At 39.4% G+C, this 144,179-nt stretch overlaps 1 protein-coding gene across 1 annotated transcript; it reads right to left on the reverse strand.

The window, feature by feature from the left end:
- Positions 1 to 30,235: 30,235 nt before the first annotated feature.
- On the reverse strand, positions 30,236 to 32,906 carry LOC132617379 (uncharacterized). Its single transcript, XM_060332371.1, has 2 exons — positions 32,573 to 32,906; positions 30,236 to 30,814 (listed from the first exon to the last, which is right to left on the reverse strand). The coding sequence occupies exons 1-2, from the start codon at positions 32,714 to 32,716 to the stop codon at positions 30,302 to 30,304; spliced, it is 657 nt and encodes a 218-aa protein (XP_060188354.1). The 5' UTR covers positions 32,717 to 32,906; the 3' UTR covers positions 30,236 to 30,301.
- Between the last annotated feature and the right edge of the window lie 111,273 nt (positions 32,907 to 144,179).

Raw genomic sequence — 144,179 nt, forward strand, 5'->3', positions numbered from 1 at the left:
GGGGCTGCGTTTCATGTCCGTAGGTACAGACGCTCATTGTGGTAATCCGCCAGCCTAGGATACCCATTCTGCTACTTGGAGTGCTCCCTTGATCCGGAGCCCATACTTTTGGTACAGATCTTTCTGTTGTACATATTTATGTGTATATGACTAGTTAGGGGTACGGCGGGGCCCTGTCCCGTCATATGCTTCTGTTGTTATTCTTAGAGGCCTGTAGACATGTATGTGGGTCATGGGTCGTTATTGTTCAGTTATGTCTGTGTGATTTGCGTCTTAAGCAGTTCCATTTGCTGTGACAGCCTTAACGACTTGTATGTATGTATATGTATGTATATGTTTTTGGGCGATGTGTTTTACGACAGCCTTGCCGGCTTCTGTGTGATACATTTGTTTATATGCGACCGCTTGAGACGATGTCTGACCTTTGTATCTGAATAGGCCATTTGTATGCCGATTTCGGTAAATGAGTGTGTACGGATGCCCAGATCGGGCACTAGTTACGGCCTACGGGGTTGGGTCGTGACAGTTTCACCCATGAAGGGTGTTATGAGGTTTGGTAAGAGAGGTAAGTTAAGCCCCAGGTATATGGGTCCATTTGAGATCGTTGCCCGTGTGGGTGATGTAGCTTATGAGTTGGAATTGCCGCTAGGTTTGGCGGGAGTTCATCCGATTTTTCATGTTTCGATGCTGAAGAAGTACCATACCGACGGTACCTTCATTGTTCGTTGGGATTCTATGTCACTTGATGGGAATTTAACTTATGAGGAGGAGCCGATCGCGATCTTAGATAGGCAGGTTCGAAAGTTGAGATCGAAAGAGATTGCTTTTGTGAAGGTGCAATGGAAGCACCATCCTGTTCTGGAGGCTACTTGGGAGACCGAATCCGACATGCGTAGTCGATATCCCCAGTCGTTCACTGAGTCAGGTATTTCCCACTCTTATTCTCTAAGTCATCCGAGGACGAGTGATGGTTCAATTGATATCTGATAATGACCCGTTTAGTCGTTATAGTCCTTCTAGCATTTTCGCTCTTTCCCGAGCATTGGTTAGCTCACTTTTGACCCGAGGAGACCGTTGGTACGCTCCCCGAGGTGTCTAAGCTTGTTTCGGGCCACTTTTCGGTAAAATATAGGGTTAAAGTGAAAATGAGTTGACCTAAAGTTGACTTTGGGTAAACGACCCTTTTTTTTTAAATTTCATCAATTCCGAGAGGTTCAGATAGTTCTTTACAACTTGTGTGCATATTTGGTTCGGTTCCCAATGCACTCGAATGCATTTTGGGACTTGGGTTGGGAAATTAAAAATGAGGTATCAGGGGTTGATTCGGTCAATGAGACCTCTATTGCAAATTCTGAGGCCACGGGTGCATTCGTAGCGTATTTTTATGGGGATTTGTGTATGTGGTTTATGAGCAGATGGCCTCGGGAGTGGTTCGGGATTTTGTTTGAGACTTAAAAAAAAATAATTAGCTTCTGGTACCTGGTGCCCACATTAGCGGCACCAGTGCCGTCCCAGCGGCACCGCTGTTACGGCTGGGTGACCGCTGGGGCGGGGGGCAAGTATGTCTTGGACCAGACCTCTGGGACGGTCTGCTAGGCGTTGTTTCGGCGCCGCCGTTGCGGCTCCGTTTGTTACATCCCGTACTTCCAGATGAACGTTCGCTAAGTTTAGGTACAAGTACGTGGAATTATGATCAAGATGAGCCATCTTTCGGGTTTAAGGAATGGTATAATTATTATGTATACTTATGGATAAAGTGATATATGAGGAGTACCGGGAAGTCTCACGACCAAATAGACTTGATGAAATAAGCTATTGAGACCTTGGATTTTATGGAAAACATGAGGGGCAATTTTTGGTCCAAATTTAAGAAAGAATATATTTTTGTACATGAGAAGTTTTGAAACAAAGCAAAAGCGTAAAACGAAGTTCGTCGAGTCTAGTTTCCAACGCAACAAACAGCTCGTCGATACGACATCAGAGTAGAGAATTATGGACGTTGCAAGTTAGGCTGACAAAGCAGAAACGCATGCTACAGTGACCGACGTGCTATAGTAACCGACGTGCTACAGTACTACTACATTGCCGAACCGACTTTGGGACCTTATAAAAGGGGTTTAACCCCTCATTTTTCATCCAAAAACACCTCTCAAAATCTCCCAAACTTTCTATAGAGTTCTCCTAACCTTTCCTCCACAAATTTTTAACACGAATTAAGTATAATCTCCGGATTTAAGTTCGGACAGCGTGTAGTTGCGATCATACTATCGTATTGCGGTGAATCCTAGTTGGAATTCAAGTTAAATATTGGAGCTATCCCAGTACTAGCGAGAATAAGGTATGAATCTCTCCTTATTGATATGGATATAAGTTTATTTACTGAAGTAGAGTTGTTGAATAATTGTATAGGGGATTCGTTGGTGGAAATATTGGACAAATGACGTGTGGGATATTTTATGGAATATATTGGTATTGATAATATTGTCGTTGATGTTGGTATTGTTGTTATTGTTGTTGGTTGCTGGATTATTGTTTTGGATTAGGCATATAAACAGGGGAGATGTTGCCCGAATTTCGGCAGATTCTAAAGGGATTTTAATTAAAGGCTTAAGACAAGTGTATGATGGTGAGCCTAATAATAGTATGAACGGTTTTATATGTATATTACAAGTCAAGAGATAAGTGGGAAGGTCAAGGACCAATATTTCGGGTATGTTAAGGATAAACTTTTTCTTTCTAAAGACATGATTCTTTTGTTATAAACCTTTGCGCCATATCCACAATGTTATTGTTTCCACAAATGTTAGAATCTATGAGCCTTATGACCCGTATAATATTGTTGATCTATTCATGACCTTTGAGGCTATTCATTGCTGTCGATCTCGCCTTATGATTTGTACCTTCAAGGTGAGATTTGTTCATGATAGCGGTTCCATAAGAATAATCCAATGAGGTGAGAAATATGTACTTAGGTAATGTCTAGTGGAACATGAATAGTATGCTAGCGGAGGATTCCTAAGAAGTCCTAATGGCCAGAGATGTGCTTATAAGACTTATATGATTATACAGGCACTACGGGTTAAGGGAAGACCATGAGAAGTGCATATAGATTACTTGTAGAAGTTTGATTATGATGCCGATCATAGTTACCACTGGTCTATGACCAGTTGGGCAGTTATGAATTACCATCATGCGGCTGGTTGGGCAGTTACTATAACCGTGCTACGGCCGGTTGGGCAGATATATGTATGATATGTATTTGCCACTGGTGTACGACCAGTTGAGCAGATGTATATAAATACCACTGGACTGCAGCCAGTCGGGTAGTTACCACCATGCTTCGGTCGGTCGGACAGTTACCGCTGATCAGTCCGGCAGTTGCGCTCTACCGTCGGGCGATAATCGGACGGGCAGTTATTACAATTGGACTGCTGCTAGTCAGGCAGTTACCACCATGCTACGGTCGGTCGGGCAGTTACTACTGATCAGTTGGGCAGTTAGTATAGGGTGATTAGTAAGATAAAGGCACAGTATTGTACATAGATATGGTTAATCATGTGAGAGTATATAGAGACATACATTATATATGGATCGGGTTGCATGCCGCAATGTATGTTCGGATAATGTTTGATGATAAGTTCACCAGGGCCATGGTAGGGTATACAGACATAGTAAAGATTGCAAGAAGATGAAAAGGTATGTATACATATGCTAGGTTTCCGTCAGTAGTTCAGAAATGCCAGGTTGATTCTTATTCTTCTCATCTTTAGTATATGGCTATTTTGTTGCACTTTCTGCCTTGCATACTCAGTACTTTGCTCGTACTGACGTCCCTTCTTGTGGACGCTGTGTTTCATGCCCGCAGGTCTTGAGATACAGTTTGACGGATCTTTCAGTAAGGATACCAGCTTAGCAGGCAGAGTCGTTGCACTCCACTTGCTTCAGAGTTGCCCTGTGAGTCAGAATGGCTACATATGCATTTGCATGGGTATGGCAGGGCCCTGTTTCGACCACTTTATTTTATGTCATGTACTTCTGTAGAGGCTCGTAGACAGATATGCACAGTTAGATGTTTTGTGATCATCTCGACTTACATTATGCTGTATCATTATTATGGATAGCCTTACTGGCATATGCACTCGAGAATTAGTTTAAAGATGTAAGTATGTTATCTTTTGGGCTTGATCCCCTATGGTTTATGATACCTTGGTCTTATGTTACCTTTCGAGGTACAGGAAACGTGGGTTATAAGTTGGTCGCTCGGCTCCCGTAAGGTGCCGAGTGCCAGTCACGCCTTACCAAGGTTGGGGTGTGACACCGTTACCGCCATAACGGTAATGGCCTGTTATTTCGTTAAGTGTGTCTTAAATAATCCATTAGTCTATCATTATTTCCCATTTTGATATTAGAGCTTTTGGGGACTGTTCTTGGAGATATTTGGATAAAACTCTTGGAGGTAAATCTTGCTAAGCCTTTTACTATTTCCCTAATCCTAGTCATCATAGACTCTCCTTGTCCTTAGTAATTCCTTAGCTATGGAAGATTAAAAGTGAGTTTTCATAAATGTTCTATCTAGGCTTATTAATGATGAAATTGATGGGGTTTATGCTAGATTTTGATGAATCTAAGGTTGTTAATCATATATCTTCCATTATTAGAGTTGAATTCTTGAATCAAAGAGTTAGGGTTTTTACCCAAAATTGGGAGTTTTACTTCAAATCCGAATTGGGGGATTCCATGAGTCAAATTAGCAATTAGTTTTTGGGTTATGATCACCTAGTGCTTTATTTGGTATTTCACTTCCGAACTTCCCGTTTTGACCTTATGGGCCCCGTTTCCCTAAATTCTAGGGTTGGATTTGACCTAAATTGAATGATAGCAATATTAGTATCCTTCTTTATGATTTCTAATCTAGATTTCGAATATGCCTAGACTTCTTTGATCTTGAGGCTCAACCGAAGGGGAAGGCGATAGAGTGATTTGTTGGTGTTTGCTGTTCGGCCATCCAGGTAGGTTATGCCTTACCCTTGGTGAGAATTCGTATAGCGAAGCATACATTTAGATTATATCGTCGGACAAAGCATGTAAACCTTTGGGTATGAAGTTGGGTTGGATATTGTCTTAGGTTGGGCCTTGTTGCCTGATTGGGGCAAGCCACCCCGTTGTGTTGTGATTTGATTATTCTATTGTGTTGTCTTGATGCCACGTGTTGTTGTAGATATTGGAATCTGCTGTTCCATCTGGATTATGATATTGTTGGCGTACCCATTGTTGGTACTTGTGACTCTAATATAGTGTTGGTTACCCGTTGTTGGTACTTGTGACTCTGATATAGTGTTGATTACTATTTTTAGTACTTGTGATATTGAACATGATTATAGATGTTGATACATGCATTGCACGCACTCTCATTTTTCATGATATATTGTTGAGACACTGTTGGTACTTGATGAAACACTGTGATGAGCTGGGCTCGGTTCATATGAAAGTGACGTGAGAATTTGATATCCGATGATATTACTGAAATTTTGGATTGAGTGACATGGTTGCCGAGGTTTGTACCGGAACTGTGAGGTACATGGGCTTCGTGAGTCCCTCAGGGTGGTGCCGGTGAGAACCCCCCGTGGGTAAAGATCTGAGGTCCCGTCTGTCTGTTAGGCAAAGATCCGGGATGGGTGGCACTTAGACTTCGCGAGTCACCTTGGGTTGTGCTACCGAGATGTAGATATTTTCATCCGAAGTACATGCGTACACAGCATTTGCGTGGAATTGCATTACATCCATACATTATTGCATTGCATTGCATTATGGGTTACATTGAGATGGTTTGGTGTGTACTTGTGATGTTGGATTCGGACTTGACATATTGAGACTTGGAAGATTTGGGATTAGATGCTCTACTTAGGCGATGATGCGTACTTGGCTTCGATTATGTTTGATTTATACTTGTTGGTTTATCTGTCTATCTGGCTTTATTATCTGGATTGTGTTAGCTATGCTTAGTCAGCCGATGATACCTACCTGTACTGTTGTTTGTACTGACCTGCACTTGCTGCATTCCTTTATGAATGCAAAGTATCATGTTGGATCTGCTTCCGTTTCACATGGCTAATAGTCACTTCAGCATTATCTTTGAGTTTCCAAGGTGAGCACGGCCGATCGCTTCCTTAAATACTTCTCTATCGTTATGTCTTATTCCTATTCAGAGACATAGACAACTTTATGTATTATTATTCCAGACATGTATTTATTCCTTTCAGATGCTCGTGTATTACTCAGACTAGACCCTGGGGTTACTTTTCTTATTCCGTACTATTTCTATTATAATATATTGTGAGACTTATATATTTATTCTTTTCGTTTGCTCAATTAATTATTTATGTCTTTATTTATCGTTGGGTTGAGGGTTCGCTTACCGAGGTAGGAAAGGTAAGTGCCCGGATGACTTTTGTCAAAATGGGTCGTGACACAACTGTATATGTAAGGCCCCAAAGGCAACTGTATATGCATAGACCTGAAAGCAGTTGTATTTGCATAGCCCCGAAGACAACTGTATATGCATAGCTCCGAAGGCAACTGTATATGCATAGCCCCGAAGGGAACTGTATATGCATATCCTCAAAGGCAATTGTATATGTATAGCCCCGAAGGTAACTATATAAATATGCGCCTATGCATTTCATAGTCCGTCCACAGGACTTACTATCTCTGAAAATGCAATGAACGTGATGTAATGCAATCTAGTAACTTCTTATGACATGCATAATATATATATGTTAAGAATCGTGGGAAACTTACTCTCTAGCTTTTGGGAGCACGTAAATTATTCCTTATAAACTGATCATCTGTGAAACTGTCTTTCCATCTTCTGTGGGACTCATGATAAGGAACGACACACGACACAACTACATGTCTAGGGATACGGTAAGGACTTACATGCTTGCGTTCTATGATTCGTTTTTGGTACTTGGCAACCTTATAGTCTAACTCTCTTAATCACCGCACCCTCGGGGAGGATCATGCTTACTATATCACCTTGGTTCATTTTTACTTACATTCTGGCCCCTTGGACTCCTAGACTCTCATAAGGGCTCGTATTCCTCTGTATTAGCTTAAATCGTCCTAAAGGATGCTCTATGACTCAATAGGGCAACATGGGTTCTGCTAATTCGTTCACTTTACCTTAATATCTATCTTCCGTGACAACTTCTTAGGCATTGGCCACTTGGAATCATTTATCTAAAGCGCCATTAATTTTTGATAAAGCTCTATAATCTCCTTCTATATACCTGTAGGCTATCAACGTCATCTTACTTAAGAGAAATTCAAATCCCACCATAAAAACTTAGAACTCGACTCTATGAGTAAAACGTTTGAGCACAACTGAGCATGGATATTTAACATTTATTAAAAAGACTCACAAGGCTTGTAACATGGATTTAACACACTTATAAACTCTATGCTTCATGATTCATGTAGGAAATAATAAATACGCGTTGTGCCATAGCGGCAAGTCAAGGAATTGTCGTACGTGCCTCAAATCCTTTTTTGCATGACTACAACGAATCAATCCTTCTGATAGATGTCTAACCTTGCATCCAAACTCAATGAATTGATGTAGAAATAATCAAGATTAGACTTTCGGGGTCAATTGTTGAAACAATTCATTGGATACTAATCTTGAAATTATTTGGTTAAGATACCCGTTAGCAACTTTACATGTGAAAAGTACGTTCAGCCCTTTGGTGGGGTGATGAGGAAAGAAAAATATCATATGTGATATGTAGAGATAAACATTTATAAGGAGGAACATAGGCACTGGTTGTTGTAACTTTGAGAAAAAATAAAGGAGGTTATCCTTTCTTCACCGTTAAGAATTCTTATATATATATATATATATATATATATATATATATATATATATATATATATATATATATATATATATATATATTATAAAAAGGTTTGGCCACCTAACAAACCAAACCAATTTTCTGATTTGGTAATTGAATGAAAGGTTATATAATGCTCACGTTGTATATTAGGAAATCTCTTAAAACTTATAAGCTTATCTACTCAAATGACAATATGATTAATTCCATAAAAGCTAAAACGTATCTAATAAAAACAATGTAGCTAATATAACTTATATAATTGATAAATCATTGGTATCTAAAAAAAAACAATATTAAGACATATACTAATTTTCAAAAATATTCAGATATTTAGAAAATATATTTCATCAAAGTCTAACTTTCCAATACAAATTTGTACCATTAATTCTCAAAATTGTAAAAAGATAACTTTCTTTTCTTATGAGAAAATAATATCTATCTTTATAATAAAGTAAAATCTCATTTTTAAACTTCCTCATATCATGTATATAATTTAAAAAGTATGTAGTAATACTAATAACTATATAAAATCATAGTTATCCAACTTTTAAGAAAAAAGTTTCACTTAAAAGAAAGTACCATGTCAAGGCAATATATAATGTTTTTGAAATTCGTCAAACTTGTGGGGTCTTACATCTATAACCTTATGTACGACCTTAATCCCTTCAAACTCATAAGGATTACTATGATGCATCCTAACGCCAAGGTACAGGTGTTACAGTTGTTGTCTTATGTTTGTGAATCCCCTCTTTCAACTGCGATAAGTAGGGATCTTTAAACTGTTTTCTTTTACTTCAGCTACTAAGGAGGATTCAGATTTGCTTTGAACAACAACTCTACCATCTTTGAGGTCTAATAGTTGAACTCCTACATTTCTTAAATGATGAAATTCTCTCACCATGATTCTCTTGTCTGCCTCAACATGAGCTACACTCATCATACTTGATTTCTTTCTTAGTTACTTCCTGAAAATACTCACAATATTATTGTGCGCTAAGTCTTTGACCAGCAACCTAAAGATTGGAGTCTCGTGCAATGGCACCATAACCATGACACATGACTTGGCATGATCTCATAGCTTTCCTGTGATCTCCTAATCGACAATAATTGAGTTGGACAAAAGTCGATCGATGATCATTCTACTCACTTCGTGTTTCTTGTGAACGCGAGGCACATTCCTTATGGAGGCTATATCATTTTTTCCTCATTACTGACTGATATTCTTCATATCTCATGCTAACCCGTTGGGTTTCATACGTCCAACTGATCTTTGCTGCGATTTACACATCTCTCCCTTAGACCAAAGGTTAAGGTCTTATACTTGCGGATTATTCTCTCTCGTTAGGATCCAGCTAGATTTCCTTATCTTCTGCAATTTTTTGTACTTTATATCGCTAACGACTCATCTTTCAATTCACTTTTGAGAAATTTTTCTTACAACGAAAAACTGAATTACTTAAATTAACTGGTATATTTTATCTTAACGACTAACTTTATTCACACTGTCTGTCTTCGGGAGACCCCTTTTTAATATTTCTTAAAGAGTATTCTTCTGTAGTTTGCTCTCTTGCTTCCTAGCGGATTTTCTTTACTCACACTGTCTGTCTTAGAGAGACCCCGTTTTAATATTTCTTAAAGAGTATTCTTCTGTAGTTTGGTCTCTCACTTCCTCTATCACTGTACTTTGGAATTAACTCAAATATTTTGGGTTCTAGGACGCATTCGGTGTATTCAAACTATTACCCACTCATTAGTGTTAACCTGACTAAGGAAATCAAATCAAACCTCTACTAGCTTGCAGAAATTACAAACCACTGTATCTACTCAAAACTTACTTACAAACATATGCTAGTGTCATGTTCTCTTGTTCTTCTCTGAATAACTAAAGTGAAGCATAAAGTTATTTCTAACTTCTTTCATCATCCGACCCTATTCTACGGTCGTGTACTATCTTTTATGAACAATAGAAATGGATCACACTAAGGGTAATTTCGTCTGTCTTGAACAACTCTCTATACGCTTCAACATCATCTTAGGTTATACACATCTGAGGTACACACATAATCACATAACCAAAGAAGGAACTGTCACATATTCTTATTTCTTAATAATATTTCCTTGTAGTAACTTTCTGATCTGACTAAACTTAAAACAATTAAAACTATTCCCATAAATTTAATATCATCTGCTTATGGTTCTTAAGGCGTACATCGTCTTTTTATTCATATGCTTGGGTCGTACGAAAAAAATTATACTTCTTCTGAAAAGTCATAACATGTTGCGCCGTGGGGTCTTAAACTAGAGTTATCATCATCTTACCTTTGGTGACATCTAGGGATGCTTGTGAGTCCTAACGGCCTGCTAAAGCATACAAGAAGCTCTGACAGAGGCCTATATTAGTAGACTTAGCTGCATTACCCTCGGCTTGGGCTTGTGAATTAGGGGGAGCTACTGAATTTGTGGACTAAGCCACATTACCTTTGGTACTCTGTCTCACTGATGGGTAGTCCCTCAAAACGTGATCCTATTAGCTTCACCCAAAACATGTATCTATACCCAAATAACACACTCTTTGGCGTCTCTTACCACACTAATTGCACATAGCATTATGAAAAGATTTGTGGTCCACACTCGCTTGTGACTGAGAGACTGGTTCTCTGAAACTCTTTTTATGGATTAACTAACCCTTATGATCATATCTGGACCTCGAGAGTGGTGCACTGGTAGCAGATGGAGCAGGTTCTAATGACCTCCTATGGAAAAACATTCTTCCTCCACCTCTTTGACATCCTCAATGATTAAACTTCCCTACCGACATAGCTCTTTTTCTGATTTATCTACCTTCCTCTTCCTGTAATTTCTATTCCTCTTTCTTAAGTACGTCGCTATTATTCGACTTTAACAACTATATACTACATCCCTTTCTCAGACAGTATGCACATTATTCGACCTTCAATATCATCTCGAGCCTCATTCGTTACTATCAGACACTTTAAGTCACTACCCAGTAGGTAACCATCCTCACTTGGACCTTGAAGTGCCTGCTCGTCGCTTGCGCATTTGATACATACAGAATTAGATAGGAAGAGAAGATTACTTATTGCTCTAAGTGTCATGGTATGATCTAAAGTAGAAAGAAGTGAGACAATCCTTAATGTCTTTGTAGTTAACCATTTATATGTGTGGGCGTGCACACACATTTAAAGGAAACTCCACTACACACAGTTTCATAGACTCGCTAAGATACTTGAACCTAAGGCTCTGATACCAAGCTTTGTCACACCTCGAACTTGGGCCCGGACGTAACATGAACTCAGTGCCAGACTGCATGTGGCCGAGCAAACCACATGGCTTGTTGAATCAATATGGGACATGTACTTATGCGGAAGATAAGTTAAAACATGTATAGTCTGAATAAAACATGTGACATTATAATAATACTGAAAATATTGTTTAACACATAAGTGCGGAAAGTAGTCTGAAACATAGTTTTGTAGTCCACAAGGATAAGCATAACTGAATACTGAACATGACATGCTACCTAATATATGAAACTTCTAACATGAGTCTGAAAATACTGAGTTGTTACTAGGACAAGGCCCCCAACATACCTGACTATCTGACATAACATAACAACTGAAAAATAAATGATAACACCTTGAAGTAAGTATTGCTCACCAACTAGCTAATACAGTAGAGTCCCAGTGAGTCAATCTGTCATCCTGAAAATCAGCACTTATATCATGAAATGCAGGCATCGGGCTAAAAGGACGTAAGTACACTGGAATTGTAATCGTATGTAAAGCAATTGATAGAAAGAACTGTAAGTGGGGTGCTCGGAGAATGGACAACCCAAATCAATAGCATGGATACATAAAGTAATCCGAAATTGAAACTGTAACTATAAGCTGTAAACTGTATTGTAAAGCTGTAACTATAACTGAAACCTGGACATGACTATGGTGTGCATGATCAAGCTGTAAACTGAGTAATATATTTTAAGTACGTATATCTATGGGAGAGCCTTAGTAAAACTGACATGTAACCACAACATGAGCACGTGGCGTCTGATCTCTGCCCATCAACTAAGCTATCTGATGCCTTGCCGAGGTATGAAACATGAAGATGTCATGAGTGGATCCACAAAATAACCCGCAATGAGCAATATGAAGGAGACGTCCTGACTGGGCGGAGCAATCATTTTCCTACACTGGAAATAACCCGCAATAGTTCATAATATTTATACATAATATATTTTTAATGAGACATGAGATTCATGGAATATAGCAATAGTATTTCATATACCTTTTCATGTTACATGCTTGAAAACTCATGGAAATCAAGGTACAAGTATTCATGGATTACCTAATGAGTCAATGATGCTCAGAATGATAAATATGAACAAAATATGAAAGTTTCGTTATTTAAACTATATGAACATTTAAGCTTTTCATGAAACTAGGGCACAATTCTCATAAGGATGAGAAATTTGTGGAAACATGAACGAACGTGGTTTGGGAATAGCAACAACTTTCCCACACATAGATAGAACCCCTACATACGTGTGAATGCTCCAATCCAATGAACTAGTTTGCTTCTCTAACGAAGAACACTCAAAACCCTAGCTTGAATCACTTGAGAAGGATTACCTTGGAAATCATATGTTTTCATTTATGAATCATGTATTTAGTACTACAATTAATTAAGAATCATAAAGATTTTCTTACCTTCATAACTCTTCACCATGTTTTTGACTTCATCAAGAAGGTTCCTATTATAATGTTCAGCTTCAGTGGTTCCCTTTTAAGGGCTCCCAACCAGGTCCAAGATTCGGTCAGCTTCCTTAATCTTTTAACCAAATTTATATTCTTTTCCAACCTATTGATCTTTTCCTGGAATAAGTCTTTAGTCTCTCCCTCACTGACTAGTGGCACTCTGGCTATCTTGAGGAACCTTGGTAGCAAAGCAACCTTTTGTAAAAATAAAAGGGTTAGGCATTTGGATGTATTAGGAATGGGGTATGTTTTTGGTAATTTTGGGTAATATGGAGTATTTACTTTATGTTTATGCCTAAGGGGTTTTATGGTGGTAGTTGGAGTGTTGGATTAATCATGTTCAGAAAGAACGCATGAAAGCACACACTTAAGTAATCACATAAGCAAATAAGGCAACTAAGTCACGTAAAAGATGTAATCCCAAATATGATTGTGACAATTGCAAATCGATCCATTGCCTCTATAATAAAAACTTTCATATATAGTAATGTTCCCCTAAGGGTTAGAAAAGATGATTAGCAGAAAAAGAGTTATAATCATGTTGAAAAGTAAATCAGTTGCAGCTTTCACAGGGGGCGGATGATGGTCCCTCACCGGTTCGAGCCCTCTTGGCCCTTCGGAGGGCGGTCTGAATCCGGAGATGAGTCGACATCAACAAAAATCCTACCAAGCAACCCTCCTCTTTCAAACCTAATGGTGCAACCTCAAGTATTTGTTCCTTAAATTTTTTGTCGAGATTTTCCAGGTATTCAGTGACAATCCCAAACACCTGAGTCAAGTTTTCTATGGTTGCCTTGTCAGACTCTTTTTTTTTTCAAAGTACTTTTCATCTCTATCATCAGCTCACCTTTGGATTAAGCTCATTCTAGTCACGACTTTAGAATCCTTATCTCGAACACAATGGTAAAGGTTGGACCCCGAAATGAGGGTACCTTGTAAGTGCACCCTCAGCCAATCCTTGCAATCTTCGTCACATCCAGTGTGCAACCTATCTTGGGTGATGGACGGGACCCCATATAAGGCGGCTATTCCACTCTCAGATGATCTACCCCACATTCTCAACCCTATCTTCCTCGTAGTCAACCACATATCTACCTATGTTCCAAACTTGGGGTATCTCTTGCCTTCTCCAAAATTGTCTTAAGACTCTAGCTGGCCCATAAGGGAAGATTCCTCGAATTTCCATGAGTGGAAATAAAGGACATTTTCTACCTCTAACAACAACACTTTTGGAGATGAAATCTTGAAATATCCATTGAATGTTTTCTTCTCTTAACCTTGAAAAGATGAAAGCCCACCCCTCTTTGGTTTTCTTTCTGAAGATTGTGTATTGGGTCACAAGGTCATCTTTCCTATCATAGTTGGTTAGCATTTACATATAATATACGATGTGGTGGACAAAAAAAACAAAAAAAGTGATGAAATTTTATTAATTAAATAAAACTTTTTCAATACCTTATCTTATACAAAAATTGATGATGAAATATGAAAACAATAAAAAATAAATAGAGTAATGTAATTTCGATTTTACACAAATTTTTGATGATCCGCCATTGGAGTAGCAAATTACACCCTTCTTAATACCTATGACGGTGTCAGTATTGGCCCAAAGCTCGGTACATATCGGCAAGGATGACGGGAGTTAAGTCGAAGTATTTGGTTTCTTCATTCTGTGGTGACACCGTAAAAGATAGCATGGGAAACTGTATCAATGGCTTAGTGTGGACTGGGGGAAAGACCATGGTTCCTAATCGGCATAAAGCAAAGGCTAACGGTTGTGTCTCTTCGCATGTTTTGTAGGTTTGGAATTATGTGTACTGGTTGATGTATCCTTCTCTAATTCCAAAGCAGATATGTAGATTGTTGAAACCTAATTTTTGACCTCCCATATTTTATATTAATTGTTCAGAGTCCTTGGATGTCAAACGGAGTAAAATATGTATTTTTGCCGCAAATCAAAATGATTTTATAATACTAGAAGTCATTTAGAAATTAATTTACATATTGTTTTTGCAACATTTAAGATGCATTTGATAAATTTAACCAAAAGAATAATTTAAAACAATTGTTTATTTTATTGTTAAAATTATCCGAAATTAATTAGCAACTATTTTAGTCAGTTTAATTCAACAAGTATGATTAATTAAATTAATTAATCATTTTACCCTCAACTGTCAAAAAAATTCATTTGCATTTGCACAATTTATTAGAATTAATCATAATTAATTAATTGTTTAATTTTGGTTAAATTCCATAAATTGTTTGTTGCTTGGCTAATACTTGCTATGATTGAAATAATCAATTGATAGTTAATTCTGCTCTTAATTGAAATAGCCAAATTCATTGGTTCAAATAAATTTAGGACATTGTTTCAAAATTAGGCTTTAATTATTTGATTAGTTTGATTCCGACCTTAATTGAAATAGCCATACTCATTAATTTAAATCAATTAAAGTCATTATTGCAAAATTGGTTTTAATTGGTCAATTGGGCCTGGTGTAGCCCTAATTAAAATGACTTATCCCATGGGTTAAGGTCCATTAAGGCTATGTTTTCAATTTGAGTCTATTTGCATAATTAGCCATGCTTGTTCAATTTGTTTAATTGGTTATTTAATCATGTTTGACCATAATTAGAGATTTACATTAATTGAATCACTTAATTGTGGCTATTTATTTAACTAAGATTGAGTCCTCTACGTATATATACACGTATATACACTTGATATACACATATAACGTTTATACACGTATATACACATGTATATGTGTATATCACATATGTGTATATCACGTGTATATACATGTATAATGGCCCACCCCGTTTTCCCTTAAATCAGCAGAGTCCAGGCCGAAAAGGACCGGACCCGGCACAAGTTGAGATCTAAAAGGGGTAATACCCCCATTCTCTTTTCTTTTGAGAAAAAAAAAAAAGAAATTCCTGCATTTCCCCTCACAAACCCTAGCCTCCCTTCAACTCATTTCTTTCTCTTACGTCTTCTTTGGGAGAAATGGCAATGGCGCGGGCCCTCAACATTGGATGTTGACTCTGCATAGCTGAGAATGGCAAGAGCATTAATTTCTCTGCTCTTTTTCTACTTTTTCTGCATTTTACAACTAGAATGATTGAGTTCCTTAATGGTTTTTGTTTGTACTCGTTTTTGAATCTATAATTCCTATTGGTTCATGATGAACCATGCGGATTGACCTAGTACTAGGTCAGATCCGACCTTTGCATCTCAGCAGTTAGATGTGGTTTGAGAGAAGCAATTTCAGGAAATTGCTATGCTCCCACATCGGCTGTGGATTAGGGTTTTGAGAATTGGGGGTTCTATATAAAGAACCCCATTCTCCACATTTCCGACAACTTTTAAGCATATTGAAATACCACTATACTAAAAAAAGGTTGAATTACCTAGGGTTTCTAATTTTGAGACCTTTAACTATTCGCCTGAGTTAAATTTTAAAAGTTTTTAATTGCGTTTCCTGTTTTGATTGTGGCTGAGTTCTTGGTTTGAGTAGCTTTTTGTACTGTTTTAGTGTTAGTTTTATGTGCCTAGTTTAAATTGATTATGTGATTAGTATGTTTCTTATTTTGCCTTGGTTAGATAGATGATTCAGTGTATGCTAGTTTATAATTCTACAGTTTAGTCAAATATTGTTGGTCTTAAATCTTGTTGTTAGTCCATATTAGTATGTGTTAGTCTATTATCCTACTTTAAATATGTGGTATAGCTATGCCTATAGCCCTATTAATTAGTTCATTGCTTCAAAATTGATTATATAAGCTACTAATGGTACTGTTAGCTTAGATTAAGTTTATATATGTTTAAGTACTGGCCATGTTATGGGTTATGTGTTCTTATTTGATAGACTTAATCATGTTCAAAAACATTCAATCACTATTTATGTGTTGCTAGTTGGCCTAAAGCTCTATTTGTTAAGATTCCGCATGTTGACTAGTTAATTTGATGGATATTATGCCTACTGTAGCCCTTGCTAGTATATTTATTGGCTCAGATCCTGTGTAGTTCTCTTTGTTATTTTCTTATGAGTCAATTCCTATCATGTTAAAATATAGTAGCAAGAGTTCTTAAACCATGTTCAGCTATTGTCTTGCCTATTAAACTCCCTCTGTGGTTATCAAACTGCCTAGTACAACTGTGTTTCCAGGACTATAATTAAATTAGTATGCATCTGTTGATAACTCATGTGGTTGGACTTAATGGTAGTTTAAAGTGCTCTGAGTCATCTTGTGGCTAGTATAAGGTCTGTGTGGCAAATGAGTTGGTCTAACTTGCTTCATGTCTGAATTTGAACTTAAAGCGTGACTTTGTTAAACTAGTAATGGTGTAGTATCTTAGGATGTATGTGATTATGTATTCTTAATGGTGTTGGTTTAAAAAATAAAGTTTGAATCACGTTGACTAGGTCTTTGAATTAAAATCATGTTGCAAATGATCAATCACATGTTTTTTCAAGTAATCTGTTTACAGACTCTAGTATTGTGTGTGGTTAATGAAGTTTAAACCAATTGATGGAGATTCTGTATGATCTAAATAGGTGCTTGTAGTTGTTTGAATGAGATTGACATGCCTATAATGACTAGTTGATATCTCTTTAAGGTTCATAATAGGTTTGGTTGTACTGCATGCTTGTTTGCATTACTTGCTTATATTATTTCCAAGGATTTGAACCTATCATTGCATAAGATTTTTGTCTCATTTTCATCAGTGTTAAAGTGCATATCTATGTCTACATCATTAGTGTATCCATTTATAGCCTAACATGATCTTGTGAGGGTTATGCATAACTTGAAACTGATACCGAGGAACTGACATCATTAGCAATATGTTTATGTGTCTTACTTGACGAAAATGGCATGTCAAATGTGCATACTCTGTTCAAATGTTAACCTGTTTTGTTATCTGATGCATGATGAACATTTTAAAATGCTAAATGATCTTGCTATATGCATCTATTCTAGAATGTTGGTATTAATCCTAGGATGTCATGTTACACCTCGTAAATTTTTGTGCCATTTGTGTCATGAGTAAACTAACGTAGGTCCAGAGAGGCTATCATACCCCTATAAGGTTAAGGAAGACTTTTAACAAGTGTTAAACAAGTATTTAAAGGTTCTGAGATCAAGCGAATCGAATAAATTAATTAAGTTTGTCGAAACTTCGGAAAAAACAGGTAGAATGCTGGACAGGAGTTTTGGTCCAACTTGAGGGATGTATATCTCCTAGAATATGAGGAGTTATGGAATGCTTAACCTATGAAAATTGAAATTCAGGAAGTTATCTTTCTGACGCCTGACTATGGTACAACTACCTAATAAAGGGAGATCACAAAACAGTGTGAGCTGGGCAAATGAAAGAGCGGGTCGTGGAAAATAGATGCGATAGTACATCAATTACGATAGTATTAAAAGAAAGATATCATTGAAGAGGGGATTCGAGATATTCTGGATGTAAGTATAAGAAGGACCGATAGCTCAAATCGAGTATAAAGAGCTTTATTAAAAGGAAAAAGCAAAATGAGAAGCCAAGTAAAGCGTATGGTGAAAGGAAATTTTGGTGTTATATTAACTGGAAAATAAAATACCATAAAGATCGATTCAGTCGCTATAGAAAAACAAGGGATACAATATTAGGTTGTCCTTAAGAGAAGAAGGATAAGTTAAACTCTAAGAGGATTAAGGCATGGAAAATCTGTAAAGCGTAAGAAGGACACATAAATGTCAAAGGAATAAGAGTTTCAACAATACGAAAAGGGATAAAAACATGTGGTAAGTACTGGGTACACGAACATATAAAAGTATAACCAACAAAGGTTGAAGAGACAGTGAGGATGATAAAGTATGAAGGACTAGTAGACAAATAGGTGATAAGGAAAAGGGATGACAGTCAGTGCGAATATGACTTCTAGCCACAGGAAGAAGAAGAATAATATCCAAGAATCGATCGAGCAAAAAATTCAACAAACACGAGTCCATAGGTACGTAAAGATTATGAGCTAGTAGTTGTACGAGGAAGAACTGCATATGTATTAAGAAGAAACCATGTTATTGCTTATATAAAGAAACCAAGGAATCCAATAAAGATTAGTCATCAGAAATTGAGGCGCTCCCTAGCGTAAAGGATCATCGAATACTATTGTAGTAAAACTAGGAATGTCAGAGATTCAGTGTGAGAAAGCCCGAAAGGGGTAAGGAAAATACCAGCTAGTTGGACAACTCGGTCAGTGCCAGTACAACCAAATGGTATGCAGGCAAGAAATGATGTAACATTTCCCCTGAAGAACTCCAGACAGAGACACCAGAACCCTCAGGTACATAATGCTTCCTTGAGGTATTTTTTGGTCGTACATGGCCAGTATGGATCCTGATGTTGTAGTCCTGTGAGGCAATTGTATATTTTGGGTTGCTGCGACAAGATGGTAGTGGTACAATTACAGGAGAAACTCTGGCAAAATTTTCATAGAAACTCCTAAGGGCTTAACATTCGAGGATAAATGTTTTTGAGGGGGAGGGGGGGAATGTTACACCCCGTAGTTCTGTGCTTTGAGATTTATAAGTGTCGGTTGCTATAAGTAGGGAGTCTGGAGTTGCCTTCAAGGATATATATGATTATATGTGTTTATCATGTGGTTGTGAAGGTTTTAACTCACATAATGAGCTATCGGAAGATTGGAGAGCAAGTGAATTAAGGAAACTAAGTTCGTAGGAACTTTGGAGAAAATATGAAGGGCAATTTTGGTCTGATTTGGAGGAAGAATATCTTTTAGTATATGAGAAGTTTTGAGGCAAAGTAAAAGCCTAACAAATCGTGCATCGATCGAACATCGGAATCAAACGTTATGAGCATTTTAAGATGGGCTGTCAAAGCAGGGAATTAACGTTCTCGCGCGAACGCGCCACAAGGAAGCGCAACCGCGCTGAGCAAATTTTAAGTCTGTCCAGGCAGACCCTGGAACCTTATAAAAGAGGGATTACCCCCTCATTTCCTCATCTAAACACCCCAAGGCCTCCCAAATTTCTGGAAAATTCTCCCCAACTTCCAACACCAAATTTTAAGCCCAAATCAAGTATAATCCCCGGATTCCGATCCGGATAGCGTATAGTTGCAATCATAATATCATATTGCGAGGGATTTTGGCTTGAATCCAAGGTGGATATTAAAGATATCGTGGTTCTAGCGGGAGTAAGGTATGAATTCTTCCTTATTGGTATTGATTTAAGTTTAATTACAGAGAGAGAACTATTAAATGGTCGTATAATAATTTTGTTGGTGGAAATATTGGATAAACATCGTGTGGGATGTTTTATGGAATACTTTGGTATTGATAATGTTGTTGTTGATGTTGGTGTGGTTGTTGTTGTTGCTGGTTGCTAAATCGTGATTTCGGGCTAGGCATATAAACAGGGGAGATGCTGCCCGAATTTTGGTAGAATTCTAAAGGATTTTAATTTAAAGACTTGAGATAAGCACATAACTATAAGTCTAACCGTAGTATGACTTCTCTTGAATGTAGAATTACTAGCTCGGAAGATAAAGCGCTAAGTGGTAGGAAATCAATCAGGTATGTAAGGCTAGTCCCTTTCTTTCTAAAGGCATGATTCCTATGTTATGATTCCATACATGTCTTCCATAACATTCTTGTTCCCGAACAACAAGAAGTTCCTGGTTCTCAAGGTTTTTTTATGATGTTAAAGACAAGATGTTTTCTACGATGACCATGATGACAATAGTGACTCCTTTCTTGTGAATTCATACATGTTTTCCATGATGTCCCTATTTCCACAAGCTAGAGATTCATGATTCTTAAAGTTTCTTATGACGTTAAAGATGATTATGTTTTCATGATGATAATGATAATGATGATAACTTTGTTTCTAGAAGTTTCAAAATTTATGATTTTAATGTTTAGATGAGATTATTGAGCTTATTTCATGATTTCCTTGATTTTACTCATTGTTATTGATCTCACCTCATGATAATTGTTCCTTCGGGGTGAGATATAGTGATGATGATTGTTCCATAATATAAATCGGAAGTTACCAACCTTACGTCACTCCGATAGAGTCGTAGCCTTTATTTCGGCTCTCATGCATACTACTTATATTATATATGTATATGCTATATATATGTATATAGGGGATATAGGGAAAGGTGAGGCGTTATATACACATAACCCCCTGATCAGTTGGTATATTATGATATCGTCCCGGACGCGAGATATATGGATAAATGGATCGGGCCGTTCGTTCCGTGGCAATATATATATATATAATGATGATATGATATATGGATCGGGCTGCACGTTCCGCAACAATATAAAATATTTATGGATCGGGCTGCACGTTTCGCAGCACTATTATTTATATATATATGAGGAATGTTTTTTTTAAAAGAAAGCTAACCATGCATGGTATCCGCCTTATGAGGCAATCAGATGTACATGTTATCTTTATCTCATGTTATGTTCTATATTTATTTTTATGTTGTTATTCATGCCTTAAATACTCAGTACATTGTTTGTACTGACGTTCTTTCTTATGGACGTTGTGTTCATGCCCGCAGGTAGAATGGTACACAGATTTTACCGGAGGTGATTTATCAATGGATTCTCAGGAGCACCCCACTTCCTTTGGAGCTGCAGTCTATTGGTATTGGTCCTTATGGTCACTCGTATTCTATGTAGTGGCTCATAGACATGTGTGTATAGTTAGACATTTCATAACCCTACCAGTCCATACCATGGTATAGCATTTTAGTAGCCTTGTCGGCTGGTGATGGTGGACATAACTGTTGAAGATTATATAGAGATGTGTCGTTATATTGTGATATATGTCCTTACAGATTATGACATCCAGGAGCTATCTTTGCAGTCCACCCAGAAATGTTTATGAGATGTATGTTTAGAGGTGCTCGGTGTGTTAGCTCCGAGTGCCCGTCATGGACCTCTGGTTGGGTCGTGACATATTTCCTTTAGCCTGGCCACTTGGTCAGTGAGACATTTTCTTTTGCATGGCGACTTGGTCAGTGAGACAGATATGCCAGGCCTACGGGTCAGTAAGACGGATTGCCTGGCCTACGGGTCAGTGAGACAGATTGCCTGGCCGATGGGTTAGTGAGACAGAATGCCTGGCCAACGGGTCAGTGAGATTTTATAGTTCCTTAGCCACTTGGTCAGTGAGATATATAATAGATACTGCATTTCATATGAGACAGGTCAGGTGAGATATTCAGGGCATCCTTTGGCCTCCAGATTGTATTGCCTTCAGTTCAGTTTCAGTTATCGTATCCCTTACATACTCGGTACATTGTTTCGTACTGATATCCCTTTTGTTGGGGCGCTACATTCATGCCTGCAGGTACAGATCGACAGATTGATAGACCTCCCCAGTAGGTAGAATCTGATATCAGGTGATTGGTGAGCTCCCTTTTTGTTCGGAGTTGCCAGGTCCTTGGAGTCTTTTTTTTTAATTACAGATTGGATGGTACAGTCACACATTCCTTAGAGGATTATACACGGCTCCTGTAAATAATGTGTCTGTGTGATAGCCTTGTCGGCTTGTATATGTCGGCTTTTATATGTCCGCTTGGATACTATTGGCTTTGTACGATCATAGCAGCCTCGTCGGCTTGCTCATTTATGTCTATGTATTACACCTCAGAATTTTGAGCTGCTGGGTGGTTAATAGACTAACGTAAGTTAAGGTGTATATGATGTCCCTACAAGTGAGAAGGGATACTTAATGATTCTATTTAAGATTCCAAAGACATTGAGGAGGGAGAAGAAAGCTTGTTGGAGAAAGTTAAGGTAGAGAATATCTTACCCCGAATAAAACGTACCAGCAGGTATTCCTGGTGATTTACGGGGTTAGAAGTTGAACAAATCGAATCGACGCAATCTAAATGGATTCAGGAAATTTTGCAGACACCAGTCAGTGCCAACGGGCCATCGACATGTCGACGGACCGTCACTGTGCACCATCAACATGTTTCTGCAGACTGAGACCTGTAGGTGCAAGTCGACGAACCAAGTTGACAGACCGTTGACATGTCAACGAGACTATTGACCAACCATCAACATGATTCTGCAATCAGGGATTTTCAGGCGTAAGTCGACGGGTCTTCGACCCGCTCGTCGACCTGCTTCTCTGGAACTTTCCAGTTTCAGCTATAAATAGATGATTCATGCTCCTAATTTTTAGATTTCACCTTCTCACAAGTCTTGAAAGCTCTAGAATATTACTCACACCATATTATTATATATCTAAGAGAAATCAAGGAGTAAACACCAAGAATTAGTAAAAATCAAGTGTATGGATGCTCACTAGGGTTTGTAGAAATCAAGAAGTCCTTTTGTATTGAAGTGGGGTTTTCTCCAAGTGAAGTACTTTTATCCAAAGTCCATTCCTACATCATCAAAGGTAAGTGTTATGTTCAATTCGTGTTATTAAGAATATTGAGTGGTTGAAAGACTTGGATTATGGAAGGAAGAAGAATATGGATTGCAAATATGGAAATAGTGATATTCTTGAATGATGACTTGACTTGAGTAATAGTTCTTGACATGTTATGAGTACCATCTTGTGGTGAGTAATACAAATGATGTTAATGGATTATTACATGAGAATGAATATGATGTGGTATTATAGGTATGGTGATGGATGATTTTGAAGGTGGATTTAAGAAGTAAACAATGTTTAACTTGAAGAATTTATTGATTATGTTATGATGGGTGTTCTTATTGATGCTTGAGGGTTGTCTTATTTTATGGAAGAAGTTGTCGAAACAAAGGAAATGTCGCCAAATTTTCATTAACTCTTAGTCGCTTTAGCTTAAGCTTAAGTATGTTTCCGGTTATCTAATCTTAGTACAAATTCTCTTGAAGGTAGAATCTCGAGCTCAAAAGGCAAGTAAGTAGGCAATAGAGTTAAAAAGATATAAAGGTATGTAAGGCTAGCCCTTCCTTCAAAGGCATGATTCTTATATATTGTGATTTCTTTCCGGTAATTCCCATGACCTTCTTACATTCCAAAAGATGAAAGCTAAATAGTATTAAAAGTTTCCTACGAGAAAGAGATGAGATATGTTCCATGATAATGATATGATGCTATTATGATGTTAATGATCTTTACATGATTCTTTGATGCTATTCATTGTTGATAGCCACACCTTATAATGCTAGTTCCTTCAAGGTGAGACATGACAATCATGCTGTTCCATAATATAATCGGAGGTTACCGACCTTACGTCACTCTGATAGAGTTACAGCGTTTACTTGAGCTCTTATGCATGCTTCATGATAAGTATATATGGATAATAACACCGTGCCTAGTTGGCCGAGCATGACACCACTTCGGTGAGCGGCTTATGGATAATGATAACACCGTGCCTATTTGGCCGGACATGACACCACTAGTAGGCGGCGTGAGATGATTACCCCGGACGCGGGCTAATGATGTTATTGATTCAGACAGCTTATGTATGTATGTGCGATATGTTATAAAGGTAAAAAGTGACCATGCATGATTCTGCCTCATGAGGCAAGCAGTTATAGTTAGCTTTTCTTCTTATGCTTTCTATATTCCCTTATTATGTTACCATGTATGTCTTACACACTCAGTACATTGATCGTATTGACGTCCTTTTCTTTTTGGACGCTGTGTTCATGCCCACAGGGAGACGGCGCAGACGCTTAGGAGCTTACTCAGCGGATTTGCAGGAGCACTCCACTACTTCGGAGTTGCCATCTCTTGGTATATTCTTTTGTGTGTATATTGGGGCATGGCGGGGTCCTGTCCGCCCTTATGATTTCAGTACTTCAGTTAGAGGCTCGTAGATACTTATATGTAGGTTGTGGATGTTATGAGACCTTTTCATTGTATATGTTGTACATCATCTTGGTAGCCTCGTGGGCTTATGCTTATATACATATTTTGGGAGATTCGGAAATTTGTTATGACAAGTTTGATATTGAAGACATTATATATATATCCCGGTTGAGTACGATAGATAGTATAATGAGCGGTGGTCGGTAGCCAGCTCCGGGTACCAGTCATGGCCTACTAGTTGGGTCGTGACAGTGAGTACCCAGTTCAGACAATATAGTCAGTATTTATATATATCCAGATTTCGGCCTCGCCGGCTTGTTGGTATTATCTGTGTGCAGGTAGGCCTTATCGTCTTAAGTTGGGAGTTACTCCCCAGAGTTTAGGATTTAGAGTGGTTCGCTCGGGCTTAGTTTGGCATTGAGTGCCAGTCATGCCGCTTCAGATTTGGGGTGTGACAGCAAGGCTCAGGTTTGACTGTTCGTGGCACTAGCTCGGCATCGAGGTAGGTTACAGCTTACCTTTCGGTTGGACTCCAGTTAGTGAAGCATATGTAGGAGTTAGATATTGAAGGGAAAAGCATGTTAGGCCTTCGGGTATGAAGTTGGGATGGATACTTAGGTTGGAATTGTTGTTGACTATGTGGGCTTGTCACCATATATGATATGTTGGGCTTGTCGCACTATCTACTATGCTGTGTTTTGTGATGCATTCATCTCTCTCTTATTATGACACTATCATCTGAAAAGGAAAGGATAATGATTTAGGTTAGAATTGTGATGTGTGCTTATGAAAGAACACGAATGAGATCTTGATAATGATTTACTGTCAATGAGGCTATCATGCACGACATACATTCTCATTTCATGTGATACATTGGTTTGAATTGTGTCTTGATGCGAATGATGATAAGTGAGAAAGTGAAACATTCAAGGCTTCTTATTGTGGTGTTTGCTACATGCATATTTCAGATGGAATCTCATCCATACATTATTTGATGTTACTTATGTGGTCCGAAGGGAAATTGTTCCGAACGTGCCATTGTACAGATTTGGGGATAGGCTTGTATTAGTAGTTGATTTACGGATGTTGTTATGGTTATTCACCCCATGATTATTGTTGACTTCGACATTCATGCATGCATTTCATCCTGCATTTCTCATGGTCATGTAATGCGGTTCCAAAGGAAAAAAGTGATGAAAAAATATTATGGAAACGTATGATAAGAAAGTCGAAGATGAAAGTTACCTCTGGGCTGTGTGCGGAATGGCTAATATTGTGGAAGTCATCTCTGGGCTATGTGCGGAGTGACTGGTACATAGGCTTCACGGGTCATGACTATCGAAACGTGGAGGATTTCTGTCCGTAGCATGTGTGTATGGTATGAGATAGTTGGCCAGTGCATTGCATTGCATTGCACATGCATTCATATTATATTCACTTATATCATTGATTCTGTTTATTGCATTCATTTCATTTCATGCTACATTTCCGCATTGATTTCCTAGGTGATGATTCATTTTAGTTGTGCTTGTTAAGTGTTTTCTTAGAATCTTGATGGACTCGAGGATTAGAGACTTCCACCTAGGCTATCATGACTTGATATTACTGAGATCTATTGTGGTTCCTAATACTGTGCGTTTTGCGTGATAGTGACTGTATTTTACTCCTTACATTTCTACTTGTTGATTTTTTTTCATATATGTGTACTAATTGTTGTCGGCCTATGATACCAACCAGTACATAGTGTTTGTACTGATACTACCTTGTTGTACACCTTTGTGAGTGCAGAGTTTGTCACAGGATCCACGTCACCACCTCATGGGTGATTCCCCTGGTTTCTTATTGAGTTTCCAGGGTAAGCCATGTTCCAGATCCATGGCCTGAAAACGCTTCTCGTATGATATCTGTCTTTCTGTTTCGAGATAATATTTCAGACACTTACATATTTTATCATTTCTGACTTATGTAATTTTGTTAGTGGCTCTTGTACTATGCCTTGACCAGATCTTTAGGGTGTCGTTCGTATTTCCGCACTTAGTATTTGTCTATGATATTGAGGCTGCTTTTATTATTTCGTTTCCGCATATGATAACTACAAATGGTTAAAGTAAAGGGAAGGGTTAACCTACCCGGAGGTTTAGTGTGGGTGCCCACTCTATCCACTAGTTGGGTCGTGATAGAATCAAACTTCAGATTTCTATTTGCAAGGGCCACTAATCTTTTTTAAGACTCGAGTTGGGTGTGATCACTCATCTCCCAAAGTTCTTTAGAAAAATCAAGGTTAAAATTGAAAAAAAAAATTATCAGTTTATCTATTGTAAAATTAAACAGTTATTTTGTATTTTAATACCTCATATATTCCAATTTTAGTCTAATGAACTAGACATCTACTACAAAGAAATATATCCACCATAAATAGTTTCGTTATCACTTAATCCCCTATTATCATTTTCATATTGTAATCTGGATATAACTTATATTTGCAAACTGTCACGACCCGACTAGGGGCCGTGACGGGTTCCCGGGGTTAACCACTGAGCACCACTCATTCTCTTACTCATCATGCTCATTAAGCGCTCTTTTATCAAGTTCATACTCAAATCATAGAAAAATCATTTTTCGCTTGGAAACATAATTACTTTTATATACATAAGCTCTTCGGCTATCAAAATAATAATGCATATACATTTGTAACATCGTGAGACCATATCACCCACACCTGCGTATCTACGAGCCTCTACTGGAGTGCTAGACATAAGGACGGGACAGGACCCCGCCGTATCCAAAATATACGTATATACACAAAAGAATAATCAAAGGCACCTCCGGAACAATGGAGTGCTCTCAAGTCAGCTAATAGCTCCTATGAGTCTGGATCAAGATCACCTCCCTGTTTACCTGTGGGCATGAACACAACGTCCAAAGAAAACGGACGTCAGTACGAACATTGTACTGAGTATGAGAGGCATACGTAATAATAATGCGTCAATGAGATGAAGGAAGCATCAAATAAGGAGCAACTGTATCTGACTATCAATTATAAAAGAAATAATGCATGCTGGCTTACTTCATAATCATCATCATATCATGTATGCATAAATGTACAAGCTGCCCGACCATATAGGTACGGTGTGATAATCATTAGCCTGCGTCCAGGCCTCTCGCGTCCGGGGTACCATCTCATGCCGCCCACTAGTGGTGTCTGCCCGTGCCATATAGACATGGTGTATATGTTGCCCGCCTTAGCGGTTTCTGCCCGACCATAAAGGCACGGTGTAATATCATCAACATGTGCTCATCATAATGCATGCATAGAAACTCAAAAGACAGCTATACTTCATCGGGGTGACATAAGGTCGTGAACCCCCGATTCCATTATGGAGCATTTATAAATATTCTGCCTCACCTTGAAGGACATAGTATATAAGGTGAGTGTATACAACAAACAACATCATTAACTTTGTAGGAACATCATATCATGAACTCTAGAATCTTTAGACTTAAGCTCATCATCATCATTATTGTGCTCATAACGTATCTCTTATCTCATATGGCTATTCATGAACATAGACTCTTAGTTTTTCCGGAATGTACACGATTCATGGAGAAGAAGGAAAAATCATGCCATAGGATTCATGCCATAGAAAGAAAGGATTAGCCTCACATACCTTTTCGTTTAGCTACTCTATCGCTTGAACGCTCCTCTTCAATATTCACGTTTCTACCTTCAAGAGAGTTCATACCCGTATTAGATAATCAACAATATAAGCGTGTTCGAACTAAAGCTATAGAAAATTGAGCAGCATCTCCTTTGTTTCTACTACTTTCCCCATATCATATTTCAACTCCCAAACGTCAATAATAACATACATAATATCATCATTAATGACTTTAGTCAAATTCATCATTATCCAATTCCTACAATTTCCTCTCAAGGTCATCCATAATCATGATCATAATACAACATTACATTCATTCTCATCTAATGTTTCACTCATACTCTTAACATCATTCATAACGTAATTACAATCACAATCATATCAATATTCATGATTCATATCAATCTACTATTCACAATTACCACAAATTCCATATTTTGTAACCCCTTTTTCCATCTTCTTCCATAATCAAAGTGTTTCAACTTTTCAATACCTTAAACAACATGGAATAATCATAAAACTCACCTTTGAATGCATAGGAACGGGTTTTGGTTGGCAATACTTCACTTGAAGAAAACCCTAGCTTCAACTTCCAAGGGATTTCTAACTTCCATAACCCTACCAAGCTTCCATATGCTTGATTTCCCTTGAATATTGGTGTTTGATCTTTGGTTTCCCTTGATTTTTATGTTGAAGATGTGTATGGAATATTCTAGAAGCTTGGAGAGAAGTGGAGAAGTGGAAAAGAATGAGAAAATAAAGTGGGAACATGTATTTATAGTTGCAACTTAATCAGTCCGCCGGGACTTATATGGTCCGTATAACATTATACGGTTCGTATAAGTGTTCGTGGTTCACCACCTTGGAAAACATTGTTGTTGTTGGGTTATACGGGATATTATACGGTCCGTATAAAGTTCCACGGGCCGTATAATGTGGTCGTGTAACTCACAGTTTTTCCGAAGTTGTCCTCGTCATTTCGTTAGATCTCCAATCCTTATACAACCTTCTTAACACTTGTTTAATACTTCCTTAATGATCTAAACATCCCTATAGCTCGTCCTCAAGGCCTTACCAAACAATCCTTAACGCAATAGTCTACGAAACCTTTCCTAAACCCCACTTATGCTCCACTCATCATCATCATTCCTTATTTCGTCAATTCATAGGGCTTCAAAGTCTTAACGTATGCATTCTAAAACCACTAAATATCCGTCTTATAGTCTTAAAAACTTCCTGTTACCCTTAAGCTCGCATTGGTTCATTCACTGCACGACGACATGGAATGGAATTTCCAAGGCGTAACACAAACCATACAAACCTTAACATAATAAAAGGTAGCAATCACCTTTGCTATATAGAATTTTACACGTCTCTTCATCTACCCTTGGGACTCATATATATATTCATTTGTAGGATTAGTAATCTGGTCACGAGGAGCTGCAAATCCGTTGGATCTGCACCTTCTAACATTTAGTGTTTAGAATTTTTTACGCTTTTTCCATCATAATTTTCTCTCTGAGAACACTCTCCTCACTGTTCTCTTCATTCATTCTATCTCGGCCATTAATGAAATGTTCATGCAAAGCATAGGCTACACCTTTCGTTTAACATAATAAAGTATCTTCATTCGTTCTTATATTAATACAGCCTAATCGGATTATTGTCAGTTGTTGCTATGTCGTTAGTGCAGTACTCATCCAAAATGTGCTGGTAGTAAATCATAACCGGAAGCAAGTAGAGTTTGGAGTAACTAATAATTAATGTAACTTCAAGTATCACATAACCACGGTGTTTCATTATTTCCTGATTTCGTTAGAACTCAAATGAATGGAGGTCTAGAATTTGGTTTAATCAACATAAATGGATATCAGTAAAGAATATTGAACTAGAAAAATGGTGATTTTTTTTTTCTTGTCTAGAATGACAAGACAGACAATATTAGAATGTGATGGTGCCAATGAACAAGGTGAAAATATAGCGTTATAAATGTAATCAAACGAGAATGAGAATGATATTCAACAGTAAAAATGAAACTAAACTTGGTCATAATAACTTGTTGAAGAAGATAAAATCAGTTGTATATATGCCTTGTTCAATTTAAATGGTTATGCATTTTGGTTCACTTATCCCACCAAAACTTTCCTTTCTTCGTAACAGCTGGTTTATCTTCTTTTTTCTTCTCCACAGACGAAGCTTCAGATTTAGGATCCTCTGCGGCTGCTGGCTTCTCTTCAATTTTTTTATCCTCAGTGGCAGCTGGTTTCTCTTCCGGTTTTACTTCCTCTACTGTCTTCTCGGCAGTAGCTTCTTCTTCTGTGGCTGTTGGCTTCTCTTCATCATCTGTTTTATTCTCACTCTCCACTGATGGTTTTACTACTTCCTCCACATTCTTCTCGGCAGGAGTTTCTGATTTTACTTCTTCTCCAGACTCCACTTGTGGGATTATATTGGATATGCTGCTGTTGCTGCTGTTGTTGTTGTTGTTTATTTGCTTCTCATCAGCATCATTTTTCGGACCATCATCAACAACCTTCTCAACTTCTAGCTCTGTCGTCTTGGCCTCGGATTCTACTTTAGAAGCTTTTACTGATGTCTCCTCTTTCTCTTCTGCCGCACCCTTCCCCTCTTCATTCTGCCACATTCAAAAAGTTACTTAGTAATTACTCTATTTCAAAAAAAGACTGATGCCTTTTCTTCTATAGTCTATTTCAAAATGGACTGATGTAATTAGTCTATTTCAAAAATTTACTTTGCAATTAGTCCATTTAGAAAAGGATAACTCTGTTTTGGCAATTCTTTAATTTCAATTTTTCATATGGCATGTTAAGACCACAACATTAAAGAAATTTTGGTACATTCTACATATCTTTAATTTAATACCACAAAATTCAAAAGTCTTCTTTACTTTCTTGAACTTCATACCAAATCAAAATCAGACAAACATTTTGAAACGAAGGGATATATTTTTTTTTCTTAAATTTCGTTCCAGTAATAGAACTAACAAAACCTTCCTTCTCAATGGTTAAGGCTAGTCCTAGTCAAAACAAGGTGGAATTAGGATGGTCAATGCACAAACGTAACAACACCTTTTGTGATCAGATCTATATATAGCTAGATCGAAGCAAAAAAGTTTACTTTGGGATGAATATTTCACGTCTTATAGGTCGCATAATCTTATGCTTAAGAGGTACTCTACTAACGCAATTTCTATAAACCAGACCCGTCAGAATCTATTTATGTAACCTTTCCAACATTTCATGTTTGGTCATATTTCACTGTCTCTAAACATTGGCAATGCCACGGTCAAATGTTGCTTAGTCAACTCAATTACCAACTTTACATTTCAAGTGGTGTTTAGTCTAAGAATAATTCAGAAAAATGTGAAGTGTTAAATTAGAAAAATTACGTGATTCAATTCACAAGAACTTTCCTAACAAAATACTATGTGAAAAGGTGAAAATCTATAACCAATAAAGGTGAAAAGAATTGCAGGGTAAGACAGCAGTTAGTAGACAACAAGACGTAAAAAATGACTAAAAAATGGGGAGATAGAAACTTACTACTCCCTCCATTTCAATTTGTTTGCCTGGAACTTCGCATTAAATTTAAGAAAATAAATAAGACTTTTGAATCTTATGGTGTTAAACTAAAGATATGCTGAATGCACCAAAATATTTTTTAATCTTGTTGTCTTAAACATGTCATGCGGAAAGTTGGAATTAAAGAGTTGACAAAAAATAAAAGGCATTCTTTTTTAAACGGACTAAGAAGAAAAATAAGACAAACAAACAAAAACAGAAGAAGTACATTTTATTTCATATTATATGACACTTTTCCTTTTTAATTTGTCCGAAAAATGGCTAATTTTTGTATACTTTAAACTTCTACTTTTATACATCACGCAATATTTAAAATTACAAATTCTAAGAGGTTGTTTGATTGGGGAACAAGTTATCTCAGGATTAATAATCCCAGGATTAGTTATCTCATCCAGCTTCCACAAGGATAAAAATAACACTACAATTACGGAATAATTTGTCATACCACGATTTTATCCTAACTAAACGTGGAATAAACTCATCTCAAATTTATTTCCGGAATATATTATCCCTTATCCCTCGTACCAAACGAGTCCTAAATGTACTATATAGATATACACACTATAATATGTATATATTCCTCTTATGTGTTAATTTTTTTTTTATCTTTCTTAAACTCGTGTTGAATCAAATTTCTCCAATAAAATGAAATAGTGTGAAGTACTTTGTGGTAAGAAAGCAGGAACATTGGCACAAAACTTGTTACCAATAAAAAAAACAAGGTACAAACTATAAACGAAGAGAAATAATGAGAGAGTATATAAACTGGGCATTGAAATATGAATACATACATTGAGAGATGGGCTTTTGTCGGCATCATCATTGGCAATGACAGCCTCATCCTTCTTCACCTCTTCTTGGACGACATCCTTTTCTTGTGCCACTTCAGGAACTTCACCATTCAACACATTAGGCTTGCTTGCACACGCTCCCATTCTCTCTCTCTCTCTCTCTCTCTTAAGATGCTTTTTTTTTTTCTTTACTCTGAGAGAGAACTGAACCCCCAGATGAGAGAGAAAAGAGGAGAGGCAGAGGAAAGGATGATCAAACAAAAAAGATAAATCAGAGAAAAGGTGAGAACGAAAAGTTTAGGAATACCGGGGTTTTATAGGCAATGCAGTCTGTTGTTCTATGGCGCTGAGCAAAGCTCTCTCAGCCTTTATTTTTCTTTTCTGATCTTCCTTAGCTTGTTTTTAGTTTTCATTTTATTATATGGGTCATTGGCACTTATGCCCCTATTTTGCGGGGGTGTAAGTTTATTTATGCCTCGCGCTATTAAAAAATCTATGTTCTACTAGGCATAAGTTCGGTTGCTAAGGCAAATGAAGTTAGTTTGGAGACTTACGCGTTTTCTTCTTACGGAAGCGGATCGTCTGCAACAATCACAAATCGAATTAATATGCATAGAATTCTAGTAACTCTAGGCGTTCTCTAGACGATTTAGATTTATCTTCCGACATCCATAATGGTGTTTATATAGACTGTATTAGAGCTTAGGGTTAGATTACCTAATTGACCATCTTACTTAGCTAGCACCTCTTATGAAGGTATTATACCAAAACAATTTTTTACTAATAGCAAAGAATAAAGACCAGCCCATATGAAAGGCAAAAATTAAAGACCAGCCCATTTAAAGGGCAAAAGTGCAATTTCTTCTATTTATACTAGTGAGAAGAAACCCGTGTTGTGGACGGTCCCAATATGTATTCATAAATTTAACTTTTTAAAGAAGAAAATAAGATCTCTTGGCCTCTTACAATTTGAAAAGAAGAAAATGACTTTTTCAGATCTCTTATGTGTTTTTTTTTTTTTCCAGATTTCTTATGTATAGAAAATGAAGATCTCTTGTAAAAGTATCATAAAACTAAAAAGAGTTTATAAAGGGTCAAATAACCATTTCTTCCTTTTTAAAGAGGTGTTGATTAAATGATTTTTAAACTTATGATCTAAAATAAGTTATATATTTGTATGAAGTAATCATTTCATTAACGGTAAAATGAATAGCTGATAAATATTATTAAATTGGTAAAAATATTATTAAGAACAACTACAATATTTATAATCAATGCAAACTTATGATGTGCATATATACAATATTCATGTATTAGCTGCTTCTGAATGATGTGCTTGTTTGTATCATAAAATTTATTGTTGGTGCTATGATTTTATGATTCTTTTGAGCGATTTAAATTGTGAACTCTTTCTCAGCTCTCTACGTTGAATATTATGTATTCAAGTAAAGCTTAAAAGAATTTGTTTCCTTATTCTATTATTTTATATGTCTTCGTTAAAATTTGTAAATAAATAGCTTTTTTTTTTCCAGAGGAAATAAATAGTTTAATTTGAAAAGTAAGAACGAGATAAAAGAGAATATGCACCGGTGAAATCAGCCAAGTTGGGGAGTCCAACGAAAGTAATGAGCACGGGCCCTCAGTTGTTCAACTCTACACGTGGCAGAAGCAGAATCAACAAGGAAATGAACCCCGTAAAATAACGAAATGGCCCTCCACGTAAGCTACCATGTCAACGAGCTGTTGCCTGCTTCAGTTGCTCACTGTGACTTCTTATATAGGAGAATATCCCTATTTTATATTAAAAAGTCATGTATCGTGCCACAAATGGAAATTCAGGATCAAGAGGAGAAGCGATGATCTCGATACTAACCATTCAACAGGAAATCCAAATGAGGAACATGAGACCATGAAATATTTAAAACGACTATTAAATCATGTCTTTAGCAAAGACTTACCATAAACATTTAACCGGAAATGAAATTAGTAAAGAAAAATGAGAAAAATGACTTCATAAAATATTTAGAACGACTATTACGTCATGACTTTAGCAAAGACTTACCGTTATATTGATGATGATGGAGAGACACATTCTTCATTCGTAGATTCAATCACATTGCATTATTTGATTAATCTGGCACCTCATAAAAGCCTTGAAATGTATCTAGTGGAGGTAGTGACAACTTACTTTTATGGATTATTAATAAATATCAAGTTGAGCTAAAATTGGTTTTGATGGTTAACAAACAACTTAAGAATCAGGTCCCTTGAAGATACTTGATGAAGATACTTGATGCACTACTTTCTCCGTTCCAATTTACGTGGCACATTTCGAATTTCGAGAGCCAAACAAGTTTTTTTTTTTTGTCCACAATTTTTTCATATGCCTTATAAATTGTCAACTATTGTGATTCATAATACTTTTTATATCTATCTATACTGTATACTATACTATAACTCCCTAACTTAAAAGTTAAATTACGCAAATACCCTTCATTATGTTACACCTCTAAATTACGTAAATACCCTTCATTATGTTACACCTCGGAAATCTCTGATTTTGTTGCCTTGTGACTAGGCTAACATGAGCTTAAGGTGATTATGAAACCTTTACGAGGTTAAGGAAGATATTAGATAGCTTAAGGTGCATACTATAAGAGTTTTGAAGTTTTATGAATATTTGAAATGTAGTTTGTTGAAGGAAGTGAAATGTAAGTCGTGTTCAGAATTTTCGCTATAATTGAGCTAATGTTTATTTAGAATATCTTGAGGGGCTACTATAGGGCCTATTGTATGGTTAATGAAGTATTATGTAAGTACCAAGAAGGTTCCACGGGGATTGGAAGTCAAACGAATCAACGAGAGAAAGTTTTGTGCAACTGGGAGTTATATGATCACTTATACGGTCCATATAACTTTATACGGTCCGTATAAGGGGGGTTCGTATAACTCGACCTTTACAGAAAGGGACTTCTCCATGGTGGTGTTATATGGTCCACTTATACGGACCGTATAATATTATACGAATCGTATAAGTGGTCCGTATAAGTCTATCGGGCTGATTTTTATATTTTTGTATAAATAGATGGCCTTGGTTCTTTTATTTCATTTTCATTTTGTACAAGTCTTGAGAGCTCCAAACCCTTCTCTAGGGCTGGGCGTTCAGTATTCGGTTCGGTATTTGTAAAGTTCGGGTTCGGTAATTCGGTAATCGGTAATTGAAAGAATATACCAAATACCGAACTTTCAAACTTCGGTTCGGTAATTCGGTAATCGGTAAATCAAACTTCGGTTCGGTACGGTATTCGGTAATACCATTTTTTTGCTAGCAGTTGCATTCATTCATCATGTGCAAGAGATATTTTCAATATTTCCACCTGCAAACAGTTAGGATGCTTCAATATCACCACTTCAAGACATTAGACATCCACATGATAACATCTAAATGCCTAATAGATAGTACATGGTTTTCAAAAAAATCAAAGCTCTAACAGTTTCATTAAATAAACTCCAAAGTACAAGTCAATGAAGTCATCAGACAAATAACAACCAGAAGTCAAAATAAAGGTTGAAACAGGTGTACATATATAAAGCACAACACTATCATCAATTAGAAATTTGGCTGGGAAGTTATCAGCAGCTGGCCAGCTTCTAACAACAAAAGATAGAGAAATTATGAAGCTGTTGTACTGCTACCGCCCACTGTCCAGGAAATGGAAGCTCTAGTTGTGCACTCCGATTTACCATCTGTGACCATGAAAGAAACCAATTTAAGAATATGCAACAGAGGTAAACACCCACTCAAGCAGGAAAAAGAAAAAAGAGAATGAACCTATTCTGTGGAGAGAATCATTCAAGCAAAAAGGAACCTATTCTCTTTAGCATGGACTACCTGATGGAAGTCCCTCAGTTTCCTTCAAGAATAAATTGGTTCCTAAATTTTAATGTATATAGTGCTTTCTACTATGTCGAGTTCACTTTATACTGAATAAAGTTATTAAGAATCAGCTCATTCAGTTTTTGCCCAACAAAGACTTCTGCAAAAGAATCACTGCTCTAAGATAATTTTTTTAAGAATAAGCTCATTCAATCAGAATCTTATGTACAACATATTGTTTAGCTTCACATATGCGAGGCAGTTTGCTAAATACCCGTAACCTACTGTTGTAGCTATGAACATAAATGACTTCTGCAAAGTGGCTTGCAATCTCATTGTAGTCATCTACAGGCCTAAAAAAACAGAAATAAGAAATTAGGACCTTTACCACTAACTCGTTAAAGCCGACACAAAGGGAACAGGGCAGGGGGCCATCGTCCTCTAACCTCCCCAGAGACACGGTATGAGTAGAAATAACAACTCTCATGAATTTTTTGCGTGCTCATGCCCTTGTCATTTTATTTCCACCAAAAATGTTTTTCTTGCAAACTATTCATCCGTGTCAGGTGGATACACAAAATTCATTGGTTTAAGAAGAAATATCAAAAAACTCTATCACTGGTTAATGAAATTGATGATCACAAATTGTACATGGCAATATAGTTAACAGTTTTGGTTTTCCCAGTTATTGATTCATCACATTTAAGGGCTCTAATAAATAATGCAAAACCTTAGGCATAACAAAAATCTTACCTGAGGCATCTTGCGATTACAAATCACGAACGATGGAATCTTTTGAGCTATCAATCATATCTAAAAAGAATTTAAGATGTTTCAACACTAAGTAAAAATATATAAAAGAAAATACAAAAACTGAAAAACATACCAAGTTCAAGTTTCATAAGATCATTAAAATTTTCTTCAACATTTACGGGATAAGGCTCATTTCGATGCCAAGCTTGAAGACAAATAACAGCTTGGAATAATTTCGGAGTCAAAGAACTCCTAAATGAATCAAGAATATGGCCCCCGGTGCTAAATGCACATTCCGATGCCACACTAGAAATAGGAATTTTCAACACATCACGAGCCATCTCGGAAAGAATTTTATATCTAGGAGAATAAGCTTTCCACCATGATAAGATATCAAAATTATCCTCATCATTATTTGGCTCTAGTTCTTCACTAAGATACTTTCCCAACTCCGACTTACCACCCAAACTTGTACCATCTTGTTTGTTCCTCTTCATTTGGATCCTATTTCTCACTTTTGCTGATTTTGTGCTAGTGTTAAAGTTAGGTGAATCCGATGTCTGACCCGATGAATCAGAGAGAGAAGATGTGCGTCGAGATGCATTAGAGAATTTTGCTACATACTCTTCAAACATAGATTTCATGTAAGTCACCACTTCATCTTTTATTTCACTCCCCTTTTCATCTCCAAACGTATCCTCAAGTGCGGCGCCAACATACTCAAGTTTGTTACGAGGATCTAAGATAGAGGCAATAAAAAGCATCTTATTCATTTTTTCAGGAGCACCCCAATACTTGACAAACTTTTCTATCATTTTTTCTCCCATTTTTGCCAAAGAAGGATCATCATCTTCCATACACTCTCTTAAATGATTGTGAAGCTCAATTATATCTTCAAAGTGACCATTAGAAGTGACATAAGTGAACCTGAAATCTTCCCAGTTAGATCATAAAACCTTTTAAGATATATTACTATGTTTCTCACCTTTTGCCAATTATCACTTTCAAGTACACCTGCAATACTTCCATCTTCACAAACATGAGTAGCAACATAAGTTGACAATCCACCATCTTCAAGATCAAACCTATCAAATGCACTCTCAAAATTTTGTGGGGCATCCAACATCAAGTAGGTCGAATTCCACTAGGTCGAAACATCTAAACATAATGACTTCTTACTGTCTATGTTTTTTAGTTCACAACATTCCGCAAATTTTCTAATCCTTGCGGCAGATTGTCTAACATATTTCACCATTTTCCTAACACATTTTATAGATGGACCAACTTCTTTCATGCCATCTTGCAAATAAGATTCAAAATGTGAGGCATACATCTCACGTGAAGATGGTTACCACATTTCATGTTAGATCCCCAATTAACCATTTGTTTGTGTAACTCTTTCACCATGACATCATTAGAAGAAGCATTATCTACAGTTATAGTTTATCTACAATTATAGTGATTATTTTCTCCAATTTCCAATCAAGTAAACACTTACTAATACAACTGTTACACCCCTCGTTTTCGTAGTAGTAGAACCTATGGTTTTCTAGTCGGGTATGCCCTTGGAATAGAGACCTGAGCCCGAGTTTGTAGGTAGAAAATGTTTTGCCTCGTGTACAAGAGTACCAGTATATGATCCGAGTAATTTATCGAGTTAGAAGTTGAGCGAATCAAGTCGTCGCGAACGGAACTGAACCAGAAAAATCTGCAGGACACCAGTCAACGTCGACGGGTCGTCGACATGTTCGACGGACCGTCAACGTGCGACGACGATGGGATCCCGCAGCTACGCTTTTGCACGCTCAGGTAGACATTTCGGCGGGCCATCGACCCGCTCGTCGAACCGGACCGCTGTAGCCTTTTTGGCATCCAAGTATAAATATGTGGGTCACGACTTCATTTCATATTTTCGTCCTTCTAAAAATCAGAAAAGCCTAATATATTCTCTCCCAATATTTTTCATCATATTAGTGAGGATTTGACAAGACCTGGACCCCGTAAACCCGAGATAGTGAAGAAGAAAGGTTGCTTCTAGGGTTTCTTCAAGTTGTGGAGTTTAGGGAGTTAAAGTTGAAGTGATTCTTGGGATTCTTGACCCCTCAAGTTATGTAAATGATTTCTACCTTTGTATTTAAGTTGAGTATCAAGAGTTTTGGTGATTCTAAGTAAAGAGGGGGCAGTTGTGAAAGTGGTAAGTTGATGAAAGACAAAATTGTGACTTAGGGTTGCTTTAAGAGATGATTGGGGATGGATTTGAATATGTTTTGAGATATAAGCGTTGTTATTGTTGTTATGGTTGGTATTAAAGTGAATGAGAAGTTGAAGGGTTGTTAAGCTTATGAGAGAAATATTGTCCATGATTCGTTAAGCTCTCTATGCATCTAAAGGAGGTTAGCAAGTAAAGTACCTAGTCTAATGGAGGTCTATGTTATCTTAATTGTAGATTTACAAGTCGAGAAGTAGGAGTTGGACGATTTGATATAAGTCGAGATATGTTAAGGCTATTCTTTCCTTCTTTTGGCATGATCCTATGATATGATCTAATAAGTGAGTAAGCGAGTCCATATTACTCTACTCTTAGGAGCATTAGAAGTGTTTCAGTTTTTGCCATTCATGCGCCCTGTTATGATTATTCCTTTTGTTCATAGGTCCAGTTTTATGTATATAGTTATTCATGCATTGCATTCGTTATATATATATATGTATGTATGTTAACCCGTGGCTAGAAAGCATTATATACACAGGTATTATATGTATATGGGGTATGGAAAGGACCAGGCGTTATATATGCATTACCACCTGATCAGCTGGTGCAATATGATGATGATATGAGAATCAGGCTACAAGTATCGCAATAATGTATATGATGATGGCTGCAGAGAGGTCGATATGATATGAGAAAAGAGACAGGCGTTATATACGCGCATATGTCAGGCGTTATATACGTACATATATACAGATGTATGACCTTCACTGATAGGCATGAGCATGCATATTATGCGCCTCAGAAGCATTGTTAGATATACAGATTTATGCAGACACATGCAAATACTAGTTCATACAAGTACATGCAGTCAGTCATTTCAGCTTATGAGTTTAGATCTTATCCATGATTCCCATGTGTATATGTATATATAATGTTGCTCTTATGCTTTACATGCTCAGTACATTATCTGTACTGACTCAACGGGGGGCTGCGTTCATGCCCGCAGGTACAGGGAGACAGACAGGTGATCCAGTTCAGTGGGACCTCTAGATCTAGCAGTAGTGGGTACGCTCCATCGATTTGGAGCTACAGTCAGTTTTGGTTTGCCCCTTTCGAGATGTGTATGCATATGAGTATGACGGGGTCCTGTCTCGTCCTTTCTAAAGCTTTCATTCCAGTAGAGGTCTGTAGACAGATGTATGTAGTAGTCAGATGGTGTAGCCTTGTCGGCTTCTATTGTTTTGTGGACAGTATATGTAGCAGCCTAACTGGCTTGCACTGTTCTTCCGCATGTTGTGTATATATGTATGCAGATTGTACAGAGTTCTGATGTTTCCTTTTTATGAGACTAGTTTGTGCCATTCATGGGCCTTTGATGTTCAGTATGTTTCAAATAAGTATTTTGGGGTGTTTCAGCACTAGATGTCCGGCTCCCATTACGGCTCATCGGGTTGGGTCGTGACAGAAGTGGTATAAGAGCAGTTCCGTCCTAGGGTTGTCTACAGGCCGTGTCTAGTAGAGTCCTCTTTATGGGTGTGCTGTGCACCATACTTATAAACAGGACGCTACAGGACATTTAAGGTGATGTCATTCTTTCTCTCCTAGATTTTGCGATAGAGCCATCTTTTAGGCGTTCGCTTTCTGATAAATTGTTATGATTTCAACGATACCTCCCAAGAAAGCTACAACTGCCCAGAAGGGCAAGAAAGCCACAGGTGAGGCCACTAGCCACACTCGACAAGCCATGAGAGCCCAGGATGAGATTCAGAGTGAGGGGCCGTCTGAGACATCGCATACACCGCCTCCAGCACCTGCCCCAGTTCCTCAGCAGGATGCACCGGGCCAGGATGTGCGGGATGTCGTACGGTTGTTGACTAGATTAGTAGCCGCCCGGCCCAGCGGCAGTGAGTTGGTGTTGACTAGGCAGATAGTACGGGTAGTTCAAGGGTTAAGACCTTCCTTGGATTAGGTCCTCCAGAGTTTTTCGTGGTAAAGTAGAATATAGACCCCCAGGATTTCATTGATGATATGCAGAGGACTTTGAGGGTTATGCATGCAGATGAGGTCGAGTCCGTAGAGTTGGCTTCGTATAGGCTGCGTGATATTGCAGTACAGTGGTATCAGACTTGGGAGTTATCTAGGGGAGAGAATGCCCCTCCAGTTGTGTGGCGAGAGTTCTCAGATGTCTTTATTCGCCATTATTTGCCTCCTGAGGTCAGGCGATCCCGAGCAGATAGATTCTTACGTATCGAGTAGGGCAGTATGAGTGTCCAGGAGTATTGCGTGTATTTTGATTCTATGGCCAGGTATACTCCAGCCATAGTGGCTGAGATGGAGGATAGAGTTCATCGTTTTGTGGCTGGTCTAGGGCCACATTTGATTGATGCTTGTACGACTGCCGCATTACAGCTAGGCATGGATATCTCCCATATACAGGCATATGCACAGAATTTGGAGGATCGCAAGCGCCATAGGAGGACAGATCGTGATCGTGACCGGGGCCATGGTAAGAGGTCCAGATCTTTTGATAGTGGGGGTGAGTTTAGGGGAGGACAGAGACAACAGCATCCCCAATATCTTTTCCATTCAGCAGGAAATGCATCTCCGCAGTTTCCAGGTCCGAGATTTGACCGGTCTCCTTATTCCGAAGCAGGCCAGAGTTCTAGAGCACCAGGCTCTCAGTACAGACCAGAGTCAGGCCAGATGAGACCCCCTTTGCTGCTATGTACCCAGTGTGGCAAGTTACACGCCGGTCAGTGTCGACTGGGATCAGATAGTTGTTATGCTTATGGCCAGCTAGGCCACAAGGTGAGGGAGTGCCCGATGAGGATTAGTACAGGCATGGTTCAGCCTACAGGGTCTATGGCTGGCTCTTCTTCTGTAGTACGCCCCTCAGGGCAAGTTTTTCAGACGCCAGCAGGGCGAGGTAGAGGAAGGAGTGGAGCGTCCAGCTCGAGCAGTTCTCAGCACCGCGTGTATGCATTGGCTGGTAGACAGGACCGCGAGACGTCTCCTGATGTTATTACAGGTATATTATCAGTTTCCTCCCATGATGTTTATGCACTGATTGATCCAGGTTCCACTTTATCATATGTTACACCATTTGCTGCAGGCATGTTTGGGGTAGAGCCTGAGTTGATCAAACCTTTCGAGGTGTCTACGCTGGTCGGTGATTCGGTTATAGCTAGGCGAGTATACCGGGACTGTGTTGTTATAGTTTGTGACCGCCACACCGTACTAGATTTGATTGAGTTAGATATGATTGTTTTTGATGTTATTATGGGCATGGACTAGTTAGCTTCTTCTTATGCTAATGTTGATTGTAGAGCAAGATGGTTCGATTTCAGTTTCCAGGCGAGCCAGTCCTAGAGGGGAAGGGAAATGCTGCTTCGCCTAGAGGTAGGTTTATTTCCAACCTTAAGGCAGAAAAAATGATCAGAAAAGGGTATATTTTTCGTCTAGTTTGAGTTCATGATGTACAAGGAGAGTCGCTGACTCTTCAGTCTGTCCCTGTGGTTAATGATTTCCCAGAAGTGTTTCCAGATGAGCTTCCAGGAATTCCCCCAGAGAGGGAAGTTGATTTTGCTATTGACCTATTGCCAGACACTCAACCAATATCTATTCTTCCTTATAAGATGGCACCTGCGGAGTTGAAGGAATTGAAAGAGCAATTGAAAGATTTGCTTGAGAATGGCTTTATCAGGCCTAGTACACCACCATGGGGAGCGCCGGTGTTATTTGTGAGAAAGAAGGATAGTTCCATACGAATGTGCATCGATTATAGGCAATTGAATAAAGTGACTGTAAAGAATAAGTATCCGCTCCCGAGGATTGATGATTTATTTGATCAGTTGCAAGACGCCAAGTATTTCTCAAAAATAGACTTGAGGTCAAGATACCACCAGGTTAGGGTGAAGGAAGAAGACATTCTGAAGACGGCATTCCGAACTAGATATGGCCACTATGAGTTCTGTGTTATGTCATTCGGGCTAACTAATGCCGTAACTGTATTCATGGATTTGATGAATCGTGTATTTAGACCCTTCCTAGATTTGTTCGTGATTGTGTTTATGGATGATATTCTGGTTTATTCACCGTCAGAGACCGACCATGCGGAACATCTGCGAATAGTGCTTGGAATTCTCCGTGGTAAGGAGTGGTATGCCAAGTTTTCTAAGCGTGAGTTCTGGTTGAACTCCGTGGCTTTTCTGGGTCACATTATTTCGGAGGAAGGCATCAGAGTGGATGCCCAAAAGATTGAGGCTGTGAAGAATTGGCCAAGGCCCACGGCACCAACGGAGATACTTAGTTTCTTGGGCTTGGCAGGTTATTATACGATGTTTGTAGAAGGATTTTCCTCTCTCTCAGCCCCATTGACCCAGAAATCAGCTAAGTTTCAATGGACAGATGCTTGTGAGTAGAGTTTTTAGACGCTGAAGGATAAGCTCACTTCAGCACTAGTTTTGACTCTTCCAGAAGGAGCAGATGGCTATGTGGTATACTGTGATGCTTCAGGTGTTAGATTGGGCTGTGTATTGATGCAGCATGGCAAGGTTATCGCTGTCACGACCCAGCTCCGTGGGCCGCGACTGGTGCCCTATTTGGACACCCCAAACAGACTTACATGCTAACTTGTCATATTCTAATTTAACTCAGATTTCATTTTAATCATTTTAAACAGATTTGAAATCAAATATTATCTTAAGCGGTCGCGCGTGCAAAGATATCATATCAAAGCCAAAAAGGGGCGGCGGAATACACATCGCCGAATATAAGCACATATACAAATATATGGGCCACCATGGTCGTCGTAACAGACAGGACCGCATTAAGACACAAATCGTAAACAAAGCGAACACACATAGGACCCTCGACCCACATATATGACTACAGGCCTCTACAAACCAAAACGGAAACATATGACGGGACAGGGCCCCGCCGTACCCCAAATAGTCAAATATACAGAAATATATACATGACAGATATATGTACCAAAATATGGGCTCCGAATCAAAAGGAGCACTCTGTAGTAGCGGAAAGTGTGGCCTACAGTGGCGGATCACGAACCTCTGTACCTGCGGGCATGAAACGCAGCCCCCGAAGAAAGGGGGTCAGTACGAAAGATCTACTGAGTATATAAAGCATAGAGTGTAGAAATCCAAACCATAGCTGACATAGAAGAATACAGGGAGTAAATAACGAGTCAGTACATCAAAGTCCGTGCTGAAAATATATGTATATATAATGCAAATGAAAATCATGCATAAGGCTCAGGAACGTGGTCACCACTCCGACGCTGGTGCCACAACACAGCATACTCCAGAAGGTTTCAAATCTCCGAACAACCCCGAACATAACATATCATCACAACATATCATATCATCACAGCATATCATAAGCCATATCACAGCATAACTCCATAAATGGAACCCGGCCCTATGGCGAGGTCTCGAGAACCGTAACACATCATACTGCTGAATATAACATAGTACGCACGATTACAAAACCGGCCCGGGAATCGGCGAATGATATCATAGTAATAGGCACGAGCAGAGTAGTGCGGAAACCATATGCATATACACAATTAACTTCCAAGACTCGACTAATAAATACATACACACACACACACATATATATATATATATATATATATATTGAGATCAGAAAGCTTAAAGTAAGTATCGAGTCTGTCAGAATTAGTATACAAAAGATATGAGCCTTTAAATTTATAAAACTTTCAAAAAATACCTCATCAGCCTTTTTCTGGAAATTTAGTATGATTCACATTAAGGAGCTTTCAAGTACTTATGGAGCAAATCAACGGAGCCTTAAATTCATAGATAAAAGTTCTCTTTTTATATCATACCAAAAATAGCCCAAATAGAACAAACGAAGGAAGTCTCGGGACTAGTAGTCCCACCTCGGGTCAAGTCGAGGTGGCGGACATAATTACAACGTTAGACTCTATAGTGTCATCCACGAAGGTTTCAAAGCGATTCTATCACGTCTGCACAAGTTATGGATGTTTGAACAGTCTTCCAACAAGACATAAGGTTTGTAGTTCAATTATATTGAATGAATAGTACCCAGACTCAGACTCGAATTTCTATGAACAGAATAACCTCCGAGGCTCAAATCTCAACCTAGTATATCTAGGACATTCCAAAAGAAAGAAAAGGGATAGCTTTACATACCTTTAGCTCTCCTTACGGTTGCCCAAACTCAAGTCCCGTTTGCTCCAGAATCTACATTTGGTCACAATTACCAAATATGAATTTCAAGCTTTTAAGAATCCAAGTTTAAATCTATACTTGTCTACCGACATTTCGACAGCATCTCCCCTATAAATTCAACATCCCCGAGAATTTGCTCGGCCATAATATCAAAAACAACAACCACAACAATAACAACAATCATCAAAATCACAACAAAAACGCATTCTAACATAATTTTTTCTTCCTTTGTACATAAAGTAACACTTCCATTCCAACTTCACACTATCCAACTAATATCAACATTTTCCATATTCATTAACTAACTCAAGATTACTCAAACATATTTCAATAGTATTTCAAACAATATTCAAGGATTCAAGCCATTCCGCCAATTCCATATTCCATTCGAAACTTCTATAAATGCAACGAAACTACCAAATCGCATTGTTTTCTTCCAAGTTCACTAGCAACAACCATAATTCACATTTAGAATCTCACTTTCATAATCATATAAAATTTATACTAAAATCATATAATTTCCCATAACTACCTCCAACAAATTTCAATGCCAACTTAACTCGTTAAACCTTTAGTTATGTCGTAAATGTCACAACGACACAACTAACAAACTAAATAAAATATAATTCACCATCCCCATACCATTATGGCTCATGGCCACACACACTTCACACACACACACACACGCCATGCACCCACACACCTCAATTCCATAATTTTCATGCAACTCTAATCACCATAACATACACACTTCTTCCATAACATAAAAGAATAGAATTGGTACGTTTTTCTCCAAATTTCTACTTGCCACAAACGTAGTCCTCTTGTTAAACTAATTATACCACATTGTAGAGGGCCTTAAACTTATCAAGGATTCAAGAAGGGAGAGATTTTTGGATCAAAGTCTAAGGACTTGGATTTTTTTTTTTTTGATGAAGGGTTCGGCCGAAGGCCCCTTTTTGGCTGTTCTTCAATTTTTGTTTTGTTTTCTATGAGTCTTGAATGTTCTAATGGATAATGATACATATATAATGATCCCTTTTTAATTAATTAGTCACATGGATTAATTCCCATGGACTTGGGCTAGCATGGCCGGCCACCTCTATCATTTTGGGCCTCCATTTCTCTTTTATTTTTTTAAAGCCCAAACTTATTATGAATCTTAGTATAATTCACGGAACAAATTTCCAAAATTCCAATTTTGCCCTTGACTTCCCTCCGTACTTTCGCATCGATAATTTCCATGAATATCACACATATGTTAAATAAGATAGAAACATAGCCTTATTTCCTACAAGTCAAGATTATTCCAAATTTTCCAAATGCGCAAAAATACGGGATATAACATTCTCCCCCCCTTTAGAACATTCGTCCTCGAATGTTAAATTTGCCTTATAAATTTTTTCAAACGTTTTAGGGGAGGTCCTTTATATGGGTGGCACACATAAAGTATTTACTGATTAATGTAATCAATCACCGAATTTAAATTTTTACCTGGAGACATGGGGAATAGGTGAGGATATTTCTTCTTCATTTCGTCCTCTGCTTCCCAGGTCATTTCTTCTCTGTTATTATTTCGCCAGATGACCTTAACAGAAGGCACTTCTTTGGTGCGCAGTCTCCTCACTTGACGATCCAGAATAGCTACAGGTTGCTCTTCGTAAGATAAGTCCTCCGTTACCTGAATATCATTTACTGGAAATATTCTGTCAGGACCACCAATACATTTTCGGAGCATGGATACATGGAATACCGGGTGCACTGCCCCCAAATCGGATGGTAAGTCTAGCTCATAGGCGACCTCGCCTATCTTTCGAATAATCTGATATGGCCCGATGTACCGCGGGCTAAGCTTACCCTTTTAACCGAATCTCATGACACCCTTCATAGGCGATACCTTTGGAAATACCCAGTCGCCAATCTGGAACTCCAATGGTCGACGTCGTTTATCAGCATAAGATTTCTGTCGACTCTGGGCCGCTAATAGTCGCTCTCGAATCAGTTTCACTTTGTCAACTGCTTGCTGAATCACATCTGGACCAATTAATTTAGTTTCACCCACGTCGAACCAACCGATCGGAGATCTGCATTTTCTACCATATAGGGCTTCGTACGGCGCCATCTGTATGCTGGAATGATAACTATTATTATAAGCAAATTCAACAAGCGGCAAATGATCGTCCCAGCTACCTCTGAAATCAATAGTACAGGCCCGCAACATATCTTCCAATGTCTGAATAGTGCGCTCGGCCTGTCCGTCGGACTGAGGATGAAATGCTGTACTAAGACTCACTTGAGTCCCCAATCCTTCCTGGAATGATCTCCAGAAATTCGCTGTGAACTGGGCACCTCTGTCAGTAATAATAGATACAGGAACCCCGTGAAGTCTTACTATTTCTTTAAGATACAATCTGGCATAATCCTCAGCCGAATAAGTGGTCCTGACGGGAAGAAAATGGGCTGATTTCGTTAATCTGTCAACAATAACCCAAATAGAATCATACCTGCGTGGAGTGCGCGGCAAACCCACAATGAAATCCATGTTAATCATTTCCCATTTCCAAGCTGGAATTTTCATTTCCTGTAATAACCCACCGGGCTTCTGATGTTCGATCTTGACTTGCTGACAATTTGGGCACTGGCCAACGAACTCTGCGACATCTCTCTTCATACCGTCCCACCAGTATAAACATTTGAGATCATGATACATCTTTGTGGAACCAGGATGAACAGAATACCGAACATTATGCGCTTCACCCATAATTTGCCGCCGCAACCCTGCAATGTCAGGTACACATAATCTGCCTCCATATAATAATACCCCTTCAGGCAAAATTTCGAATGGAGTCTTTTCTTTATTAAGGGCCACATTTCTGTACTGTGTCAAAACAGGATCTTCGAACTGGCGCTGCTTTACCTCTTCTATAATGGATGACTCAGCAACCCCTCGAACAGACACCCCAGCATCTCCGGACTCTGCCAAACGAACTCCAAGGCTAGCTAGCTGACGAATCTCACGAACTAATTCTTTCTTATCAGGCTGCACATCAGTCAAACTACCCATGGACTTGCGGCTCAGTGCGTCGGCTACCACATTAGCTTTCCCAGGGTGATACAAAATATCAACGTCATAATCTTTAAATAGTTCAAGCCATCTTCTCTGCCGCAAATTCAGCTCCTTCTGTTTAAAAATATACTGGAGGCTCTTATGGTCCGTATAAATATCAACGTGGACCCCATATAAATAATTCCGCCATATCTTCAAAGCATGAATCACCGCGGCCAATTCCAGATCATGAGTGGGATAATTCCTTTCATGCGGTCTGAGCTGCCGGGAAGCATAGGCTATGACTCGACCGTGCTGCATTAACACACAACCTATCCCAATACCAGAAGCATCGGAATAAACAACATACCCGTCTGACCCTTCTGGAAGAGTTAAAACTGGAGCTGTAATTAATTTTTCCTTCAGCGTCTGGAAACCGCGCTCACAGGCATCAGTCCACTGAAATTTCGCTGCTTTCTGAGTGAGCTTCGTTAATGGTGCCGCAATAGAAGCAAAAGTTTCCACAAATCGTCTATAATACCCGGCTAAACCCCAGAAAACTGCGTTCCTCTGTCGGCGTAGTAGGCCTAGGCCAATTCTGTACAGCTTCAATCTTCTGCGTATCGACCCGAATACCATCAGCTCCGACAATATGCCCTAAGAAAGCCAAAGAGGTTAACCAGAATTCACATTTGGAAAATTTAGCATATAATTTCTTTTGCCGAAGTGTGCCAAGTACTGTCCTCAAATGATCTGAATGCTCCTCTGCTGATCGTGAATAAACCAAGATATCATCAATAAATACAATCACGAACATATCAAGGAACAACCGGAATACCCGATTCATTAAATCCATGAATACCGCTGGAGCATTAGTCAGCCCAAAAGACATCACTCTGAATTCATAATGCCCGTACCGGGTCCTGAAAGCAGTCTTCGGAATATCTGCCTCTCGTACTCGCACCTGATGATAGCCCGAGCGCAAATCTATCTTCGAGAAATATTTAGCACCCTGCACCTGATCAAATAAATCATCAATCTGGGGGAGGGGATATTTATTCTTTATAGTCACCTTATTCAGCTGTCGGTAATCAATACACATTCGCAGTGCCTATCTTTCTTTCTGACAAATAATACCGGCGCTCCCCAGGGCGATGTACTGGGTCTGATGAAGCCTTTATCCAATAGATCTTTCAGCTGCTCCTTTAATTCCTTCAATTCTACAGGTGCCATTCTGTACGGAGGAATAGATATGGGCTGCGTATCTGGCAACAAATCTATAGTGAAGTCTATCTCCCGCTCAGGCGGGAGGCCTGGAAGCTCATCTGGGAGTACATCTGAGAATTTATTAACAACCGGAACTGACTGAAGAGTAGGTGCCTCGGCCTTAGTATCGTGCACATGGACCAAATGATAGATATAACCTTTCTGAATAATCTTCTTAGCCTTGAGGTACGAAATAAACTTACCCCTCGGCGATGCCGTACTCCCGGACCACTCTATAACTGGTTCTCCTGGAAACTGGAAACGGACTACCTTTTTTTGGCAGTCAACATTAGCATAACAGGAAGCTAACCAGTCCATACCCATAATAACATCAAATTCCAGCATATCTAATTCTATCAAATCAACTTTAGTACAACGGTAATATAAAATCACGGAACAATCTTTATATACCTGCCTCGCTATAATAAAATCCCCGACCGGTGTAGCTACTTCAAATGGCTCTATAAGTTCAGGTGTTATCCCAATTTTACTAGCAACGAGCGGGGAGATATATGATAAAGTAGAACCAGGATCAATCAATGCATATACAGATCGGGAGAAAACTAGTAATGTACCTGTGACAACATTTGGCAAAGCCTCCTGGTCCTGGCGGCTAGCCAATGCATATATATGGTTCAAAGGACTGCTAGAATCTGAAACACTGCCACGACCTCGACCGCGGCCCGCCGGTGCCGGCATACCTCGCCCCGCAGGGCGCATAGCTGAGGGAGTAGAGGATGAACCAGCGGCTGATCCCGTCGGCTGAGCCGTACTACCAGAGCCACTCGCCAATGGACAATCCCGCATAATATGGCCGTGACGGCCGCAAGAAAAACAAGCCCCTGTAGCTCGGTAGCACTCCCCTGGGTGTGATTTCCCACAATAAGAACAACGGGGCCTGGGTGGTCTGGACTGGCTGGAACCCCTGGTCATCTGCGAACATGATGCTCTGGAACTCTGGCCGGCCCCAGATGGTCCTGCACTATCAAATCGTCTACCGGCGGACTGTGTACCCCGGCCTGACGGAGAAGGATATCTGCCTGACTGTTGTGACTGAGGCTGTCCGCCTCGGAAATCTCCAGAATACCCTGCTGATCTAGCCCGCTTGGGCGGCCTCCTATCCCGATCTCTACCCGACCGGTCCTCTCTGTGCCGGTCCTCCATACCCTGGGCATAAGCCTGTAATCGGGCGATGTCCATATCAGTATGCGATGCCATCGCCATACAGCTGTCAACCAGATAGCGGTCCAACCCTATCAAGTACCGGTGCATCCGGTCAGCCATATCCGCTACTATAGCAGGTGCATATCGAGCCAAGGAATCAAACTCCAAATTATACTCACGAACACTCCGACCTCTCTGCCGCAGCTGCAAAAATCTGTCAACCCTTGCCCTCCGCAACTCCGGGGGCAAAAAGTGGCGGAGAAAAGCGACCACAAACTCGTCCCATGTAGCTGGGGGAGCACCCTCACCTCTGGACAGCTCCCAGGACTCATACCAATTAGCCGCAACATCTCGTAATCTGTGCGAGGCTAACTCAACGGACTCGGTCTCTGAAGCCCTGACCAGTCCCAATGAGCGCCTCATCCCCCGAATGAAGTCGTGGGGGTCCTCCTCGGGCTTAGACCCGAAAACCTCTGGGGGACTACATGTCAGAAAATCACGAACCCTCAGGCTATCACGCTTGTCATCATCATCATCACGTCTCGGTCTGCGTCTGCGAGCCTGTCCCGCCACCAAAGTTGTCAACAACTGTACGGCCTCCCTCAACGTCCTATCCTCCGCCCCTGGCTGAGAAGATAGAGGCTCGAGCGCTGCAGCGTCTGGAGCTAATGATGGACCTGCTCCAGGATCCTCCGGTGGTGTAGCAGAACCCTCCGACTGGGGCACAACATCGGGAAAATCCTGAGCACGAGCCCAGGTAACTCTCTGCACCTAACTAGTCTCTCCTACCACCGCCTTGCCCTTCTGGGCAGCCGTTGCCTTCTTTGGAGGCATCACTAAAAAACACAACAACCGGTCAGAAAAGAGTCATCCTAATAGCACAGCTCTATCGCACGATCTAAGATTCAAAGAAAGGTAATAGCCTAAATGGCCTGTAGCCTCCTGTTTATAGATGTGGTGCACGACACACCGATAAACAAGACTCTACGAGACACGACCTGTAGACATTCTGAGAAAAAACCGCTCTGATACCACTTTTGTCACGACCCAGCTCCGTGGGCCGCGACTGGTGCCCTATTTGGACACCCCAAACAGACTTACATGCTAACTTGTCATATTCTAATTTAACTCAGATTTCATTTTAATCATTTTAAACAGATTTGAAATCAAATATTATCTTAAGCGGTCGCGCGTGCAAAGATATCACATCAAAGCCAAAAAGGGGCGGCGGAATACACATCGCCGAATATAAGCACATATACAAATATATGGGCCACCATGGCCGTCGTAACAGACAGGACCGCATTAAGACACAAATCGTAAACAAAGCCAACACACATAGGACCCTCGACTCACATATATGACTCTCTACAAACCAAAACGGAAACATATGACGGGACAGGGCCCCGCCGTACCCCAAATAGTCAAATATACAGAAATATATACATGACAGAGATATGTACCAAAATATGGGCTCCGAATCAAAAGGAGCACTCTTTAGTAGCGGAAAGTGTGGCCTACAGTGGCGGATCACGAACCTCTGTACCTGAGGGCATGAAACGCAGCCCCCGAAGAAAGGGGGTCAGTACGAAAGATGTACTGAGTATATAAAGCATAGAGTGTAGAAATCCAAACCATAGCTGACATAGAAGAATACAGGGAGTAAATAACGAGTCAGTACATCAAAGTCCGTGCTGAAAATATATGTATATATAATGCAAATGAAAATCATGCATAAGGCTCAGGAACGTGGTCACCACTCCGACGCTGGTGCCACAACATAGCATGCTCCAGAAGGTTTCAAATCTCCGAACAACCCCGAACATAACATATCATATCATCACAGCATATCATAAGCCATATCACAGCATAACTCCATAAACGGAACCCGGCCCTATGGCGAGGTCTCGGGAACCGTAACACATCATACTGCCGAATATAACATAGTACGCACGATTACAAAACCGGCCCGGGAACCGGCGAACGTTATCATAGTAATAGGCACGAGCAGAGTAGTGCGGAAACCATATGCATATACACAATTAACTTCCAAGACTCGACTAATAAATACATATACATATATATATATATATATATATATATATATTGAGATCAGAAAGCTTAAAGTAAGTATCGAGTCTGTCAGAATTAGTATACAAAAGATATGAGCCTTTAAATTTATAAAACTTTCAAAAAATACCTCATCAGCCTTTTTCTGGAAATTTAGTATCATTCACATTAAGGAGCTTTCAAGTACTTATGGAGCAAATCAACGGAGCCTTAAATTCATAGACAAAAGTTCTCTTTTTATATCATACCAAAAATAGCCCAAATAGAACAAACGAAGGAAGTCTCGGGACTAGTAGGCCCACCTCGGGTCAAGTCGAGGTGGCGGACATAATTACAACGTTAGACTCTATAGTGTCATCCACGAAGGTTTCAAAGCGATTCTATCACGTCTGCACAAGTTATGGATGTTTGAACAGTCTTCCAACAAGACATAAGGTTTGTAGTTCAATTATATTGAATGAATAGTACCCAGACTCAGACTCGAATTTCTATGAACAGAATAACCTCCGAGGCTCAAATCTCAACCTAGTATATCTAGGATATGCCAAAAGAAAGAAAAGGGATAGCTTTACATACCTTTAGCTCTCCTTACGGTTGCCCAAACTCAAGTCCCGTTTGCTCTAGAATCTACATTTGGTCACAATTACCAAATATGAATTTCAAGCTTTTAAGAATCCAAGTTTGAATCTATACTTGTCTACCGAAATTTCGGCAGCATCTCCCCTATAAATTCAACATCCCCGAGAATTTGCTCGGCCATAATATCAACAACAACAACCACAACAATAACAACAATCATCAAAATCACAACAAAAACGCATTCTAACATAAATTTTTCTTCCTTTGTACATAAAGTAACACTTGCATTCCAACTTCACACTATCCAACTAATATCAACATTTTCCATATTCATTAACTAACTCAAGATTACTCAAACATATTTAAATAGTATTTCAAACAATATTCAAGGATTCAAGCCATTCCGCCAATTCCATATTCCATTCGAAACTTCTATAAATGCAACGAAACTACCAAATCGCATTGTTTTCTTCCAAGTTTACTAGCAACAACCATAATTCACATTTAGAATCTCACTTTCATAATCATATAAAATTTATACTAAAATCATATAATTTCCCATAACTACCTCCAACAAATTTCAATGCCAACTCAACTCGTTAAACCTTTAGTTACGTCGTAAATGTCACAACGACACAACTAACAATCTAAATAAAATATAATTCACCATCCCAATACCATTATGGCTCAAGGCCACACACACTTCACACACACACACACACGCCATGCACCCACACACCTCAATTCCATAATTTTCATGCAACTCTAATCACCATAACATACACACTTCTTCCATAACATAAAAGAATAGAATTGTTACCTTTTTCTCCAAATTTCTACTTGCCACAAACATAATCCTCTTGTTAAACTAATTATACCACGTTGTAGAGGGCCTTAAACTTATCAAGGATTCAAGAAGGGAGAGATTTTTGGATCAAAGTCTAAGGACTTGGAATTTTTTTTTTTGATGAAGGGTTCGGCCGAAGGTTCCTTTTTGGGTGTTCTTCAATTTTTGTTTTGTTTTCTATGAGTCTTGAATGTTCTAATGGATAATGATACATATATAATGATCCCTTTTTAATTAATTAGTCACATGGATTAATTCCCATGGACTTGGGCTAGCATGGCCGGCTACCTCTATCATTTTGGGCCTCCATTTCTCTTTTATTTTTTTAAATCCCAAACTTATTATGAATCTTAGTATAATTCACGGAACAAATTTCCAAAATTCCAATTTTGCCCTTGGCCTCCCTCCGTACTTTCATATCGATAATTTCCATGAATATCACACATATGTTAAATAAAATTGAAACATAGCCTTATTTCCTACAAGTCAAGATTATTCCAAATTTTCCAAATGCGCAAAAACACGGGATATAACAATCGCTTATGCTTCCAGAAAATTGAAGAAACACGAGAAAAATTATCCAACCTACGATCTTGAGTTGGCGACAGTGATTCATGCCTTGAAGATATGGAGACACTACTTATACGGTGTCCATGTTGATATCTATACTGATCATAAGAGTCTCCAGTACATCTTTACGCAGAAAGATTTGAACTTGCGTCAGAGGTGATGGTTGGAGAGGTTAAAAGATTATGATGAGGACATTCTGTATCATCCCAGGAAGGCTAATGTAGTAGCCGATGCCCTCAGTCATAAATCTATGTGTAGCTTATCGCACGTATCGCCAGAGAGAAGAGAAACGGTCCGTGAGGTTCATCGATTAGCTAGTCTCGGAGTCCGATTGGTAGATTCAGGTGATGCAGGGGTTACTGTTCAAGGCACAGCGGTATCATCCTTGGTAGTTGAGATAAAAGAGCGTCAGTATGAAGATCCTTCTCTTGTTCATTACCAAAATGCAGCACTTCAGAAAGAAAAGACACCTTTTGCGATCACAGGTGATAGCGTACTCAGATATCAAGGTAGATTGTGTGTCCCTAGTGTTGCAGGACTCCGTTAGCATGTTATGGGGGAGGCACATTACTCCCGCTATTCTATTCATCCAGGCTCAACAAAGATGTACCATGATCTCAAGGAATTTTATGGGTGGGATGGTATGAAAAGAGATATAGCAGAATTTGTCGCTCAGTGTTCGAATTGTCAGCAGGTCAAAATAGAACACCAGAAGCCTGGAAGTCTATTGCAGGCTATAGAGATTCTGCCATGGAAGTGGGAGGTAATTAACATGGACTTTATTACAGGGTTTCCCCATACTCAGCGGAAGTGTGATTTGATATGGGTCATAGTTGATAGGCTCACAAAGTTAGCTCATTTTCTGCCTGTCAGAACCACTTATGCAGCCGAGGATTATGCGAGGCTTTATCTTTAAGAGATTGTACGACTCCACGGTGTTCCTTCAGCCATTATTTCAGATAGGGGAGCACAGTTCACAGCCAGATTCTGGAAGTCTTTTCAGCGGGGATTAGGGACTCAGGCGGGTCTTAGCACCACATTCTACCCGCAGACAGATGGGCAAGCAGAGCGTACTATACAGACCCTTGAAGATATGCTTAGAGCTTGTGTGCTTGACTTTCGGGGCAATTGGGAGGATCATTTCCTCTTATCGAGTTCGCATATAACAACAGTTACCATTCCAGTATTCAGATTGCTCCTTATGAGGCCTTATATGGGTGGAGGTGTAGATCGCCCATAGGATGGTTTGATGTTGGGGAGAATCAGTTGCTAGGCCCAGACTTAATTCAACAAGCATTTGATAAGGAGAAAGTGATTAGAGATAGATTGCTAACAGCTCAGAGCCGACAGAAATCCTATGCGGATAATCGGCGACGTAAGCTAGAGTTCGAGATGGGCGACTGGGTGTTCATGAAAGTTTCTCCTATGAAGGGAGTGATGAGGTTTGGTAAGAAGGGTAAGCTGAGCCCTCGGTATATTAGGCCATATAAGATCATTCGTATAGTGGGTACAGTGGCATATGAACTAGAATCGGTACATCCAGTATTTCATGTATCAATGCTTCGTAAGTGTATCGGATATCCTTCAAGAGTTGTACCAGTGAATGATATCCAGGTGACCGAGCAGTTATCGTACGAAGAGGTTCCAGTGGCTATATTGGATAGGTAGGTCCGTCGATTGCAAACTAAGGATGTAGCCTCCGTTAAAGTCTTGTGGAGGAATAAGAATGTTGAAGAAGTGACTTGGGAAGCGGAAGAAGCGGAAGAAGCAGTATAGGAGGTGCAGTCGGAGGCATCACTTTCCCCAGGTATTGCTTTCATTTCAGTTATCGTGATTTGGTCATGTGAGGCCATGGCATTGTGTGTTGTAGTGTGTGGCCCTATGTGGGATTATTTTGGGTTGCTGTGTACAGAGAGGATTGGTATAAGTACAGAGGAAACTCTGACGAGTTGTATTTATAACCCAGGACTGTTCGAACACCCGAGGACGGATGTTCCTAAGGGGAGGAAAATGTTATACCCCTCGTTTTCGTAGTAGTAGAACCTATGATTTTCTAGTCAGGTATGCCCTTGGAATAGAGACCCGAGCCAGAGTTTGGAGGTAGAAAATGTTTTGCCCCGTGTACAAGAGTACCAGTTTGTGATTCATGTAATTTACCGAGTTAGAAGTTGAGCGAATCAAGTTGACGCGATCGGAACTGAACAAGAAAATCTGCAGGACACCAGTCAACGTCGACGGGTCGTCGACTTGTTCGACGGACCATCGACGTGCGGCGTCGATGGGATCCCGTAGCTACGCTTTTGCAGGCGCAGGTCGACGGGTAAGTCGACATGTTGACGGGCCGTCGACCCGCTCGTCGAACCGGACCGCTGTAGCCTTTTTGGCTTCCAAGTATAAATATGTGGGTCACGGCTTCATTTCATATTTTCCTCCTTCCAAAAATCAGAAAACCCTAATATATTCTCTCCCAATATTTTTCATCATATTAGTGAGGATTTGACAAGACCCGGACCCCGTAAACCCGAGATAGTGAAGAAGAAAGGTTGCTTCTAGGGTTTCTTCAAGTTGTGGAGTTTAGGGAGTTGAAGTTGAAGTAATTCTTGGGATTCTTGACCGCTCAAGGTATGTAAATGATTTCTACCTTTGTATTTAAGTTGAGTATCAAGAGTTTTAGTGATTCTAAGTAAAGAGGTGGTAGTTTTGAAAGTGGTAAGTTGATGAAAGACAAAATAGTGACTTAGAGTTGTTTTAAGAGATGATTGGGGATGAATTTGAATATATTTTGAGATATAAGCATTGTTATTGTTGTTATGGTTGGTATTAAAGTGAATGAGAAGTTGAAGGGTTGTTAAGCTTATGAGAGAAATGTTTTCCATGATTCGTTATGCTCTCTATGCATCTAAAGGAGATTAGCAAGTAAAGTACCTAGTCTAATGGAGGTCTATGTTATCTTAATTGTAGATTTACAAGTCGAGAAATAGGGGTTGGACGATTTGATAGACGTCGAGGTATGTTTAGACTATTCTTTCCTTCTTTTGGCATGATCCTATGATATGATCCAATAATCGAGTAAGCGAGTCCATATTACTCTACTCTTAGAAGCATTAGAAGTGTTTCAGTTTTTGACATTCATGCACCCCGTTATGATTATTCCTTCTGTTCATGGGTCCAGTTTTATGTATACAGTTATTCATGCATTACATTCATTATATATATATATATATATATATATATATATATATATATATATATATATATATATGTTGACTCGTGGCCAGAAGGCATTATATACGCAAGTATTATATGTATAAGGGGTATGGAAAGGAGCAGGCGTTATATACGCATTACCACCTGATCAAGTGATGCACTATGATGATGATATGACAATCAGGCTGCAAGTATCGTAGCAATGTATATGATGATGGCCGCAGAGAGGCCGATATGATATGAGAAAAGAGACAGGTGTTATATACGCGCATATATCAGGCGTTATATATGCACATATATACAGATGTATGACCATCATTGATAGGAATGAGCATGCATATTATGCGCCCACAGAAGCATTGTTGGATATACAGATTTATGCAGACACATGCAGATACTAGTTCATACAAGTACATGCAGTCAATCATTTTAGCTTATGAGTTCAGATCTTATCCATGAGTACCATGTGTATATGTAAATATGATGTTGCTATTATGCTTTACATGATCAGTACATTATCCGTACTGACTCCCCGTTGCTCGGGGGGCTGCGTTCATGCCCGCAGGTGCAGGGAGACAGACAGGTGGTCCAGCTCAGTACGACCTCTAGATCTAGCAGTGGTCGGTACGCTCCATCTATCCGGAGCTACAGTCAATTTTGGCATGCCCCTTTTGAGATGTGTATGCATATGGGTATGACGGGGCCCTGCCCGTCCTTTCTACAGCTTTCATTTCAGTAGAGGTCTGTAGACAGTTGTATGTAGTAGTCAGATGGTGTAGCCTTGTCGGCTTCTATTCTTTTGTGTACAGTATATGTAGCAGCCTAGCTGGCTTGCACTGTTCTTCCGTAGGTTGTGTATATATGTATGCAGATTGTACAAAGTTCTGATGTTTCCTTTTTATGAGACTAGTTTGTGCCATTCATGGGCCTTTGATGTTCAGTATGTTTCAGATAAGTATTTAGGGGTGTTTGGTCGCTAGAGGTCAGGCTCCCGTCACGGCTCATCGGGTTGGGTGGCGACAACAACGGGCCATTTCGTCACCCTTATGACTAGTGACAACCTGAAAGTTTAAAATTCATTTATGCAAAAGCTAATCACTATAAATAAAGTGTACTGTCAAACACATATAATCTATTCTCTATATAACAGTCCATGTGTCTGTGGTTAGACAAACTCTCGGTGTCGTCTTTCCAATACTTTATAAACTTTTGTCTCTCTTCACCAAAAACTACATAACAATCCCTAGTCACTGTTCTACGGGAGGGAACTCGGAATAAAGGTTGGGTTTTTTTCATAAACTTCTTAAAACCTTCCTTTTCAACAGAACGAAGAGGAAGCTCATCAAGGATTAACATCTCAACTAAAGCCCTCCGAGATACCTCTTGATCAAAAGTCCAAGTTGCCCATAACCCTTTTCACCTTCTAATGGAAAGTTTAAATTTGGTTGTTTGTACTTAGAATTTGAAGTGTTAACCTTATTTGGATTTTTAGGACAAGTTTTCAAATGTTTATTCAGTCCACTTGTTCCATTTTTAGTTGGATCAGCTAAGAGAACTTTACCACAATACTTGCACTTTACTTTATTAATTCCATCTTCTATGAGCTTATCATAATGCGGCCAAGCAGCAGATCTTGGTTCTATAGCTTTCCTCTTCATAGTCATTGGATCTTGTTCAACTTCCAGTGTTGAATCAAGAGACAGTAATAGGTACGCTTCCACTGACATTGGCTGTTTGGCTTGCTTCATCTTCCATATAAACATAGAAGAGATTACAAATGTTATAAGACATAAATTGCAAGGGATTAAGTATCATTTCTACTTAACATAACATGTTTCTATGTGCAACAAATATCTGCATTTACAAGTTCTTTAAATCATCACTGAAATATAAGCATTTGATTATAACAAAAAAAAGTTATAACAAAATTGGGCAAAAGGTGATCCTCCCAACCTGGATCAAGATTCAGCAAATTCATTACAATCCAGGTGGAAAATATTTGCTTTTTATTCATTTAGTACTCCCTTAATATCAATGATTCATCTCAGATATCTCAATTAGTTTTGGATTAAGGCATATTTGATGTTTTATCAACTGTTTACTTTTTGTAGGTAACATAGCTGAAATAATAGTAAAGCTCCAAAATGCCATAAACCGAAAGAGACATCAAAACATCATTAAAGATTCATTTTTCAAAGTTATCACTTATCAATGAAACCAATAAAATCATTTCTATGTTGTCAGCATAACAAATCAAATGAAATAATGACATCTGCTTATTTTCTGAAGACTATATGGTAATCACATTGCACCTATAGACCAATCCTTACTGATTAAGACAAGATACTTAGAGATTTGTGAATATGTGTAGATATAAGAGTGAGTAGTAAATCTCTAGTTATACGTATTGAACATTGGAACACCAGATGCCTGTGTATGTAGTGTTTTTCCTGTTTATACGAGTTATTGTTTTTCCAATGTTATTATTGTTGTATGTTCATATCGTAGAAACAATAAATCTCTACGAGTTATTATGTCTGTATTATTATATGTTCTTATGTTAGTAGTTTTATACGCACTCAAATTTAGTATTACAGTATATTTCCACGAGTTCATTCTCAAAAATTTCTACAAGTTCCAAGAGTTGTTATTTTTGTAAATCTCTAGTTAACTAAACACTGACACAATAACTCGTACAAACAGGGAAAAAAGTTTAGCATAAGCAGAGAAAAAATCATATAAACCGTTAAGTTACAGAGATATGATGACGAAATATATAAGTCGATTCACTAAAACATAAATGTAGCACATTCATATCTTTCTCTTCCAAATATCGACTACTAAAACAACAACAACGAAGCATTAGAAGTGTAAAACAAAACCAAAAAATACAATACAGAAGCTATTAAAGAAGCTTAAATTAGTGAATCTGACCATTGTTTTCTCCTTGATTTAACCTCAACAGGCGACCGTGAGGAAGGAATGAAAAAAACCTAATGTGAGAAAAGAGACTTGGAAGTTGGAGCTGAGGTGATACCGTGATTACCAGACTTGGGGAGATTTTGTGTAAAGTAGAACTGATGGGTGATGGCCGATTGGTATACCAGACAGTGTTAGGGATTTACCGGTTTAGTGTGAAGTGAACTAATCGATGGGTATAGATTTAAGATTTTTACTCCTTTAGGATATTAGGATTTCTAGATTTAGGCTGGACTAGAAAAGTTTTTACAATGGGCCTTTAGCCCTTTACTCCTTTAGGCTGTATTGGTATTAATTTCGGTATTCGGTATTTATCGAATTACTGAACGGTATAATTGTAAATACCGAATACCGAAACCGAAATACTAAATTTTATATTTCAGTATCGAATACCGAAATAGCCGGTTCGGTTCGGTAACTCGATTTTCGGTATTTTATGCCCAACCTTACTCTTCTCCAAGCATATTCCATCCTAATCCAAGAGAAAACAAAGATCAAGAGGCAAGAATCAAGGTACCCATGTGTTAGGAGTTTTGCTAGGGTTAGTAGACTACAAGGAATTCTTGGGTATTGAAGCTAGGGTTTTCACCTAAGTCGATAGCTGCTCCAAAGCTCATTCCCATGAGATAAAAGGTTAGTTTTTATGCTTATTTCATGTTATCATGAATCCTTGGTTGTTGAAGAACTTGGGTAGAAGAAGAAAGTAGAAAATGAGGGCTAAATGTAACTTTTATGATGTTTTTGAGTAGTAAGCTAACTTGAGTCATGATTCTTAGTATAATATGGATATAACCTCGTCATGGAAGGTAGTAATAATGGTGAAGAAGCGTTTTATGAAAATGTGCTGAGGTTGGGTGTGAAGTTGTTAGTATAAGTTAAACATAAGGATGAATTTTGAAGGTATAATGGAATGCGATTACTTGATTATGATATTGTGGATGTTATCATGGTTGTTGGGAGTTGTTTTGTAATATGGTGGAAGTTGACGAAACAGGGGAAATACTGACCAATTTTCATTAGATTATGAATTATTCCAGTTTGAATTTAAGAGTATCATTAAGGCTTAACCATGGTATAAATCCTTCTAAATGTAGATTGTTCAAGCTTCAACAGTGAACGTTAAGTAGTTAAGAAGACAAAGAGGTATGTAAGGCTAACCCTTCTTTTCATTAAGACATGGTTTCTTTGCTATATACCCTTTCATGAGTTCCATAATGTCCCCCAAATGACTCTATCTCTAAAGTTACTAAAGCTCATGATTCTCGATACTTTCATGATACTATTACCTCTCTTATATGACAGTTGATCCTTTAACGATAGATGTAACAAGAACGATGATGGTAATGATGTTGATGATACATATAGACTCTTATGTATACGTGTCTAAGTATGTATGAATATTATGTAACATCGAGCTTACATGGCTAGGTATGATACCTATCGCGCGCACACCACTGAAGTTGGGTATGGATAACACTGAGCCTTGGTAGGGCTAGGTATGTGTAATCATCGAGCCTTGTCATGGTCGGGTATGTGAAACACCTAACTTTCATGGTCGTGTATGATACGAGTACATATATACATATATATACGGGTAAGCATTAGAAACGGAAGGTCCCTGTGAGAGACAAGTAAGTAAATATGATGATGGCTCTATAACCTCCTGATTCTTCTATCTTATGCTATTTCTTATACTGTCTCTTATGCTCCTACTATGATGTTGATTATGCTTTACATACTCAGTACATTATTCGTACTGACGTCCTTTTGTTTGTGGACGATGCGTCATGCCCGCAGTTGGACAGGGAGATAGGCTTGATCCGTGGATTTCTTATCCAAGGACTACATAGAGCAGCTCTATTTCATCCGGAGCTATAGCTTTTGGTTATTATTCTTTTGTGTACATACATATGAGCATGGAGGGGTCCTGTCCCGCCTACATGATGTTACCTACTCTTCTTAGAGGGTCGTAGACAGTTGTGTATGGTTAGATGTCTTGCAGGCTTGTAGACTCATATTTGGTATATCATTTTGATAGCCTCGTCGGCTTGTGTATATGGATATGGGCATTGTTGTTGATGATGATATAAATGTGTTGTTGCCCAATGAGATTAGTACAATTGATGTATGGAAATTATGAGTAGGTCATGTGGTCCACCTAGATGTGAATGTGAATGTACGATAAGAGGTGCCCGGGTGGGTTAGCACCGGGTGCCTGTCATGGCCCTCCGGTTGGGTCGTGAGAAATGTGGTATCAGAGCAGTTCTGTCCTAGGGTGTGTCTACGAGCCGTGTCCAGTAGAGTCTTGTTTATGGTTGTGTTGCACGCCACACTTATAAACAGCAGGCTGCGGGCATTTTAGGAATGAATGACCTTTTTTTCTTCATAAGATCGTACGATAGAGCTATGATATAAGGATTTCTCTTTCCTTAATGTATTATGTATTTCTGAAATGCCTGTAAAGAGAAAGGTTACGGCAGCCCAAAAAGGCAAGATAGTAGCAGAAAAGTGGGCTGAAAGAGTACCACCAATGGATATAGAGGAAGGTGAGTTCCAGAATGCGGCTCAATCTTAGTCTTCTCACTCAGTGCTTATTTCTGAGGAGCACGAGGGAGCCTCAGCTCCAGCTCCAGCACCCCCAGCTCCTCTACCAGATGCTTCAGGCCAAGATGTGAAAGAGGCCATTCATTTACTTACTCAGTTGGTTGCCGCTCAGACTCAGCGAAAAAGTACAGGGCAAGGTGATAGGGCTGTGAGTGCAAGGGCCCGTGACTTTAATAGCTTGAACCCTCCGAAATTTTTCGGGTCAAAGCCGGAAGAGGACCCTCAAAACTTTATTGATGGGTTGTTGAGGACACTTCGGTTAATGCATGCTTCAGACATTGAATCGGTAGTGTTGGCGTCCTATAGATTGTGGGATGTCGCGGTTCATTGGTACACGGTTTGGATGGCGTCACGGGGAGTCAATGCACCTCCCCCGGTATGGCAAGAATTTGTGGATGCCTTCTTACGACATTACTTGCCTCCAGAGGTTTGGCAGGCTAGAGCCGACAAGTTCTTGAATCTTAGGCAAGGAAGTTTGAGTGCCCTAGAGTATAGTCCCCGCTTCAATTCTTTGGCTAGGTATGATCTGGCCATGGTAGCGGATATAACTGACCGACTGCACCGATTTGTGAGAGGCCTAGGGCCACATTTGATGGATAGGTGCTTGATTGTGTCCCTTCAGGACAACATGGATATTTCACGCATTCAAGCCCATGCCCAAAATTTGGAGGAAAGCCAACAATAACAAAGAAGTGAGCGTGAGCATGATAGAGGGTATAGCAAGAAGGCTAGATCTTCGGGTCCGACGAGTGAGAGCAGAGGACTGCAAAGACAGCAGTTTTCTAGGCATTCAGGCCATTTTTTGACTAGTGCACCTCCACAGTTTATAGGCCAGATATTGGATAGATCTACTTATTCCGGGCTGAGTCAGGGTTTCAGGGCTTCAGGTTCTCAGTTCAGGGGCGATTCAGGTCAGGCAAGGCCACCTATGCCATGATGTTCCCAGTGCGGGAAGTTACATTGGGGCCAGTGTCGACTAGGCTCAGAGATTTGCTATGCATGCGGTCGGCCAGGCCATATCATACGCGATTGCCCCTCAGTTGGTAACAGGGGTAGGGCTTAGCCTTCAGGTTCGGCAGCTGGGTCTTCATTATCTATACACCATATAGGGCCAGGTTGCCAGTCAGCCATGGTAGGGGAAGAGGGAGAGCCCCCAGTTCTAATGGTCCCCAGCACCGTACTTATGCATTGGCGGGGGCGACAGAATCTTGAGTCTTCTTCCGATGTCATCACAGGTATATTATCGGTATTCTCTCATGATGTATATGCTTTGATAGATCCGGGATCCACATTTTCATATGTTACTCCATATATTGCGAGTCGGTTTGGGGTCAAACCGGAGTCGATCAAAGCCTTCAAGGTCTCTACACCCATTGGTGAGCCGGTAATAGCTAGTCGAGTATACAGGAATTGTGTAGTTGTGGTTTGTGACCATCGTACTATGGTTGATTTGCATGAGTTAAAAAATGTGGACTTTGATGTTATCATGGGCATAGATTGGTTCGCTTCTTGCTATGCCAATGTTTATTGTAGAATGAAAATGGTTCGCTTCCAGCTTCCAGGAGAACCAGTTTTAGAATGAAAAGGAAATACTCGTCCCCGAAAGGTAGGTTTATTTCCTATCTAAAGGCATGGAAAATGATCAACAAAGGTTGTATTTACCATCTGGTTCGGGTTCAAGATGTAGAAGCTGAATTGCCAACTCTTCAGTCTATCCCCGTAGTAAATGAGTTCCCAGATGTATTTCCAGAAGAGCTTCCAGGCCTCCCTCTGGAGCGGGAGATTGATTTCACTATAGATGTGCTACAGTATACCAAGCCCATATCTATTCCTCCTTACAGAATGGCTCCTACAGAGTTGAAAGAGTTGAAGGAGAAATTGAAGGACTTGCTTGAAAAAGGTTTTTTTTGGCCTAGTTCTTCCCCGTGTGGTTTGTGTGGAAGAAAGATGGCTCCTTGCGAATGTGCATTGACTATCGGCAACTGAATAAAGTGATGATCAAGAATAGATATCCCTTTCTAAGGATTGATGACTTATTTGATCAATTACAAGGTGCCAAATGGTTTTTAAAAATAGATTTGAGATCCGGGTATCATCAAGTGCGAGTTAGGGAGAAAGATATTCCTAAGACGGCTTTCAGAATCAGATATGGCCATTTCGAGTTCCAGATAATGTCGTTTGGGCTAACTAATGCACCGGCATTATTCATGGATTTGATGAACAATGTGTTCAAGCCCTTCCTAGATTTATTTGTGATTGTGTTCATCGACGATATCCTGGTATATTCTAGATCCGAGGCAGAACATGCGGATCATTTACGCACCGTTCTTAGTATTCTTTAAACTCGAGAGCTATTTGCCAATTTTCTAAGTGTGAATTTTGGTTCAATTCGATGACCTTTTTGGGGCATATTATTTCAACCGATGGCATTCAGGTAGACACCCAAAAGATTGAGGCCGTGAAAACTTGGCCAAAGCCCATAACACCTACGGAGGTTCGTAGTTTTCTAGGCTTAACAGGTTATTACAAGGGATTTGTAGAAGGATTTTCTTCTATTTATGCACCACTCACGAAGCTGACCCAGCAATCAACTAAGTTTCTATGGACAGATGCTTGTGAATGTAGTTTCCAAGAGCTAAAGGATAGATTAACTTCTGCCCCAGTTCTGACACTTCCAGAGGGATCAGATGGTTATGTTGTCTATTGTGATGCTTCAAGTGTTGGGATAGGCTGTGTGTTGATGCAACATGGTAAGGTGATTGCGTATGCTTCAAGACAGTTGCGGAAACATGAGAAAAATTATTCGACCCATGATCTTGAATTGACTGCAGTGATTCATGCATTGAAGATGTGCAGACATTATTTGTATGGCGTCCACATTGATATTTATACAGATCATAAGAGCCTTCAGTATATCTTCAAGCAGAAAGAATTGAATTTATGGAAATGGCGATGGTTGGAATTGTTGAAAGACTATGATGTTGACATCCTGTATCATCCCGGAAAGGCAAATGTTGTGGCTGATGCCCTTAGCCGTAGATCCATGGGAAGTTTATGCGATGTTCAGCCAGAGAAAAGAGAGATAGCTCGTGAGCTCCAGTAGTTAGCTAGCCTAGGAGTTCGAGTAGTGGACTTAGTTAGTATGGGAGCTACCATTCCAAATGCAGCGGTCTCGTCGCTAGTAGTTGAAGTGAAAGAGTGTCAATACGAAGATCCCATGCTAATTCATTACAGAAATACACTCCCTCAAAAGGAGAAGTCATCATTTGAGATTTCTAGAGATGAAGTTCTCCGATGCCGAGGCAGGTTATGTGTTCCTGATGTTGCAGGATTATGCCACCAAATATTGAGAGAAGCCCATTGTTCTCGTTATTCCATTCACCCCGGAGCAACGAAGATGTATCATAATCTTAAATCTATATATTGGTGGAATGGGATGAAGAAAGATATAACGGAATTGGTAGCTCAATGTCCTAACTGTCAGCAAGTGAAAATTGAGCACCAAAAGCCGGGTGGATTGCTGCAAGCTATAGAAATTCCAACTTGGAAATGGGAAGTAATTAACATGGATTTCATTACAGGCTTACCCCGTTCCCGACGTAAGTATGATTCTATATGGGTGATGATGGATAGACTCATAAAGTCAGCTCATTTTTTACCGGCCAAAACTACATATGTAGCAGGAGATTATGCAAAGCTTTATGTTAAAAAGATAGTGCGATTTCACGGTGTTCCAGTATCTATTATCTCCAATAGAGGGACCCAATTTACAGCTAATTTTTGGAAATCGTTCTAAGAGGGTTTGGGGACTCAGGTGAGCCTTAGCACGACATTTCAGCCACAGACGGATGGGCAAGCAGAACGTACCATTCAGACTCTTGAGGATATGCTAAGGGCCTGTATATTGGATTTTGGAGGTAATTGGGATGATCAATTACCACTTATTGAATTTGCTTATAACAACAATTATCATTCAAGCATCTAGATGGCCCCGTATGAGGCTTTATATGAGCGAAAGTGTAGATCTCCAATTGGGTGGTTCGAAGTAGGAGAGACTAAATTAATAGGGCCAGACTTGGTCCAACAAGCTATAGAAAAAGTCAAGCTTATACAAGATCGATTATTAATAGCTCAGAGTAGTAAAAAATCCTACGTAAATAATCATCGAAGAGACTTACAGTTCCAAGTGAAAGATTGGGTATTTTTGAAGGTGTCGCCAATGGAGGGCGTCATGCGATTTGGCAAGAAGGGCAAGCTTAGTCCCCGGTAGATTGGACCTTATGAGATTGTACGTAAGGTAGGCCAAGTGGCTTAGGAATTAGATCTACCTCTTGATTTGGAGTCAGTTCACCCAGTTTTCCATGTATCGATGCTTCGTAAGTGTATTGGAGATCCTTGGGAAGCAGAAGAAGACATGAAGTTTAGGTACCCGCATTTAATTTCACCCCCAGAAGAGACTCAGGCAAAGACGCCATTGTCCTCAGGTATGTAGTGTTTTCCATGATGTTTTCTTGGTCGTCTGTGGCCATGGTTATTGATTTTGTTGTTGTAGCCCTGTGAGGCACTGTATTTTGAGTTTTTGTTGCAGTATTGTAGCGCTATATTATAGGGGAAACTATGGAATTTTTTTTATAGAATTCCCAACAACCTAACATTCGAGGACGAATGTTCCAAAGGGGGGAAGAATGTTGCACCTTGGAAATTTATGATTTTGTTGCCTTGTGAGTAGGCTAACATGAGCTTAAGGTGATTATGAAACCCTTACAACGTTAAGGAAGATATTAGATAGCTTAAGGTGCATACTATAAGATTTTGAAGTTGTATGAATATTTGAAATGTAGTTTGTTGAAGGAAGTGAAATGTAAGTCGTGTTCGGAAAAGTTTTCACTATAATTGAGCTAATGTTTATTTAGAATATATTGAGGGGCTGCCATAGGTCCTATTGTATGATTAATGAAGTATTATGTAAGTGCCAAGAAGGTTCCACGAGGATTGGAAGTCAAACGAATCAACGAGAGAATGTTTCGTGCAACTGGGAGTTATACGACCATTTATACGGTCCGTATAACTTTATACAGTCCGTAAAGGGGGGTCCATATAACCCGACCTTTATAGAAAGGAACTTATCCATGGTGGTGTTATACGGTCCACTTATACGGACCGTATAATATTAAACTGACCGTATAAGTGGACCGTAAAAGTCCATCAGGCTGATTTTTATATTTTTGTATAAATAGATAGCCTTGGTTCTTTTATTTCATTTCTCATTTTCCACAAGTCTTGAGAGCTCCAAACCATTCTCCAAGCATATTCCACCCCAATCCAAGAGAAAACAAAGATCAAGAGGCAAGAATAAAGGTACCCATGTGTTAGGAGTTTTGCTAGGGTTAGTAGACTACAAGGAATTCTTGGGTATTGAAGCTAGGATTTTCACCTAAGTTGATAGCTGCTCCAAAGCTCATTCCCATGAGATAAAAGGTTATATTTCATGATTATTTCATGTTAGCATGAATGCTTGGTTGTTGAAGAACTTAGGTAGAAGAAGAAAGTAGAAAATGAGGGCTAAATGTAACTCTTATGATGCTTTTGAGTAGTAAGCTAACTTGAGTCATGATTCTTAGTATAATATGGATATAAACTCATCATGGAAGGTAGTAATAGTGGTGAAGAAGCGTTGTATGAAAATGTGGTAAGGTTGGGTGTGAAGTTATTAGTATAAGTTGAACATAAGGATTAATTTTGAAGGTATAATGGAATGTGATTACTTGATTATGATATTGTGGATGTTATCGTGGTTGTTGGGAGTTGTTTTGTAATATGGTGGAAGTTGACGAAACAGGGGAAATGCTACCCAATTTTCATTAGATTATGAATTATTCTAGTTTGAATTTAAGAGTATCATTAAGGCTTAACCATGGTATGAATCCTTCTAAATGTAGATTGTTCAAGCTTCAACGGTGAACGTTAAGTAGTTAAGAAGACAAAGAGGTATGTAAGGCTAACCCTTCTTTTCATTAAGGCATGGTTCCTTTGCTATATACCCCTTCATGAGTTCCATAATGTCCTCCAAATGACTCTATCTCTAAAGTTACTAAAGCTCATGATTCTCGATACTTTCATGATACTATTACCTCCTTTATATGAGAGTTGATCCTCTAAGGATAGATGTAACAAGAACGATGATAGTAATGATGTTGATGATACATATGGACTCTTATGTATACGTGTCTAAGTATGTATGACTATTATGTAACACCGAGCTTACATGGCCGGGTATGATACCTATCGCGTGCACACCACTGCAGTTGGGTACGGATAACACTGAGCCTTGGTAGGGCCAGGTTTGTGTAATCACCGAGCCTTGTCATGGTCAGGTATGTGAAACACCGAACTTTCATGGTCGAGTATAATACGAGTACATATATACATATATATACGAGTAAGCACTAGAAATGGAAGGTCCCTATGAGAGACAAGTAAGTAAATATGATGATGGCTCTATTACCTCCTGAAGCTACTATCACCCAATTGAGGGAAAGGCTTGATTCGGTTAAAGGCGAGGTTGCAAAAATGGAAGAGAAGCTCATGTAGCTTGAAGACGAGAGGGCCAATAAGAAAGATACATTAAAGGTTATCGAAAAAAAGGTCGAGGCTCGAGCCCAGATCTGTGATGAACTCAAGAGTGAGCTCGAGGCTGCTATCCGAGCCAATGATGCACTTCAGGCCGAGCTGGCAGCTTCCAACGAAGTTCGGGTTACTCTGAGTGATATGAAGTCCGAACTGGAGGAAAAATTAAAGAATGCTCAGGCCGACCTGGAGGAAGCCTACAAAGAAATTGAGGCTACCAAGGCTCGTTCCACTCTTCTAGTAGAACATGATAAGTGGAAGTCTCGAAGGTGTACACTTGAGGTGGTTCATCTGGGTATTGAAGATATCCCTGCTCGTTTAATCGATTCAAAGATGATCGAGGATACGACAAGGAAAGCACTCGAGGATAGCTCCGATGAGGAACCTGAAGGCTCCGGCTCTGATGACTCGAGTTCTTCTTCGACAGAGTAAATAGGGCTCATAGGAACTTTTTTGTTTTTGTTTTTGATCTTTGTGATTTTCAAGAGTATAAAGCTTCGGTTATGCTATATATAAAATTCGTATCTCCTTTTACCAGCATTTTTTTCGATCTTTAAGTCGGGTACAATATATTGATTCATATTGATGTTTGCTTTATAAGAAATGGATGAGGTTCAACCTTGAGCCTTTAACATATTTTCTCTTAGAAAATCGAGCCAACTTAGCTTTTGAGTTTTGGGGCTTTTATTTTACTCGGTTCCTATTTGACCGATAACTTATTGATGGCTTCTCCACGTGATCCTTTTTATGCTTTGTGAATTCGAATGTATCTGAATCACCTCGGGCATTCAAGTCGAGGTCTTTAATTATTCGACCTTCTTCCAACTGTTTGAATATCTATAAGTTGGGCTCGGTTAGTTAACCTTAGTTCCTTCTTCTATTTTGTGACGCTAGTCCCCAATCAAGGGTAAAGTTCATAGAAGGATATATTTGAGGCGTACTTTATACCAAAGTATTTCATATTTAAAATATTTGTTTCGTACAAAAACTAAGGACTTTATCTAACCCCTCCTGCTTTTTGCAGTAGCAAAACTACGTGGGCACGATTCATTCAATCGTTTGGGCTTTACAACGAAACCTAATGCAGAAAGCTCGTTCAATACAAAAGTGAACAAAAAATTGTTTCGACACTTCGCTTCTTTGAGCTTTCTCTAATCTTGTTGTTCCTGACGAGGGTATCATAGTCCCCTAATATTTGTTCGTGAAGCATGAGCGGAGAAACACTATAGAAAATCAATGTTGTTGAATGCCCAGTCCCCAGTACTTAGCTGGTCTTCAAGCTCACGACACTTAGGCTCGTTCTTCAATACTAAGGTAACACGTTATACTTGTTGCCTCGTTAAAAACCTTGCTGGAAAACCCACCTCGGGATAAATCCTAGATAAGGAAAAGAGTGCAACACGTGTTTTCAGACCTATTTCTACAACCTCTGAATTTACTTAGATTTTTACCCTGTAAAGAAGAAAGGTGAAAATTATTAGAATTCACAAAGGGTTAGCAGATCACACCTTAGCAATAGTATTTCTTTAAGTGTGCTATGTTCCAGTTGTTGTGCAGCTGCTGGCCATCTCGGATTTCCAATTGATATGATCCTTTGCCGGTTATTCCAGTTACCTTATACAGTCCTTCCCAGTTCGGACCCAATTTTCCATCATCGGGATTCTTAGTGTGCAGGGTAATTTTTCGAAGCACTAAGTCCCCAACATAGAAATGCCGAAGGTGTTACACACCGAAATTTCCTATTAACATACAGAGAATATATTAACGAAGGGCACGACGTATACGATGTTTTAATAAGTACGAAATAACAATTGACGATTCTAAATGAGATTTCAAAGACATGTGAGGTAGGAGACGGAAGTTGTTACGGAAAGCAAGGCATAGGTTGTGAGATTTACGAGTATCAAATTAATGATGGCTTAATGATGTTTTGGAGAAGAGTTATAATGTCCCTAAGATGGTTAACGAGGTGTTAAACAAGTATCAAGAATGTTCCATAAGGATTTGAGATCAAACAAAGTGACGAGAACAAAATTGGAGGAAAGATAGATTATACAACCAATTATGCGATCCATATAATATTATACGGTCCGTATAATGGTCCGCAGAATCGTCACAGTGAAGGTCCCTCACTGATGGGATTATACGGTCACTTATACGGACCGTATAATGTGCCGTATAATGGTCACAGAATGAGTTGTTGCTGGGGATGATTTTACGATCACTTATACGGACCGTATTGTCACGACCCAGTTAGGGGCCGCTAGAGTACCCGGAGCTAGCCACCGAGCACCGCTTGGTCTACTACTCATCTTACTCATTTAATGCCCCTTTTTATCAACTTTGTACATGCAATTACAGGAAAAAACGTATTTTATATAGAAACATAAGTGCTTTATATATATTAAAATAATATATACATATGATAACATCTTGTGAGACCATCTAACCCACACTGCATATCTACGAGCCTCTACTGACATACTGTATACATAGACGGAACAAGACTCCGTCGTGCCCAAAATATGCATATATATATATATATATATATATACATCAAAAGAAATAATCATAAGCACCTCCGAACAATGGAGTGCTCTCAATCGGCTGACAGCTACTAAGGATCTCGACCGAGCTCACCTCCCTGTCTACCTATGGGCATGAACACAGCATCCAAAGAAAACGGACGTCAGTACGAATATTGTACTGAGTATGAGAGGCATAAACAATGAAGAAAGACAGTAATAATATAATGGGAACAGCAATATGAAGCATCTGGATCTGAATAACAATCTTAAGAGAAGTAATGCATGATGTCTTACTCATACTCATTATCATGTCATGTATGCATAATATATAAGCTGCCCGTCCATGTCGGAACGGTGTGATAATTAATAACATTAGCCCGCGTCCAGGCCTCCCGCGTCCGGGGTACCATCTCATGCCGCCCACTAGTGGTGTCTGCCCATGCCAAAAGGGTCATGGTGTATCCGTATAGCTGCCCGCCTTGGCGGTGACTGCCCGGCCAACTAGGCCTGGTGTGATGCAATCATTACATGCTCATCATAAAATACTTATAATAATATGCTTATCAAAATATACTTGTCATCATACATGCATAAGACTCAAGATCAACTATACTCTATCAGGGTCACGTAAGGTCGTGATCCCCCGATTTCATTATGGAGCAATTATTTAACATTCTGCCTCACCTTGAAGGAAATACTACATAAGCTGAGTGTGAGCAATAAATAACATCATTATCAACATGGCATCATCATACCATATCTCTTTATCTTATATGGGCACTTATGGATATATGTTTTTAGCTTTCCGGAATACAGGAACTCATGAAGAGGAAAGGAATTCATGCTATGGGATTCATGCCATTAGAAGGAAAGGACTAGCCTCACAAACCTCTGTCGTTTAGCTAAGCTATCGTCCACTGGCTCCCCTTTTGCATCATGTCGCTACCTTCACGAAGGAATCCGTATTAACGTTAGCTAATCGACTTAAGGGAATACGTCACTATTTCTAGAGAACATTGAGCAGCATTTCCTTTATTTATACTACCTTTCCCATAGTCTATATCAACTCCCCAACGTTCACAATATTACAATCAACAAACATCATTTATATACGTTTATCACATTCCACCAATTCCCTCCAATTTTCCCACATTTATCCTTATAACTCATTTTTGTGTTTTTGCACATTTAATACTTGTTTCATGATATAAACATCATTTATAACGTATTCATAATCACAACACATCAACATTCATGATTCAATTCCACTATCATTCAATGGTGACAATATTCACCCATTCAAGACCCATTTCCCATGTCTTTCTACAATTCAAGCTTCTTAGTCTTCTAATACCTTAAATAACATGACAAAGTCATGAAACTTACCTTGGATGATAGTTGAACAAGTCTTGAGTTGAAATGCTTCACTTGCACAAAACCCTAGTTCCACCTTTTATGGAAATTTCTTGACTTAAATGATCCTTGATGTGTTCCTTGCACTTGGTTTTGGTGGATTAATTAAGTTGATCTTAATTCTTCACTTGGATTCTTGTATTGGAAGAGTTAGGAAGGTTCTAGAGAGATGTTGGGTCGTGGAGAGAGAGAGTGAAATAAATTAAAATGAGCTTGGGTCCTTATTTAAAAGTTGAAATCTGTCCCGACGTCATTATACGGTCCATTATACAGACCATTTAAATTTTTACGGTCCGTATAATCGACCGTAAAACAGCTTCAGTGACTTTCCTTTTCGGTGTCAACTTGACGGTTCATTTTACGGGCCGTATAATTTTATACGGTCCGTATAATCTTATACGGTCCGTATAATCTACCGTAAAACCCACCTTTTCTCAAATTCGTTCTGTGACACTTCTACGGTTCATTATACGGCCGTAAAACCATTATACGGTCCGTATAATCGACCGTATAATCCACCAGTTAACTGAATCTTATTTTTGTCACTTCATTAACTCTCCGATCCTTATGGAACCTTCTTAACAATTGTTCAACACTTCGATACCAATCTAAGGGACGTCATTACTCATCAAAACATCGCACACGCTATGTCCTTTGTTAGCCTATTCACTGTACGCTAACGGGAAAATTTCCGAGGTGAAACATTCTTCCCCCCTTTTGGAACATTCGTCCTTGAATGTTAAACACACGGGATCTTACAAAAATTTTGCCAGAGTTTCCCCTATAATCTGGCACTACTAACCTGTCACAACAACCCATAATATCGTTACCTCACCGGGCTACATCACAATCTCAACACATCTATGGCCACACACGACCAAAAGCATAAAAATAAAGCATACATACCTTATATCGTCGACGTTTCATCTTGAATCTCTTCCGGGGGTTGGAACAAATGGGGGTACTTGGATCTCATTTTCTCTTCCGCTTCCCAAGTCATTTTTTCCCGATTGTTGTCCCGCCATAGGACTTTGACTGATGCTACCTCTTTATTCTGAATCCTTCGCACTTGTCTATCTAAAATAGCAATAGGCACTTCTTCGTATGTTAGCTTCTCGGTCACTTGCACATCCTCCGTCTGGACAATCTTTGTGGGATCTCCGATACATTTGCGGAGCATCGAAACATGGAATACTGGATGGACTGATTCAAGCTCCGAAGGAAAATTCAATTCATAGGCAACCTGACCCGCCTTACTAACGATTTCATAAGGTCCGATATATCTAGGGCTTAGCTTCCCTTTCTTGCCAAATCTCATCACCCCTTTCAGCGGTGATATTTTCAGAAACACCCAATCGCCCACTTGAAATTCCAAGTCTCGTCGGGATTGTGTGCATAAGACTTTTGGCGGCTTTGGGCTGTTAGCAATCGATCTCGGATCACCTTAACTTTTTGCACCTCTTGTTGAATCAGTTCGGGGCCTATCAATTGTGCTTCCCCTATTTCAAACCATCCAATTGGAGATCTACACTTCCTTCCATATAAATCCTCGTATGGAGCCATTTGAATGCTGGAATCATAGCTATTATTATACGCAAATTAATTAAGGGGCAAATGCTCATCCCAACTACCACCAAAATCCAGCACACATGCTCGTAGCATATCTTCCAGGGTCTGTATAGTACGCTCGGCCTTTCCATCGGTCTGTGGATGAAACGCCGTGCTGAGCTTGTCCTGAGTACCTAGACCTTCTTGAAAAGACTTCCAAAACTTGGCTGTAAACTGTGCTCCCCTGTCTGTAATAATGGCCAAAGGAATTCCATGAAGTCGCACAATTTCCTTTAAATACAACCTGGCATAATCTTCCGCTGAATATGTCGTCCTAATTGGGAGGAAATGGGCGGCTTTCGTGAGTGTGTCCACGATCACCCATATAGAATAATACTTCCCTCGTGAATGGGGTAACCCCACGATAAAATCCATGTTAATTATTTCCCATTTCCACGTAGGAATTTCCATTGCTTATAACAAGCCCCCTGGCTTTTGATGCTCGGCCTTCACTTGTTGGCAATTCGGGCACTGTGCTACAAATTTTGCTATGTCTCGCTTCATGCCATCCCACCAATATATTAGCTTGAGATCATGATACATGTTGGTTGCACCTGGATGAATAGAATACCGGGAATAATGGGCTTCCTCTAATATTCGACGGCGTAATTCTGCCACATTCGGCACACATAATCTGCTTCGGTACCTAAGAACCCCATCCAAAGCAACTTCAAATAAGGACTTCTCTTTTCCATGAGATGTGTCTTTGTAATGACGCAGTTGAGGGTCTTCATATTGTCGTTCTTTCACTTCTGTGTTCAGAGAGGAAACTGTGGGATCAGCAATGCTAATCCCTGTATCACCCGAATCCATCACACGTACTCCAAGATTAGCTAGTTGGTGGAGCTCACGAGCCATCCTTTTCTTTTCTGGGGGAACTTCGCTTAAGCTACCCATTGATCAGCGGCTAAGCGCGTCGGCTACTACATTTTCCTTTCCGGGGTGGTATAAAATATTCACATCATAATCTTTTAACAATTCTAACCACCGCCTCTGCCGCAGGTTCAACTCCTTTTGCTTGAAAATGTATTGAAGACTTTTGTGATCTGTATAGATATCGACGTGTACACCATACAAATAATGCCTCCGTATTTTTAAGGCATGAATAACTGCGGCCAATTCGAGATTATGAGTTGGATAATTCCTTTCATGTTTCCGTAATTGTCTCGAAGCGTATGCAATAACTTTGCCATGCTGCATCAATACGCATCCCAATCCAACATCGGAAGCGTCACAATATACCACATAGCCATCCGACCCTTCTGGAAGTGTTAGAACTGGAGCTGAGGTTAGTCTGTCTTTCAACTCTTGGAAACTATGCTCACAAGAATTACTCCACTGGAACTTAGCCGACTTTTGAGTTAGTTTCGTCAATGGAGCTGAAATAGATGAAAACCCCTCTACAAATCTTCTATAGTAGCCTGCCAGTCCAAGAAAAATACGAACTTCCGTGGGTGTTGTAAGCCTTGGCCAAGTCTTCACCGCTTCAATTTTCTGTGTGTCGACTCGAATGCCATCATCTGAAATAACATGGCCAAGAAATGTTACAGAGTTTAGCCAAAACTCGCACTTTGAAAATTTCTCATATAATTCTCGAGCTCGAAGAACGCCAAGAACGATCCTTAGATGATCTGCGTGTTCTAGTTCTATGCGAGAATACACCAAAACATCATCAATAAACACTATCACGAAAAGATCCAAAAATGGCCTAAACACGTTATTCATTAAATTCATGAACACCGCCGGGGCATTAGTCAATCCAAACGACATTACTCGAAATTCATAGTGTCCATATCTTGTTCTGAAGGCTGTTTTGGGAATATCCGCTTCTCTAACTCTCACTTGATGATAACCCGACCTTAGATCTATTTTGGAAAACCATTTGGCACCCTGCAGTTGATCGAATAAGTCATCAATCCTTGGAAGAGGATATCTGTTCTTCACCGTTACTTTGTTCAACTGCCTATAGTAAATACACATTCGTAGCGACTCGTCTTTATTTCTCACGAACAAGACCGGTGCTCCCCACGGTGATGAACTGGGCCTAATGAAACCCTTCTCAAGCAAGTCTTTCAACTGTGCCTTCAGCTCTTTCAATTCTGCCGGAGCCATTCGATAAGGAGGAATAGAAATAGGCTTGGTGTCCGGCAACACATCGATGGCAAAATCAATCTCTCTTTCTGGAGGAAGACCTGGAAGTTCGTCTGGAAACACATCTGGGAATTCATTCACTACCGGAACTGATTGAAAAGTCGGTGGCCTTGCCTCGGTGTCATGAACCCGAACTAAGTGATAAATATAGCCTTTAGCTATCATCTTTCTTGCCTTGAGGTAGGAAATAAACCTACCTTTCGGAGAAGCGGTATTACCCTTCCACTCCAGCACAGGCTCTCCCGGAAATTGGAATCAACCCACTTTTGTTCGGCAATCGACATTAGCATAACATGAGGCCAACCAATTCATACCCATAATTACGTCAAAATCAATCATTTCCAGTTTAATCAAATAAGCTTTTGTCTGGCGATCACATATAATAACTACACATTTCTTATATACTTGTCTTGCTATTACGAGATCACCAACCGGAGTAAATACCTTGTGCCCGCCTTGGCGGTGACTGCCCGGCCAACTAGGCCCGGTGTGATGCAATCATGACATGCTCATCATAAAATACTTATAATAATATTCTTACCAAAATATACTTGTCATCATACATGCATAAGACTCAAGATCAACTATACTCTATCGGGGTGACGTAAGGTCGTGATCTCCCGATTTCATTATGGAGCAATTATTTAACATTCTGCCTCACCTTGAAGGAAATACTACATAAGGTGAGTGTGAGCAATAAATAACATCATTATCAACATGGCATCATCATACCATATCTCTTTATCTTATATGGGCACATATGGATATAGGCTTTTAGCTTTCCGGAATACAGGAACTCATGAAGAGGAAAGGAATTCATACTATGGGATTCATGCCATTAGAAGGAAAGGACTAGCCTCACATACCTCTGTCGTTTAGATAAGCTATCGTCCACTGCCTCCCCTTTAGCGTCACTTTCACGAAGGAATCCGTATTAACGTTAGCTAATCGACTTAAGGGAATACGTCACTATTTCTAGAGAACATTGAGCAGCATTTCCTTTATTTGTACTACCTTTCCCATAGTCTATATCAACTCCCCAACGTTCACAATATTACAATCAACAACCATCATTTATATACGTTTATCACTTTCCACCAATTCCCTCCAATTTTCCCACATTTATCCTTATAACTCATTTTTGTGTTTTCGCACATTTAATACTTGTTTCATGATATAAGAATAATTTATAACGTATTCATAATCACAACACATCAACATTCATGATTCAATTCCACTATCATTCAATGGTGACACTATTCACCCATTCAAGACCCATTTCCCATGTCTTTCTACAATTCAAGCTTCTTAGTTTTCTAATACCTTAAACAATATGATAAAGTCTTGAGTTGAAATGCTTCACTTGCACAAAACCCTAGTTCCACCTTTTATGGAAATTTCTTGACTTAAATGATCCTTGATGTGTTCCTTACACTTGGTTTTGGTGGATTGATGAAGTTGATCTTAATTCTTCACTTGGATTCTTGTATTGGAAGAGTTGGGAAGGTTCTAGAGATATGTTGGGTCATGGAGAGAGAGAGTGAAATAAATTAAAATGATCTTGGGTCCTTATTTAAAAGTTGAACTCTGTCCCGACATCATTATACGGTCCATTATACGGACCTTATAAATTTTTACGGTCCGTATAATCGACCGTAAAACTGCTCCAGTGACTTCCCTTATCGGTGTCAACTGGACGGTTCATTTTCCGGGTCGTATAATTTTATACGGTCCGTATAATCTACCATAAAACCCACCTTTTCTCAACTTCGTTCTGTGACACTTCTACAGTTCATTATACGGCCGTAAAACTATTTTACGGTCCGTATAATCGACCGTATAATCCACCAGTTAACTGAATCTTATTTTTGTCACTTCGTTAACTCTCCGATCCTTATGGAACCTTCTTAACAGTTGTTCAACACTTCGATACCAATCTAAGGGACGTCATTACTCATCAAAACATCGCACACGCTATGTCCTTTGTTAGCCTATTCACTGTACGCTAACGGGAAAATTTCCGAGGTGTAACATTCTTCCCCCCTTTTGGAACATTCCCAAGTCATTTCTTCCCGATTGTTGTCCCGCCATAGGACTTTGACTGATGCTACCTCTTTATTCCGAAGCCTTCGCACTTGTCTATCTAAAATAGCAATAGGAACTTCTTCGTATGTTAGCTTCTCTGTCACTTGCACATCCTCCGTCGGGACAATCTTTGTGGGATCTCTGATACACTTGCGGAGCATCAAAAAATGGAATACTGGATGGACTGATTCAAGCTCCGAAGGCAAATTCAATTCATAGACTACCTAACCCGCCTTACTAACGATTTCATAAGGTCCGATATATCTAGGGCTTAGCTTCCCTTTCTTGTCAAATCTCATCACCCCTTTCATCGGTGATATTTTCAGAAACACGCAATCGCCCACTTGAAATTCCAGGTCTCGTCGGCGATTGTCTGCATAAGACTTTTGGCGGCTTTGGGCTGTTAGCAATCGATCTCGGATCACCTTAACTTTTTCCACCGTTTGTTGAATCAGTTCGGGGCCTATCAATTGTGCTTCCCCTGTTTCAAACCATCCAATTGGAGATCTACACTTCCTTCCATATAAATCCTCGTATGGAGCCATTTGAATGCTGGAATGATAGCTACTATTATACGCAAATTCAATAAGGGGAAAATGCACATCCCAACTACCACCAAAATCCAGCACACATGCTCGTAGCATATCTTCCAAGGTCTGTATAGTACGCTCGGCCTGTCCATCAGTCTGTGGATGAAACGTCGTGCTGAGCTTGACCTGAGTACCTAGACCTTTTTGAAAAGACTTCCACAACTTGGCTGTAAACTGTGCTCCCTTGTCTGTAATAATGGCCAAAGGAATTCCATGAAGTCACACAATTTCCTTTAAATACAACCTGGCATAATCTTCCGCTGAATATGTCGTCCTAACTGGGAGGAAATGGGCGGCTTTCGTGAGTGTGTCCACGATCACCCATATAGAATCATACTTTCCTCGTGAACGGGGTAACCCCACGATAAAATCCATATTAATTATTTCCCATTTCCACGTAGGAATTTCCATTGCTTATAACAAGCCCCCTGGCTTTTGATGCTCGGCCTTCACTTGTTGGCAATTCGGGCACTGTGCTACAAATTCTGCTATGTCTCGCTTCATGCCATCCCACCAATATATTAGCTTGAGATCATGATACATGTTGGTTGCACCTGGATGAATAGAATACCGGGAATAATGGGCTTCCTTTAATATTCGACGGCGTAATTCTGCCACATTCGGCACACATAATCTGCTTTGGTACCTAAGAACCCCATCCAAAGCAACTTCAAATAAGGACTTCTCTTTTCCATGAGATGTGTCTTTGTAATGACGCAGTTGAGGGTCTTCATATTGTCGTTCTTTCACTTCTGTGTTCAGAGAGGAAACTGTGGGATCAGCAATGTTAATCCCTGCATCACCCGAATCCATCACACGTACTCCAAGATTAGCTAGTTGGTGGAGCTCACGAGCCATCTTTTTCTTTTCCGGGGGAACTTCGCTTAAGCTACCCATTGATCGGCGGCTAAGCGAGTCGGCTACTACATTTGCCTTTCTGGGGTGGTATAAAATATTCACATCATAATCTTTTAACAATTCTAACCACCGCCTCTGCCGCAGGTTCTACTCCTTTTGCTTGAAAATGTATTGAAGACTTTTGTGATCTGTATAGATATTGACGTGTACACCATACAAATAATGCCTCCGTATTTTTAAGGCATGAATAACCGCGGCCAATTCGAGATTATGAGTTGGATAATTCCTTTCATGTTTCTGTATAGCTGCCCGCCTTAGTGGTGACTGCCCGGCCAACTAGGCCCGGTGTGCTGCAATCATGACATGCTCATCATAAAATACTTATAATAATATGCTTATCAAAATATACTTGTCATCATACATGCATAAGACTCAAGATCAACTATACTCTATCGGGGTGACGTAAGGTCGTGATCCCCCGATTTCATTATAGAGAAATTATTTAACATTCTGCCTCACCTTGAAGGAAATACTACATAAGGTGAGTGTGAGCAATAAATAACATCATTATCAACATGGCATCATCATACCATATATCTTTATCTTATATGGGCACTTATGGATATAGGCTTTTAGCTTTCCGGAATACAGGAACTCATGAAGAGGAAAGGAATTCATGCTATTAGAAGGAATGGACTAGCCTCACATACCTCTGTCGTTTAGCTAAGCTATCGTCCACTGGCTCCCCTTTAGCGTCACGTCGCTACCTTCACGAAGGAATCCGTATTAACGTTAGCTAATCAACTTAAGGGAATACGTCACTATTTCTAGAGAACATTGAGCAGCATTTCCTTTATTTATACTACCTTTCCCATAGTCTATATCAACTCCCCAACGTTCACAATATTACAATCAACAACCATCATTCCACCAATTCCCTCCAATTTTCCCACATTTATCCTTATAACTCATTTTTGTGTTTTCGCACATTTAATACTTGTTTCATGATATAAACATCATTTATAACGTATTCATAATCACAACACATCAACATTCATGATTCAATTCCACTATCATTCAATGGTGACACTATTCACCCATTCAAGACCCATTTCCCATGTCTTTCTACAATTCAAGCTTCTTAGTCTTCTAATACCTTAAACAACATGATAAAGTCATGAAACTTACCTTGGATGATAGTTGAACAAGTCTTGAGTTGAAATGCTTCAGTTGCACAAAACCCTAGTTCCACCTTTTATGGAAATTTCTTGACTTAAATGATCATTGATGTCTTCCTTACACTTGGTTTTGGTGGATTAATGAAGCTGATCTTAATTCTTCACTTGGATTCTTGTATTGGAAGAGTTGGGAAGGTTCTAGAGAGATGTTGGGTCGTGGAGAGAGAGAGTGAAATAAATTAAATGAGCTTAGGTCCTTATTTAAAAGTTGAAATCTATCCCGACATCATTATACGGTCCATTATACGAACCTTATAAATTTTTACGGTTCGTATAATCGACCGTAAAACTGCTCCAGTGACTTCCCTTTTCTGTGTCAACTTGACGGTTCATTTTGCGGGCCGTATAATTTTATACGGTCCGTATAATCTACCGTAAAACCCACCTTTTCTCAACTTCGTTCTATGACACTTCTACGGTTCATTATACGGCCGTAAAACCATTATACGGTCCATATAATTGACCGTATAATCCACCAGTTAACTGAATCTTATTTTTGTCACTTCGTTAACTCTCCGATCCTTATGGAACCTTGTTAACAATGGTTCAACACTTCGATACCAATCTAAGGGACGTCATTTTATCATCAAAACATCGCACAAGCTATGTCCTTTGTTAGCCTATTCACTGTACGCTAACGGGAAAATTGCCGAGGTGTAACACGTATAAGTTTATACAGACCGTATGAGTGTCCGTATAATTATGTCGGGACAAATTTTAAAGTTTTAAATAAGAGGACCCAAGTTCATTATTTTCATTTCACAACTTCTCATTTCTTCTCCACACTTCAAGAACACTCCAGAACCCTTTCCACACTCTTCATCTACAACAATCCATGTGAAACTAAGGATCAACTTCATCAAATCAAGAGAAACAAGTGCAAGAAACTCACTAGGGTTCATCTAAAGCAAGAAATCTCATGGGAAGTGGAACTAGGGTTTTGCTCAAGTGAAGTATTTCCACTTAAAGATTATTCCTACACTATCTAAGGTAATTTTTATGGTATTTTCATGTTATTTAAGGTATTTAAAATTTGAAACACTTGGATTGTAGGAGGATATAGGAAATGGGTCATGAATGTGGGAATAGTGTCATTTTTGAGTAGTAGTTTGGAGTGAATCCTGAATATTGATATGTTGTGAATGTAATTACGTTATGAATGATGTTAAGAGCATGATAGAAACATTAGATGAGAATGAATGTAAAGTTGTATTGTCATCATGATTATGAAGGACCTTGAGGGGAAATTGTGGGGATTGGATAATGATGAATTTGACAAAAGTTATTGATGATGATATTAAGAATGTTATTATAGACGTTTAGGAGTTGATATATGATATGGAGAAAGTAGTAGAAACAAAGGTGATGCTGCTCAATTTTCTCTAGCTTTAGATCAAACACGCTTATGTTATCAATTATCTAATATGATTATGAACTCTCTTAAAGGTAGAAATGTGAATATTGGAGAGGAACGTTCAAGTGATAGAGTAGCTAAACTAAGAGGTATGTAAGGCTAATACTTTCCTTCTAAGGCATGAATCTTCCTAATATTCCATAATCTTCTTAAATAACGGAAATTATGAGTCCATGACTATAAAAATCCACTTACGCACATGATAAAGAAAGGAAATACGATACGAGCATGTTAATGATTATGATGAATTTAAGTATGAAGAATCCTAGAGTAATATAAGATGTCCATGAAGCTAATGATCATAAGTATAGTTCCATTGATGATTTTCCTTGCGTACACTCACCTTAAAATGCTAGTCCCTCCAAGGTGAGACATGCCGATTAAGATCACTTCATAACGAAGTAGGGGGTTCACGACCTCATATCACCCCGACATAGCCATGGTTACCTTCAAGTTTTAATGTAGGATTAATGATGAATGTATGATGATGTCAAGTTATGATAAGATTATGATATGTGTCACACCCTAATCTCACTAGGGTGTGATGGGCACCCGACCCTTATTTAGGGTCGAGCGAACCCTCTGACTCTTAGTACACACATAATCTCTTCGGACTTTTAAATCAAATCAGAATGAAACACATAGGAAAGACTTTCAGAAACATTCTTTTCATCGTTCTTAAGTTAAGTACAATCTGTTATCACATGGAATCAGTAACATAAAGCATATTAGTACATCGGCTTACAGAGCCGCTTACAAGACTGACTTTCTATACCCACGACTCTGTCTGCAAAGTCTCTAACATTAATCAGAAATCACAACATATGTACTCTGACTCGGCAACACTCCGAAAGGAAATGGAGCTCGCCAATCCAGCTGAAGCATCTTCTAGCAATGTCCTTTACTCATCTGGGTGTACCTGCGTGGCATGAAACGCAACCCCAGAAGAAAGGAGGTCAGTATAGAATATGTACTGAGCATGTAAGGCATGGAATACAGAAAGCGGAAACATAACCGGAACAACGGTACAAAAAGTAAGTACATTAGCTAGAATACCAAGGTGCTTATTTTCCGAACGTAAATCATGCATACCGATGTCATATGTCAGAAGAAGTACATAAAATGAGTAAATCCTCCAGAGTACCAAAATACTTACTTTCCAAACACAGATCATGCGTGCTGACATCATATGTCATCATATACATATACATATAACAGATCCCGGCCCTCTAGTGAGGGTCGCGGTGAATGGAGTCATCATATATCATACATGCATATAACTGATAGTGCTGTGGGACGTACAACCCGATCCATAAATCAATATAATAGTGCCGAGGAACGTACGACCCGATCCATAAATATAATATATTAGTGCCGAGGAACGTTCGGCCCGATCCATATATATAATATATTAGTGCCGAGGAACGTTCGGCCCGATCCATAAATATAATATATTGTGCCGAGGAACGTTCGGCCCGATCCATAAATATAATATATTGTGCCGAGGAACGTTCGGCCCGATCCATAAATATAATATATTAGTGCCGAGGAACGTTCGGCCCGATCCATAAATATAATATATTGTGCCGAGGAACGTTTGTCCCGATCCATAAATATAATATATTAGTGCCGAGGAATGTCGGCCCGATCCATAAATATAATATATTAGTGCCGAGGAACGTTCGGCCAGATCCATAAATATATTGCTGCGGAACGTGCAGCCCGATCCATATATATATTGCTGCGGAATGTGCAGCCCGATCCATATATATATTGCTGCGGAACGTGCAGCCCGATCCATATATATATTGCTGCGGAACGTGCAGCCCGATCCATATATATATTGCTGCGGAACGTGCAGCCCGATCCATATATCAATATAATACCGGGTATAACATAGTGCGCATAATGACATAACCGGCCCGGGACTCGGCGAACGATATAATAGTAGTACGCACGAGCAGAGTAGTGAGAAATCATATGCATATAAATCAATTCTAAGACTCGATGGACAAGTATACTTACCGACACTTGAAGGCTCAGAAACAAGTTTCGGGTCGATCCGATTTAGTATAAGAAAGTTATGAGCGTTTGAAGTACAGAACCTTCTACGAACGTTTCAGAAGCCATTTCTGGAAAATCAAAGAAACAATCATGTTAGGTACCTTTCGAATATCGTTATGAATCAAATCAGATAGAGCTTTCGAAACCGTATGTACGTATCAAAATATATCAAAGACTCAATGGAATAATCAAACGTACCATCACTGGAAATCAAAACATTAGCCATATCAATTGTCTCTTGAATGCCATTCGGAAACATATCAAATAGAACTTCGGACATCATAGATACGCATCAAACCATATGAAACAACTTATGGAAATCAAGAACGTTGGCCATCCTAGTGGCTCTAAGAATGAGAGTTTCTTTGAAATCATACATATACTTTGTCATGTTGGTTTCACACAGATCATGCCAAAAGAAAGAAAGGGTAAGCCTTACATGCCTTGCCCACTTCCTTAGCTAATCCAAACTTAAGTCTTGACCTTTCCAAAATCTATAACAACGTTAGTGAATAACAAACATTAGCTATAGATATCCAAGAATCTCATCCTAAACTAACACTTTGTCTACAGAAATTTTGGCAGCATTTCCCCAGTAAATACAGCCAACCCCGAGAATCCAACTCGGCCAAATTATCAACAACAATCCGAGAATTCAACTCGGCCAAATTATCAACAGCAATACCAATAGTATTAACATCATTTCCAATACCAACGTATGCCATAGAACAACCCACACACTGTTTTCTAAATTTCTCAACCAACCAATTTGCGGTATAACTATTTAGTAATTTTATTTCCATAGAGAAGCTGAAATCAATACCAATAACATTAATAACAACATCCTACAAGAAATATATATATATATATATTATCCAAAGTTCTCCTCAAACTCAAACCATAATTCAACAACATCAACAAACGAATTTATATCGCTATTTTCTCTGTTCTAATCCGTTAAAACTTTAAATAAACTTGTTAACAATGAAAAGGGATCGTAATCTTACCCCAAGTGTGCAGCCATCACGTCCATCCTATTTTTCTTGATTGATTTTTAGCTCATATTAAAGACAACGCAGCGTACAACACTTTTCCCTTCATGGGCTTCGAGATTCGGGGCTCAGATTTTGGTCAAAATTGGTTTTTCTTCTCTCCAAGGCTCCTCTTTCTCTTTTTTCAGAATTTTCTGGTGTTTTGGTATGAAAATTGAGGAGAAAAGGGCTCAAGTTTCACTTAAATAAACATGGGTCATGGGCCTAACCCGGTTGGGCTTGGATTGGGCCTAGCCCACCGACCTTTCTGCCTTAAAACGTCCATATCTCCTTGTCCCGACGTCACCTGTGGACCCACGACCTATGGTTGGAAAGCTAATTCAATTATCTACAACTTATAATTCTTGGTAGTTTTCCAAATTCCAAACTTATAATACCGTGTTTGCCCCTCGAATTCAGATCACCCGAAAACGTTACTTAAAAATATTTGTTTGGAGGACTTCCACTTTGATTTGGCTCAAGGGTCCTTCTTGAGTTGTGTTCAACTTCACATATGTGCTTCATATAACTTGTCATGTGTCCTAAAAAAAATCTAGACGTGTGGGCCCCACCTCAGCTTATGAATAATCCGACGTACAAAAGTACGGAATACAACATTATCAACGTGAGTTTAAATTATGTGGCAACAACATGATTGTAAATTTTGAGGAAGCGCGTGTCACGCTCATGCTCTGAAAATGCGGGGTAAAACATCCTCCCCCCCTTTAAAAACATTCGTCCTCAAATGTTGAGGTAGACGTCAATGTTCTTACTTATACTTGTTAGTAATTACTTTACTTACTTTCTCATTGAAACCGAATCTATCCAAATTATGCAATCTATTTTTCTTCTTTTGTGGCCAAAATTTATGCCTGTACTCAAAATCGTCCTTTTTCGCATTATATGTCTGTCTACTAACTGTTTATACTTTATCGTTCTCATTGCCTCTTCAGCTTTCATTCTTTACATTCTTGCATGCCCTTTCATGCCGTATTTACCACATACTTTTATCCAATCATTTTGTTTCATCTTCTTTTTGTTCCCTTCAATCTCCACGTGTCTTCCTTACTTCTTTAAGGATAACCTCAAGGCTAATCACATTTAGCCTCATTTGCTTTCTGTAGCAGTCGAATCAATCTTTGCGGTACTTTGTCTTTCGACTAGTTTAACACCGAAACATCTCGTTTTATTTCTCTTTCCTCCAATTGGATTTCTGGGCCTTGGCTATCTAACGGCAATTCTTGTACATGTATTCAAAAATATCTCAAACCTTTCCTTTAATGCTTGATTTCCTTCAGTTTACTCTTATAGTTTCTGATCCTTAGTTCGGCTAACAAATTAGCAGTGAATTCAGAAGTCTGTCGGAAATAACCAGATCTCCAGTCATGCAGTGAATTCGAATCCTTTCATTCTTTCCTTTGTCTATAACCCTCATTCGTCTCTGTTTCCAATAAGAGCCTTCATGTTGCCAGTTCCACGCGGTCTGATTAGCACCCGCTTGCTCCAATCAAACATGATACCCTTCAATACTTTTCTTTGGGTGTTTTCCTTCTACTTTTAACCTTTGCCTGATTTTCAGTTAATAAGTCCTCCCATAGTCTGATGTACTTATCTGTCATTTTGGTTTATCCATCAAGCGGATCTTTTAATTCCTTAAATGTCCGTCCCTTTTAGTTCCATCCTTGAATCCTTTTTCTGCGACCTTGTCGTCACTTACTTCCACGATTTCACCTTCCGTTGGCTTAGTTCCTTTATTATTTTGTCATGCCTCCTTTCCCATGTTTGTTTCATAATATACCTGAATTTAGTCCAATTTCACTTTTCTTTCTCTTTTTGTTTTCTCTTTTTTTTTTCTTTTTTTTTTCGAGTTGACTTCCCTCTTCATCATGCTTGCTATCGGTCCTGCCATTGCAAAACCTCTTTAGTCATTTCCTCGCTGTACTTTACTTACTGAGGTTTCTTACCTTTCACCTTTTTCCAACATTTTGATCTCCTTACCTTCCATCTACTCACTTTCCTTCTTTTCCAAATGTCGTTGTATTAGGACTTTCCAATCTTAACCGGTAGTGGATATAACATCAGCTTACCTTGTAACACTTGTACCGTTTAGTGTTACCGATCTTCACCGATCTAGTCCGCCTCGTCCTACGCGACCTCTTAAGGTTCCCCACCATCCTGTAAACTCTAATTTCCCTTGTGCCTCTTATGTCTAAATCTATAGAGCTTTTAGTACACTTCCCAGGGGGTCACCCATCCTAAAATTTCTCTCACCTTAGCATGCTTAACCTTGTAACTCTGATGAAATCCGGTGCCTTAATGCTGATATAATTGTGTCCACTTCGCCGCATGACCTTCATTACATAATCTGGAGCAAGTCGAAGTCTTACAGATTCCGATACATTTTCGTAACACGTCCTTCCCTTTACAATTACTATTTTACCCTTTTCAATCCTCAATATTCACCCTTCACTTTCGTGTATAACTACCTTTCGTCCCAGATTCCCAGATTCCCGATGGTAACGAATATACTTTCATCGCCATTACTTGTAAATACTCGGGTATCAGCCTATTTGGGTTTCCACTCGCCGCTCTTATATAATAATCTACAGCAGAACTCATTTGGTCAACTTTCCTTGAATCGCCCAATAACCTCGAATGCAACTCATTTTAATCCTCTGGACTGCTAATCGTCTTTCTCGCTGTTATTTTTCACGCCATGCCAAAATCCGTAGATCCTCTAAAATATTACATCCCACTTATTGTCTATTTACGATATTTTCTTCCCACGCTTCTTCCTGTTAGGCGTACCTAACTAAATATCCTGATTAACAATTTCGACAGAATCTCTTTTACCATTCTTACTATTCAAAATCTGTACGCAGCAAATATCAACAATACCTCACAGAACATACGGTTATATGACACATTCCAGCCATCCAGAGCTTCCAGTTTCAGGTAACAGATCAGAATATCAATACTTACCCCTGTGACTTTCCATATCGCCACTCACCTTCTTCCGTCGTACGTAAGGCTGATATAAGGAATCTCATTTTCCAATGACTTGGTTGGAAAGCTAATTCAATTATCTACAACTTCAACTTCTTGGTAGTTTTCCAAATTCCAAACTTATAATACCGTTTTTGCCCCTCGAATTCAGATCACCCGAAAACGTTACTTAAAAATATTTGTTTGGAGGACTTCCACTTTGATTCAGCTCAAGGGTCCTTCTTGAGTTGTATTCAACATCACATATGTGCTTCATATAACTTGTCATGTGTCCTAGGAAAAATCTCAACGTGTGGGCCCTACCTCAGCTTATGAATAATCCGACGTACAAAAGTACGGAATACAACATTATCAACGTGAGTTTAAATTATGTGACAACAACATGATTGTCAATTTTGAGGAAGCGCGTGTCACGCTCATGCTCTGAAAATGCGGTGTATAACAATATGCCTATGAGATATGTGATAATGATAAGTTTATGTTAACTGTATGACGATATGATTCCACCGTGCCTAGTTTGCTGTTTACCGCGAAGGCATGCTGCATACGATTCCACCGTGTCTAAATGGCCGGGCATGTCACCACTAAGGCGGGCTGCTATGTTTACACCGAGCCTAGAGGGCCGGGCATGACACCACTAGTGGGCGGCATATGATTGTTACCCGGACACGGGTTAACGATGATGATTTATATGATACGATGATGTATGCGATTTGATGATACATGCACTATGATTGTATATATGATATATGTATGAAATGTATCCACTCTTAAAAATTACGCAGGTTATATCTGCATCTTATGACTTATGAATTGTCTATTATTATGTTCATTTCATTCATGCCTTACATACTTAGTACAATGTTCGTACTGACGTCCGTTTTCTTTGGACGCTGTGTTCATGCCTACAGGTAGACAGGGAGGTGATCCAGACTCGTAGGAGCTATTAGCTGACTTGAGGGCAGTCCATTGTTCCGGAGGTGCCATTGACTTATTCTTTTGTGTATATATGTATATGTATTTTGGGCACAACGGGGTCCTGTCCCGTCCCTATGTCTAGCACTTTAGTAGAGGCTCGTAGATACATATGTGTGGGTAGTATGGTCTCACGACGTCCTCATATGTATATATATTATTTTGATAGCCGGAGGGCTTATGTATATAAGGTAATTATGTTTCCAAATGAAAAATGATTTTCCTATGAATTGAGTATAAGATTAATGAATGAACGCTTAATGTGTATGTTGGGTAATGGTATGAGTGGTGCTCGGTGGTTAGCCCCGGGTACCCGTTATGGTCCCTAGTCGGGCCGTGACAAAAGTGGTATCAGAGCGGTTCAGTCCTAGGAAGTGTCTACGAGCCGTGTCTAGTAGAGTCTTATTTATGGTGTGTTGCGCGCCACACTAATAAACAGGAGGCTACAGGGCATTTAGGAAAAATGACCATCTTTCATCTTAAGAAATTGTGCGATAGAGCTGTGTTATAAGATTTTCTCCTTCCTAATAGTGTGCCATGATTTCAGAAATGCCGCCAAAGGGAAAAGCTACAGCCGCCCAGAAGGGCAAGACTACGATGAAAAGGCGGGTAGAAAGAGAGCCGCCAATGAATGTAAAAGAGGGCGAGTCACATAATGGGGCCCCATCTAATACTTCTCCCACTCCGCCTATTATAGAAGAACAAGAAGGGGCTTAAGCTCCAGCACCTATGCCTCCAATTCTTCCACCGGCTACTTCGGTTCAACAAGTGATCGAGGCTATTCATCTATTGACACAGTTAGTTGCCGCCCAGGCACAGCGGCAGAATGCGGGTCCAAGTGATCGGGCAGCTAGTACCATAGCCCGTGATTTCATGAGTTTGAATCCTCTGAAGTTTTTCGGGTCAAAGCCGAATGATGACCCGCAAAGTTTTATTGATGAAATGTTGAGAACATTGAAGATTATTCATGCCTCCGAAACTGAATCTGTGGAGTTAGCATCTTATAGACTCCGAGATGTGGCGGTATTATGGTACAATAATTGGATATCATCAAGAAAAGAGGATGCGCCTCCGCCCGTTTGGCAAGAATTTGTAGATGCCTTCATCCGCCACTATTTTCCACCCGAGGTCTGCCGAGCTAGAGCGGATAGGTTCTTAAATTTGAAACAAGGAAATATGAGTGCCTGGGAGTATAGTCTTCAGTTTAATTGATTGGCTAGATATGCCCCGACTATGGTGGTCGACATGGGCGATAGAGTGCACAGATTCGTGAGTGGGTTAGGGCCGCATTTGTTCAAGGACTGCTTGACGGCTTCGTTGCAAAATGGCATGGATATTTTGGCATTCAAGCCCATGCCCAGAATTTAGAAGGACAACAGCATCCGCAAAGGGGTGATCGTGATACTGATAGAAGGCAAAGCAAGAGGGTCAGATCTATGGGGGCAGGAAATGATTATAGAGGGGAATCAAGGCAGACATATCCCAGACATTCAGGCCAGTTGGCTACTAGTGCGCCTCCACGATTTGCAGGTAGGAGATTTGATCACTCCTTCCCTTCAGGATAGTGTCAGAGTTCGAGAGCTTCAGGTTCTCAGGTTTGGGGGTGATCATAGTCAGATGAGACCACCAGTGCCATGATGTAGTCAGTGCGGTAAATTACATTCGGGGCCATATCGCCAGGGCACAGATGCTTGCTATGTTTGTGGACAAACTGGGCACTTGCTGCGAGATTATCCCTCGAGGTATGGTAGAGGTGGGGTTCAGCCCACAGGATCAGCAGTTGGTTCCTCTTCAGTGCGCCCGGTAGGGCAGACTCCCCAGATCCCAGCAGGTCGAGGTAGAGGCAAAGGGGGAGCGTCTACTTCAGGTGCCACTTAGCCCCGTATGTATGCTTTAGCCGGACGACAGGATCTTGAGTCCTCCCCGAATGTGGTTACAGGTACATTATCCGTATTTTCCTATGATGTATATGCATTGATAGATCCGGGTTCTACCCTATATTATATTACTCCGTATGTTGCTGGTCGTATAAAACCTTTTGAGGTATCTACTCCGGTTGGTGATCTCGTGATAGCTAGACAAGTATATAAAAATTGTATAATTGTGATATGCGACCGCCAGACTAAAGCTGATTTAGTTGAGCTGGAGATGTTAGATTTCGATGTGATTATGGGTATGCATTGGCTGGCCTTATGTTACGCTAATGTTGACTGCCGAATGAAGGTAGTTGAATTTCAATTTCCGGGAGACCCCGTGCTTGAATGGAAGGGTAATACAGCATTTCCAAGGGGTAGGTTTATTTCCTACCTTAAGGCAAGAATGATGACAGCTAAGGGTTGTATGTATCACTTAGTCCGAGTTCATGACACAGAAGCAAAGTCGCCAACTTTCAAATCTGTTCCAGTAGTGAGTGAATTTCCGGATGTATTTTCAGATGAACTTCCAGGTCTTTCTTCGGAAAGAGAGATTGATTTTTCCATTGATGTGTTGCCGGACACCAAGCCTATTTCTATTCCTCCTTACCGAATGGCTCCGGCAGAATTGAAAGAATTAAAGGCTCAGTTGAAAGATTTGCTTGAGAAGGGGTTTATTAGACCCAGTTCATCACCGTGGGGAGCACCAGTCTTATTCGTGAGAAAGAAAGATGGTTCCTTACGGATGTGTATCGATTATAGACAGTTGAATAAGATGACAATAAAGAACAAATACCCTCTCCCAAGGATTGATGATTTATTTGATCAACTACAGGGTGCCAAGTGGTTTTTCAAAATAGACTTGAGGTCAGGTTATCACCAAGTGAGAGTTAAAGAAGAAGATATTCCCAAGATAGCTTTCAGAACGAGATATGACCATTATGAATTTCGGGTGATGTCGTTTGGTTTAACAAATGCTCCGGCAGTATTCATGAATTTGATGAATAACATGTTCAGGCCTCTCTTGGATTTATTCGTAATAGTATTTATTGACGATATTCTGGTATACTCTGGCACAGAATCAGAACATGCAGATCATTTACTTATTGTTCTTGGAATTCTTCGAACCCGAGAATTGTATGCAAAATTTTCAAAGTGCAGGTTTTGGCTGAATTCTGTGACATTTCTAGGTCATGTTATTTCAGATGATGGCATTCGAGTTGATACTCAGAAAATTGAAGTTGTGAACACTTGGCCAAGGCCTACAACGCCTACAGAAGTCCGTAGTTTTCTAGGATTGGCAGGGTACTACTGAGGGTTCATAGGAGGATTTTCCTCTATTTCAGCTCCATTGACGAAGCTAACCCAAAAGTCAGCTAAGTTTCAGTGGAATGATGATTTTGAACGCAGCTTCCAAGAGTTGAAGGATAGATTGACCTTAGCCCTAGTCTTGACACTCCCAAAAGGGCTAGATGGTTATGTTGTATATTGTGATGCTTCTGGCTTTGGGTTAGGATGTGTACTGATGCAGCACGGTAAAGTCACTGCTTATGTCTCGAGACAGCTGCGGAGATATGAAAAGAACTACCCAGCTCATGACCTCGAATTGGCTGCAGTTATTCATGCATTAAAGATGTTGAGACATTATTTGTATGGTGTACATGTTGATATCTATACAGATCACCAGAGTCTTCAATATATTTTCAAACAGAAGGAGTTGAATCTGCGACAAAGGCGGTGGTTAGAATTATTGAAAGATTATGATGTGAGTATTTTATACCACCCCAGAAAGGCAAATGTAGTAGTTGATGCGCTTAGCCGCCGATCGATGGGCAACCTATGTGAAATTCCTCCCGAAAAGAAAGAATTAATTCATGAGCTCCACCAACTGGCTAATCTTGGAGTACGTTTAATTGATTCAGGTAGTACAGGGATTGGTATTAATGATCCCACAGTTTCGTCCCTGAATATGGAAGTGAAAGAGCGGCAGTACGAAGATCCCCATTTGAGCCATTACAGAGACACATTTCATGAAAAAGATAAGTCTCCATTTGAAACTTTTATGGATGGAATTCTTAGATACCGAGGCAGGCTATGTGTTCCGAATGTTACAGAACTGCGCCGTCAAATTCTAGAAGAAGCTTCATTATTCTCGATATTCTATTCATTCTGGTACAACGAAGATGTATCATGATCTCAAGTTGATATATTGGTGGGATGGAATGAAGAGAGACATAGCAAAATTTGTAGCTCAATGTCCAAATTTCCAGCAAGTGAAAATCGAACATCAAAAGCCAGGAGGATTATTACAAGCAATGGAAATCCCTACCTAAAAATAAGAAGTGGTCAATATGGATTTTATTGTGGGATTACCCCGTTCCCGAAGCAAGTATGATTCCATATGGGTGATCGTGGATAGACTCACGAAAGCAGCTCATTTTCTTCGTGTTAGAACCACATACTCTGCAGAAGATTATGCGAGGTTGTATCTCAAGGAGATTGAGCGACTTCATGGTATTCCGATATCTATTATCACAGATAGAGGAGCGCAATTTAAAGTCAAGTTCTGGAAATCCTTCCAAGAAGGTCTAGGTACTCAAGTAAAGCTCAGTACGGCATTCCATCCGCAAACTGATGGGCAAGCCGAACATACTATTCAGACTTTGGAAGATATGCTACGGGCATGTGTACTAGATTTCGGTGGTAGTTGTGATGACCACTTACCTCTAATCGAGTTCGCATACAACAATAGCTATCATTCTAGTATTAAAATGGCTCCGTATGAAGCTTTATATAGAAGGAAGTGCAGGTCTCCAATTGGATGGTTTGAAATAGGAGAAGTACAGCTAATAGGCCTTGAGTTAATTCAACAAGCAGTAGAAAAAGTCAAGGTAATCCGAGATCGATTACTGACAGCCCAAAGTCACCAAAAATCTTATGTGGACAATCGCCGGCGAGACTTAAAATTTCAAGTTGATGATTAGGTATTCATAAAGGTGCCACCAATGAAAGGTGTGATGAGATTTGGCAAGAAAGGAAAGTTAAGTCCTCGACATATTGGACCCTATAAGATTATCCGCAAGGTGGTTCAAGTAGCTCATGAATTGGACTTGCCTCCAGAACTTGAGTCAGTCCATCCAGTTTTCCATGTCTCAATGCTCCGCAAGTGTGTTGGTGATCCTACGAGAATTGTTCCAATAAATGATGTCCAAGTGACAGAAAAGCTAGTCTATGAAGAAGTGCCCATTGCCATATTAGACAGGCAAGTACGGTGACTTCGAAATAAGGAAGTGGCCTCAGTTAAAGTCTTATGGCGAAATAACAACCGAGAAGAAATGACTTGGGAAGCAGAAGAGACTACAAGATCCAAATACCCCCACTTATTTCAGCCCCCAGAAGAGAGCCAAGATGCAACACCAAGATTATGAGGTATGTATGTTTTCTTCTTATGCATATGGGTCGCGTGTGGCCAACTCAATTGCTATTGTGTTGAGGCCCTGTGAGGCAATGTTATTGTGGGCTGTTGTGACAGGATGGTAGTGCCATATTACAGGGGAAACTCTGGCGAAATTGTCGTAGAATTCCCGAGTGCTTAACATTCGATGACGAATATTCCAAAAAGGGGGGAAGAATGTTACACCCCAGAAATTTCCCGTTAACGTACAATGAATAAATTAACGAAAGGAACGACATATACGATGTTTTAATAAGTAAGAAATAACAATTGACGGTTCTAAATGAGATTTCAAAGACATGTAAGGTAGGAGACGAACGTTGTTAAGGAAAGCAAGGCATAGGTTGTGTGTCGGGCAAGATTTACGAGTATCAAATTAATGATGGCTTAATGATGTTTTGGAAAAGAGTTATAATGTCCCTTAGATTGTTAACGAGGTGTTAAACAAGTATCAAGAAGGTTCTATAAAGATTTGAGATCAAACGAAGTGACGAGAACAAAATCGGAGGAAAGATAGATTATACAACCAATTATACGGTCCGTATAATGGTCTGCAGAATCGTCACAGTGAAGGTCCCTCACTGATGGGATTATACAGTCACTTATACAGACCGTATAAAATTATACGGACCGTATAATGTGCCGTATAATGGTCACAGAATGAGTTGTTGCTGGGGATGATTTTACGGTCACTTATACGGACCGTATAAATTTATACGGAGCATATGAGTGTCCGTATAATTATGTCGGGACAGATTTTAAAGTTTTAAATAAGAGGACCCAAGTTCATTATTTTCATTTCACAACTTCTCATTTCTTCTCCACACTTCAAGAACACTCTAGAACCCTTTCCACACTTTTCATCTACAACAATCCAAGTGAAACTAAGGATCAACTTCATCAAATCAAGAGAAACAAGTGCAAGCAACTCACTAGGGTTCATCTAAAGCGAGAAATCTCATGGGAAGTGGAACTAGGGTTTTTCTCAAGTGAAGTATTTCCAGTTAAAGCTTATTCCTACACTATCTAAGGTATGTTTTATGGTATTTTCATGTTATTTAAGGTATTGAAATTTGAAACACTTGGATTGTAGGAGGATATAGGAAATGGGTCATGAATGTGGGAATAGTGTCATTTTTAAGTAGTAGTTTGGAGTGAATCCTGAATATTGATATGTTGTGAATGTAATTACGTTATGAATGATGTTAAGAGCATGATAGAGACATTAGATAAGAATGAATGTAAAGTTGTATTGTGATCATGATTATGGAGGACCTTGAGGGGAAATTGTGGGGATTGGATAATGATGAATTTGACAAAAGTTATTGATGATGATATTAAGAATGTTATTATTGACGTTTGGGAGTTGATATATGATATGGAGAAAGTAGTAGAAACAAAGGAGATGCTGCTCAATTTTCTCTAGCTTTAGTTCAAACACGCTTATGTTATCAACTATCTAATATGAGTATGAACTCTCTTGAAGGTAGAAACGTAAATATTGGAGAGGAACGTTCAAGCGATGGAGTAGCTAAACGAAGAGGTATGTAAGGCTAATCGTTTCCTTCTAAGGCATGAATCTTCCTAATTTTCCATAATCTTCTTAAATAACGGAAATTATGAGTCCATGACTATAAAAAGCCACTTACGCACATGATAAAGAAAGGAAATACGATACGGGCATGTTAATGATGATGATGAATTTAAGTATGAAGAATCCTAGAGTAATATAAGATGTCCATGAAGCTAATGATCCTAAGTATAGTTCTATTGATGATTTTCCTTATGTACACTCACCTTAAAATACTAGTCCCTCCAAGGTGAGACATGTCGATTATGATCACTTCATAACGAAGTCGGGGGTTCACGACCTCATGTCACCCCGGCATAGCCATGGTTACCTTCATGTTTTAATGTAGGATTAATGATGAATGTATGATGATGTTAAGTTATGATATGCCTATGAGATATGTGACAATGATAAGTTTATGTTTACTGTATGACGATACGATTCCACCGTGCCTAGTTGGTCGGGCATGTCACCGTGAAGGCGGACTGCATACGATTCCACCGTGCCTAAATGGCCGGGCATGTCACCGCTAAGGCGGGCTGCTATGTTTATACCGAGCCTAAAGGGCCGGGCATGACACCACTAGTGGGCGGCATATGATGGTTACCCGGACGCGGGTTAACGATGATGATTTATATGATACGATGATGTATGCGCTATGATGATACATGCACTATGATTGTATATATGATATATGTATGAAATGTATCCACTCTTAAATGTTACGCAGGTTATATCTTCATCTTATGACATATGATTTGTCTTTTATTATGTTCATTTCATTCATGCCTTACATACTCAGTACAATGTTCGTACTGACGTTCGTTTTCTTTGGACGTTGTGTTCATGCCCACAGGTAGACAGGGAGGTGATCCAGACTCGTAGGAGCTATTAGCTGACTTGAGGGCAGTCCATTGTTCTGGAGGTGCCATTGACTTATTCTTTTGTGTATATATGTATATGTATTTTGGGCACAACGGGGTCCTGTCCCATCCCTATGTCTAGCACTCTAGTAGAGGCTCGTAGATACGTATATGTGGGTGGTATGGTCTTACGACGTCCTCATATGTATATTTATTATTTTGATAGCCGGAGGGCTTATGTATATAAGGTAATTATGTTTCCAAATGAAAAATGATTTTCCTATGAATTGAGTATAAGATTAATGAATGAACACTTAATGTGTACGATGGGTAATGGTATGAGTGGTGCTCAGTGCTTAGCCCCGGGTACCCATCATGGTCCCTAGTCGGGTCGTGACAGAAGGTTTGTTCTTCGATTGAAGTATCCTCTATTTTTGAGCTGCTAAATGTACCAACGCATTCTCGCGTAGTTCTTTCGTTAAGTCAAGCTTTACGGCCATAGCCTTTTCATTTGACTAGTTCATTGCATACTAGAACCGTAAGCTCGATTCACCAACTTCTATAGAAATTAAAGCCTCGGCCCCATAAAGTAGGGAAAATGGTGTTTCTCTGGTACTTGACTTTGATGTCGTCCTATAGGCCCATAATACCTCCGGTAAAACTTCCTTCCACTTGTGTTTTGCCAGCTCTAACCGCTTCCTCGGATTTTGAATTATGGCTTTATTTGTCGACTCCGCCAGTCCGTTTGCACTCGGGTGATACGGAGTTGATAAAATCTTTTTGATCTTCAATCCTTCGAGAAAGTCATTAACCTTATTGCCTATGAACTGAAGACCGTTATCGCAAGTTATCTCAGCTGGAATGCCGAACTGACAAATGATATGGTACTAAATACAGTTAATGACTTCCTTCTCTCTAACTTTCTCGAAGGCCTGTGCTTCAACCCATTTGGAAAAGTAGTTAGTCATAAATAAAATAAAATAAACCGACCCTTATCTAGATCCCATGGCAAAGGGCTAACAATAGCCATTCCCCATTTCATGAACAGTCAAGGGGATAGAACTTGATGCAGCAACTCCCCGGCTAGTGTATCGTTGGTGCGTGCTTTTGGCACCCATCACATTTTCGGACAAAGCTTTTCACGTCCCGATCCATCCGGTTCCAGTAATATCCCGCTCTGATTATCCTTCAGACCAAGGCTTCGGCACCCGAATGATTACCACAGATTCCTTTGTGGACCTCCCTCATCACATAATCTGCTTCTCCAGGCCCCAAGCACTTAACCAAAGGTCCGTAGAAAGATCAACGATACAATTGGTCATCGACCAAGCAGAATCTCGCAGCTTTGGTTCGAAGAGACCTCAATTCCTTTGGGTCTGTTGGGAGCTTTCCTTCTCGCAAGTAATCTATGTATTTGTTGCTCCAATCCCATGTCAAACCCATTACATTTATTTTGGCGTGACTATTTTCTACTGCTGAGTTCATCAGTTGAACGACCGTGCCAGAATTGAACTCCTCCGCTTCAATCGACGAACCTAAGTTAGCCAACGCATCTGCTTCGTTGTTCTGTTCTCTCGGTACATGTTGCATTGTCCATTCTTTAAACCGATGCAAGATTACTTGAGTTTTTTCTAAGTATTTTTGCATTCGTTCATCTTTGACCTAAAAACCACCATTGACTTGATTCACGACTAGAAGGGAGTCACACTTAGCTTCGATGACTTCTGCCCCTAAACTCCGAGCCAGTTCCAAACCTGTAATCATAGCCTCATACTCGGCTTTATTGTTATTCAATTTTAAAGTCCTGATTGATTGTCTAATAATGTCACCTGCGGGGGCCTTAAGAACAATACCTAACCCGAACCCCTTTAGGTTCGATACACCATCCGTATAAAGGGTCCAGATCCCCGAGGTTTTTCCTGAAGTTAACAAAAGCTCTTTTTCTACCTCGAGAACCATAGTAGGTGTAAAGTCCGTCCTAGGTCTATATTCGATATCATAACCGCTTATTTCTACGCCCATTTGTCAACCTACGCGATAGTTTCGATTTATGCATGACATTTTTTAACGGGTAAGTAGTTACTACACATATGGGGTGGCATTGAAGTAAGTTTTCAATTTTCTAGAAGCACTTAACAAGGGTAAGGCTAACTTTTTGAGGTGAGGATAACGAGTCTCTACATCCCCTAATGTTCTACTCACATAATAGATAGGGAATTGCATACCTCATTTTTCTCGAACCAGAACGCCGCTTATCGCAACCTCGGATACTGCCAGATATAGGAAAAATTGTTCGTCTGCCTTAGGTATGTGCAGCAAAAGTGGACTCGACAAGTACCGTTTCAAATATTCCAAGGCCTTTTGACATTCCAGTATCCACACGAAATCATTCTTCTTCCTTAGCAAACAAAAAAAAATGGTGACTTTTATTCGATGACCTTGAAATGAACCGGCTCACAGCTGCTATTCTCCCGGTCATCCTTTGTACTGCCTTCACATTTTTCACTACTTCGATGTCCTCAATGGCTTTGATTTTGTCTGGGTTGAGTTCAATTGCTCGGTTCGACACCATGAAGCCCAAAAAATTGCCTGATCTAACTCTGAAGGCACACTTCTCTGGGTTTAGTTTCATATTGTACTTGCGAAGTATATCGAAGGTATCCTGCAAATGCTTTAAATGGTCCTCTGTTTCCAGGGACTTAACTAACATGTCATCAATGTAAACCTGCATTGTCTTTCCTATCTGTTCTTCTAACATTCGGTTAACTAGGTGTTGATAAGTTGCTCCAGCATTCTTAATTTGAACGGCATTACATTGTAGCAATAAGTCCTATATCGGGTTATAAAAGAAGTTTTCTCTTGATCCTCTGAGTCCATCCAAATCGGATTCTACCCGGAGTAGGCATCGAGAAAACTTAACATCTCATGCCCGGCCATCACATCGATCATTCGATCAGTGTGAGGCATAGGGAATGAATCCTTCAGGCATGCTTTGTTCAGATCTTTATAATTAACACACATGCTAAATTTATTACCTTTCTTCGGCACAACGACGAAATTAGGTAACCAGTCTGGGTATTTAACCTCCTGGATAGAACCTATTTTTAAAAGCTTTGTTACCTCATCTTTGACGAAGGAATGCTTTATTCGACCATCAGACTTATTTTCTGTTTGACCGGAGTGAGTTTTTTATCGGGGCTGAGCTTATGAGTCATTACCTCCAGTGGCACACCTGTCATGTCTAAATGGGACCATGCAAAACAATCTGCATTAGCTTGAAGAAATTTAATTAACTTACGCCTGAGCTCCGAGGTTAACCCCGTGCCCAGGTATACCTTTCTATCCGGCAAGTGCACGAACAAGATAATCTTTTCCAACTCCTCTACGGTATACTTGGTTGCGTCCGAATCATCCGATAATAAGAACGATCTGGGCACACCGAAATCATCTTCTTCAAAACTCGGGCTTGTCTCTTCCTTTACTTCATCCGAGCCTGCATTCTTTAATTGCTATTTGGTGTCTTTTCCTTTGGTCGATTCGCAGCTTTTTGGACCGGTGCCTTTAGGACGAGAGGGGCTTCTTCGACCGCAAAAATCTCTCGTGGTGTGGGTTGTTCACCAAGGACGGAATATATCCCTTTTGGAGTTGGGAATTTTAACATCCGATGTAATATCAATGGTACTACCTGATGTGCCGTGAAATTATGGCACATCCAATGCTTTTTTACTCTAAGTTTTACTTGTTTTCAAGTGAGTTTGTATTAGTTTGATGTGTTTTATGTGTTGTGTAGGTATTTCAAAGTTAGAATGCTCGGCAAGCGAAAAACGAGAAAATCAAGTGATCTGTACTGATATGGATTAAGGACGAACTGTCAACATGCTCGACGGTCCATCGAGTTGTCTCATCGATCAACTTCCTGCAGAGTGAAAATTTCATGACATCGTCGACTTGCGCCGTCGACATAATTGACGGTCCATCGAAGTGCGTCAAAGATTAATGTTCTGCAAATTGAAAATCTATCATCAGATCGTCGTCATGTACGTTGACCTGTCGACGACCGTCGAAGCACAACGACGACCCGTCAAAGTGCAAGCCGACCTGAAACAGGACTGGGATTGATTATTCCGAGTTTGACTTGTATAAATACCTGTTTAGGTTTTATTTTACAGACATCTGGAGTTTTAGACTTGTAGTAATTACTTTTGGGTTTTTATTACTTTTGAAGATTTTCCAGACAAGTACCATTCATTTAATTTCAAGTTTTTTTCGTAAGTTCAATACAAAATTCAATTATGCAATCTTCAATATTTTATTGTTTTCTTGTTGCCATGAGTAGCTAAACACCTTTACTAAGGTTGTGAACCCAAGGAGGGGTATTGTGTGATTGGGAATGGTGAATTATATACGCATAATGGATTGTTAGGGTTTATTTGAAAACATTAGCTAACGCCATAAACTTTAATTGATTTGGGAAAATAACTAGGGTTAGGTAAGAACAAATAACAAGAACTCAAGTCTTTAAACCTTGTTTAATAAATTCACTTAGGAATAAGAGGAATTTACTTGGCATAATTAACTGCTCTTCATGCATACTTTCTTATCTTTGGAAAAAGTATAGAAAGAAATAATATTTTCATATTGGGAAATAGTCTAGATTCACATAGAGGTTAGGTGCATCCATACAAAGTTACAAACGATCCATTAGAAGTATATCAAGATCGATACCCATGATCATACATTTTATCTGACGGAGACACAACCTTGGTTCTTTTTAACCATATATTTACAACTTTAAATTTCTTCTCACTTTAAATTAGTCCACAAACCAAAACAACTATAAAACCCGTTTTCTGGAATACACCAGGACCGCAAGATGAGCAGAATACTCAAATAGTAAACTTTTCACACCATATTGTCTGTGCGATTCGACCCAAACCTCGCTGGGTTATTATATTTGACATCGCCCGCTTTACGCTATTAAAAGGTGTAATTTGAGCATATCAAATTTTGACGTCGTTGTCGGGGACTACGGTTTTGAAATTACTAAATAGTGTTTACTCTTCTAAAAGTCTTTGTTATATTCCAACACATCTTGTTTGCTACCTTGTAAATCAGGTGATCATGGCCAACAACGAATTTCCAATCAAGAATGTTTTTGCTGATAAATTAGAAGCAGATGAAGACTTTACATCTGCAATCATTCATTCGAGGGTGACTGCTACTACTATCAAGTTTGATAATTCCCTCTATCATATGCCCAAACAAGAGGGATACTTTCGGAATGCAGTCGATGATGACCCTCACCAACATATAACAAACTTTCTGAATGTGTGCTCTCAGCATATCCAGCGGGTTGTGACTCAAGAAGTGGTTCGGCTAAAACTCTTCAAATATTCGTTAGCCGGATAAGCGAGAAAATGGTTCACCAAGCTGCCCCAAAACTCTATTTCAACATGGGAAGAGATGGACAAAGTGTTTCTCAGGAAGTGGTATCCCTCAAGTAAAAGAGCTAAAATTCGTGATCAGATTTACGAGTTTAAACAATGCAATAGGGAACAACTTTTTGAAGCTTGGGAGAGGTACAAAGAATATTTGGATAGGAGTCCAAACCATGGTTTTCCAGATCAGATTGTGAAAGAGAAGTTCTACAGAGAGTTGGATCCTATGACCCAAGCAATAGCCAATAATGCTGCTGGGGGGTGTTTCATGAATAAGTCCTATGCAAATATTATTGATATACGTGATTGATCGACTACACACAGTCAAGCATGGCATTCAAGTAATTCTGATAGGCTATCACTTGGGACACCATTGATTCAAAATATTGTGAAGGATAGCCAGGAGACGCAGTAGTCATTGGTACGATTGGCCACTAGTCTCTCTTTACTGACAAAGAGGCTTGATGAGAGGGAATCGAAGAAGGTAAATGTTTGTGAAGATATCTCAGGCATGCTACCTAGAATGTACCAAGTCCTATAGGGTCCATATCAAGAGGGTCCCCCTCCGCTAATGATAATTTTCAATATGCAGATTACATAGTGAAAGGGGATATTCCTAGGCCAATTCAGAGATACTGAAGACCTCAACAAGGGTAGGGTGCATACAACAACAATAAAAGGAACTACAACAATAACCAAGGGAACTACAATAATAATTATGGTGGAGCGAACAAAGTTAGGTACAACAACAACAATGTTAACTTCGGGAACAGAATTTCCAACCCTTACATTCCGCCAAAAGGGCAGCATAATGATCAAGGTAGTTCGCGGTTGGAGTCAATGCTTGAAAAAGTGTTGGCAAGTCAGAAAAACACTGAAAAGACATTATCTGGGCTATCAGAGACAGTGGTTTCTCATTCAGCAGCTATTTAGAACCTTGAACAGCAGATGCGTGATCTTCTAGAGAACAACACCTTGCTAAAAAAGGCGGGCTTCCTAGTGATACTATTCCCAACTCGAAGAATGGTAGTGGCATGGAACGTACTTTTACTATTAGCACAATGAGTGGTAAATACTTCAAGCCGCTGACAAGAAGGTGGTTGATCTAGATCTAATTATTGAGAAAGAAAAGGTGCATTCTGATGTGCCTATCGTAGATGATGAGGTCCATGGTGAAGATAAAGTTAATGATATTCCAGAGGTTGTTGCTGATACAAGAAAAAACATGATAAAAGGGGATCTTCTCCCTTTGACTCAGATGTACAAAGCAAAACCTCCCTTTCCTCAGAGGTTGGCAAAGAAGAATGATGACGCTAAGTGTCAGAAGTTCTATGATCAGTTGAAGCAGTTAACAGTGAATTTTCCATTCTTAGATGCTATCAAAGAGATTCCTGGATTTGATAAGTTTGTGAAAGACCTTCTTACAAAGAAAGGATCTATTCTACATGAGACAGTGAATTTAACTCATCGGGTGAGTTCGATTATTGCTTCCACCACAATTCAGAAGAAAAGACATCCAGGGGTATTTACCATTCCATGTAATATTGGGTGTCATGCATTCACCCGTGCTCTGTGTGATAATGGGGTGAGTATCAACTTGATGCCCCTTGCTATTTTCAAATAATCCGGATTGGAAATTCCTAGACCGACTTCTATGCAATTGCGAATGGGGGACAAATTCATCAAGAAGCCAGTTGGGGTTATAGATGATGTGTTGGTGCAAGTGGGTAAGTTTATGTTGCCTGCTGATTGCGTTATTCCGGATTGTGCGGTTGATAGAGATATTCCCATCATCTTGGGAAGACCCTTCCTTGCTATGGGCAGAGCGTTTGTGGACTCTGAAAAAAATGATATCAAGTTCCAAGTGAATGATAAAGAAGTGACTTTCCAAGCAAGCAAAGGGATGAAGTTTCCAAGTGCTTATGAGAGTATCTCGGTTATTGATACGTTTGATGGGATTGATGATGCTGTCGAACATAAAATGGAAGAAGAAAGTCTGGGAGAAGCTCTTGCTGTGGTTCTCGTAAACTTTGATGCTGATGATATGGAAGGCTACGTGGAAACTATAAATGCGCTTGAGGGTCTGGATTCTTACACTTACCACCCAAGAAAGGTTGATCTTTCACCCAAGAAAGGTTGATCTTTACCTTGCAAATAGAACTACTCCACCAGCTAAGCCTTCTATTATTGAGCCACCAAAGCTTGAGCTTAAGCAGCTCCCATCACACTTGAGGTATGAGTTCCTTGGTCCAAACATGAGATTGCCAGTGATCGTTTCAGTATTACTGACTGAGGAACAAATTGAGCGTTTATTGAAGATTTTGCACGAGTACAGACGTGCTATTGGTTGGACCATATCAGACATTCGGGGTATTCCTTCTGGTATTTATGAGCATAAAATTCAGCTTGAGGAGGACAGCAAGCCGAGTGTTGAACATCAGTGGAGATTGAACCAGAACATGCAAGAGGTCGTGAAAAAAGAGATCATAAAGTGGTTAGATACTGGGTAGTGTATCCGATTGGTGACAGCAAGTGGGTGAGTCCTGTTCAATGTGTTTCAAAGAAAGGAGGTATCACTGTGGTGCCTAATGCAAAGAATGAGCTGATTCCCACTCGCACAGTTACTGGATGACTTCTTTGCATGGACGATAGGATGCTGAATACTGCCACTTGTAAAGACCATTTTCCCGTGCCGTTCATTGATCAGATGCAGGATAGCCTGGCTGGGAGGTCTTACTATTTATTCTTAGATGGATACTCGGGCTATAATCAGATCGACATTGCCCTAGAAGATCAAGAGAAGACAACTTTTACTTGTCCTTATGGGACGTTTACGCTCAGTCGAATGCCCTTTGGGTTGTGTAATGCACCAGACACTTTTCAGAGGTGTATGATGTCGATTTCCGACATGGTAGAGGACTTTATGGAGGTGTTTATAGATGATTTCTCTGTTGTGGGCGATTCGTTTGATAATTATCTTAGCCATCTGGGTCAAGTACTGAAAAGATGTGAGGAGACAAATCTCGTGCTAAATTAGGAGAAGTGCCACTTTATGGTAAAGGAAGGGATCATCCTCGGTCAAACAATCTCTGAGAAGGGAATTGAGGTCGATCAAGCGAAGATAGATATGATTGCAAAACTTCCTCCACCTATCTCAGTCAAAGGTGTCCGTTGTTTCTTGGGACATTCTGGGTTCTACAAGCGCTTCATCAAAGATTTCTCCAAGATTGCTAACCCGGTGTGCAAGCTTCTTGAAAAAGAGGCTAAGATTGTGTTTGATGACAAGTGCCGAAAGACGTTTGAAGAATTAAAGGAGCACCTCACGACTGCTCCTATTATTGTTACTCCTGATTGGTCCTTGCCTTTTGAGTTGATGTGTGATGCTAGTGGTTTCGCGATAGGTGCTGTGCTTGGCCAGAGGCACAATAAAATTATGCACCCGATCTACTATGCTAGTAGGACACTTAATGCGGCGCAGATGAACTACACGGCGACTGAGCAAGAGCTGCTTGCTATAGTATATGCTTTCGAGAAGTTTCGGTCCTATTTGTTGGGGTCCAAGGTTGTGGTGTACACTGAACATTCTGCGTTGAGGTATCTTATGACAAAGAAGGAAGTTAAGCTGCGACTGATTTGTAGGGTGCTTTTGTTACAAGAGTTACCGAAAAGGGTCCGAAAATCAGGTTGCTGACCATCTCTCGAGGCTTGAGGAGACTGGAGTGCCAACAGTAGAACTTGATATTGAAGACGCATTTCTAGATGAGCAAGTTTTGGTGGTGTCTATGAAAGTGGCACCTTGGTATGCAGATTTTGCTAATTATTTGGAGCCTGGTATCAGTCCTGACGAGATTAAATTTTATCAGAAAAAGAAGTTTTTGCACGATTCTCGTCTGTACTATTGGTATTCACTGATAACATTATTCGGTGTTGCATTCTAGAGAATGAGGTATTGGAGATTTTGAATGCTTGCCACGACTCTCCATTCAGGGGACATCATAGTGGTACGAGGACTACAGCAAAGGTTCTCGAATGTGGTTACTATTGGCCTACTCTCTTTCATGATGCTAATTTGATGGTGCGTTCTTGTGATCAGTTCCAACGGCAGGGGAATATTGGTAGGAGGCAAGAGATGCCTATGAACTTTGTAATGGATGTTGAGGTGTTCGATGTTTGGGGAATTGATTTTATAGGACCCTTTTGTGAGCACTGGTAACATGAAATACATCTTGGTGGTTGTTGACTATGTTTCTAGATTGTTAGAAGCGATGGCTTTACCTAATAATGAAGACGAGAGTGTCATGGGATTCTTGAAAAAGAATATATTTACTCGTTTTGGTACCCCAGGGCGATAATCAGTGATAGTGGTTCTCACTTTTGCAATAAAGCCTTTGCAAGATTGATGGAGAAGTATGGAGACAAGCATAGGGTGGCAACCCCTTATCATCCTCAGACAAGTGAGCAGGTTGAAGTCTCTAATGGGGAGATAAAGAGTATTTTAGCGAAAATAGTTAACGCGAACAGAACTGATTGGGCCCGCAAGCTCGATGATGCTCTATGGGCTTACCGGACTACCTTCAAGACTCCGATTGGGAATTCACCTTTCAAGCTAGTTTTTGCTAAAGCATGTCACCTGCCAGTTGAACTTGAACATAAGGCCATGTCAACCTTGAAGGAATTGAACATGAATTAGGAAGAAGCGACCAAGCTCAGGTTGTTTTAGCTCAACGAGATGGATGAGTTCTGTCACGACCCAACTAGGGGCCGTGACGGGTACCCAATACCTGTACCGAGCACCTCTTATCTCGTATCGTATTCTTATTACTAAGTGGGCCGTATGAACATCACCGTACTTTGTTTTTCTGCTTAACATTAACATTAGTAGCATAATTATAAACATAGGCTAGCAAACTTTACTAGCACATTACACAGCGACGAGGACCATCAAAAGTACAAAACATCTAACTGTACATATCTGTCTACGAGCCTCTAAACATAGTACACATATACATAGGAAGGGCCGAGTACTGCCGTGCCCGAACATATATACACAAAATAGTACCAAGGAACTGAGGCTCCGGAACAACTAGAGCGCTGCTACAATACTGCTGATGAAGCTCCTAGGAGTCAAGTCTGTCTACCTGCTGACCTGCGCGGCATGGAACGCAGCGTCCACAAGAAGGGACGTCAGTACGAATAGTGTACCGAGTATGTAAAGCATGGAAGATAATACAAACAGAAACATAAGGTATGATTAACAATATCATGGGATCATAGGACATATAGTGATACAAGAAAGTAACCTGTACATAGGAATACCCTTTCAGGCCGGATACCATGCATGCTTGTCTTTCCCTTTAAAAAAATATTTCTTTTTCATAGGCATAGAACATAGAACTTATATCATGTCATGTCTTATCATATCATATCATATCGTATCATATCATATGAGATCATATCATGTCATATCATATCATATCATGTCATATCATATCAGGTCATAGCGTATCAGGTCATAACGTATCAGGTCATAGCGTATCAGGTCATAGCATAGCACCGAACAATCTCGGCTCGCCCACATAGCACCGAAATACATCGGCTCACCCATATATCCCGCGTCCGGGCATCCCGCATCCGGGATGATAAGCCAGCTGACCAGGTGGCAATGAAACATGTTTCCCTTCCCATCCCCCATGTATCCCTTCCCCCACCCCATGTACATATTCATATCTCATATACGTGTGTCATATTAGCATGCAGGAGAGCCCAAAGAAAACCATGTATCCATCGGAGTGACGTAAGGTCGGTGACCTCCGATTACATTATGGAATAACCGTGACCGCTTTGCCTCACCTTGAAGGAACTAGTATCATAAGGCGAGACTATCAATGAAGAGTGTCCTTATGAGAAAACATAAAATAGGGTCATAAGGCATCGTTTCATATACTTGGAACCTCTAAAGTAGTCATTACCCATAATAGAGTTGAGATATCAAGAAATAATTTAACATTGTCATATTGTCATATTCACAGTAGGAACATATCGTCAACATATCTATCATAGACATTTGAGACTTTACGACTTGGGGATCATGCCTTTGAAATCTTTAGAAGATAGTGTCATAACCAAGGAATAGAATTAAAAATCAAGAACTAGTTTGATACTTTCGTATTCACATTGGGTCCTTAGCCTAAGACTCTTAGTCATGGAATCATTCTTGTCATACTTATCATAGACGTATTCTCTTCCTTAGCATCATCGTTATCATGGTCATCATAGACATATTTCCATTAGAATGGTACGGTACTTATCGTTTGATAATCGGGACAAGGGTCAAAAGTTTCCTTTGAATTCTGCTTCAAAATAAGTCAAACGGAAAATAAGGAAAATCCGGGAACAATGGGCCCACCTCGGGCCGAATGAGGTAGCGTGCACAATTTACATATATTACATGTCATGGCGTTACTTGTTAGGGTTTCAAGGCAGTCGGGTCCTATTTATGCAAGTTCTACAGGTTTGGAAAGTTTTTCTAACGTTTCGCACACTTTCTAATTCAATTCTACTGAATGAAAGAGGGGAAACTTTAGGTGCGGATTCTGGAAAATAGAGTTGTCCCCGAGGTTCATATCCAACATATTACGTCTAAGACATGCCATAGAAGGAAGGGTGAAGCCTTACATACCTCTTTCCGCTCCTTATGCTATTCCAAATTCAAGTTGCAAATCCGCCACAATCTACAAATTGGTCATATTTACCAAACTTTGGTTAGAGCATTTAGAATTGGAATCTTAAGATAATACTTGGCTACCGAAATTCCGGCAGCATTTCCCCTGTAAATACTCCATCCCACCAAGTTCAACTTGGCCAATTTCAATCAACAACAATCCCGGGAATTCAACCCGGCCAAACTATCAACATAATGTCAACAACCATACTAAATATTTCCATATTCAATCCAAGATACATTATAATAACTCAATCAATATACTACTTCCTTCAAAACCTTCCAACTCCAATAAAAACAATAACAACCTTATAATATATGTTCCAACAATACCATACTAATATCATTGTCTTCCATACATGTAAGAACATAGTATTCAATTTACATAAACTTCAACCACAAGTCTCCAATTTCCATAATTTCTCTAAGATCATTAAGCTTTTTATTAGCAATATAGAATCCACATAACAACAACCAATACACTAAATAAAATTAAATCATTTTCCTCCACACCACACCACAACTACACGGCCAACATCATGCATACACAACTACAACCTCTCCAAAATCATTCAACTTCCATTATCAACATAGCATCCACAACAATAACAACCAAACACTAGATAGAATAATTAAAACATGATTCATACACACACATAGGCATGCACGGCCACACACCTATATTCTTGTTCTTCATGAATTTCACTCATTTTTACACACTACAACATGCACAACATCCATAACATATAAGAAAAGGATGAATCCATACCTTCTTCTTTGATTCTCCAACTTGCTTGAATTTCCAACTTATGAATTTGTGTTTTTCTTGCTTCAATAATAACTCTACTTTGTTAAGGACCCTCCACTTGGTAGAAAATGATTTTTGAAGGAATTTTTGTCAATTTTCTTTTTGATTTTTGCACTTGGCCGAAATGTCCCTTGAAGATGTTTCTCCTTCTTCTCTTTTGTTCTTTTGTTTTCTTGAAATGTCTAGAATGTTTTTGAAATAAGATGACTAAGTCATCTTTTTATTTATCCATTAGGCTTTTAATTGGGCCTAAGCCCACCCACTTGGATGGCCAACATGGTCCAATGGCCCAAGGCCATTTTTTTGTTTTATTCTTCATGACAAATAATTTTTTTCCGAATTCCAAATTTACCCTTCGTCTTCCTCCATATTTCCACGAGTCATATTGCCATTTTACCTTTTTGCCCCTAGCCTTTCTTAATATTTCCGCTTCTAAATTCTTCATAAGCAACTCATATGCTTAACAAAATAAAAATAAGGCCTTGCTTGTCATCTTCCCGCAGTTACCTTGAATTATCCGATTGTACAAAAATGCGGGATATAACAAGTTCCGCTATCAGGCCTATGAAAGTGCGGCATTATACAAAGAGAGGATGAAGAAGTATCATGACAAGAAAATCCTAAAGCGGGATTCTACAAGTGTGATCCGGTCCTGCTATTTAATTCTAGATTAAAGCTGCTACCGGACAAATTGAAATCACGATGGTCAGGTCCCTTTGAAGTTGTAAGTGTCTCATCTCATGGAGAAATTGAATTGAAGTCCGAAAATGAAACTTGGATATATAAGGTGAACTGGCAGAGGGTGAAGCATTACCATGGTATGATTTCGGGGGATAGAATTGTTGATCGGTATCAGTTGAAGCACCTGGGAATGAATGCTGACTCAGCGAGTCCTGACCAAGAGTAAATTGGTAACACCGTCATGCTACGACGTTAAATCAAGCGCTTCTTGGGAGGCAACCCAAGTTTACAATTCTGTAATTTTGTTTCTGTAGGTTTTAGTTTTTTTTTTATTGTTTAACGGGTGTTGAGTGCGCAGGAACTGAAACTCAGAAAACCAGCAAAGTAACACCAGACCACAAAGATGGGCCATCAACATGTCGATGGACCGTCAATGTACAATGACGGTATGCAGAGTTGGAATTCCGAGAGTTAGCATCTGCTACTCTGCAGGTAAGCATGTCGACGAGTAGGTCGACGGACCGTCGACACGTCGACGACATCGTCGATGTGCAAAGATGGTCCATCTTTTTACTCTTCAGCAGGTTAGGGTTTTTTTTGTCATAATTACGCAATGACGAGCCGTCGAGGACTCGTCCAAAACAAATCAAAAAAAAATAATTGAACTGAACAATCGCGAACTTTTTAAAAACAAAACGAACGGGGCAGAGTCTTTATTTTTAAAACCCTCACTATTCCGCCTTTCACTCTCCCTCAAGCTCTTCACTTCTCCATAATTTCCCATTAATTCCTCCACATTCCTTCACTAATTAAAAATTACCAAAACCCTCCTTATACACCACAATTGAAAACTAAAAAAGTCTCTTCCCTAGTTCATGAAAATCGGCTAAGTTTGCATCAATTTTTAGTCAATTTTTCTTTAAGTTTCTCTCATAATCAGGTATGTTGCATGATTTTCGGCCCTTTCTTTGTTTTTGTTGAGGTTCCTTGTTCAAAAATTGTTAAGAGTATGCCTAGGGTTCCTAAATTAATTGCAAAATTGGATGATGGGACCTAGGCTGCCTGTGATTGTAATGAAATACGTTGGGGGTGTTTTAACAGGGATAAATCTGTGATATCTGTGATGTTGAATGCTAAGGGTAGAAATTATGGCTTGGGGTTTGTACTTGTTGAATGAAATCCATGCTTAAATTTACAAAAATTGTGAAATTGTTGGTTGGGGGAAGGGAATTTGGTATGACTGCTTTTAGAAGGACTTGAGGGGATGAGAATATCATACTCCCATTGTTACACCTTGAAAATTTCCGGACTTGTTGCCTTGTGGATAGGCTAATGTGAGCTTGAGGTGACTATGAGACCCTTACAAGATTAAAGAAGGTATAGATAGCTTAGAGTGCATATCATAAGGGTCTGAAGTTATATGAATATATGAGCCTAAGTTCGTTGAAGGAAGTGAAATGTAAGTCTCTTTCGGAAAGGCTTCCGCTATAATTGAGCTAATGTTTATTTATAAATATCTTTAGGTGCTACTATAGGACCTATTGTATGGTTAATTAAGTGTTATATAAGTGCCAAGAAGGTTCCACGAGGATTGGAAGTCAAACGAGTCGACGAGAATGAAAATCGAATTTTCCAGTTGTACGGACCATATAAATTATACGGTCCGTATAATAGTCCGTAGATTTCATCCAGAGAAGGGTGATACCTGGTGGGGTTATACGGTCCCCTTATACGGCCCGTATAAATTATACGGCCCGTATAATCGGATCGGTTCAGATTTTTATTTTATAAGGATGGACGACCCTTGCTCATTTTTCATTTCCCAAATTTCTTCCAAGCTCTCTAAAGCCCCAAAACCCTTCTCCAAACATATTTCACTCAAACCCAAGATATTACAAAGATCAAATAGCAAGAATCAAAGTGTTCATGTGTTAGAAGGCTTCCTAGGGTTGATAGATTTCAAGAAATACTTGAGCATTGTAGCTTTTTGCACAAGTTGGTAGCTACTCCAAAGCTTGTTCCTATGGGATAAAAAGGTTAGTTTCCATGCTTATTACATGTTATTGAGAATGCTTGGTTGTAGCAAAACTTGGGTAGAAGAAGAGAGTAGAGAATGAAGTCTAAATGTGGTTTTTATGATGTTTTTGAGTAGTAAGCTATCTGGAGTCATGATTCCTAGTATGATATGGATATAATCTTGTTATGGAAGGTAATAATGGTGATGAGGAAGCGCTATATGAAAATGTGCAAAAGTTGGTATGAAGTTGCTAGTATGAGTTGAATATGAGAGTGAATGTTGAAGGCTTAATGTAATGTGATTGCTTGATTGTGATATTGTGGATGTTTGGGAGTTGCATTGTAGTATAGTGGAAGTCGATGGAATAAGGGAAATGTTGCGAAATTTTTGTTAGATCATGAATTATTCTAGTAGGTTTAAGATTATCATTAAGGCTTAACTATGGTATGAATCCTTCTAAATGTAGATTATTCAAGCTTCGACAGTGAATGTTAAATAGTTAAAAAGACAAAGAGGTATGTAAGGCTAACCCTTCTTTCTTTAAGGCATGGTTCCTTTGCTATATATATATATATATCCTTTCATGAGTTCTATAATGTCCTCCAAATGACTCTATCTCTAAGATTACTAAAGCTCATGACCTTCCTGATTCCATTGCATCCCTCATATGATAATTGATCCTCCAAGGATATACGTAACAAAAATGATGATGGTAACGATGTTGATGATACTTATGGGATCTTATGTATACGTGTCTAAGTATGCATGACTATTATGTAACACCGAGCTTTTATAGCCGGGTATGATACCTACCGCGCGCACACCACTGCAGTTGGGTATGGACAACACTGAGCCTTGATAGGGCCAGGTATGTATAATCACCGAGCCTTGTCATGGCCGGGTATGTGAAACATCGAACCTTCATGGTCAGGTATGGTATGGATACGAGAATGAATAAATATGAATGCGAATACGAATATATATATATATACGTATGTATGTACATGAGTGAGCATTAGAAATGGAAGGTCCCTATGAAAGACAAGTAAGTAGATATGATGAAGGCCACAAGAGGTACAAATGACTCTATCACCTCCTGATTCTCCCATCTTATGCTATTTTTTATGTTGTATCTTATGCTTCTGCTATGATGTTGATTATGCTTTACATACTCAGTACATTATTTGTATTGACATCCTTTTGTTTGTGGACGCTGCGTCATGCCCGCAGGTGGACAGAGAGACAGGATTGATCCATAGATTTCCTATTCAGTGACTACATAGAAGAGCTCTATTTCATCCGGAGCTACAGCTTTTGGGTATTATTCTTTTGTGTACATACATATGGGCATGGAAGGGCCCTGTCCCACCTATATGATGTGACATACTCTCCTTAGAGGCTCGTCGACAGTTGTGTATGGTTAGATGTTTTGTAGCCTTGTCGGCTCATATTTTTGTATATCATTTTGATGGCCTCGCCGGCTTATATATATATATATGGAATGGGAATTGTTATTAATGATGATATAAACGTGTTGTTACCCAACGAGATTAGCACTATTGATGTATGTAAATTATGAGTAAGCCATATGGCTCACCTCGATGTGAATATGAGAGAACGATAAGAGGTGCCCGGGTGGGTTAGCACCGGGTGCCCGTCATGGCCCTCCGGTTGGGTCGTGACACCCATTGAGTCAGCAGGTAATTTTATCAACTTGTTGGTTTATTATGCCCGCCAATGGTCCATAAAAGAGGAATTCTGTTAAGCATGAAATTTGAGGAGTGAATTCTGAGTAACTCCAACGGGTTGGAGGGTATTTTGAATACAAATCTCGATTTGATATCGTTATACCCACCAAAAAAAACCCGGAGAATTACCAAAATTCGAAAAGGTCAAAGATGAGTGTCACGACCCGATTAGGGGCCATGACGGGTACCCGGGGCTAACCACCTAGCACCACTCATTCTATTACTCGTCGTACTCGTTTAGCATATATTCATTAATTTCATGCTCAAATCATAGGAAAACCATTTTCCATTTGGAAACATAATTACTTTTATATACATAAGCCCTTTGGCTATCAAAATAATACATATAAATATATACACGTGGGAAATCGTTAGACCATACTACCCACACATATGTATCTACGAGCCTCCACTAGAGTACTAGACATATGGATAGGACAGGACCCCGTCGTGCCCAAAACATATATGTACATAAATAGTAAATCAATGGCACCTCCGGAATAATGGAGTGCTCTCAAAAGTCTGCTTATCGGCTTCTATAAATCTGAGTCGCCTCCCTCTCTACCTGTGGGCATGAACACAGCGTCCAAAGAAAACGGACGTCAGTACGAATATTACACTGAGTATGTAAGGCATGAATGAAATGAACATAATAGAGAAGTCATAAGACATAAGATGAAGATATAACCTGCGTAACTTTTAAGGGAGGATACCTCTCATGCCTATATCATATATTATATAATCATTGTACATGTATCATCGTAGCGCATACATCATTGTATCATACATATATCATAATACCGTATCTGTTCATACACATTAAACATTATCCGTATTCGGCAACGTAGTGGCTCGATAATATCACATACATGTCTTTCGTACCCGGCCATAACAAGGCTCGGTATATCTCATCATCATCATTGCCATCACATACATCTCAAAAGCTTATCATAACTTTCTATAAGGCATAAATTTGAATTTAAAGACAATCTATGAAAATCATATCATATTCGTAGCATGAACTTTGTATAAATATCGTATGATAGACTTTATAATCTCTAGATTTAGGCTCATCATTACCATCATCGCATCTATGGCATATCTCTTACCTTTATCTCATATGAAATCCTCTATGAACATAGACTCGTAATTTTTCGGAACATTGGTCATAGAACATGCATTAGAGCTTATAGACAATCTATAACAATATCGGGGTGACATAAGGTCGAGAACCCCCGATTACATTATGAAGTGACCATATTCATCATATCTCACCGTGAAGGAACTAACATTTTAAGGTGAGTGTACACCATGAACAACATCAAGGGATCGTAAATAGGATCATTAACTTCATAGACATCATTCCTTGCTTTGGAATCTCTAGGCTTAAACTTATCATCATTATTATCACATTCATACATATTCCTCATCTTCATATCATAAGAAGATCTTTATCAATGTTGACTCATAGTTCCCGGAATGTAAGAAAGTCATGGAGACGTAGGGGAAATAATATCATAGGAATCATATAAGGATCATCATCTTCATAGGAATGTCATTCATGAGCTTTAGGACTTCTAGACTTAGATTCATCATCAATATTGTCATGCTCGTAACGTGTGTCTTTTCTTTATCTTGTATGAAGCTCTTTATAATCGTAGACTCATAGTTTCCGATATGTAGGAAAATCATGGAAACATAGAAGGATTCATGCTATAGGAGTCATGCCTTAGAAAGAAGGGACTAGCCTTACATACCTCTTTCGTTTAACAATTTCCATCGCTTGTTTGTTCTCCTTCAAGGCTCACGTTTCTACCTTCAAGAGAATTCACATTCACATTAGCTAATTGATTATATGAACGTGCTTACTAAAGCTAGAGAACATTGGGCAGCATTTCCTTTGTTTATACAACCTTCCCCATATTGTATATCAACTCCCAAACATTTATAATAATATTCACAATATCATAACCAACAATCTTCATTCATCTACATTACCCTCATTTCACAATTCCACTTCAATTCATCCATATTCATGGTCATAGTATACTAGTACATTTTCTCACATATAATGCTTATCCTATGCCCTTAATATCATTTATTGCATAATCATAATCACAACACATCAAGAATCATAACTCAATTCAAGCTATTACTCAAAATGACACTATTCTCACTTTCATGACCCATTTTTTATGTTCTTTTACAATCCAAATGTTTCAACTTTAAAATACCTTAAACAACATGGAAATATCATAAATCTTACCTTAGATGGTGTAGGAATGAACCTTGGGTGCAAACACTTTACTTGAGAAAAATCCTAGTTTCACCTTCACTTGGATTCCTTGTCTTGGATGAACTTTAATGAGTTCTTACACTTGATTCACTTGGTTTGATGTAGTTGATCACTAATATCCCTTGAATTCTTGTGGGAGAAGTGTTCTAGAGAGTTTTGGAGAGAAGGGGTGGGAAAGGAAAATGAAATGAAATGAACTTGTTCCCTTATTAAATACACAAAATCTGTCCCGACACATTTATACGGACACACATATGGTCCGTACAATTTATACGGTCCGTATGTGTGACCATATAATGTTTCCAGTGGAGGTTCTTCTCTGGACAGGTTATACAGCCATACTTACGGCCTGTATCTTTTGTACGGTCCGTATAGTAGACCGTACAATCCACAGTGTTTCAAAAGTCGTTCTCGTTGACTCGTTTGATCTCCAATCCTTTTGGAACCTTCTTGACACTTGTTGAACACCTCAATACCAATATAAGGGATGTTATAACTCTTCTCCAAAGCATCATTAAATTTTCATTAACTCGTTACTCGTAAATCCTTTCCGATACATCTCGTATGTCTTGCCTCCTCTTGGCAAAATTTCTTCTCTTACTTTGAATGTCTTTGAAATCTCATTTAGAACCATCAAATGTTATTTCTTACTTATCAAAACATCGTATACGTCGTGCCCTTCATCAGTCTATTCACTGCTCATGAACGGAAATTTTTTCGAGGTGTAACATTCTTCCCCCTTTGGGAACATTCGTCCTCGAATGTTAAGCTATCCGGGATTCTACGGAAATTTTGCCATATATTTTCCTTCAACTGACTCGGAGTATCATGACCACACTATTCTTTCTTACCTCTTACTCCTTTTTTTTAAGTACCCACTTGTTTTCGTTGGCAACGCATAAATACTTACAAGTTACATAATCGTTCTTGCGTGATTCGTGTACATACACATCTATACATATACATGTATCCATATCTATATCTGTATTCATAATCTTACTCATTTACATATCGTATCCATAGTCATATTCATATATATATTCATATACATAGCATATCCGACCACGAAGGTTCGGTGTTTCGCGTACCCGACCATGGCTAGGCTAGGTGATTATATATACCTAAACTCTTTTGTCTATCTGTAGTAACTTATCTCGTCATGCTCTCTTCCTTCCTTTATTTTTCCCTTGATTATCATATCTTAGGTTCTACCATAGAAAACCTTAGGTCCCTTTCTTAATTGCCGCTTATAAATCGCAATATCATTAATTACGACCTTACCGTTAGTGCCTTTGCCTCTATTCTAGTATAACATCGCCATCCTTTACAATACCCCTTGAGTTATTTGCTTTCAATGTCATGTGGTTCAATGTCTTCGCGAATGGTTTCCGGTATAGTCTCAGGTGCTCGTTCAATTCGTGTTTATTTATTTACTAGTCATTATACTCATTTATGAGCGACTATCACTCTTTGTCTTAGAGTCTATATTTGTCACATCTTAGGGTCCATCGTCTCAAATCTCTACACTTGTATTCCCTTTACTCGCTTCCCCCCTTTAAGGGTTTTACTTGTACCATTCTCAAATCTGTTGCCTCACTTTCAAATCTTGAATTCATATATCCCTTACTATACTACATCTTATTCATGTTGTTTCCCATAATTTATAGCTACGATAATTCATGCGTGAAGGCTTAACATACTCATCTTGCAGTTTTGTAATCAAGTAATACAACCAACATAGCAACACAAACAAGGATGTATTTTACTTAGCTCAACCGTTAGTTATGAGTCAATGTCTACATCTTCTCCAATTAACAACTTCTGTCTCATAGGGATACTCAAATAGTAGTCTATCTAGCAATCCGTACCACCCATGAAATGTCACTTATCCCATTCTTCGATACCCAGAGTTCACTTATAGCATCATCTTTCCCTTAAACCCGCCATTTTTGTTTTCAAGGATCTAAGTCTCATGTGCCACTAATACCCCTTATGACTCATACTTTTTTACTCTTGTGTTACACTCGGCATTGATTTCAAAACCAATCATATTCATGTCGTATTTGTCGTTGATGATAGCCTTACTTTATCGCTTTATCATCGTACGGTAAACTCATAATTCATGGCCACATTTTTCTCTCCAACTTATTCCTTTATGTACTTTACTCTTCTGCCTTAGTGTAGGATATTCGTGGGAGATGCATCTTCCTTTTCTCACAATACGGCTACTTCTTAAGCACGTGTACTTCGTATGTTTCCTTTTCTTTCTATACCCGTACTTATTCCTTTACATTCTTTCCTCCTTAATTTACTCTAGCATTTCTCTTTACCGTCTCAATGTCGCTCTTATAATTGCCATTACTATCAATTCATTAGTATTTAACTCATCTCTTGTAGTTGTTAATGATACTCCTAACTAATCTCATCCTGCCATTACTTTTTTGCACAACATCTTTTCCCGTTTGGACATATTACAAGTTTGTATCTTATCTCCTTTAGATTCTAGGAAAATTTCGGCAGAGTTTCCTCTATATTTCTTACTATACCAAAACCTGCACGCAGCAAATACCAGTAATGCCTCTTAGGACCAATATATATGTACGACATATCTCAGCCACACAGGGCTCCCACTTTCAAGTAAAAGCACAAAGATGTCGAAACTTACCTCATATATCACGCTTCCAGATGTACCTGATCCTTTAGCGATCTGCACTGTTATCCCTTCCTATTTACTTTCTCTTTCATCCTTCAGCTTTACATTTCAATCATATCTCAATATTCTTACCTTACTCGACACACATCTTTCGTGCCGTCGCTTACCTTTATTCTGATTCATTCGATTTGCTTAGTGCAAAACTTATAAATAGACTTATCATCATGAGACACATTTAATCAATTTCTCTATCATATGAACAATGACTTACCTTTATGACAACCAATCCATTAACGTATATGTAACACCTCGTAGCTTCGGGCGAAAGTTTGACTCATAAGATGATAATATAATGGAACCAATATGAGGGGTATAGGAAGTGTTTTGAAACCCAATTAAGTCATAAGAAATGTCTTTGGGCAAATAAAAGTGGGAAGCCACTCTACGGGGCATGTTTTCATGTGAGTTTATAGAAGGTCTTACTTCCAACAACCATAACCCCTTTAGTAATTGCGAATTTGGGAAAACTTCCTTGATGAAAGTTGTAGCCCTTCGAAATATCTTTCCAACGGTATATTATGGGTCTTGAACGGAGCTATGCACAAAAGGTTATGGCCATTTTACGACAGACTGTTCGGCAGAATATCACCCTCTGTCACACTTTGCGGCGCAAGATGCGGCCCGCAAACACGACATGCGGCCCCGCAGTTCCGCCGCAAAGTGTACCAGAGAAATTTTGTCCAGAATTTTCTGGACTACTTTAAATAAGACCCAACTCGACCAAAATCATATTTTTCATCATTCTTGGTCAAGAAAACCTCTAAAATACTCTCTAACATTCATCCACAAGAAAATTCAAGGGAAATCCATGATCAATAACACCAAATCCATGAACCCAAGTGTATGAAACCTAGCTAAAGTTCATCTAATTCAAGAAAACCCAAGGGAAGTGAAGTAGGATTTTGGTGCTAGAGGAGTACCTCCACTCAAGACTTGTTCAACCACTATCTAAGGTAAGTTTCATGACTTTATCATGATGATTAAAGTGTTGATGAGTTCTTGGTAGAATAGTAAAAGGGTTTGATAAAGAGAATTATATGAACTATGCTAGGGTTTTTGGATTGTTGACTTGGGATTGTTGTATTCATATGGGTGATGAAGAATGATATTAATTACATCTAATTAAGATTGTAGAATCACCTAGAAGTAATATAATGGGAATTGGGTGAAGAAATCACCATTAATGGAGACTGTGGAGCTTCATGCCCACTAAGTGTTTGATAAAATGCTTAGATGACCAAAGCATGAATATTATTGCTAATATAGAATCCCTTTGACTTGTATTGATATAGATCAAAGTTGAAAGGGTTGACGAACATTATATTACGCTCAAAGGCTGGAATTAAGGTATGTGAGGCTAACTATCTACGTTAGGGAATATTCATGATTCTCCCTACGCCTCATTATTCATGCTTGTCAGTAATTTGATTCAGAACATAGTTTAGCCCTAGTTTCATGACATGATATAGAACTGTTATCTTCTAGGGTTGCAGTTACAGAATTCGTTCATGGTTGTCACTTTGCACATCATGAACTCAGCACGTAATATTTATAGACTTATGCATTATTATCACATGAGTCTCAGTCAGTGTATAACCAGTTATTTGCAAGAGTCCCATAATCAGAAACAGTTATCATGCTATCAGCTATAGCCATTCTCAGTTTGTAAATTGTTAATGTTGAACACCTGTATCTGTACTTTGGGCCCTAGGCCACAGTTTATGCATACGTATTGCTTGGGCCAGAGGCCACAGTTTTTGTGCACATTATTTGGGCCCTAGGCCACAGTTATATTTACAGTTTTACAGGTGATTCTTCATCCAGAACAGGGAGTACTTCAGCTTCTTGCTTTCCTGTTTAGTTCAGTTCTAGTTTCAGTTTCAGTTCCAGTATTTTATTGCTTCAGTTGCTTTACATACCAGTACAATTCAAATGTGCTGATGTCCCTTTTATTGCTTGGGGGCCTGCATCTCGCGATGCAGGCAACGATATACAGGTTAATGACTCAGCTATTTAGGAGTGCACGTATCAGCTACTGGTGAGCCCCAAATTCCTTCGGGGCATTGTTAGCTATCCAGTTATTTCAGTTTATAGACAGCTCTATCATTCAGTACTCTTAGAGGCTTCATAGACACAGTTCAGACAGTCAGATATTTATTATGTTTGCCATGTTGGCAGTTGTTCAGTTGTTTTGGTTTAAGCCATGTTGGCTACGTTCAGATATTTCAGATTGTCTAAGTATTTTCCGCATTATGATTTCAGTCAGACCTTTAGTATATCAGCATGTGTTTAGTTGTTTCCACATTCAGTTACGTTTTTGATATCACATGTTGATTCAGCCAGCCAGGTGGTTCGCTCGGTCACATGCAGTCAGGCACCGAGTGCCGTGTTACGTCCAGGCCCAGGTTCGGGGCGTGACAGTATAAATACATATCCCGATATCATAGCCTCAACAAAGGGGCTTACCTCTGTAACTTCAACATCATCAATCACTTTCTTCGGTCAATATCGTTCTTCTGCTGCAATCAGGGGTTGGTATAAGGAATCTCATTTCCTATGGCTTAGCTCTATCGCACGATCTTAGAGATGAAAGAAGAGTAACCATCCTAAATGCCCTGTAGCTCCTGTTTATAGATGTGGCGCGCAACACACCATAAACAAGACTCTACTAGACACAGCTCATAGAAACTTCCTAGGAATGAACCGCTCTGATACAACTTTTGTCACGACCCGACTAGGGGCCATGACGGGTACCCGGGGCTAACCACCTAGCACCACTCATTCTATTACTCGTCGTACTCGTTTAGCATACATTCATTAATTTCATGCTCAAATCATAGGAAAACCATTTTCCATTTGGAAACATAATTACTTTTATATACATAAGCCCTTTGGCTATCAAAATAATACATATAAATATATACACGTGGGACATCGTGAGACCATACTACCCACACATACGTATCTACGAGCCTCTACTAGAGTACTAGACATATGGACAGGACAGGACCCCGTCGTGCCCAAAACATATATGTACATAAAATAGTAAATCAATGGCACCTCCAGAATAATGGAGTGCTCTCAAAAGTCTGCTTATTGGCTTCTATAAATCTGAGTCGCCTCCCTGTCTACCTGTGGGCATGAATACAGCGTCCAAAGAAAATGGACGTTAGTACGAATATTATACTGAATATGTAAGGCATGAATGAAATGAACATAATAGAGAAGTCATAAGACATAAGATGAAGATATAACCTGCGTAACTTTTAAGGGAGGATACCTTTCATGCCTATATCATATATTATATAATCATAGTACATGTATCATCGTAGCGCATACATCATCGTATCATACATATATCATAATACCGTATCTACTCATACACATTAAACATTATCCGTATTCGGCCACATAGTGGCTCGACAATATCCGTATTGTTACGCCTCGGAAAATTTCTCGTTGGTACGCAAGTAAATGGACTAATGATGTGTGCGAGGAGTGCGAGTGTATAATGTTTCATGGGAAATGTATGTGAAGGGATGTGGATGATTAGAATGAAAAGTTGAGAAATGAGAAAAAAATTAAAAGTTGGCAAAACTGCCCAGTGGTCGTTTAGTGCAAAATACGGACCGTAAAGTGCAATACGGTCCGTAAACTGGAAGTCGTAAACTGGCATGCCCAACTTCAACTTTCTGCCAGCTGAGGAAGAGGTATAATACGACCTGATGGATGGACTGTAAAGTGATTTACGGCCCGTAAACCATGGTCGTAAATCCCATGCATGCAGGCCAAAGTCTCTGGTCCTGCTTAAGCTTAAAGACGACCACGAGGGACGGTCCGTAAAGTGGAATACGGACCGTAAACCTCCATGGATGACCACTGTTCACCCAACACAGATTTTCCAATTCATTAAATATGAGGATCAAGACTTATTTTATTTCATTACAACATTACACCACTTCTCTCTAGAACTTCTCTCTACATTTATTATATGAGTTTTCAAGGATTATAAGCCATCAATAACATTAAGACAAGTAAATCAAGGATAAGGGAATCATCAAGGATCATGCAAGTCAAGGAATCCAAATGGAGAAAAACTAGGGTTTTGCTCAAAGAAGAGTATTACCAACCAAAGCTTGTTCCTACAACTTCTAAGGTAAGATTCATGATTTTTACAAGATGTTTAAGGTATTGGAGAATTTAAATACATGGATTGTAGAAAATGTGGTCAACTAGGTCATGAATGATGATTAGTGACATTTTGAGAAATAGTTTGAATTGAGATATGAATGTTGTTGTGTTGTGATATGAATGTGTTATAAATGGTATTAAGATCATGAACTAAACACTTTAGACGAATGGACGAAGATGGGTGTTATGACCATGAATGTGGGTGGATTAGAGGCAAATTGAGGAATCTAGATAATGTGGATAATGTGAATGACTAATGGCCATTGTTATGATATTAATGAAGGTATAAACGCTAGCATTGGAAGGGAACGTGCAAGTGTAGAATAGTTCGACGGAAAGGTATGTAAGGCTAAACCTTCTTTCATAAGGCATGGTTCTTGGCCAAATTCCTAAATTCCTCTATATGAGTATGTTGTCTTCACATGGTTGACATTCCGAGCTCATAAGCTCACGACCCTTGATATGTACTATGATTATACTACGTTCCTCGTATGACGAGTAAGTCTATAATGTAAATGTAACGAAAATGATGAGGATAGTAATGATGATGAGAGTAAAATGAGACTAGAGATGCTTACGAGCTATGATATATGTATATGTGTGCCTATGAAGGGCTATGATAAGACCCCGAGCTTATGATGCCGGGTAAGACTATGTGTATATAACTATGTATAAAGTATGTATATGATTACGTAACGCGCGCGCAATTCTGCAGAAGGTACGGATAACCCTGATGCCTTGGTAGGGCCAGGTATGTATGATCTTGAGCCTTGGTTGGCTAAGTATGTATGAAACACCGATCCTATGAGGTCGGGTATGCTATGTAAATGCTATGTATGTATATAAGTGTATGGCTATGTATATAATATGAATATGAATGTGATAAGACTATGTATAAGAATACGAATAAGTACATGTATACGAATATGAGCAAAAGTATGATACGAGTATTATTATGGGATACGAACGACGATGTATGCAAGTAAGCGACATGATGATGATGATATTACTGTCTCCCCTCCTATGCTATCTTCATATGATATCTATTATGCTTCTATATTGATGTTGATCATGCTTTACATACTCAGTACATTCTTCGTACTGACGTCCTTTTGTTTGTGGACGCTGCGTCATGCCCGCAGGTGCACAGGGAGACAGACTTGATCCATAGCTACTTATTCAGAGATTGCATAGCAGAGCTCCATTTCTTTCGGAGCCGTAGCTTTTGGGTACTTATTCTTTTGTGTATATAATTATGGGCATAGCGGGGTCCTGTCCCGCTCATACGATATGTCGTACTCTTAGAGGCTCGTAGTCATGTGTATGTGGGTAGAGATGTTCGGCCATGTCGGCCCATGTTTTGTATATCTTTTGTTAGCCACGTCGGCCTTGTACTTATGATGTGGCACAGATGCCTATGATATGTTAAATGATGATGGTCGTCTAATGGGATCAGTATGATTAACGATAAGAAAAGCACGAATTGACTTATGGTTCACCTAGATGTTATGTTATGTACGATAAGGGGGTGCTCGGGTGGGGTAGCACCGGGTGCTCGTCGCGGCCCCCTAGCCGGGTCGTGACAAAAGTGGTATCAGAGCAGTTCAGTCCTAGGATGTGTCTACGAGCCGTGTGTAGTAGAGTCTTGGTTATGAGTGTGTTGCGCGCCACACTTATAAATGAGAAGCTGCGGACATTTTAGGAATATATGACCTTCTTTCTTCATAAGGATCGTGCGATAGAGCTATGATGTAAGAAATTCTTGTTCCTAAATCGTGTGTTGTGTATTTCAGAGATGCCTAAAAAGAAAAAGGCTACAGCAGCCCAAAAGGGCAAGACGGTGGCCGAAAAGCGGGCTGAAAGAGCACCGCCACCAGTAGTAGAGGAAGATGAGTCCCAGAGTACGGCTCAATCTCAGTCTTCCAAGACAGTGCCTATTACCGAGGAACACGTGGGAGCCTCAGCCCCAGCTCCAGCTCCTCCACCGAATGCTTCGGGCCAAGACGTGAGAGAGGCCATTAATTTGTTGACTCAGTTGGTTGCGGCCCAGACTCAGAGGCCAAGCGCAGGGCAAGGTGACAGGGCTGTTAGTGCAAGGGCCCGTGACTTCATTCCTTTGAAACCCCCGGAATTCTTTGGGTCGAAACCGGAGGAGGATCCCCAGGACTTTATTGATGGTATGCTAAGGACGCTCCGGTTGATACATGCTTCAGACACTGAGTCGGTAGAGCTAGTGTCCTATAGATTGAGAGATATCTCGATCCAGTGGTATACAGTATGGATGTCTTCGCGGGGAGCCAATGCACCTCCGCCGGTATGGCAAGAGTTTGTCGATGCTTTTCTCCGTCACTACATGCCTCTAGAAGTTCGGCGAGCTAGGGCCGATAAATTCTTGAATCTGAGGCAAGGTAGCATGAGTGCTACAGAGTATAGTCTCCGGTTCAATTCCTTGGCTAGGTATGCTTCGGCCATGGTAGCGGATATGGGCGATCGGGTGCACCGGTTTGTGAAAGGCCTAGGGCCACACTTGATGGATAAATGCTTAACTGCGTCCCTTCAGGATGGCATGGATATTGCACGCATTCAGGCACATGCTCAGGAATTAGAGGAACACCTACAGCAGCGGAGAAATGAACGTGAGCAGGATAGGGGCCATAACAAGAGGGCCAGACCTTCGGGTTCGAGGAGCGAGTCCAGGGGCGGACATAGACAGCAGTTTCCCAGCCATTCAGGCTATTCTATGACCAGTACACCTCCACATTTCATGGGGCAGAGATTTGACAGATCTACTCGTTCCGAGCCGAGTCAGCGTTATTCGGGGTCTCAGTTTAGAGGTGATTCAGGCCAGCCAAGGACACCCGTACCGCGATGTTCTCTGTGTGGAAAGTTGCATTGGGGTCAGTGTCGATCAGGTTCAGACGCTTGCTATTCATGTGGTCGGCCAGGCCATATTATGCGTGATTGCCCCTCAGTACATGGTAGAGGTAGGACCCAGCCATCAGGGTCGGTAGCCGGATCTTCGGCATTTGTACGCCCTACGGGGCCAGGTTCACATGCGCCAGTCGGCCATGGTAGAGGTAGAGGCAGAGTTCCCCGTACTAGCGGTCCTCAGCACCGTATTTATGCTTTGGCTGGACGCCAAGATCTTGAGTCTTCTCCTGATGTGGTCACAGGTATATTATCGGTATTCTCTCATGATGTATATGCTTTGATTGATTCGGCCTCCACATTATCATATGTTACTCCATATATTGCGGGTCGATTTATAATTGAGCCGGAGTCTATCAAACCTTTTGAGGTGTCTACACCCGTGGGTGAATCGGTAATAGCTAGCCGAGTATATTGGAATTGTGTGATTGTGATTTGTGATCGTCGTACCATGATTGATTTGCATGAGCTAGAAATGGTAGATTTTGACGTTATTATGGGCATGGATTGGTTGGCTTCTTGTTATGCTAATGTTGATTGCCGAATGAAGACGGTTCGTTTCCAGTTTCCAGGAGAACCAGTCTTAGAATGGAAAGGGAATGCGGCATCACCAAAAGGTAGGTTTATTTCCTACCTAAAGGCAAGGAAAATGATCACGAAAGGGTGAATTTATCACCTAGTACGAGTTCAAGATGTAGAAGTTGAGTCGCCGACTCTTCAGTCAGTTCCGGTAGTGAACGAATTTTCGGATGTGTTCCCAGAAGAGCTTCCAGGCCTTCCTCCCGAGCGAGAGATCGATTTTACGATTGATGTGTTGCCAGACATTAAACCCATATCTATTCCTCCCTATAGGATGGCACCCGCAGAGTTGAAAGAGTTGAAGGAGCAATTAAAAGACTTGCTTGAAAAAGGCTTCATTAGGCCTAGTTCATCCCCGTGGGGAGCACCCGTATTGTTCGTCCGGAAGAAGGATGGCTCTTTGAGAATGTGCATTGATTCTCGGCAATTGAATAAAGTGACAATTAAGAACAAGTATCCCCTCCCGATGATTGATGATTTATTTGATCAATTGCAAGGTGCCAAATGGTTTTCAAAGATTGATTTGAGGTCCGGGTATCACCAAGTAAGAGTTAGGGAGAAAGATATCCCTAAGACAGCTTTCAGAACAAGATATGGCCATTTCGAGTTCCGAGTAATGTCGTTTGGGCTAACTAATGCACCGGCAGTGTTTATGGACTTAACGAACAATGTATTCAGGCCTTTTCTGGATATATTCGTGATTGTATTCATCGATGATATCCTGGTGTATTCTAGATCCGAGGCAGAACATGCGGATCACTTGCGTATTGTCCTTGGAGTTCTTCGAACCCGAGAGTTATTCGCGAAGTTTTCCAAATGCGAGTTTTGGTTGAACTTAGTGGCATTTCTGGGCCACATTATTACAGCTGACGGTATTCGAGTGGATAGCCAAAAGATTGAGGCAGTGAAGACTTGGCCAAGGCCCACGACCCCTACGGAGGTTCGTAGCTTTTTGGGTTTAGCAGGTTATTACAGAAGATTTGTTGAGGATTTCTCTTCTATTTCTGCACCGCTCACCAAGTTGACTCAGAAGTCAGCTAAGTTTCAATGGACAGATGCTTGCGAGCGTAGTTTCCAAGAGTTGAAGGACCGACTGACTTCAGCCCCAGTCTTGACACTTCCAGAGGGATTGGAAGGATATGTTATTTATTGTGATGCTTCAGGCGTCGGGCTAGGCTGTGTATTAATGCAAAATGGTAAGGTGATTGCGTATGCTTCTAGACAATTACGGAAACATGAGCAGAAGTATCCTACCCATGACTTAGAATTGGCCGCGGTGGTCCATGCTTTAAAGATATGGATACATTACTTATATGGTGTCCACGTGGATATTTATACAGATCATAAGAGTCTCCAGTACATCTTCAAGCAGAAAGAGTTGAATTTGCGGCAACGACGATGGCTAGAGTTGCTAAAAGACTATGATGTCGAAATCCTGTACCACCCCAGAAAGGCAAATGTTGTGGCTGATGCTCTTAGCCGTAGGTCGATGGGAAGTCTAAGTGATGTACGACCAGAAAAGAAAGAGATGTCCCGTGATCTTCAGCAGTTAGCTAGCCTAGGAGTCCGAGTGGTGGACTCTGGTAGCAGTGGAGCTATTATTCAGAATTCAGCAGTTTCATCGTTAGTAGCGGAAGTAGAAGAGCGACAATATGAGGATCCCATGCTAATGCAGTACAGAGATACACTCCCTCAGAATGAGGGGTCATCATTTGACATTTCGGAAGACGGAGTTCTTTGATGTCGAGGCAGGTTATGTGTTCCCGATGTGGCAGGTCTACGCCATCAGATTTTGAGAGAAGCTCATTGGTCCCGTTACTCCGTTCACCCTGGAGCGACGAAAATGTATCATGATCTTAAGACTATATATTGGTGGAATGGGATGAAGAAAGACGTAGCGGAATTCGTAGCTCAGTGTCCTAATTGCCAACAAGTGAAGATAGAACACCAAAAGCCGGGTGGCTTATTGCAAGCTATAGAAATCCCAACTTAGAAGTGGGAAGTGATTAATATGGATTTCATACAGGGTTACCCCGTTCTCGACGTAAATATGATTCTATATGGGTGATCGTGGATAGGCTCACAAAGTCAGCGCATTTCTTACCGGTCAGAACGGCCTATATGGCAGAAGATTATGTCAAGATTTATCTTAAAGAGATAGTGAGACTCCATGGCGTTCCGGTATCTATTATCTCCGATAGAGGGACTCAGTTTACAGCCAAGTTTTGGGGGTCTTTCCAAGAAGGTTTAGGGACCCAAGTGCGCCTAAGCACGGCGTTTCACCCACAGACCGATGGGCAAGCTGAACGTACTATTCAGACTCTTGAAGATATGTTACGGGCATGTATGATAGATTTTGGAGGAAATTGGGATGACCATTTTCCACTCATTGAGTTTGCTTACAATAACAGTTACCATTCTAGCATTCAAATGGCACCGTATGAAGCTCTATATGGGCGAAAGTGTAGATCCCCAATTGGGTGGTTTGAAACCGGAGAAGCTAAGTTGATAGGGCCAGACTTGGTCCAGCAAGAAATAGAGAAAGTTAAGTTCATACAAGATCGGTTGCTAGCGGCTCAAAGTCGTCAGAAGTCCTATGCGGATAATCGTCAAAGAGACTTAGAGTTCGAAGTGAAAGATTGGGTATTCTTGAAAGTGTCGCCAATGAAGGGCATGATGAGATTTGGCAAAAAGGGGAAGCTCAGTCCCCGGTATATTGGGCCATACGAAATTGTGCGCAAAATAGGCAAAGTGGCCTATGAACTAGATCTACCTCCAGATTTGGAATCAGTCCATCCAGTATTTCATGTCTCGATGCTTCGGAAGTGTGTTGGAGATCCTACGAGGATCGTCCCAGTGAATGATATTCAAGTGACAGAAAAGTTAACTTATGATGAAATACCCATTGCCATATTAGATAGGCAAGTACGGAGGCTTAGAAACAAAGAAGTGGCCTCAATTAAAGTTCTGTGGAGAAATGACAATCGGGAGGAAATGACATGGGAAGCAGAAGAGAATATGCGATCCAAATACCCACATTTATTTCATCCCTTGGAAGAAGTCCAAGATGAGACGTCAAAATCATAAGGTATGCATGTTTTCCCTTTTTTACGTTCAGGTCGTGTGTGGCCAAATTTCTAGTGCTGCTGTATTATTTCCCTGTGAGGCATTGTTGTTGTGGGTTGTTGTGACAGGGTGGTAGTGCCACATTACAGAGGAAACTCAGGCAAACTTTTTATATAATTCCCCAAGCCTTTAACATTCGAGGACGAATGTTCCTAAGGGGGGTAGAATGTTACACCTCGGAAAATTTCCCGTTGGTACGCAAGTAAATGGGCTAATGATGTGTGCGAGGAGTGCGAGTGTATAATGTTTCATGGGAAATGAATGTGAAGGGATGTGGATGATTAGAATGAAAAGTCGAGAAATGAGAAAAAAATTGAAAGTTGGCAAAACTGCCCAGTGGTCGTATAGTGCAAAATACGGACCGTAAAGTGCAATACGGTCCGTAAACTTGAAGTCGTAAACTGGCATGCCCAACTTAAACTTTCTGCCAGCTGAGGAAGAGGTATAATACGACCTGGTGGACGGACCGTAAAGTGATTTACGGCCCGTAAACCATGGTCGTAAATCCCATGCATGCAGGCCAAAGTCTCTGGTCCTGCTTAAGCTTAAAGACGACCACGAGGGACGGTCCGTAAAGTGGAATACGGACCGTAAACCTCCATGGACGACCACTGTTCACCCAGCACAGATTTTCCAATTCATTAAATATGAGGATCAAGACTTATTTTATTTCATTACAACATTACACCACTTCTCTCTACATTTATTATATGAGTTTTCAAGGATTATATGTCACACCCCGACCTCGTTGGGGTGTGATGGGCACCCGACCCTTACTTAGGGCCGAGCGAACCCTCAGACTCTCGCTGCACATAAAATCACGTCAACTCTTTTTTTTTTCTTTAAAACAAATAATAAAGTACATAGCAAAACGTTTCTTTCAGAAATATTCTTTCTCGCGGCTTTCAAGCCGAACAAACTTGTGATCATACAAAATTCATTACGTACACAGACCGACAACCAATACCCACGACACTGTCTGCAAAGTCTCTAATAAGATCCCAAAAGCATAACATACAGAATCTGACTCGGCAGCACTCCGGGAACAAATGGAGCTTGCCATCTGCACTGGAACATCTTCCATCTGTCCTCAACTCAACTGGGAGTACCTGCGCGGCATGAAACGCAGCCCCCGAAGAACAGGGGGTCAGTACGGAAATGTACCGAGTATGTAAAGCGGAAATATAACAATATAAGCAAAACCGAGCCAGAAGTATAGAAATAGAACAGGTAGTATCGGATCCAAGTCCGAAACGGAAATACAGAGTGTGTGGCCAGGACCACGATATATATCATAAGCACGGGGTGTAGCCGTCTGAATCGTGATATGAAACAGAGGTACAAAGCCTAACTGGCCGGATCATCGTGCGGATCGGGGCACAGAGTGCTACTGACATACCCGCAACCGAAGCTAGGGGTGTAGAACTATAGCCGACTGAAGCATAGTCCGGCTCAATCATGCAGAAGCAACACCAACAGAATCATTCTCCGAATCCGCTGTCCAGAAATGTAACAGGCAGAACCATGCATGCAAAATCATAAACTTACACAAGCACAGGTAGTATATATTTACCTCAGGTTTCGGCCCTTTAGTGAGGGGCGCAATGGACAGTGCACTGGGGTGTGCACGAATAACCAGGTCCCCACAGGGTCGCCTCTAGTGCACAAGTCATACCCAAGAGGTTCCAGCAGGCAAATACGGCAGTTAGAATGTCAAAATGCTTTACTTTCTTTTGAAAAACATTTTTGTTTCACACATATAAAGGAATCAACGCACAATTTCCGCGGCCATAAGTCCAGCGGTCGCTACCACGCATACCGCGGCCAAGTACCCAGCGGTCACTATCACACGTACCGCGGCCAAGGGTCCAGCGGTTATAATCACACATACCGCGACCAAAAGTCCAGCGGTTACAATCACACATACCGCGGTCGAGGGTCCAGCGGTCACAATCACACATTTGACATACCGCGGTCAAGGGTCCAGCGGTCTATGTCAGGCACAATCACAAGTGCGGCAGACGCGGTCAAGGGTCCAGCAGTCAATGCCACACGTCCGGCATGACGCGGTCAAGGGTCCAGCTGTCAATGTCGGACACGCCGCGGTCGAGGGTCCAGCGGCCAATATTACATATGCGCATATTCACATAACCGGCCCGGGACTCGGTAAAACAGAAAACAACCATACAGAATGCCAAATTATCACTTTCCCAACATAATCACACACGCCAGGATCATACATCACACAAGATTCAGGTATACCAAAATCGTATATCAGTAAGTACGGGAGGTAAGTAGTTTATCCAAAATATCAGGGTAATATTTTCAAAACGTTTTAGATGTCAAAAAAAATATTTTATAAAGCTCATAAAGGTGGTCATAGCACCTATCGTATAGTAAACAACATAATAACCAGGAGCTACCTGCGAGCTCCGGACACGAGTACATTGGCTAAAGCCATACAGAATTTATATCAGGGTTTCTGTCCCCGTAATTGTTTCCATGAACATTAAATCAATTCAGGTTCGTTAAAATAACTCCCGTTTAGTAGTCGGAACAATAGCCATAAGTTTCCTCGACTTATCGTATGGGAATAAGACAGACAGAACAATAAGAGAGGCATCGGGGAATAGCGGTCCCACCTCGGGCCAAGTCGAGGCGGCGGACAAGAATCACGCCCATTAGACTCTACGGAGTCATCCAGGAAGGTTTCATAGTGATCGGGTTACATTTATACAAGTTATGGAGGTTTAACCACTTTTCTAGCAAAATGCGCCTTTTGAAATTCAATTGAATTGAATGAATAGTATCAAAAATCAATCTCGAGTTTCTATGAGCAGAATCGCCCCCGAGGCTCCGATCTTGACCTAGTACATCTAGGACATGCCAAAGAACAAAGGGGAAGACTTTACATACCTCGATTGCGCCTTACGCTCGCTTGGCTTCAATTCCAATTTCGTCCAGAATCTACAAATGGTCATGTTTACCAATTGTCAATTTCAAGCTTTTCGAGAATCTAAGCTTAATCACATAATTGCCTACCGAAATTTCGGCAGCATTTCCCCTATATATATGACATCCCCGAGACTTAGCTCGGCTTAATATATCAACACAGCAACCCAACAACAACATCACTAACAACAACAAGCATTACAAAACACATAGTATGGCATAACTAGCCTTGTTTTCCACATGGTCCAACAACTTCCACTTCAACTTCACAAACCCAAACTAGTATCAACATTTCCATATTCATCATTAATCAAGACCATTACAATGTGATTTGGAAGTATTTCATATCATTTCTATACAATATTCACATGATATACAAAATATACAAATTTTCCACCAAACCATAATCCATCCAAAACTTCAAATCTTCAACATACATATTCATAACATATTTCCACCTTCCAATTTCATCAACCATAATCATAATTCACATCTTAACAACTTCATTTCCATAATATCATAAAATCATATTAAAATGACATAATCTTCTACAATCAATTTCAATGCCAACGGACGAATTTATATCGCTATTTTCCCGTTCTATTCCGTTGAAACTTTAAATAAACTTGTTGGCAATGAAAAAGAGCCTTAATCATACCTTAAGTGCACATCTACCACGTCCACCCTCTTATTTGTAGTTGATTTTTAGCTCAAATCGAAGGCAACGCGACGTAGAACACTTTTCTCTTCATGGGCTTCGGGATTCGGGGCTCAGATTTTGATCAAACTTAATTTATCTCTCTAAGTCTTTCCTCCCTCTCTCTCTAAAGAATTTTCTGGATCTTTTCTGATCTGAAAATGTGGAGGAGGAGGCTGAAACCTCCCTTAAATAACAAGGAAATGGGCCTGACCCGGATTGGAATCGGGTTGGGCCCATTTCACTGCCCAGCTTGACCTTTCCGCCTTAAAATGTTCATATCTCCTTATCCCGATGTCACCTATAGGCCCACGACCTACCGTTGGAAAGCTATTTCAATTATCTACAACTTGTACTTCGGGGCGTTTTCCCAAATGCCAGACTTATGATGCCGGTTTTGCCCCTCCAAGTCAGGTCATCCGAAAACGTTTTCTTAAAAAAATTCGTTTGAAGGGCTTCCACTTTGATTTGGTCCCAAGGCCCTTCACAAGTTGTGTTTTACTTTACATATGCGATTCATATAACTTGTCACGTGTCCCAAAAAAAATATTGACGTGTGGGCCCCACCTCAGTTAATAATATGACGTTCAAAAATACGGGATATAACATTATAAGCCATCAATAACATTAAGACAAGTGAATCAAGGATAAGGGAATCATCAAGGATCATCCAAGTCAAGGAATCCAAATGGAGAAAAACTAGGGTTTTGCTCAAAGAAGAGTATTACCAACCAAAGCTTGTTCCTACAACTTCTAAGGTAAGATTCATGATTTTTACAAGATGTTTAAGGTATTGGAGAATTTAAATACATGGATTGTAGAAAATGTGGTCAACTAGGTCATGAATGATAAATAGTGACATTTTGAGAAATAGTTTGAATTGAGATATGAATGTTGTTGTGTTGTGATATGAATGTGTTATAAATGGTATTAAGATCATGAACTAAACACTTTAGACGAATGGACGAAGATGGGTGTTATGACCATGAATGTGGGTGGATTAGAGGCAAATTGAGGAATCTAGATAATGTGGATAATGTGAATGACTAATGGCCATTGTTATGATATTAATGAAGGTATAAACGCTAGCATTGGAAGGGAACGTGCAAGTGTAGAATAGTTCGACGGAAAGGTATGTAAGGCTAACCCTTCTTTCATAAGGCATGGTTCTTGGCCAAGTTCCTAAATTCCTCTATATGAGTATGTTGTCTTCACATGGATGACATTCCGAGCTCATAAGCTCACGACCCTTGATATGTACTATGATTATACTACGTTCCTCGTATGACGAGTAAGTCTATAATGTAAATGTAACGAAAATGATGAGGATAGTAATGATGATGAGAGTAAAATGAGACTAGAGATGCTTACGAGCTATGATATATGTATATGTGTGCCTATGAAGGGCTATGATAAGACCCCGAGCTTATGATGCCGGGTAAGACTATATGTATATAACTATGTATAAAGTATGTATATGATTACGTAACGCGCGCGCACTTCTGTAGAAGGTACGGATAACCCTGATGCCTTGGTAGGGCCAGGTATGTATGATCTTGAGCCTTGGTTGGCTAAGTATGTATGAAACACCGATCCTATGAGGTCGGGTATGCTATGTAAATGCTATGTATGTATATAAGTGTATGGCTATGTATATAATATGAATATGAATGTGATAAGACTATGTATAAGAATACGAATAAGGACATGTATACGAATATGAGCACAAGTATGGTACGAGTATTATTATGGGATACGAACGACGATGTATGCAAGTAAGCGACATGATGATGATGATATTACTGTCTCCCCTCCTATGCTATCTTCATATGATATCTATTATGCTTCTATATTGATGTTGATCATGCTTTACATACTCAGTACATTCTTCATACTGACGTCCTTTTGTTTGTGGACGTTGCGTCATGCCCGCAGGTGCACAGGGAGACAGACTTGATCCATAGATGCTTATTCAGAGATTGCATAGCAGAGCTCCATTTCTTTCGGAGCCGTAGCTTTTGGGTACTTATTCTTTTGTGTATATAATTATGGGCATAGCGGGGTCCTGTCCCGCTCATACGATATGTCGTACTCTTAGAGGCTCGTAGTCATGTGTATGTGGGTAGAGATGTTCGGCCATGTCGGCCCATGTTTTGTATATCTTTTGTTAGCCACGTCGGCCTTGTACTTATGATGTGGCACAGATGCCTATGATATGTTAAATGATGATGGTCGTCTAATGGGATCAATATGATTAACGATAAGAAAAGCACGAATTGACTTATGGTTCACCTAGATGTTATGTTATGTACGATAAGGGGGTGTTCGGGTGGGGTAGCACCGGGTGCTCGTCGCGGCCCCCTAGCCGGGTCGTGACACGTATTCGACTACGTAGTGGCTCGACAATATCCGTATTCGGCCACGTAGTGGCTCGACAATATCATATACATGTCTTCCGTACCCGGCCATAACAAGGCTCGGTATATCTCATCATCATCATTGCCATCACATATATCTCATAAGCTTATCATAACTTTCTATAAGGCATACATTTGAATTTAAAGACAATCTAAGAAAATCATATCATATTCGTAGCATGAACTTTGTATAAATATCGTATGATGGACTTTATAATCTCTAGACTTAGGCTCATCATTACCATCATCGCATCTATGGCATATCTCTTACCTTTATCTCATATGAAATCCTCTATGAACATAGACTCGTAATTTTTTGGAATATTGGTCATAGAACATGCATTAGAGCTTATCGACAATCTATAACAATATCGGGGTGACATAAGGTCGAGAACCCCCGATTACATTATGAAGTGACCATATTCATCATATCTCACCTTGAAGGAACTAATATTTTAAGGTGAGTGTACACCATGAACAACATCAAGGGATCGTAAATAGGATCATTAACTTCATAGACATCATTCCTTGATTTGGAATCTCTAGGCTTAAACTTATCATCATTATTATCACATTCATGACATATTCCTCATCTTCATATCATAAGAAGATCTTTATCAATGTTGACTCATAGTTCCCGGAATGTAAGAAATTCATGGAGACGTAGGGGAAATAATATCATAGGAATCATATAAGGATCATCATCTTCGTAGGAATGTCATTCATGAGCTTTATGACTTCTAGACTTAGATTCATCATCAATATTGTCATGCTCGTAACGTGTCTCTTTTCTTTATCTTGTATGAAGCTCTTTATAATCGTAGACTCATAGTTTCCGATATGTAGGAAAATCATGGAAAGATAGAAGGACTCATGCTATAGGAGTCATGCCTTAGAAAGAAGGAACTAGCCTTACATACCTCTTTCGTTTAACAATTTCCATCGCTTGTTTGTTCTCCTTCAAGGCTCACGTTTCTACCTTCAAGAGAATTCGCATTCACATTAGCTAATTGATTATATGAACGTTCTTACTAAAGCTAGAGGAAATTGGGCAGCATTTCCTTTGTTTATACAACCTTTCCCATATTGTATATCAACTCCCAAACATTTATAATAACATTCACAATATCATAACCAACAATCTTCATTCATCTACATTACCCTCACTTCACAATTCCACTTCAATTCATCCATATTCATGGCCATAGTATACTAGTACGTTTTCTCACATATAATGCTTATCCCATGTCCTTAATATCATTTATAGCATAATCATAATCACAACACATCAAGGATCATAACTCAATTCAAGCTATTACTCAAAATGACACTATTCTCACTTTCATGACCCATTTTTTATGTTCTTTTAAAATCCAAGTGTTTCAACTTTCAAATACCTTAAACAACATGGAAATACCATAAATCTTACCTTCGATGGTGTAGGAATGAACCTTGGGTGCAAACACTTCACTTGAGCAAAATCCTAGTTTCACCTTCACTTGTATTCCTTGTCTTGGATGAACTTTAATGAATTGCTTACACTTGATTCACTTGGTTTGATATAGTTGACCACTAATATCCCTTGAATTCTTGTGGGAGAAGTGTTCTAGAGAGTTCTAGAGAGAAGGGGTGTGAAAGGGAAATGAAATGAAATGAACTTGGTCCCTTATTAAATACACAAAATCTGTCCCGACGCATTTATACGGACACACATACGGTCCATACAATTTATACGGTCCGTATGTGTGACCGTATAATGGTTCTAGTGGAGGCTCTTCTCTGGACAGGTTATACGGCTATACTTACGGCCCGTATCTTTTGTACGGTCCGTATAGTGGACTGTACGATTCACGATTTTTCGAAAGTCGTTCTCGTTGACTCGTTTGGTACTACCCCATACAGATTAGTCTTTGGAAAAGCTTTTCATCTTCCTGTTGAATTAGAACACAAAAGTTTTTGGGCATTAAAAGCACTGAACTTTGAAGTAAACTCTGCTGGTTAAAAGAGATTTTTTTCAGGTTAATGAATTGGAAGAGTTGAGATTGGAAGCCTATGAAAATGCCAAAATTTTCAAGGAAAAAAAACCAAAAAATGGCAGGACAATTTAATCCGACAAAAAAGTTTCAAAATTGGAGATCAAGTAGTTCTTTATAATAATAGACTTAGGCTATTTCTAGGAAAATTGAAATCAAGATGGACAGGTCCTTACAATGTTACAGATGTCACTCCATACGGAGCAATTGAAATTCAACACGCCAATGGAGAAGACAACTTTAAGGTAAATGGTCACAGGTTGAAATTGTATTTCGGAGGAAATTTTGAGAAACAACCCTCTGTCACTTTGATAGACTGATAAAGTCTAGAGTTACTAAGTCGAGCTGGCGACGTTAAACTCAGAACTATGGTTCCTTAAATTCTTAACCGTAGCCATAAAGGGAGAAGCAATGGAACCTCATAAGTCCAATATATAATTGCATAAAAATTTGCCTAACTAATTAATCTGGTTAATATCCAGATTTTTGTACAACCAGAACATTTAATGAAGGCCTCTATAAAAACAGTGTCACCTGCACAGGAGCAATTCCATGGTGATCGGTATGCCTAAGTAACTGGTTAGCTAACCATTTAATTGTGCAGATTAATTATTGGCTCAGGCAAAATTTTTGGTTTATATTTAAACCATAATCAAAAGACTGTAAATAAATAAAATAAAAGTGCTTTTATTATTTGTTTCAAAAAAAAAAAAAACTCCTAAATATACAGTGATAGTTCCTTTTTAATGAATTTTAATTATATTAGCTTATTATACCATATTTGTGTGGGTATATAATGTGAATATTATATAATATACACCACATAGTAGTAATTTTATACTAATAAATGAGCTTTCTTGTAAAAGAATAAAAAATGAGTAATTTCAATCATACATCAATGTGTCAGACAAGAAGATGAAAAGTTCTACTTGCTATGCCAGTCCCACGTGAAACAGCAGATCTGTATTATTTTTTAAATTGTTTTTCGTGTTCAATTTTTTTTTTTTAAAATCAATATATAATAAAAAATTAATAAATTGGTGATTGTGTGGGAAAGTACAATTCAGTTTTTGTTTTCCTTTCAGAAAGGTTCTATGTGGAACGGTACAATTCAATTTTTTTGTGGTATTTAATACTTACCTTTTTGAAATGAAAAGTCAAAAGCAATCATGGCAAGTTGTCACCTGATTCTCTCTCTTTCTTTATAAAATAACAAGTACAATATTTTCATACATAATTACAAACCTATAGATATCTGTATATTATTTTAATATTTTTTATTTAAAAAAAAGTTATAATATATTTCATAACTTAGTAACCATTTATTTTTATTTTAAAAAAAAATAAACTGAAAAATCAAAAAAAAAAAAAAAAAAAAAAAAAAGAAGAAGGGGAAAATACAAGGAAAAGAAGGGGAGGTGGAGCAAAATCTGAGTGTCAGTGCTTTTTAGTACATGCTTGGAAGAAACGAAATTGACTACAAGTTGATACATGTAGCTTTATTTATTGCTTTTTCACCATACGCAACAACCATCCTCTTTTCTTTCTCCTCACCATGTAACCTTCAGACAATGTTTTATTCTCCTTCTCTCTTCCTTTACAATGTCTTACCTTCTTCTCAATCTACATTAAATCTATTTCACATGGCTTTTAATTCAAGTATAATTTTAGAATATTGGGCTAGTGAAACTCTTTTCGTTCTGAAATTCCAGAAAAAAGATTATTCTTTAACAAAAAAGATGGAAGGGAAGATGCATTTATTGTGCAAACTATTGAGCACTTTAAATGGAGTAAATTTGCAAGGCCACCTGGGACATTTAGCTTCACTCTTGTTGGAGAGTTTTACAAAAATTTGAATGAGACCAACAACGTTTCTAGTGTTCTAGGAAGGCCATTTGATTTCTCTCCAACAACTATTAACAAATTGTTCTCTTTGACTAAAGTTGATGATAGTGCTACACTTAAGCTTCTTGATAATCCAGATTTGGAATTAATGGAGAAATGTTTATGTCCTTATGGTGCAGATTGGAGCTATACATCAACAGGTAATAAACTCTTTATCAAAGGGAAGAACATAAGAAAGGAGGCAAAATCATTGTTGGCTTTTCTGAGTAGTAGATTAATTCCCAACACTAATCTGTCTATGATTGATATACCTAGACTCTCCCTTCTCTTTGCTCTTTATTATAGACAGAATACTGATATTGGTAACCTAATCAATATCAATATAAAGAAGTGTCGTCGTGAATTTACAGTTCAACAGTGGTGGTTCCCTTCAACAATCACTTCATTGATCAAGCAAGCTAGTATTGTTCCGAGCATAGAGTCTAGTGTTGAATCTAGCGAATTCATAAGTAAGGAATTATGGAACAAATGCGGTGAGATAGAAGGGCCAAGAAATAGAAAAGGTTATGAGATTATTTTGCAAGCTTTGGAAGAAAAAATTATGATAGGAATTGTTGAAATGGAAACAAAGTTGGCAGCAAAAATGATGGTGCAATTTGAGGAAATAAAAACAAAATTAGAAGAATTATTGATGGTAAGAGCTGGTGCAATAAAAACACAAGGGTTGGAAAAGTTTAATGAAAAAGAACACTTAGAGTTTCCAGCCAATTTAACAGGGGATATGAATACTAATTGGGGTTACACTAATCCATCAATGGATTTTTTATCACCTACTTTTTATAACCCATCTGCCAGTTCATTCTCCAATTTTTTACTTGATGATAACTTCATGTATTTCTCACAAATTGTACCATCATGTTTACCAACTCTCCCATCACTACTAGCTGATTTTTCAGATGTGAATAATTTCATAACTATTTTATCTCATAACCTTGAACCAGATTTGAAAAAAAAGGGAAAGCGACCACGAGATGGGGTTGGAGGAGGCAATGAATGAATGAAAATGGAAGTGAAAGTATGTTCATCCGGGAGGATGAAATGTCCAAGTTAGGGGAAGTTTTTGGTGTGTCTCAACCTTTTGCTAAGTTACTGTCTATGAACCATTTCTATGGTTTGGTTGGTCTTGTCGTTTAAATACCACTGCGTATACGTGTTAGAAATAATTTGGATAACTGCTTTTGATAACTTTTGTGGTATGTGGGGACCAAGGAATAGTATGTAAATATATGACTATTTCCGTCTGCACAAATGTTAGTTTTCACTTTATTGATCTTACTAATGTTGTTGTCTTTGTTGAGGAACATGCAAAAAGTTTCTAATTTTTTTTTATTAATAAAAAATAAAAAAATTCCGTAGCCATTGAGGGTGAAGCAATGGATCCTTATAAGTCCAATGAGCATAAGAGAAAATGCACTTGATTAATTGGCACAAGTAATTTTCTAGTTTATATACAAACTAGACTTGTTATTTGCACGCAAGATGTGTGCGGCTGTAATTTCTTTCAAGCTTTCTTCTGCAGTTGTATATTTGAAAGCCAAAAATCTATTCACTTTATTTTAATATTG

The sequence above is a fragment of the Lycium barbarum genome, chromosome 11, assembly GCF_019175385.1.
Source record: "Lycium barbarum isolate Lr01 chromosome 11, ASM1917538v2, whole genome shotgun sequence".
Lineage (NCBI taxonomy): Eukaryota > Viridiplantae > Streptophyta > Magnoliopsida > Solanales > Solanaceae > Lycium > Lycium barbarum.

Excerpts from the sequence above, each read along its gene's own strand:
- LOC132617379 (XM_060332371.1), bottom strand. The coding sequence starts at position 32,716 with ATGGGAGCGTGTGCAAGCAAGCCTAATGTGTTGAATGGTGAAGTTCCT. Across the intron at positions 30,815-32,572 it reads ACAAAAGCCCATCTCTCAAT|AATGAAGAGGGGAAGGGTGC; the intron begins GTATGTATTCAT and ends TGAATGTGGCAG.